At 41.1% G+C, this 128,367-nt stretch overlaps 1 protein-coding gene across 1 annotated transcript; it reads left to right on the top strand.

Moving 5' to 3' along the window:
* The first annotated feature begins 27,821 nt into the window (after positions 1-27,821).
* Positions 27,822-85,467, top strand: SH3BGRL2 (SH3 domain binding glutamate rich protein like 2). Its single transcript, XM_059701125.1, has 4 exons — positions 27,822-28,052; positions 67,670-67,855; positions 78,638-78,718; positions 82,438-85,467. The coding sequence occupies exons 1-4, from the start codon at positions 28,008-28,010 to the stop codon at positions 82,447-82,449; spliced, it is 324 nt and encodes a 107-aa protein (XP_059557108.1). The 5' UTR covers positions 27,822-28,007; the 3' UTR covers positions 82,450-85,467.
* Positions 85,468-128,367: the final 42,900 nt, after the last annotated feature.

The following is a 128,367-nucleotide window of genomic DNA, read 5'->3' as shown; positions in this document are numbered from 1 at the left end:
CCAGGTACATGCCCTTGACCGGAATCGAACCTGGGACCTTTCAGTCCGCAGGCCGACGCTCTATCCACTGAGCCAAACCGGTTTCGGCCTCTCTTTTTTTATTATTGAATTTACTGGGGTGGCACTGGTATAATAACTTACGTTAATTCAACACCTTTTCATTATAATGTTGATGAGATACTATGGGAACTTAACTCTTGTTTATATCAATGAGCCTATGGTAACAATTGGTTTTGCTACAGATCCCTTCGCTTACTGTCACAGAGCCTATCAACCACATTAAGGACTTACTGTACCTTCAGGTTCTTTTTCTAATTTTCCATGATAGCAGAATTTTCTACTGCCTGCCTTAAAGTTGCATGAGGAATTACTTAGATGAATATAGGGTGTCCCTAAAAAGTGTATACACAGTTTGAATAATTATTAATTTCAATGTTTCTTTTCAGATTTATCCCGGTATTAAGACCAGAACTTTCTTCACAGAGTATTTCTCTAAACCACATTGAATCAGCAATGGTGGGATAAAGCTGTAACATTCACAGTAAATTTTAAAACATGGAGAATTATTTTAATCAACACTCAATCAAAAGTTAAGTGCCAATTCGGGCAGTCAAGCAGCTGAACAGCATTGGTATCATTCACTGATTTCGGTGCACTACTCAACACGTGAGAGTCGGAATGCCAGCTCTGCAAAGAAAACTTTGGACATGTGTGGTTATTACAGTCAGTTTGAATAAACACATTTTACAGAGAAATTTTTTTCTGCTGAGCAGGTCAGGAAGGGAAACAAGTGTCTGAAAGCATTATGGCAGAGCTGGTCACTGGGAAGCACATTTCACCTGGAAATATCATCTTGGTGGCAAACTTTACTTGAGTTAGTTCTTCTTCTGGAAATAAGATTGCTGACTTCATCATATTAATCCCCACAAGAAAGAGTCCGGAAGCTTCTAATTTAAAATCAACAGTAACGTAATGAAACTTTACAGTCCTACGAGATCGGTCTTCAAAACCTGACTCTGCAAACTGGGAAACTGGTGATGCTGATCGGGTAGGAAGAAAGGGCCTTTCCCCAGGTGGGGGATGGTCGGGCAGAGCGGCTGGCTGAGGGGGCGCTCCCAGGGGTCCCGGCGGGACTGCACAGCATCCTTTGGGCTGACGTAAAGAACAAGTGTGCCCAGTTAGATCGCTGGGTGTGCCTGAAGGCTCAGGACAATCCTTAAACAAAGTCGGGGGGGGGGGGGGGCGGATATATTTTGTGTTTCCTAACTCTTCTTTGTCATATCCATCTATAGTTACCTTCTTTGTATTCTCAGGTCTCTGAAAACTGATTTCCTTCATGCTGGGCATTACACTCGCTTGCTGAAGAATCTGGACCTGGCTGCTGCCACAAGAATGGTTACACTGCATTTCCCCCACCCTGCCGAGCACTGGCAAACAGTGATAACTGGGACCCAGACGGGCACATCACGGAAAACAATCTGACCTTGGTGCCCGGCTGGCTGGCTGGCTGGTAGACCTTGAGCAGCCACTTGCTTTTAGGTTAAAATGCCACGGCTTACTGTGTCAAGAAAATTTGATCTTTGGCTTTTTAGAAATCAGAAACCCACATTCTCTTTCTTTTTACTAAATACCTTACTTTTTGTCCCTTAAGTTCAGGACAATTTCCTTTTACATTTGAGTTTATATAAAGTAACAACTTTTGTCATCTATTTACCCTCTAAAATCTGGATGGAAAGTTCTGCTAGTAACACACATTGTGTAAGTAACGCTGTTACCTCCTACGACTTTTTTTTTTTTTTAAAGAAAACTATTTCAGTTTTTAGACATTCATTATTTTCAGAACTAAACTTTGGGCTCCAGTTTTGAGATAGACATAAATATTTTTTTTTCTAGTTGTTTAAAAGGAAAACACACGTTGCTTCTCTGTGAGAATAGAGAGAAACAAACGCCCCTCTACAGTATGTTTTTAGAATTCTTCAGACCTTTAAAAAGGACGTCGCTGCTGACTTTACTCGCAGAACCCAGCCACCCTTCCCTCCAGCACTCGTTTAGGAGCAAGTGAGGAACCTTGTCTCGCAGCACACCCTTCTGTACACAGTCCTTGGTTCCTCCCAGACTCATTGCCATCTCAGTGGATAGGGTTTGGTTCAGTGGGTCTTAAAATTGTCTGCAGTGTGGAACTTTCTACCCGCAGCTGATTCCCTGTAGCTTCAAAACCACAGCAGTGAGCATTAGCCTTGCAATAGAGCATGCATAAATAAAAAAATAGCTTCTGATAGCTAGATCCAGGAAGGGAAAGCAAAGCACTGGAACATTAGGGTCAGAAAGCACAGCTGGGCAAACTTCACATGCTGAGCTCCCGATGTACCTGGCAAAAGGCCGTTCCCAGCTCTTCTCATTTGTTTTTCTTGCCTTCATTATCACCACCTCCCTCCCTCCTTTAAACCTACAGTCCTGTTCAGTCCTTACCTCACAAATCTAGGGCCCTACTGGCTATTCCAGCCTTCCTTCACTTCCTCCCTCAGAGACTGGGAGGTGCTTCCATGCTGCTCCATTCTAACCCTATGGGACAGCTGCGCCCAGGACTCACGCAGTGCACCCTTTGGTGTTTCCTCAATCCTGAGGAAGAGAAGCAGCAGGAGACTGAAAAGGAGCCCTCCCTGGCCTCCTAGGAGGACAGTTACCAACAGGGCCTGGACCAAGATGCGGCAGGATCATCCCTTCAGTATGTCTGGCTCCTTCGGGCTCTAGATTATCACGTGATTATTCATGTATGGGAGTCTTGTTTTCCGTTAGCTTCCTGTTGACAGGACACATGTTTAACCCACTGTGTTGCCCAAAGGGCCTGGCTCATGGTAGGTGTTCAAGAAGTTCTGATTTCATAGACTCCAGAGCTCCCTCCCCAAAGATCATCATTCAAACTAAGGGCAGTGACATTAGCAACATGGGCCATTATGACCATGACTTTATAAGGATTCCTGGGGTGTCTCAGCAGTTAGCATTCAGGGGGGACATTCTGTCTTATGATCTACAAAATCGTTCTCCCCCCTCCTTCCCCCCCAGAATTCAACCTAGGAATCAGACTTCTGATCCTGGTGGTAGGTTGAACTGAACCTCTGAGTGCTAGCTGGAACTATAGCTGACCTGTCCCCAACCTCAACCCCCTCACAACCAATTCTGATTCATTAGATATGGGATACAGTTTGAAAATATGCACTTATTTTAAGTTGCTTAGGTGACGGTCTCATGCCTGGCAAGGTTTGGGTACACTGCCCCCAGAGAATGCTGCCATGCAGAGAGGAAGTGGGGAGACTAACCTTCCACGTGCCGCCCCACAATTGCTGGCAGGACTGGGGGTGCAGTGTTTCATGGCCCTAACAATCTTCTCCCTATCAGGGCTGGAGCAGGTTGGGTGGAGATTCAAGTTGAGCACTTACACTAAACACACCTTGCCCATTGGTACTAGAGGCACCTCCTCACTGGTAAGCAACAGAATGTTCCCTTGTGGGATACGCTCCTTTTCCATTCATGACCTCGGACATTGGAGTATGTATTTGAGGTTGATGGGTGCTGAGTCAAAACAATTAGGGAGGATTGGCTGCCAAATGAAAGTTTTATGAGGGAAAATGTATATAAAGAGCAGGAAGCATGTACTATTTTAAAAGTCTGTGTTTGCCTACCACAGACTTTGCTTAGACACATCCAGACGAGTTTGACTGGAAGAGGAGGAATGGCCATACCTGATACTGGCTTTGACTCAAGAATGTGCCCTGCCTTTCCAGGCCCAGGGTCCTGACCCGCACTGCCCTGCCCTCTCCCCTGCTGACAGGCAGCTGACTCTCCCAATTAGAGGAGTCTCTTTCCTTCATTCCTCACGTTTCTTCCAGCCTCATTCACCCCAGTCCCACAGCACAGTTAAATCAACAGAGCCATCTGAGTTGTCACAATCCTTTTTCCTATAGCAATTATTAATAGTTCACTCATCCACTAGCCATACTGATCCAAGCAGGCACATAGCTATGTTTCCATTAGCTGTCAGGGTTCCAAAACACTGACTCAGTCATGTGTCAGCCTTGGTGCCTTTATGGTAAACATAGTCTTGTTTACCACTAATGCAGCAAATATGCTTGTGGGCACGGAATTAGAAGAGACTGGCTAGAATCTTCTCATCCATTTACCTAGGCAAAGAAGGCAGACCATTCAAGTCTCGTTTCTCACGTAGCCCAGCAAATGAATTATTATTGCATTTCTGCACATGGGAAGCATATTTCCAATGTCAAATTAGAGAGTTTCAGAAATGTCATTATTCATCCTGTTATAGTTTTAGAGATCTGCTCCTGAGATAATGCCTGCCTTTCCACACACTGACTTTACATTTGCTTCTTCAAAGATTGCAAGACATTTTGCTGACATTCTTACCCTGGAAACAAGGAAGGCACAATATTATTATCCTTTTTTATAGTGTGGAAAGATTCCAAAGAAGCAAATTGGGAGAATAAAATAAAAGTTGGATGGAGGCTTCAAGTCCAAGATTGCTGCTAATTAGTTATATATAACCTTGAATGGTCATTTAACTTGTTGAGCTCACTTTTTTCAGTAACATATTTTTTCATTTGACATACACTTCTTCAATAATGTGCAAATATTTTGAGCCAAAAGCATCTTATAAGTAAAGTGCTTTGGGAGTTCATGCTTTCGGCTTGGGGAGACAGAGGTCTCATGCCCTTGAAGCTATACCTTGTGCCTGTCTTATGCACAGTGGGAATGCTCTTATCTCCATCGATGCCCCTAGCAGTCCACAAGTCATGAACTTGATAAATACGGCCACTGTTATAGAAACAGATGCTTCTCATTATTCTTACTAACTGCATCAAAATAAATCATCCAACAAGGCTTGGACTTCATTTCCTGCAGGACAAGTCACTCCAAAAGTAAGTCAGAATGGTATTTTTGACATTCACATTTAGGATCAAGTTATATACCTCATACTCCAGTTTGACCTCTCCCCTCTGGCTTCAGGGGCAGGCGGAAAGACTTCCTCACTAATTGCGGTCAGTCCCATGACTTAGAGCTCATGTCCTGACCACACAGCCTTCTCACACAATGTCAGACGTGCCCTGCCTTCTACACAAGGTCTGACAGAGTTTAGAAGTTGGGTGAACATCTGCCATATTTCACAGTTCAAAAAGAGAATGGTGCCTAGCATACACGTAGGACCCCACTAGAGGTACAGTGTGTGAGTGGGAAGTGAATGAATGAATGAACACAATTCCCTCCGCAATCCTGCCATGACCTGTTTTCTTTCATCTTTAGGCTGCAGGGTTATCCCCTACAGAAGTAGGGGTGAACTTCATGGCCCTGGGCCTCACGACCTGTCTACTACACCAGATCTGACAGAAAAATGTCCTGAGTCTGGGAGATAGGAGGCCTGGCCATGTGGTGATGAATTGAATTGAGTCTGTATTCTAGCCTTGGATTTACAACTAACTAGATGATATGTGATTTTAGGGCAAGGTTCTAAACCCATTTTCCCACATGTAAAATAGATTAATTAAACTAGGTCATCTTGACTATCCTTTTCTGCTCTAAGATTCTATGATTTTTATATCCTACTTACCTACAGTTTGGATCCACACCCTAATCCTCGTATATGGGGCTGATGCCCTGAACGGCTCCACGAAAGAGTGCTAGGCAACCTCTCTTAAGTTTCATGTATAAAGGTGGACAACAATCCTAGGGCTGTTTTGTGGCTTACATGAAACAAGGGCCATGGGGTACCTTGAAACATTCCTGATACCTGGAAGGAGCCCAACAATTGAGAGCTGTTGCTGTTTGCATTATTAAATAGCAGCGCTTCCTCTACTCTGTTAACTAATGAGTTTTGCTAAGTCAGTTGGCCTTGAATTAACGCTGCAGTAACTCAATTCATTAGTTTGAAAATATTCAGTCAAGGACTCCAGTGTTGGGCAAATCTAGATTCTAATAATAGCTCAGCCACTTACTCGCTGAGTAAGTCATGTGTCACTGAATCAGTCATAGCTGTGTAACCTTGGACCGGTCACTAAACTACTCAGAACTGCAGTCTCCTCATGTGTCAAGCATAGCACATTATATTTCTTTTGCTGAATTAATTGCATGTAAAGGCTGTGGCACAGCAATAGTTCAAAAAATGCTAGCTAGATTCCCAAGTCCATGCTGTTAGGCAAAGCTAGGCTCTGTTTTGTGTGTTTTTGTTTGTTTGTTTTTTTAATAACGTCACCATCCACAGGAAAGAACAGGCATGTGTCGTCTATTAAATCCCATTCTCCCAAATGCAGCCTACAATGATTTCTGCCAGCATTCCCCATGAGAGTTTTATTCCCCTCACCCACTTTATCCAGGAACTTCCCCATTATTATCAAGGATCTGCTAAGTGGGTGAGAAAATTTAACCCAGTCCCATCCATAAAGATAGTTCTGCAACCTGCTCCTTGTTCCAGTGTTGCTAAAATACAAGCTTGGGACATCCAGGTAATCCAAAAACAGTGGGCAATTCAGAAATCATTTTGATTTGACTTTGAAATGAAGCTTAGGATGTTTCAACAACAAACTTCCTCTAAGGTCTGCTGTGGATACAATCAATTCCGATTTCCTGAGCTCACATCAGCTGAAAGCAGGAAGAGGCAGCTCCCATACCTACCCGCCTTCAGGGAAGCTCACCTTGCACAATGTTAAATATTTGCCACGGAAATCCTACTCTTCACACGGGAAATGTATGAATTCAGCAAGCGCTGGCCAGTCCCACTCACATGCATCTGTGCCCTTCCTGGCCATCCAGGGGTCCGGGTGCAGCTCTCAGGGACAGGACTGCTGACCCACTGTCTCCAGCTTTGCCGGGGACCTCAGACTCCCCTCCCCCACCCCAGGAAGGCAGATGTACTGCCTTCATTATCGGAGAAGTAGAGGCTGCAGCTTGGAGACACCTGCAGGACTGTTAACCCTAAGGCAAGCAGTACTCGGTTTAGACCCGCAGCTAACAAAAGATCGGCCATATGTTCTTTTCAGAGTCAGAAATCAAAAGAATCTGCAACTCAAAGGAGGACAGTTTTGAAGGGCATCTCACCTCATGCTCAGTCTGGCAACAAAACCCACATCAAAACCCAACTGTCGAGTGTCTGAAGTTGGCCTTTGTCCCTATTATGCCTGAAATAGGTGAGTCGTGACCCAGGGAAAGAAAGAGCTGCAGCCACTTAAGTGAGTGAAACAGGCTCATCTTTAAATATTATGTCTTAGTTCATAGTGTATTCTAATCCACTGGAGGCCCGGTGCATGAAATTTGTGCACGGGTAGGGTCCCTAGGCCTGGCTGGCCATCAGGGCCGATTGGGGCCTTCCTTCCCCTGGCTGCTGGCTGCTGGCCAGGGCCTTCCTTCCTTCTGTGCTGCCCCCTGGTGGTCCGCACACATCATAGTGAGTGGTTGAACTCCTGGTTGGTCGAACTCTCCAGGGGACAATTTGCATATAAAACTTTTATTATATAGAATAGAACTAGAGGCCCGGTGCACAAAAATTTGTGCACTGGGGGCGGGGGGTGTCCCTCAACCCGGCCTGTTCCCTCTCGCAGTCTGGGACACCTCGGGAGATAACGACCTGCTGGCTTAGGCCTGCTCCTGGGTGGCAGAGGGCAGGCCCAATCCCTAGGTGCAGCCCCTGGTCGGGCTCAGAGCAGGGCTGATTGGGGAGTTGGGACACCGCCCCCTGTCATGCACAGAGCAGGGCAGATTGGGAGGTTGCGATGACACCCTCAGTCACGCTCAGGGTAGGGCCGATTGGGGGGTTGGGGCACCGCCCCCTGTCACACTCAAGGCAGGGTCAATGGGGAGGTTGCGGCGCCACCCCCTGTCACACACAGAGCAGGGCCAATCAGGGGGTTGGGGCGCTGCCCTCTGACACTCACAGAGCAGGGCCCATCAGGGGGTTGGGGAACTCCCCCCTGTCACGCACAGATCAGGGCCCATCAGGGGGTTGAGGAGCTCCCCCCGTCACTCACAGAAAAGGGCCGATAGGGCAGTTGGGGCACTGCCCCCTGTCACACACAGAGCAGGGCGGATCAGGGGGTTGGGGTGCCGCACCCTGTCACACTCAGGGCAGGGCCGATGGGGAGGTTATGGCTCTACACCATCACACACAGAGCAGGGCCCGTGGGGGGCGGTTGGGGCGTCACCCTCTATCACCCACAGAGCAGGGCCGATCAGGGGGTTGGGGTGCCGCCACTGTCACACTCAGGGCAGAGCCGATGGGAAGGTTATGGCTCTACCCCGTCACACACAGAGCAGGGCCCATGGGGGGGGGGGAGTTGGGGCGCCGCACCCTGTCACACACAGAGCAGGGGCCGATCAGGGGGTTGGGGCACCGCAGCCTGTCACACACAGAGCTGCAGGGCGATCAGGGGGTTGGGGAGCTCCCCCCTATCAGGCACAGAGCAGGGCTGATCAGGGGGTTGGAGTGCCTTCCCCTGTCACGAACAGAGCAGGGCGGATAGGGAGGTTGTGGCCCCGCCCCCTGTCACACACAGAGCCACAGGGCGATCAGAGGGTTTGGGTTCTGCCCCCTGTCACGCTGATCCCGGTGCCGGGAGGCCTCTCAGCTCTGCTGATCCCAGTGCTGGGAGGCATATTACCCTTTTACTACATAGGATAGAGGCCTGGTGCATGGGTGGGGGCCGGCTGGTTTGCCCTGAAGGGAGTACTGGGTCAGGGTGGGGGTCCCCACTGGGGTGCCTGGCCAGCCTGGATGAGGGGATGATGGCTGTTTGCAGCTGGTCACGCACCCTTCAGGGTGGGGGTCCCCACTGGGGTGCCTGGCCAGTCTGGGTGAGGGGCTGAGGGCTGTTTTCAGGCTGGTGGGTGACTAAAGCTCCCAACTGCTCCTTTTTTTCTTTTCTTTTTTTTATTCTGGGCCAGCTTTAGCTATGAGGCTTGGCTCCAGCTCTTAGGCCTCCAATGCTGAAAGCAGGTATCTGGTTTGTTTGGGTTCTATAATCGAAACACTGTTTCAACTCCAGCTCTGAGATCCTGGCTGACTGAAAGCAGGTTTCTGGGGTTTTGTTTAGCTTCTATATTTGTAACAATATTTCAAACTGCAAGCTCAGAGGCCGGCAGCGGCAGGCGGGGAACGTTGGAGTCCTCCATCAATGAAGCAAGCAAGCCTCATGTTCACTTCAAGCTGCCTGGCTGCTGGCCGCCATCTTGGCTGGCAGTTAATTTGCATATCGCCCTGATTAGCCAATGGGAAGTGTAGCAGACGTACGGCTAATTACCATGTTTTTCTTTTATTAGATAGGATAATTTCTGAGGATTTTTTTTTTTTGCGGGGCAGGGGGGAGGGGGGGGAGGTGGTGGTGAATGATACAGAGAAGGAGTTATAGTCCCTCCCAGCAGCTGACAGGATTTGTACTGTAGAGATAAGCTCTGTGCAAACTTTAGAAATAAGGTTTTTGTTTGCATGAACTTTGGAACCAAAGCTTGTCAGAAAATTCTACTTCAGTTATTCCTGAAAAGCAAATCATTGTGACTGATCCTTTTAGTGACATTGTTGTGCAGTCCCTGAAGGAAGGTGAGTGTGGGCATTAGGTCACATGAAACAGGCAGCTGTGACCAGAGCCCGGCCAGCGGGCAGTGAGAGGGAGAAGCCACACTTGCGGCCCTGAGCACTGAGAAGAGACTACGCATAATGCTGTGGCCGACTGATAGTAGGAACAGTTTTTTTCTGCATGAACATTTTCTGTCCTCTGCCCCCCCCCCCCCCCCCCGCCACTTCTCCCTTTTCCAGTTTCATTGCCTCAAAAAAGGCTCAGGGCAAGGGTCTGTAGGCCCTTCTGGGTTTTGTTTTCCAAAATTCAAACGCATGGAAGAGGAGAGGGTTTGAGGGAGAAGCAGAGAGAGGCCTGGAGACATCGGAGGGAGAGCAGGCCTGGGCCTAGATTAGAAAGGGGATTTTCCCAGGCCTTTGCCCAGGGAAAGAAAGAGCACTGTGGGCCCTGCTGGGAGAAGCAAGAATGGGGGGCTCTGTTCTGAAGAGGGCACAGGGCTTCAGGTGGACAGCATGTGTGCCCGACACGTGGCAGAAGCACAATCACACGACTCTGGGCCTGGGGCCACTTGGTGCTGGGACTGAGTTATGGGCTGAATATGGGTGTCCTGCCAATATTCGTGCACTGAAATCCTAACCCCACTGTGACGGTATGAGGAGGTGGGGCCTTCAGGAGGTAATTAGGTTTGGGTTATGCCATGATGGGATTAGTGCCCCACAAAAAGAGGAAAAGACTTCAGGGTGCTCTCCCAGCATGCACTGAGGAGAGGCTGTGAGCACCGCACGCAGGTGGCCTTCCGGAGCTAGAGGAGAGCACTCATCAGGAAGTGAATCGCCGGCACCTTGATCTCGAACTTCCCAACCCCCAGCACTGTGAGGACTAAACGTCTGTTGTGTAAGCCACCCAGTCCCTGGTATTTTTTATAGCAGTCTGAGCTAACTAGGGCACACAGACACTACATCGAAGACCATTATTTGGAGAACTTTTCATCATTTTTAGCTCTCTGTGAGCCTCCCTCCCAGATTCTGATGCAAGCCTGGAAGGGGGAGGAAAGGCCCCCAAACTGACTAAATGGAAGTGCAGGTCTATTCACGTAGAAGCTTGAAGTAAAGATTAAGTTGATAATTAGATAACAGAAGAAACAATATTTCTGGCATATGTACATTTGAACAGAGAGTCGTATCAGCAGGAATAGGTAGCTTTGGAAAGTTGGAAATATTCTACACATCTTGAATTTTAGAGCTGAAAGGGACTTAAAGACAAGCACTTTCAATCTTTTTGACTATGATCTACAGTAAGAATTACATTTACATATGACCCAGTGTAGACACACACACACACACACACACACACAATGTGCTACCTAATGTATATATTCTATTTCATATAACTGTTTATTTATTCTATTTCATATTTTAATGTTTGTTTTGACCTGTTAAATTGGTTTCTTGACTCATTAATGGGTCATGACTTGAAGTTTAAAAAATACTGCTATAGAGATAACAGAGCCCAGAATGATGAAGTGACTTGTCTAAAGTCAAACAGCAAATAGCTACAAAGAACAGCAAATTCCAAGGCAAGGAGGACAGAAACAGACGCAGTGGAGGTGGGTGGAGAAGAGGGAGTGAAAGGTAGGGAGGTCAGTGAGGCCCAAACATGAAGCTCTCTGTGCCCTAACACACACACGTGCTCACACACGCAAGCTCCACGAGCAATGGGAGACAGGGAAGGATTTCGAATAGGCAGCTAACTAACAAAGTTTATGTTTCCAGCTTTTGGTGGCCAGAGCACTGAAGATGCAGTGGGGGTGGAGAGCAGGGGAGAGGCGATCTCTCCTTTTCGCATACCTTCTGTCCTTCTTTGTAACAACACCTTCCAATCCTTGCACCTATTCTCCTCTGAAGCGAGGATCTCATCCCTGGATGCCCTGCCTTCCCAGGACATCCCTGGACTTCCCGACACCAACCTTGATCCCTTAAAAACCCACTTGGATGATCCCTCCAACGTGAGACTTCATAGGTCTACGCTTCCCGGCTCTGATGACCTCCATTCTACCTTTCCCACCTGAAACAAGGCCTTGCCTGAAACCCTCCTTGTGCTGAAATCTTATCCTGTGGAACTGTCCATTTTCATTTCACTTCTCCACCCACCTCCAATTCCAGCAAGCATTTACTAAGTGCTACTATGTGCTAGGTAATCTATGAGGAGTGGAAGTTACTACGTCGTATAATACACAGTCCTTGTGCTCAAGAAGATCCAGTCACAGATAGACAGACAAATAAAGAACTACAATCCATGAAGCTGCTGCTGGCGGGTGGCAGGGGGGTGGGGGGTGGGGGGTGGGGGGGGCACTAACATTAGTAATAGTAGCAATAATTAACGCCTGTTTGGTGCTTTCTGTGACTAGGCGCTATGCTAAGTGCCTGATGGGTAGAAACTCAGTCCTCTTAAGGAAAGTTAATTTAGCTGACAGGATTCACAGCCAGACAGACATTCTAGCTCCAGAAGCCATGCTAGTAACCCCCACCCCACACCATCAATGATGAAGAGAGACACGTGCTGCTGTGGGAGCCATCAGGGGACACTGAATGGAGGCCATCCTGGAGAAGAGGACCGCGGACGTGAGTTTTGGGAGGTAATTTAGATTTAACCAGTTGGAGGCTGTGGGTTGAAAGGAGGTGATCCAGGTAGAAAAAGCCAAGATTTAGAGGTGAGAGTGGTAGTGAACATGGTGGGTAAAGCAAATAAGTTAGCCTGGCTGGAATGTAGAATGCATATGTGGGAAGGGCAAGAGATAAGGTGGGCAAGATATAAACTTTATTTGTTTTTGTCCCCTGGCACATAATGTTTGGGGCTCAAAAAATGTTGTAAAATGCTACGTCTTTGAACTTTTTATTCCTAACAAACAGAGGCTTCCTTTCTCTCTTTCTTTCTTTTTCTCTGTCTCCCCCACTCTCTCTCTCTCTCTCTCACCCAAATAGCCTTTTTGTTTGGTGCTGTTCTCACAGTATTTGCATTGGGCCTCGCACTGTAATCACTTCCACCTGGGTCTGACTTTCTGCGGGGTTTTAAGCAGCACTCTGAACCTAGAGCAGAGCTTTTCACAGAGTAGACACTCATTTATTTACTGAACTAGTTCCCGGAAGGATTCAGGGGAGCTTATGAGTACGCATTTGGCACATTGTGTACAAAAGCCTCTGATTCAAACAGAGACAAACCCGGAATCAGGTCTGTGGACGGAAAGGAAGCATGCATTTCCTGGTCATGTGGAGGTCAGTGGCCACGGCCGAGGGAAAGGGTGGTTTTAGGAAGGACTGGGACTGCAACTAGGACAGACAGCAGCCAGGTACATGGAGGAGAGGAGGGCTAAAAGCCACTTTCTGACTTGGTGCGACTCTGGGAGCAGAAACAGAATCACAGTGGTGACTCAAGGCAGCCTGGGAGTTCCTTCCCGGGGAAGCAGTTCTGCTCCAAGTAAGCCACGTCTAGGTCCCCTCTCCGGGCTCGCCCAAGGGCTGCTGCACAAGGGACTGCTATGGACACGGCCAGTCCAGAGGACCCATCATTAGCACGGGCAGTGGCCAGTGGCCTCAGCACCGGCATGAAGACGCTCTTGGGTTGGTTGGCCGTGAGGCACCGAGGTTGCTTTAAGTTCAGAAACCCCATGGTGGGGATCCCAGCTCCCGGAGTGAGAAGACTGAGGGGCTCAAATGGAGCTGGGGTTTCAGCCAACCAGCCAGTAGGCTGGACGACTTCAAGAGTTTACACATTGACTGTGCTCCTTGGTGACCTGGTCAGAAGGACAGCTGCCACCGGTGACCTCTGTGAGGCCACTTCTGCGCAGGATAACTCCACAGCCTGCAGCACCGTATTGGTTAATGGAAGTGAGGGGCCCAGAGACAAATGTGCCTCTGCAGCTGACTACACAGATCGCCTGGCATGCTCCTCTGTGCAAGGGGAACAGCGGCTCCCTCAAAGAGTTGCTATGACGATGAGTATGGTCACACCTGTAAAGGGCCCCGGGCAGCAACCGACACATGCTAAATACTCCTATTTATTTTTCCTTCAAGTGCCCCAGGCTCCTCCTGCCTATTGCCCGTAGCCCACAATAAACCGTACCTGTTTATCGTCAAATGATTTCCACGCTTGTATTTTATTAATACCTTGTATTTCTTTTCTAAAAATGCGTTTTAAGCCACCCCTGATTTCTTCAGAGTTTTATTTTGTAAGAATGTGCCCCGAAGCCACCTTCTTTTGTTGTGCTCCTGAGGCATGAGGCCCTGAACAGCTGCTAATGTCTGTTCCTTAACACAATGGCACAGAACGGTTACCTTCAGATGTCAGGATGCAAGGTGTCAGGGCGCAGGGCAGCCAGGAGGAGCTCCCTGGTGCTCTGGTCCTGCACCTGGCCTTTCTCATGAAAGCCCAAGTGAGGTGGATCTGAAAAGATGGAGGAAGGAGCCAGATAGAGGGCAGTGAGGAGCTGGAGGCCAGAATAACAGGAACCGACATTCACTGGGATTCTTGGCTCTGCGGCAGCTCTGCTCTAGGCTCATTATACATGTTTTTCTCACTTGGTCCTTAAATTTTGACTCTGTGAGAGATGGCTAATCATCCTGTCAGGAAGATGTAGGGAGAAGACATGTCTCAGCAATGGTAAGTGACTTCCCTGAAATCACACAAGGGGCTTTGTATCCACGTCCTCCTGATGCCAGAGCTCCTCCTCTTACTGGGAAGAACGGAGCCTCAGGAGGCCGGTCCTGAATCTGCACCAACGACTGTGTTCAGGGACCAGACGTCACCTTCCTTGTGGTAACATTAAGGGGTTGGACTGATGACCTCCATGAGCCTGGCTTCTGGCTGACCACCAGGGGGCAGCTCCTGCATTGAGCATCTGCCCCCTGGTGGTCAGTGCCATCATTCCGCTGTTTGGTCGATTTGCATATTAGACTTTTATTATATAGGACTAGAGGCCCGGTGCACAAAAATTTGTGCACTCGGGTGAGTCCCTCAGCCCGGCCTGTGCCCTCTCGCAGTCTGGGGCCCCTCGGGGGCCCCTTGCCCTGGCTGCTGGCACCAGTTTTCCTCCGGTGCCCGGAGCCCAGGCCTTCGCTCTTTGCCGCGCACGGGCCCAGGGGGTGTGGCGGAGGCCCACGTGCAGGGCTTCCCTCTTTGCTCTTCGCTCGCCACGCCAGCCTTCGCTCGCTGTTCCTGCCCGGGGCCAGCCAGCTTCGCTCCGTTGCTTGGCGCCTACGTATGCAAATTAACCGCCATCTTAGTTGGTGGTTAACCGTCATCTTTCTTGGCAGTTAATTTGCATATCACCCTGATTAGCCAATGGGAAGTGTAGCAAAGGTATGGTCAATTACCCTTTTTGTCTTTTATTAGATAGGATATCCCTGAGAATCATAAAAGTAAGTATGTATCATTCTCATTCTTTTTTGTTACTTCATATTTTATTTAGCAGTGCTATATTGTTGTGATTTAGTTCAAAACAAGCAGTTTCCTTTGTAGGCTCTTACTGGTGGCCCTTTTTGCCTTTGTTTAAACCCTTCTGGTCCTCTCAGGCATTTGAGGTTTTGACCTCTGCTAAGGGCTGTCCCACAGGGTGGAGACAGGAATTCGAGGCACAGTTGATTTCCACAGGACTCATCACATCCACCCACTTGCCTGTGATGGAGATAAAGGTAAACAGGAACCAAACTGTTGCTATTTTCCCTCAGATCCAGCCCCAGGTACCCTGGGCTTCTTCCTGTTTAGATGGAGAGCTGGGAGTGATAGATGAGGGCAGGGTGTGGCTTTCACACGGTTTGGTTTCAACTTCTGCATCTACACCCTTTCCCTTGTCCAGTAGGCACAAATGGGAGTGATTTCCTTCTTGTGCTAATTTAAAGGCATTTTTTTAAAAAGGAACATGGGATTTTACTAACATTCAGAAGTCATTCCATTTTGTTGAAGAAAGATTTTATTGCATACTGAAGCTGAGCTCCATTCTCAAAAATAAGTGTTTCAGATTTCTCAGAACAGCTTTAAATTTAGTGCACATGAGTCCTCTTTATGCTGACCGCCCCCCACCCCCAGCTCATTTTCAAAGCTCATAACACACACATTGTCTGGTTTTCTTTTTCAGCTACATACCATTCATCAATTTCACATGAGCCAGGTGCTGTCTTTTATGAGATGATAAACAAATGGTCTTTCCTGCTGGTAATTCTTTAGCAAGACTTTGTTCAAAGTTCATTTCTTAAGTTATTTGTCCTATTGCTACCCTACTCTTTTTCAAAAAGGTGAATAAACCAATTTGGTTAAATTAAATTTTTGTTGCCTTTCCATTACATGATTTTCTTCTGACCTTTATGAGAGTGGTACGGCAAAAAAATAAACTAATGCAATGAGGTGTGCTTATCATCTAATCCACACATGCTAGGTGCGTGACTGTCAGCTGGCTTGTGAATTACGTATGCTTTAGCACATGCAGAATAAATTAAACCAGCTCTGAATATATCACCCATTAGTCCTTGGAGGATAACTGTCTCCAGGAATCTGGAGAGTCCTGTGTGAGGGTTTGCATCCTTGTTAGCCTTCAAGTCAGGAGCAGGGTGAGACAGTGAGAATTTCCTGGCCTGAAAGGAAGGGGAGGGGGTCACCAGACAGAAAGGAAACATGTATGGGAAAAGGAGATGGAAGAGAAAAAGTGGGGAGGAGGGAGAGAAGAGAATGAGAACAAGGGAGAGAAATGGGGGTGTTGCAGAGAAAGAATCAAAAGGGTCATCTAAAATGTGTCACAGACAGCCCAGCCAGCGTGGCTCAGTGGTTGAGCGTCGACCTATGAACCAGGAGGTCACAGTTCAGTTCTCAGTCATGGCACATGCCTGGGTTGTGGGCTCAATCCTTAGTGGGGGGCATGCAGGAGACAGCCAATCAATGATTTTCTCTCATTATTGATGTTTCTCTCTCTCCCTTTTCCTTCCTCTCTGAAATCAATAAAAATACACTTCAAAAATATACCTCACAGACATAAGTCTGGTATAAAGAACCCTTCTCTGAGGACTGGAAGCATGTTTTCCAGCTCTATAATTTCTGCACAGGGTGCTATTCAGGGAATCTGAGGAATCTGGCTGTAAATCATGCACTCTGGGAAACACAGTGCCTCTTTTTATTAGCAACTAATATTTATGAGTGCTTAACATGTACCACTAGTTTATTTAAGCATTTGGCATAATTACGTGATTTAATTCTCACCCAAGCCTAGGAATTAGGTTTCGTTATTATCTCCATTTTACTGATGTGGAAACTGAGGCACAGATGCTAAACAATTTACCCAAGGTCACACTAAGCAAACAACTAGCATCACTGTTGTCACTTACTGCCCCCACTGCCTTCCTTGCTAACAGAACCCCAGTAGTTTGAGTTGCCAATATGCCCACACTCCACTCTATTCCTGGGGGATGAATGATAACAGACCTAAACCCCTCTTGGCTCTCGCACTGTCCTTCCTAATATACATTTTCCAGCCTCCTTTGCTTGGCATGTGACCCAATTCTGAGCAATGAGGTTTAGGGAGACGTCTGCTAGGGGGCTTCTGGAAGAGGTTTTCTTCTACGATAATAGGAAAGCATATTTTCTGCTTGCCCTCCTCTTTATTCCTACTTGGATGGTAGTGTGAAGACGCCACCCTTGCGCTGCGGTGGCCGCCTTGCAACCACGAGACAAACGGCCCCTCACTCTAACAATGGCAAAATGGAAAGTGCCTGGGCTTTGAGGACTGCTATGCTTTCTGGATTCGCCTCCCTGCACTCTTCTTGTGAAATAATCCAATGTCACCATTACTGCTAGAAATGTGTCAGGTTTAGCCAAACTTGTAACTGCATTTATATCAACTGGTATGGGAGCAGGAGTGGATGTTGGACAGGCTGTCCTGGTTTTAAGCTGACAGGTTGCTATTCAGAGCTGCAGAACTGTCTCCTCCAGCACCTGCACCCTCAACCGTGACTCCGGTATATAGTTGTTCCTCTTAACTGAGGAACAAAGACAAGATGGAGCAAATTACAGGAAAACAGACACTGATGAGATGTTAACTACGTACAATATTCTACTTTATACCTAAAACAGAAAGTAGAATACATATTGATACATATTGCAAGTAAATCATACTTTACATCAGGGGTCCTCAAACTTTTTAAACAGGGGGCCAGTTCACTGTCCCTCAGACCGTTGGAGGGCAGGACTATAGTTTAAAAAAAAAACTGTGAACAAATTCCTATGCACACTACACATATCTTATTTTGAAGTAAAAAAACAAAACGGGAACAAATACAATATTTGTATTTGCATGTGGCCCGCGGGCCGTAGTTTGAGGACCCCTGCCTTAGATCATACTACAAAGACTCCTTTCAAGGGACCCACATGCCATGCCTCTGCATTGCTCTCACACAACCACTCACTCACGGAGCTTTGTACTTCCACCCAGGACTTTAGTTTGTGTCTGAAATAGTCTCGCCCCACCTCTACCACACACTCTCTGTTTAATTAATCTTCATATTCCCCACATCTAATAGAATGCCTACTGCCTCACACATTCGATAAATGCTTTTAGTAAGGAATTAAAATAGCATCAGACCCTCCTATTGAACAACTATCAAAGTCACAGGCTTCTTAGGAATTACAAGGACATTGTAATAATTTTCTGGTCTTGAGATATTATTTCTTAATCATTATTAACGTTTTAAATAAATGCAAATTGCTGAAGAGAGGAAGTTTGCTAAGTTACTGATAGAGAGCAGGTGTTCAACAAATAAAATGAACCAAATGGGTTGGGCTTTTATTTTATTTTAAATATATTTTTATTGATTTTTTACAGAGAGGAAGGGAGAGGTGTAGAGAGTTAGAAACATCAATCAGCTGCTTCCTGCACACCCCCCACTGGGGATGTGCCCGCAACCAAGGTACATGCCCTTGACCGGAATCAAACCTGGGACCCTTCAGTCCTCAGGCCGACACTCTATCCACTGAGCCAAACCAGTTAGAGCTAGATTGGGCTTTTAAAAACTACATGTGCTGGACAGATGCAAACTGTGCTTAAGGTAAAAATAAGGCATTTCACTACACTGTTCCTGGGGCAAGAAGAATTTAATGAATTTTTTAAATATGTCTGGTTTACAACCAGGGAGCAATTAATGCTGGATGGATTAGAATTCCACTATTAAGTGCTTTATTTGTCATAAACTTAGTGATATCTTGGCCAGTTCATGGCTTCTGAGTACAGTAAGTTGCATTTATAAAGAAGTCTTGCTCCCTGGCATCAGTGTTAAGTGGAATTTCACTTAGTGAAAAAAAGAAGAAGGGAATTTCTCTTCTCAAAAGATTCTGTTTAAACCCAAAGGCTCTCATTGCATAGCGTGATATCCGCAACTGAAGCTGCTCTGAATGAACTAGCAGAGAACTGAGAAAAGGACCAGGAATCTAATGTTAAAGTGCTTTATAGTTTTTCTCATCCTTTAATTTCACTTTTAGGAAAGATTTGAGGAATTTAAAGGTAAAAACCTTTACAAAATCGTTATTTTAAAAAATTTATGATTCAAGGTATTAAAAAGTACTTAAACACAAATGTTCATAATTTCCATTCAGTAGGCCCTTCAAAATTATAGGAAAAAAAATAATAGAATTAATTGCTACAACAATAACATTTTATGTTTGTTTAAACTGACTTCCATTTTCTCTAATTGTAGTTATATATAAACATTTTCTTATATTTCCTTTGTTGTAATTACTCTACATGGCCTTTATGCCTAGCATAATGAGAAATTATAATGAGAAGACTCTTTGCAATGTATTCATGAGAAATCAAAATGTTTCAGAATTCAACCATAACCTAATGTAAATGTTTGTTTATTATAATATGGTAATCATTTATAAAGTAGTGACCTAATAACCAAAATATTGTAGCATATTAGAAGTGCCTCTAACTTATGTTGCCTAGAGCTATTTAAGCAATATCAACTTGGAACCCTTATTTTGTTATGACGATGTCATCTCCTGACTTATGATGTAGTCTTGTTGGGGGGATATATATATATATATATATTTGATTAGGAAAGTCCTACAACATTAACAAAAAAGCAAAACAATAAAATCTAGACTTTTCCTTCAAGCACTTAGCATACGCTTGTTCAATTTTCATCTTCCCAATTAGCCATAATCTCCATGAGGGTAGGGACTGTGTTTGCTTTACTGCTGGATCCCCAGCATCTCGCATAGCATCTGGCACCAAGTGAATGAATATAACTGCAAGAAATGAACAGCACACAGGTTTTCAGTTCATCCTGTGGTTACCAGCAAATCTCAAAGCCTCCTTGTTACGAGTTCTAAGATGGTGGCTTGTGCCATTCTCTCGTCTCATACCTTTTATCTAGTGGGAATAAGGCATTGGGGAAATAAGAGTGTTTTCTCCTATCTGAGAGGATGGGCAACCCTACTGGCTGGGTTGAATGTGAACTGACTCAAGACTTAAGTCCTGAATGTTGGTTTCATGCCTAATTCCTTGCTTTACAATTTGCCTCCAGGTCTTTAACATGAATGTTGAAAGTTCCATCCAATGCAGGGATTACTCAGTATGGTTCCTGTTAATTAATAGTTTATTTGATTAAGAATAAACAGAAGGGGGCTGAAGCAGCAATATAAAAGCAGTGGATGAATTCTCTTAGGAAATTCAAGCTACATTATTTGACTTTATTGCTGCTTCATTTCACGACTGCTCCTTTTATCTTAAAAATGGCCTCTAAACTTCATAACATCAAAGAGTTTTTGTTAAGTACTTTAACTGCCCATGACACTGTACAAAGAGGCTTATATAACCAGATCCTTGTTATTTAGAACGTTAAAATCACAGACATGAAACAAATGTTTGTAGGATTTGTTTATGCAAATGAAGGCCACCCCTGTTTTACTTTGCATGATTAATAATAGTTCATGGCTACTGAGTCCTAACTATGTCCCAGGCACTGTGGGAGAAGGCATTTTATATGCATCTTCTCCATTAAGCCCCCCAACAATGAGGAAGGTGAATTATCGGCAAGCGAAGTAAACTGCCTAAGGAAGGTCATACAGCTGTGACATTAATCCAGGTCCAGCTAGGAATCCTCCTTCCTTAACGACCCTGACCTACCCCTGCCCTTTGGCTTATAACCTCCTCTCCCACAAATCTGTCACCCACGAACAGCCAAATGTGCCGAGTCAGCTTTTGAGGGAGCTACTGCCTGGAGCAAGGCGGGGATTGTGACAGGCATGGTGTGGTGGCTGAAGTTCCTTAAATCCTTGGGGAACCAGATAGTATTGGATTAAGTGCTGTTAAGAACAGGGCAGCTCTGACAGAACAGAATTACTAATCAGAGTCAATTCCATTCCATAAATAAAATCTGGACAGCTGATACTCCAGAGTGCTTAAAAGAGCTCTTTATTTAATCTGTAGCTAAACCTTAATGAACAATGTTCATGTGCTCTGATCCCCCTTCAAAATTCTGTCCTTGCTTGTCCCCTCACATTACCCCTCAACGTCTCATTAGAAAAGGCTCTATCATTGCATTTACAGACTCATTAGCTACTAGTCCTCCAGCCACTGCAATCTGGCTTCTGCCTCCACCCCTCTGCTGGGAGCGCTCTTGCAAAGGCCAGCAATGATAATAAGCAATCCTATATAATGAAAGGCTAATATGCAAATAGACCGAATGGCGGAACAACCGAACAACCGGTCGCTATGACGTGCGCTGACCACTAGGGGGCATGCGTGGAACATGGCGGGCGTCAGCTAAGGTGGGATGGTGAAGCAGGTGAGCGGGGGCTCCAGACCAAGGCTGGGCACCGGTTGCTGTCATTGGGGTGAGCCTCTGGTGGTTACTGAAAATTCTTTGCTCCTGCGTGCCACGGTTCGGCCCGGCGCTCACACTTGCTGCCAGTGCTGGTCCCGATCACCCCTGAGGGCTTCTCCACCTCACCCTGCTCCTGAGGGGTGATCAGGCAGCAGCCGCCACTCGCACCCATTCCTGGCGCTGGCCCCAATCACTGGCAGGGGACTGTGGCCCGTGGCGGGAGGGGCCGAGCAGGGGTATGGAGGATGGGCCGAGACCTGCCCCTGTGCCCACACAGCCTTGCAGTTCCTTTCAAGGTGCACAAATTCGTGCACTGGGCCCCTAGTCTATATAATAAAAGCCTAAGTAACCATTACGGTGGAACAACCACAATGACCGGTCGCTATGATACGCACTGACCACCATGGAGCAGGCACTCAACGCAGGAGCTGCCCCCTGGTGGTCAGTGCACTCCCACAGGGGGAGCGCCGTTCAGCCAGAAGCCAGGCTCACGGCTGATGAATGCAGTGGCAGTGGCGGGAGCCTCTCCTGCCTCTGTGGCAGTGCTAAGGAGCAGCGAGCAGGCAGGAGGTAAGGAGCGAGGGGTCCCAGACTGCAAGAAGGATGTCTACCTGCTGGCTTAGGCCCGATCCCAGGATCCCGCGGATGTCCCCCAAGGGGTCCCAGACTGCAAGCGGGCGCAGGCCGGGCTGAGTGACCACCCCCCCAGTGCAAGAATTTTGTGCACCGGGCCTCTAGTCATTATAATAACACCTAGTACTTCTTGTGGACTTACTGGGCACCAAACACTGGGCTCAGTACTTTGTTTACAGTAGAGAGAGAACCTGGGGAACCATAGGGCTGTCTAGGACTTGCAGAAGGTTTTGGCTTAATTGGCTGTTTTTAAAAAATTAAGTCTACATTGAAAAATAAAAATATTTCAGACAAATATCCAAATTTTTGTGATGTGCTGTCCCATTTGCTATCCCCACAGTTGAATATCTCACCTCTCTCATTCATGTCTCCTACCCGGCTGCTATAGAAATATGACTTACTACCCACGCTTTACATAGATATTCTGGTCAGGAGTGGATAGTGGCTGGGAAAAGTGACCTGCTTAAACTAGCTCAAGATTAAACACTGGGTTATTACACAGCAACCCAAGGACAGGAATTGTGGCAGGCCTGGATTCATGGAAACTGAGGTTGGAAATAAGACAGCCACCAGCCTCCTGGTTAGTGTCTCTGCTTTTCACTCCTAGTGGCTCCATTCTCCTCTTGTCACTGATCAATTTGCTCTTCTTATTCTTCATTTCAGTTCCCTCGTTGTCTCATACTTGCTCAATGCTTCTCATCCCCACCCATAGGCCCCTCACAATATCTCTCTTTATATTCCCATGGCAAAACTGCCTCCGTCTTTCAATTTTCCAACTGTAAATTCCTGAAAGGGTTAATATGTATTTTCAAGCTTGGTCATCTATGTCATAAACTACTTTGATGCTGTAATAGGTCACACTGGGGGACGTACACAGATGCATGCAAACATCTGCAACCAGGTGATCTGGGAGTCTTCTGCACAAGGGCTGTGGGTTGACAGATACTATAAGGCCTAACTTAGAGAATATCCTCAGCATACTTAATCCTCCTAACAATCTTGAGCGATAGTCATTATTTTTATTCATTTTATAGAATGAAAACTGAGGCTTAGATAGGTGACAAAATTTGCCCAAGGTATTAAGTGGAAAGGCGGGAATGTGAACTCAGGCTGCCCAAGTAACAAGCTCAAAGCCACCATTTTCATTATCATCTTTCTTAACTTCCAGGCTGAGTAACATTCTTACTATTCTCTACTTCCTGACGCTTGATTTTGTACTTTTCCGATTGTTCCCCAACTCTTTTAAATTCCTTGTTCTCCCAAGGGAATGCATAAATAACAGGAACAAATCTTCATGGATCCTTCTTGTCTCTTTCTGTACTTTCTTGTTAGGCAAAGTCATTGGCTGTTACAGGTTTGGATATAGTCAGACACCACCATGTCTTAACCTGGGGTTCTTTAACACACACAAAGTCCCCGTCCCACAAGGGACTTCTGGACAGAATTGAGGGAGTTCATGAACTTAATAAGACAAAAATAACATCTTTATATTTTCACTAAACTCTAACTGAAATTTACCAATCCTTCAATTATGAATGTAGGCAAAAAACCACTGTAATATCAGCAAATATCTGTGACTTGGTTACCAATAAAAATCACAGTATTTTAAGATTTTCATGGTGGTTATTTAATCCACTACTAAATCATAATACTTAATAAATAAATATGTATATTACCATATAAAAATTGTTTAATAGTTAGATAACTATTTTGCAATACAAGTGGTTTCCTTTGTAATCTTGTCTCTTTTATTTTCTGTATTTATTTTGATTGATTGGTTGATTTTTTTGGAGGGGGGGAGAGAAATATCGATGTGTTGTTCCACTTATTTATGCTTTCATTGGTTGCTTCTTGTATGTGCCCTGACCAGGGATGGAACCCACAACCTTGGCATATCCAGATGATGCTCTATCAAACTGAGTTACCCTGCCAGAGCTATTGTCCATATTTAGAAACTATTTTTTTTTTTTGAGAAAGCGACCACAGACTTCACCAGACTGCTAACGATTGAGAACCCCTGCTTTAAAACACTTTGCTCGTTAGCTAACCTTATTGTGGTGATTATCCTATATAATAAAAGGGTAATATGCAAATTGACCCTAACAGTGGAACAACTGGTCACTATGATGTGCACTGACCACCAGGGGGCAGACGCTCAATGCAGGAGCTGCCCCCTGGTGGTCAGTGCGCTTCCACAGGGGGAGTGCCACTCAGCCAGAAGCAAGCTCATGGCTGGCCAGTGCAGTGGCGGAGGCAGGAGCCTCTCCCACATCCACAGCAGTGCTAAGGATGTCTGAGCGGGCCTAAGCCATTAGTCAGAGATCCCCCAAGGGTTCTCGGGCTGCCAGAGGGCTGGATGACTGCCAGCTTAGGCCCGTTCTCCTGGGGAGTGGGCCTAATCGGCAGGTGGACATTCCCCGGCGGGTCCTAGACTGCGAGAGGGCACAGGCTGGGCTGAGGGGACCATATGTATGTATGTATATCACTATATATGTATATCAAATCATCATGCTGCACACCTCAAATTTATACAATGTTGTATATCCATTATATCTCAATAAAGCTAAGGGGAAAAGCCACTCTAGCTGGATGGTCTATCATGACTTATAAAGGAGATCAAGTCTTAGCCAATGCAAGAGCAACTTCCCTAACACCTAATGACCTACTCAATTTTCTGCATTCTGTCTTTAAGTTTCAGCTGCCTGCTTTATCTGCAGCCTTTACTTGTCAGATGGGCATCTAATCCTCTCTGTACTATGATACCCTGGTGTTAATCTTGGACCTCTAGCTTGTATCCCAGATTGCTTTCTACTCTTGGTCACTCTTCCACTTTACTAACTCTGAGTCTCAACTCCATACTGGCCTTTGAGGTTTCCTGGACTGCTAACACTCTGTCCTGCACACAAATTCTAGTCAACCCAGGGTAGAAAAAACATAGCTAATTATTACCAGAGCAATTCTAAAGGATAGCTCTGATCGTATTCTTCTCTTTGTCAGAATGCTTACAAATTAAGTACAGACTTCTCAGTTAGGGCAATTTTGGTTACAGAAACCAAAAGTTGAAGTGGCTTAAGTACCAGTAAGATGAGGAATTCATGATATAGATACAGGGATATTACACAGGACTCAATAGCAGGGATAAAGAAATAGGTTGAACGACAGACAGAGAGCGGCAAACTTTTTTGGTAAAGGGCTAGACAGTAAATGTTTTAGGCTTTTCAGGCCATATGGTTTCTATCATTCTGTGATAGACAATATGAAAAGGAATGTGTTCCAATAAAACTTTATTTACAAAACAGACAACCAGCTGGATCTGAAACACAGTTTTTAGGACCCCTGGACTAAAGCATTGTCAAGATACTCTGAAACTCATCTCTGCCATGCACCACATGTCTGCTTTGCTGCTCTCTTCCTACTGACTATCTTCTGTAGCTTTCCTGGTTCTAGGTTGGAACATGGCTTCTGAAAACTCTGATCTTCCATGCCACACATTCAAGTTCAAATTCTCTCTCTCTGTGTCTGTCTTAATTCCAAATCCTTAGGGTAGGAATGTTGCCTGGCCTTGCTTGGGTCAGGTGCTCACTCCTAGACCAATCTATTGTGGCTAAGGGTCTGGGTCTTGCTGTATGAACAGGGTTTTGGGGCACCATCATCATTATAACCTCTTGGATCAGAATGGAGAAACAGATTCCAGAAAAGGGCAAGGAACTAGGCAGACAACTCAGGAGAGTCCCCTGCTGTATTCATTCAAACCTTTTTTTTCATCCCTGTTCTCTCTAAGTCCCCTCACTTCCCTTTCTGAAGCAAAATTGACTCTTTGCAATTCTCACCCTGCATTCTCCCCTATCTGCCAGCAGAAATTCTACTCATCTTTAACCTATATATAAAATATGTAAAATATTTTCTATATATATATTACTGATTTCAGAGACGATGGAAGAGGGAGAAAGAGAAACATCAATGATGAGAGAATCATTGATTGGCTGCCTGCTGCATACTCCCCACTGGGGATGGAGCCCACAACTTGGGCATGTGCCCTGACCAGGAATCAAACCATGAACCTCCTGGTTCATAGGTTGATGCTCAACCACTGAGCCACACCAGCCGGACAATTCTACTCACCTTTAAAGTCTCATCTAAAGTTTCCCTCTCTTTCTTTTATATCCATACAACACTCCATTGGTATGGCATTTCTTGTTCTGTTGCTATTTCTGTACCTTTTTCTTTTGCAGACAATAGGTGCTCTGCTGACTGAGAAAATTACTTTTTCATCTTTTCATTCATTCTTGTACCTTTCAAAGAGACTCTGAGTTCCTATTGTTGAGTTTAACCATATCTTCAAAGCTATATAACTTCAAACTGAAGAAAATGCTGACTATTATAAAGTTGCATTTATACAGGAAATTAGTATCTACCTTTAAGATACATTCCCAATGTTGAATGTTTTAAATTTTTATAAACATTTATTTCCACATTCATGGTAGCCAAATTAAAGTATATTTGAACAGAGCTAGTAATTACAGCAAAACTTATATTTAAAATTGTTGAATACTAAGAAATAAAGTCCCATTAAGATCGTATCTTGTTATGATACTAAATTAAAAAGGAATCGTACAGAAATGATATAAGGTAAGTAATAGGAAAGGTTATAAACTTAAAATATTCAAAGTCGCTCTAAAAAAAAACAAATGGCCCAAACCGATTAGTATTTGTGTAAGAAATTTTCCAAGAGACCTCATTTTCTTTGTTTCTAGAATTATTAATTAAAATCGTTCCCAGAACTCTGCTAGGCTCCCCTGCTGAAAGGAAGAAAGTAAATACAGTACTGCAGGGAAAACTGGTCCATTTCCACTAAACTGAGAGAGGCTTGCGCTTTTGTTAACCAGAAGCACTTGCTAACGAACTACTATTCCTAAACTATTAGCAACTACATAAAGGCTTTTTATTTAAGGGCATCCTCCAGGGAGACTGCGCTGGAATTTGCAGGTCTGAAAAAGGCACAGATTTGGCTCAACTGTAAATATTAGGTGAACAGAGGCAAAGCCATTGTGTAGGGTAGGGGGTGGGGCGGGTGGGGCTCAGATTCCCAATGTTGATAGGATTCTAATTTCGCTTGGTATTTATTTTTTTCTACTACAATTACAGTTTTGCTAAGAAAAATAAAATATCGGTTGTGCTCTCATCTGGGTTTCTAATTTTCCGTGTCTGCATTAAAAGAAAACCTCCCATTGATCTAAAGGAATCATCTTACTGCAATCTCCAGAGTCACTGGGAAAACAGAGGCGCGCCCAGCCCCGCGCCCCTCTCACCGACCCCCCCTCACCCCCCCCACCCCCGCCACCGCCCTCCACCGCCGCTGTCTCCGGAGACCCGGATCCACCCGACCCCGACCGCCGTAGGTCCCTGGGGCTTGCCCCACGCAGATGAACCTGGGTGGGTTTGCTCCAAACCAGTAAACCACAACACAGAACCTAAGCGTGGACTTTGAACCAATCCCTTTTGCCTAGTGTTATTTTTCCTCGTCTCCCTGGCATCCTCGCCACCCCTTGTCAAAGTCTTTTCCCTGCCACGGGCTCTCTTCCAGCCAGCGGCATGCCTCAGGGATTGACGCGCAACAAGGAGGCAACCTGAAGGACCTCCGTCCACCAGTCACCCAGGGACAGACCGAAACTACAACTCCCATCATGCCCCCGCACAGGCCCCCCCTCCCCCCTCCTCCCCCTCCCCCCTCCTCCCCCTCCACTGCCAGGGCAGGAGGCGGAGAGGCGCGGAGCTTTTTATCTGCAGACCTGGAGGGAGGGATCTAGGTCCCTGCGATCTCACCCGAAGGGAGCGTTCTGGCCGGTGGCAGCCGCGGTTCTCCGCTGCAGAGTTTTGCGTCCGCGTCCGCACCAGCCCAGAGTCCGAGGGGGCAGACGGTGCGTCCCGGCGCGACGAGAGGATGGTCATCCGTGTATTCATCGCCTCCTCCTCCGGCTTCGTGGCGGTGAGCGCGGCGGGGACCCGTAGCGGAGCCGGGGTCCGGTTGGCCGGGGTCCGGTTGGCCGGGGTAGGGGCACCGGGTGCGCGTCCTGCGCGAGGAACGCGGCGCTGACCCTTGCGGGTCTCGGCGCGCAGCACGTCCGGCCGCGCAAGCCGGCCCCCGCCAGGTGATCCACTCGCACTTGGACAATGAAAAGGGCGGGAGCAGAGGTAGGGTGGGGGACCCCGGGGTCCTACTTCCTTTGGTGTTAATTGCTCCCGATTTTGCACTTTCAGCCTGGTTAAGTTTTGTACGGGAGCTTTCTCGGCTGTTTAGTTTGCTAGCCTAGCTCATGAATGAAACAAGTTTAAGAGGGAATAGCTCTCCACCCACCCTTCCCTACCAAGTCCATTTCTTTAGTTTTATACCTGCGCGAAGAGAATGGTAAACCAGGTTTTTTCCTGTTGTGTCAGGAATTTTTGTACTGTAAATATTTTTGCAGCTTTATGTAAATGTGTGTTTGGATTCTTCCCCCCGTAATGCTGTCGTCAGTTTCATCTGGAGGATATGTAAGTGGTGGTCTCTTTAGTTACCGTAAGCTATTTTGTTTGGTCGATATTCTTGAATATTTTAATGAAAAATTTTATTTTAGGAAGAGAAGTGAAATAGCCAGATGTCAGAATTTAAGGGAAATTCAGTAGTATACTTGATAGCCCCCTGAGTGAGACAGGTGGCGATATGTTTTACATGATTAAGACTTCGTTTTCTTAGCTAATATTCAACTACAGATTTAAGGGGCTTTTTGGTGAGATATATAATACATATATAAATACATGAAAAAATGTAGTATTGATTGCTTAAACTTTGATCTGGCCAGGTAACTTCCCAGCAACTCAACCCAAAATTTGTTTCTGAAGCAGGTGGGATGGAGGACGGAATAGAATATTGTTTGCAAATCCTTATAAGCAACTGAGGCATTTTATTAAGAGGAAATCAACACTGTAGTATAAAAAGAACTCCCTTTTGCTGTAGGAACAATAGATGGGAAATGCCAACTTATCTTTAAATGCAGGCATGCTCTGGTCCCCAGACTCCTGATAGTTTTGGGGTTTCTAATTATTTGTGGCTGCTTAGTCATACCTGCCTTTTATAGACTGAAACTACACTGCATCTGTTTGGAAACCCATACTGGTGTGTGGATACATTTTTTTTTTCAAATGCACTCCTTCGTAAGAATGCTACAAAGCCTTTGGTTTCGCCACTAACTTGCATAATTGTTCCAATAGTATTTTTTTTTTTTACTGCTTAAAGTATTACAAAGGGTATTACATATGTGTCCATTCCCCCCCCCCCCCCCCCCCCGCCCTAGACAGTCCCCTAGCCTCCCCTATCCCCCGGTGTCTTATGTCCATTGGTTATGCTTATATGCATGCATACAAGTCCTTTGGTTGATCTCTTACCCCCCTACCTCCTGCACCAGTATTTTTTTTTTTTATTGCACCAGGGATGCTTTAATAGTATTAAGAGGTCTAGGCTATATTGAACAAGTCAAAGGCAGGACTTGAGGCAATTACTTGGCTTATCCTGTTAGTAGATAGTTTGTCAAGATAGTTCTGGAACCCCGTATCAATTCCATTAACAAATATTTATTTCCTGCCTGCTATGTGCCTTTTTAATTTTAAAATTTAATGTTCTGTGCTTTGCTCATGAAGCTAGACTTGAGAGAACCATGTGTTTTGTCTTGTTTTTTTAATTCTCACTCGAAGACATGCTTATTGATTTTAGAGAGAGGGAGTGGGGCGGGGGGGGCGGGGAGGGGGAGAGAAACATGGATGGGTTGCCTCCCATACAATCACAACCTAGGTATGTGCTCTGATCAGTAATCGAACCTGCACCTTTTGGTGTACGGGATGATGCTCCAACCAACTCAGCTAACCTGGCCAGGGCAAGAGACCTAAGATTTAATGCAGTCTCTGACTAGTAGTATAAGCTTGGATAAGGTGTTCCATCTCTGCCTGAGTTAGCCTTCTATAGAATGAAGAATTGTGTGATGAATAGCTCAGAATTACACTCTAGCTTTATAATGCTTTGACTTCATCAGTTGGGTAAATGTGGATAAACCCTAGTAAGAGCTTCTTTTACTTTAGCAATATATATATTAGCCTCAAAGTGAATTTATTTTTTTCCTTTGGTGTTTTACTGTGATGTCTCAGGTCCTCTCACCACCCACCTGGTAGTATGTGTCTTGACACGCTTTGATTTGAGCTGGAAGACATGCTCTGTTATCACATGTGTACAGCCCATAAACATTAATTATCCACTTGATGGACCCCATCTTTTCAAGTCTCAGTTAATCCTCAGTCATCAAGTCCCTCCAACTCTAATATCTCCTATATCAATACACAGTTTTTCTGTAATTATATGATACTAGAGGCCTGGTGCATAACATTTGTGCACTGGAGGGGGGAGGGGCCCTCAGCCTGGCCTGCACCCTCTCACAGTCTGGGATCCCTCAGGGGATGTCCGCCTGCTGGCTTAGGCCCGATCCCCCCCCCCGGGGATCACGCCTAAGTCAGCAGTCAGATATCCCTCTCACAGTCCAGGATTCTTGCAGCCCAGGACCCCTCGCTCCTTACTGTCCACCTGCAGCGGAGGTGGGAGAGGTTGCTGCCACCACTGCTGCCTGGCTTCTGGCTGAGTGGCGCTCCCCGTATGGGAGCACACTGACCACCAGGGGGCAGCTCCTGCATTGAGCGTCTGCCCACTGGTGATCAGTGCATGTCATAGCTACTGGTCGTTCTGCCGTTCAGTTGATTTGCATATTAGGGTTTTATTATATAGGATTGATGGTTTTGGTAATGATAACTTTATGCTTATATACGAGAATGATGATTTCCAAGAGATAATGAAGTTGTTTAAGTTAACTTAAACAACTTTATGCAGAAAATATATTAATATGAATTTCTAATTTAAAAGCATTGAAATCAGTTATTTCGGTTGGGGAGGCGAATGGGGCTTACAGCATTGAGCTATGTTAAGCTTTGAAGGCATCGCTGTAATGTTTTCCCCCCAGGAGTGGTGTGTTGACCATTGGCGATGTTTTATTACCAACAGTGAGCAGCAAGTGCATGGAAGAACAGATAATTTGATTCCCAAGACAGTTTGATTTTAGCTGAAGTTTATTAAACCTCAAGGGAAGAATGTGACTAGAATTAGACTTAGCTAAGTAAGTCCCAGGAATTTCTAAAAAGATGCCCCGCCCCAATCAACAGTAGATTCAAACTTTCTATTTAGAGTAAATGCTCATCTTACGTATTCTGATTTCCCTGAACTCTCTGGCTTACAACACAGAACAGTGGTAGTTGGAATAATTAATGCAAAAGAGTGATAGCCCTTTTATCCTCCCCAGCTCCAGGTAAGATGTGCTTTTACTAGGAAATAAATATGATGACACAATATTATGGTATGGATACCTGAAAAACCAGATTTCTTGTGCAGCTGATAAGGTTGCTGTCATTCATATTGTAGTGAAGGACATTTTACTTCAGTCCTAGGAAAATACTATATGTTGTATACTTAAAAGGGGAGGTCTTAGTAACTTTATGCAGGAAATATATTAATATGAATTTCTAATTTAAAAGCATTGAAATCAGTTAATTATTTCATTCATTCATTTCATTCATTCAGTAAGTATTTTCTAAGTGTTGGCTGCTTGCATAGCTCAGTCTTTGGTCTTGTGGGGAACTAGAGGAGAATAGAGGGTGTGGTCCCTGTCCTCAAGGAATTCACGTGGGGACCAGGTGGGGAGATAAGATAGGAAAGGTAAAACCGTCCATAATAAAGTACAGCCCAAGGACACATGCCTCTTTCAGGAACATTCTTACCAGAGATAGAAATAATATAGGCAGCAGAGGGATGCATTGCAGGATGTCAGATAAGGAGGAAATGTGCCAGAAATCATGAAATATGCATGTGGGAGCCTTAGGCAGATGGCAGGGAGAGGGATTGAGTTAGATTTGGAGCCTGGGAGACAGCGCATAAGCCCACCTTGTTCAGACGGGAAAGGGAGGAGCTTTGGGTAAGCGACAGCAGTCAGCAGAGGCCCCCTTGGACCCCTTTTGAGGAGACAATAGACAATAGACTCTAAGTTCTTGAAAGAAGCCCATGATAACACACAAACTCCAAGATACTAACTCCAAAAACTCCATAGTACTATGTCGCAGAGATGTCTTCAGTATCTGCAGCTTGCATGCTCTCTGGAGCCTTTTGTCACCAGGGAATGAGGTACCCTGTGACAGGGAGGGACCCCTGGTATGTGATTTCAGAAAAACGCCCCTGCCCCCCTTGCGTTGACTAAAATTTCTCAAAAAAGAAATAAAGTCTTGTAATCCTCCGTAAAGTTCATGGGCTCACTGTGGTCAGTGTGGCTCAACTGAGTGAGCATGTCGTCCCCTGTACCAAAAGATTGTGGGTTTGATTCCCTATCATCAGAGTAATGGCATATGCCTGAGTTTCAGGTTCATTCCTGGTAGGGGCCATACAGAAGGCAGCCTCTTATTTTGGTGTTTCTCTTCCTCTCCCTCTCCCTTTCTTTCTAAGGAAAAAGGTTCATGGGCTCAGTTAGAGTTGGAAGAAAACATAAAGAGATTTTTAGTAAAGTCCACCCACGTAATTTCACAAAGATGGACATTTGGGCATAGAGATTTAGCGGCTTGCCCTGAGGTCATTTATGTCAGTTAAGGCAGAGCTAAATGGTAAACGGAAGCCAGGTCTCCTGACTCCTGAATATATTTATACGTATGTTCATTCAGCGATGCATCCATGCATGCATGGATTGAGTCTTGCATTCATCAATCACTGAAAACCTACTAAATACCAGGCTCTGTGTTAGGTGGTAGGTATGTATGTGAGGGTCAGGAGAACAGGTTTAAACTGTGCCTTTAGTGGCACAAATCAGTGCTGACTTGGGATGCAAACCATTTAATCAAGGAGAAAGAGGGATTCACCGCCTTGGGGGATGTTCCCATGGGCAGGGTGAAATGCGCTAGACTACAGTATGTCCGTGGATGTTGAAGAGGAACCTTTACTGAGAGCAAAAGTTACAGAGAAATTGAAAGCAATGTCAGAAAACATGGAGCTTTGCCCAGGGCTGCATCTATGTTTTCAAGGAGAGGCGAGAGTGGTGGGAGAACACATAGAAACTATACTCAGAGTTGTCTTGCTCTTTGCAACTGTGGAAGGCATACCCAACTGCCTTGCATGATTTGTAACTATTTTAAACATCAGTGATCAGTAAAGGCATCTCTACAGAATGTATTCAGTGAAGCTTCATTCTTGTGAGGAAGCCATTGAAAGTAGTTCCAAGGCAGTTAAAGTCAGAATGTGACTGTGTAGAACAATTGGGCATTAATTCCAAGGTGATTCTAAGGCTGGAAGGAGTTTGTAAGGGTAAGCCTGGGCTTATTAGCATCTTTAACTCATTGATCTTCAGAGTCATACGGCAAGGTAGTTATTTATTCCCATTATACAGTTGAAGAAACTGAAAATTAACTGACCTGATAAGATCATATACAGCAGAAGGTGGGACCCTGAGTCAAACTCTGGTGGACAGGTGACTGCAAAGCTTCTAGAGCAGAAGTTCTCTGTGTGGACACTGTGGTGCCCAGGGCGAATGAAAGTACTGGGGATACTCGATATCCTGCAGTATGATGGACAGTCCCCCATAAGATCTGCCCCAGACAAAATGTCAGTGGCACCCGAGGAGAAACAGTACTGAAGGGCATTGGCAGGGGAAGGTGTGAAGTCAAATTCAAGACTAGGTGGGCACAAACACGAAATGATCAGAAGCAGAAATACGTTGAGACTCAAGGAAAAGGATGGGATTGTAAGGTCAGGCTGGGAAAGCATGTGTATTAGTTTCTTAGGGCTACTTTAGTTTCCTTTGGTAAATTAACAAAATACCAAAAACTGGGGGGCTTAAACAATAGAAACTTGTCTCACAGTTCTGGAAGCTGGAAGTCAAGGGCACAGTGCTCACAGGGTTGCCTCTTCCTGAGAGCTGGAAGAGAGACTCTTGTTCCTACCTTTTGATGGTTTGCTGGCAATCTTTGGGTTTCCTCAGCATGTAGATATATCACCATGGTATCTGCTTTCATGTTCACATGGTGTACTTGTGTGCCTGCCTGTCTCTGTATCTAAATTTCCTCTTTTTATAAGGACACAGTCATATAATTAGAGCCTACTCTCTAATGACCTCATCTTAACTTGGTATCTGCAAAGACCCCATTTCCAATAAAGCCACATTCATCATGGCTTGGACCTCAACATCGTTTGGGGACACAATCAGACCCATAACAGCATGTCATATGAGGGTTGAAATAGAAAGACCAATTGGTGGAATTTCCCCCCTTTAATTGGAAAAATTTTTGAGCAGATTTCTTGAATCTTAAAGGCAGCTTTTGGATATATAATTATATGGAATTGTAGTCAATGTATAAGGTCTATTGCTGGGAAGGGAGATTTCTTAATATTCCAAGTGAACACCTCACCTCAGTCATTTTAGTTCATTTTAATATTCCCCCAATTTGATACTTTTCATTCTATAGTAAGATTTCAAACTTGTAAATATAAATATAATCAAGGTCATGGACTCCTTTATGAAATTAGGGGCTTTTTCCCCATTTGTTTTAGGATACTTGCAATAAACATTTCTATCTGAGAAAATGAAATTTTGGCAAATATTTATAATATGAAGTATAAGGTGGTTTCCACATTTCAGAAATGTGGAAAGATTACTTGAGTCTTTTTTTTCTGTTTTTCAAATTTTTTTTTAATCAAAAATAGAAAAGGAAAACAACTATAGTCAGTTAACTGCCACAATATTTTTAATTTAATTAAAAAAGGCCCGCCACTTGCATCTATAGATGCTTATGGCGTACAAATGGATAATGGGGGGAAAAACCTCAACAGTGCAGTAGAAAGCAGTGTAAGATACTAACTCCAAAAAATATTTCTTTAGATTTTTTAATGTTTAGTTTATAAAAAAGTTCAGAAATAAATTGTGTGGGTGTTTTGTTTTGTTTTTTCCCCAGCAAAGTTAGAATTGTGCAACGGGTTAGAAAAAGTCTAGTCTTAGTGAATATTTCCGTTTTAAAAATAAAAATTAGCATGACGTACTGTTCATTATATATAAAAGTTTAAAATACTTTATTTTGGAATGCAAATTTTAAAAATAGAATAAAAAGTTATTAGTTAAGCTGTTAAATGTCCATTTTTTCAAAGACCTTTTTAGATTTCAGCAATTTTTCATCAGGAATCGCTCTAATCTGTGTGATTGTAGATGTAGAGTTAATAGAAGTTCAGTTTTTCTGAATTAAATTGCATTCCTGTATTCATTATTTTTCTGATTAATTTTTGTTATACTACTTATCCATTATGCAAAAAAGGACCTTAGCTTCCCAAATTAGAAATTTAGTGAATATTTTTCTGTGAAATGGCAAATGCTTATTAATATTTGAGGGAAATTTTTCACTTCTGATTATGTACAATTATCTTTTGGGGTCCTCTTTATAGATGCAGCTTAGAAACATGTCCTTGAACCTTGCTGTTGAGTGGGTTTTTAGCCCAGTAGTGATAAGTATGTACTATTGCCTAGTTTTGGGGGGTGGTTGGGGTGGCGGGGAGAAGTGGGGCGGGGAAGAAGAGTGGGAGATTGGTACCCTGTACCAGCCGCATACAACTGGCCAGTCTAGTTTAAGGCAGTGCAATTTCCCTTCTGTCTTCTTCTTGGGCTTATCTGCATTTATCTGCTAATTACTGGCTAATTACTCCGGAACTGGACTGTGGTAATTTAAAGTTAGTGTTGTTATTTCTTTTATGTTTGATTGTTTCTTCCCTAAACTCTAGAAAAGAAATCAACCTAGGAAAAGCACTTAATTGGATGTTTCCCTTTTGGACTCATGACAGCTTTGCTGTAAGATCGAAAGCTGAACTAGATGCTGGCAGACTGACTCTACCTACAGACCCAGGTACTTTTAGGCTGGGGCAGCCCTTGGGAAACTCCAGAACAATATGGTTGGTCCCCTGGATCTGGTTCCCTCGGTTGCCATTGGCAGCTTATTTATTCCTGAGGGGACCTGAATCCTTCAGGCTGGCTCAGTGTCTGGCAGAACCCCAAAGAGGGTTTCCTGGAACTGACCCCAGCAAGTGGAAAAGCAGGGTGTTTGCACATCAGGGAGTGTCTGCCTTGCTGTGGGACCTCTGTGGGCTCTGCCAATATTGCTGCAGAGCTCCAGGAGCCGGAAATGGAACGCTGGCTGGGACTAAGGGCAGAGGGTTCTAAGTATTTCAGGATGCGTTTTCCATTTCATACTGGTCATGGCCCAGATCAGGAAATGGCTTTTTGACGTCTTCAATCTAGTGGCTTTGGGAGTGGAGGGTTGAGTGTTAAGAGAGACCCAATTAGGTGACTTGCTTGACAAGTCAGTTGAGATATTTCGTAAATGCAGATAGAATTAAAGTAAGCAGCTATTGATGTACACCAAACCACTATTATAATCAAAACAAAGCAAAGCAAAAACCCCAAAGTAACAACAAACACAGTAACTCAATTACTTTTGAGTAATTGGTTTTCCTTCTGTGGGTTGCATAAGGAGTGGGAGTGTAGTGTTCTTCATTCATGACATTCCCGTATGGATTGAAGTTGACTGGTTTTCTGCTTTGGTAATTATAGTCATTAGGACAGTTCCTTTGCATGGGAATTGGCCATTTCTCTAAGCCTGGATCCCCCATTGATAGGAGTTTTGGGTTGCACTGTCCTTTTATAATTTTTTTTTAATCCTCATCTGGGGATATTTTTTCCATTGCTTTTTAGAGAGAGTGGAAGAAAGGAAGAGAAAGGCAGGGAGAGAGAAACATCAATTGGTTGCCTCCTGCATGAGCCCTAACCAGGGTGGGAATCTAACCTGCAACCTAAGTACATGCCCTAGACCAGAACTGAACCTGTGACCCTTACTTGTATGGGCCGACATTCCAACTGCTAAGCCACCTTGGCCAGGGTTGCTCTGTCCTTTCATAATAAACTACTTCCTAGCCAAAGTAGGTGTTTGGATGAATATCTGCTGTTATTTTATCTGGAGTCAGTTTATATTCAACCCACGTGCCTACTTCTGCCCCATCTATGGACTTTTTATCGTTGGAGGGCAGGGTTCCCTCATGGGTAAGGCAGGGACTGAGCTCAAATCTTAGCTCTGCCATTGATGAGGGATATGGCATTAGGCAAGTAACCTCAATCCCCCTCATTTGTAAAACTGGAATAGGTGTGGTACCTTCTGTGTAGGATTGCCATGAGCTTTGAATGAATGAAGTATTCCACATAAGGTATTTAAGAGAGTGCTCAAGTACTTAGTGTATGTGATCTATTATTTCTATTATATCATCAGCAATAGTAGTAATAGCAGGAATAAAAATAAAAATTATAACCTTGGATCATGTAAGATCTTTAATTATCAAAATATTGTGTACAGTACATAGAACTTACTAAGCTGAGAGTGCATGCTGGTATAGTTTTTGGAGAGTTTTATAAATTTAAATATAAAAAGTTTTCAACTGAAATTTGAATAAATAAACATTACAATTTGAGGACATTCCCCACACAAACCACTTTATTAGACTTCTGTAATTTTTGAACATTTTATAGGTAAATAGCATGTTGTGCATGAGTCACTAAACCATATGTATTCACTGCCTACAAAGTACTCACTACTATGCAAATGGACGCCATTCTTTGCTGTACATAGGACATGATTTTAGACTTCTGGCTTGATTTAAAGCTTCCTAAACTTGGCAAGTCGATTTCAATTCAATGACAGCTCTGGCTGATGGATGGTGGCTGCCTGGAGAGCTGGGAGAGGGGTTTTGGAGCCTTGTCTGGGAAACAAGTGGTGTGATTGACTGTTGCTGTCTTCTCCGGCACCAGAGGAGTGAGGACCGGAGCTGTGCCAGCCCTGTCTTAGACTCTGTGTAGTTGAACTCTAGCTTTCAGATTTGTGTAACTGAATGTAGACTATGTGGAGTCTGAGAAAAATATGAGACACCAAATTGAATTGATGGGTAATATCCTCTCCAAACACCTCACCCCAAATTTTGGGGTAAGGATGGTGGAGAAGGGCCAGGATTTCTGTGTTTAATGAAGATGAGTGAAACTTCGCAGGAAGGACGTGATTATCTTGACTGTGAAACTGAACGCTGAATCTTGATGCTTGTGACATGTAAGTGGGGTGCTTTCAGAGCTGGCAGATGGGCAGGTGGATGGTGGTAAGAGGTAAAGGGGGCTTCGTGGGAAAAGGTGGTGGAGACAGGAAAGGGAGAAAGACACTGCAATAGGTGGACTCTAGAATGTGACTCTCTACCATGCAGAGCCTTGGGGCACCGAAAGGTGAGGTTCAGGTGAACAATGAGTGTTTACCTGTGCCCAGCAATGTGATTGGACTTTTCCTGCAGGTTACTTAAACTTATAATGACCCTATAAAGTGAAGTTTATTGTACCTGTTTTACAGATGAGAATATTGAGGTACAGAGTGATTAAGTAGCTAACAGGCCTAGGATCATTCAGCTCAGTGAATCCATATTTGAACGCCTGTCTTCTGATTTTGTGTTCAGTACTTTTTTCATTACCCCACATTGCCCACCAGAAGAGCCTACAATCAGAGACCTATGAGAACCTGGGTCGTGCTGACCCAGAAAGCTGGCTAGGATAACAGTGTGAGCTCAAGCTCAAGCTAAAGAAAGGGGAGGGACAGGACCCCTCTGGAAGAGTTCCAGGGGTTCCCACTCAGCTGTTGAGCAAGTTATTCTAGGCACACTGTCCCCAGGGCATGTGAAAGCAGTGGCTTTGCTCTGCAGAGACTGGTAATAGCTATATAGAATATGGGTTGAAATGGAAAGCAAATGTGTGATCATCATCATCATCATCATCATCATCATAACAACTACCATTCACAGCATGCACAGGAAGTACTCAGGGCTCTTTTGTTTGTTATTTTTATTTCTCAAAAGTAATTTGGCATGGTAGCCATTCATATTCATATCCTCCCTTTCCCTCTCTCTCTCTCTCTCTTCTCTCTCTCCCTCTCTCCCTCTCTCCCTCTCTCCCTCTCCCTCTCCCTCTCCCTCTCCCTCTCCCTCTCTCTCTCCTCTCTCATAGGGAACTGCTGAAGTTCAGAAACTTTAAATAACCTGCCTTGTTATAGGTTCCAGAAGATCCAGACACTCAGACCCATGCCATCCTGTTTCCAAATGGCTATGTTCCTGAGAAAGGAATCGGAGAAATTAGAATAAGCAGTGCTCTGAAGCGACTGTGGAATATTTTGTTGGGTGTCCTGATCCAGATTTGCTTCAAATATGATTCTCTTGTTTTGTGTGATAAAGTTGAGTAGAACCAACTTGATGTGTTGAACTGGAGGGAATAGAGGAAGGAATGGGAGTGTAATCGGGTGATATGGGAGAAGGAAAGGTTAGCCCTGTGGCTGGAACCCAGGGATGGGGTCAAAGGCAGAGATATGTAATCTCTTGGGACAAACCTTAGTGGTGGGAGTGTGTGCCCTCATTCTGTTCATCTTGGATCCTGTGCTCCTGGGTGACATGTTCTCCATGGGCTGATGAGTTCGTTTTCTACCCTGCAGATAAAGTTTATCAGTATATTGCAGCCTTCTGTGGGAGTTCAGTACAAGAACGAGTAGAAAGTGGGAGGCCAGAGTCAGGGCTATCCCTGGTTGAAGGGTAGGGAAGGAGGACCTGTGGGAGTGCAGGCAGCTGCTGTGTGTAAAAGGAATAATGTAATCAACACCCACAGGAAGGCAGGAGTGGGTATGCAAAGCCACTGTTCATACACATCACAAAGATCGGCTTCTTTACATGTAATTTACAGAGAGAGCCTCATAAACTTAGTAAATAGAAGAAATTTTTATGATACAAACAAGGTAATAAGTGGAAAGAATGTGGATTTTAGGAGCACAAAGACCTGGGTACAAATTGTAACTGGTACCCTACCCAGCAGGTAGCTTAGTAAGTCTTTTAATTTCTTTGGATCTCAGCATCCTCATTTGTAAAGTTGTTAGAGTTTAATAAAATGCCAGCCATTAATAATACCATGAGTTTCATTTAAATTTAAGCCAGCAGTAATTCTCTTGTCTTTTGTGAATTCTCAATTTTAAATGAGCTATTAAGATTTAATTAGCCCTGCTGGTGTGGCTCACTGGTTCAGTGTGGATTCATGCACCAAGAGGTTGCTGGTTTGATTCCTGGTCATGGCAAATGCCTGGGTTGTGGGCTTAATCCTTGGTGGGGAGTGTGCAGGAGGCAGCCAACTGAGGTTTCTATCTCTCCCTCTCCCTTTCTAAGAATCAAAAAAATAAAATAAAATAAATATTTAATTAAAGAGCCCTGGTCGGTGGTGCTTAGTGGTTAGAGCGTTGGCTCTCATAACAACTACCATTTACACCATGCACAGGAAGTACTCAGGGCTTTTTTGATTGTTATTTATTTATTTTTTTTATATATTTTATTGATTTTTTTACAGAGAGGAAGGGAGAGAGATAGAGAGTTAGAAACATCGATGAGAGAGAAACATCGATCAGCTGCCTCCTGCACATCTCCTACTGGGGATGTGCCCGCAACCCAGGTACATGCCCTTAATCGGAATCGAACCCGGGACCTTTCAGTCCACAGGCCGACGCTCTATCCACTGAGCCAAACCGGTTTCGGCTTTTGTTTGTTATTTTTATTTCTCAAAGTAATTTGGCCTGGTAGCCATTCATATTCAATATCCTCCCTTGCGCGCGCACACGCTTTCTCTCTCTCTCTCTCTCTCTCTCTCTCTCTCTCTCTCTCTCTCTCTCTCTCTGTCATAGGAAACTGCTGAAGTTCAGAAACTTTAAATACCCTGCCTTGTCATAGATTCCAGAAGGTCCGGACACTCAGACCCATGCCATCCTATTTCCGAATGGCCATGTCCCTGAAGGATTGCAGGTTCGATTCCCGGCCCTGGGGGCTTGCGGGAGGCAACCAATCCATGTGTCTCTCTCACATTGATGTTTTTCTCTCTCTCTCTCTTCCCCTTCCTCCCTCCCTTCCACTCTCTCAAAAAATCAATGGAAAAAATATCCACAAGTGATGATTAACCAAAAAAAAAAGAGAGAAAAGATTTAATTAAAGAAAAAAGTTTTTGTAATCAGACAGTGGGACCTGAGTTTTATTGAAATGCATTTAGAAGATATGAAACTGACATTGTTTATTAGGGTTAGTGAAGGTTCCTTGCTGGAACCCCTTTGTTTTTAACTTAGTACTGTGTTTTAATTTTTTTTTTTTAGCCACAATTTTTACTAGGAGATTCTCTCTCTCTCTCTCTCTCTCTCACACACACACACACACACACACACACACACACACACACACCACAATATTTCCTATTCTTTTTAATCATCCAAAGATCTCTTAACCCAGTGCCTCCTTCGATCAGGGAAGGGATCTGTTGGAGCTAATTAGTGGTGACCCTTTCATCCAAGCATGTACCCTTGGGGTATCCACAGTTCTCTGCCATTCCCACCATCTTCCCTATTTTGAGCCATTTGTTACAGGGCTTGTGAATTTTTTTCTTATAATAGAACGTATTTCTTGGTATTTATGTCTTATCAAAAGTGAGAAACCACAAGATTATATTGAGAAGGTTATGTATATTTCATGAAAAATGGGAGCCAGTGAAAGTTTTTTTTTTTTGTAAGGAAGGAAATAATAGTCCTAAATGATTATTAGGTGTTTGTTGGCTTCATTCCTTCAATGTTAACTGCCTGACTGCTTTGGGCATTTGAATATTCCACTCTCTGTGGAAGTTTATTATTATGGGGGGCACAAAGTGTCTCTATTTCCTATGTGTGCTTGGTGCTAGCCTCCCAGCCACTCTGTCACCTCAGAATTGCTGTTTGAGGTCATTATACTCTAGGGCAGAACTTCCTTGAAAAGCTTGGAGGGGAAGCTGATCACACCCTAAACCACAGTTTATCACCACGGTCACTATTGACAATTCTTTGTCGCAGAGGTTGTCCTGTGCGTTGTAGTCATAGAACAGCAGGCCGGTCTCTACCTGCTGGGTGCTAGTAGTAACCCTGCTCCCAAAACAACCCAAAACTCCAGATATTCTTAGATGTCCCCTGGGGAGCAAAATCACCCCTGGTTGAGAACCCCTGCTCTGATCTGTGGTAGCAGAGAGAAAGTACGCACAATATGATGAGACTCAGATGGCCTCAGAACTGGAGACTGAAGAGATAGATCATTTAATTCATCTTTCTCTTATGATGAGGTATGAGCCTTTAAATGACTAGTTCAAGTTGACACTGCTTGTCCTGATACCTCTAGAGCAGTTGTTCTCAACCTTCCTAATGCCACGACCCTTTAATACAGTTCCTCATGTTGTGCTGACCCCCAATTTCATTGTTACAAATTGAACATAATTAAAGCATAGTGATTAATCACAAAAACAATATGTAATTATATATGTGTTTTCTGATGGTCTTAGGCAACCCCTGTGAAAGGGTGGTTCGACCCCTAAAGGGGTCACGACCCACAGGTTGAGAACTGCTGTTCTAGAGCAGCTCACTGTGAGCCTAAAGTACTGCATTGGGAGTTGGAAGATTTGGCGTCTGGTTCTGGTGATGCCATTTAATTAGCTTTATGTCTTTGGACAAGAAACTTAGCTTCTCTGAGCTTCAGGGTTTTCTTCATGTTGTTTTTGTTGTCTGGTTGACATATGTCATTTACCATGAAATTCACCCTTTTCAATAGTGTATTTCAGTGGCTTTTAGATTCACTGTGTTGTGCATCCATCACCACACTCTAATTCCAGAATCTTTCATCACCCTGAAAAGAAACTCCAAGCCCAAGCCCATTAGCTGTCACTCTCCACTCCTTCCTGTCTCCAGCCCCTGGCAACTACTTTCTGTCTCTATAGATTTGCATATTCTGGACATTTCATTTAAATGGAATCATACAATATGTGCCCTTTGGGTCTGGCTTTTTTCACTTAGCATAATGTGTCTAAGTTCATGCATGTAGAATGTATCAGCACTTCATTTCCTTATATGACTGAATAGTATTCCGTTGTATGAATATACCATATTCATTCATAAGTCGATGGATATTTGGGTCGTTTCCACTTTTGGGCCATTATAAATAATGCTTCTGTGAATAGTTATGTACAAGTTTTTGTGTGACCATATGTTTTCATTTCGCTTGGGTATATACCAAGGAGTAGAATTGGTGGTTCATATGGTAACTCTATATTTAACTATGTGAGGAACTGCCAAATGGTTTTCCAAAGCAATTTTAATTTATATTTTCACTAGTAATTATGAAGGTTCCAGATTATCTACATCCTTACCAATACTTGTTATTGTCTGTCTTTTAGATTATAGCCATTTTAGTGGTTTAGTTTTTGTTGTTGTTTTTTAAGAGCTCTTCTAGCTCTGAGGTTTTTATTTCTTTTATTCCATACATAAACCAATATAAGTAACACAGAATCCAGTCTTTAAGGATATATATTTTGGAAATTAATTGAGTTAACAGTTCTCATATTTTTATGAGCCCCGTCTATTGCCCATTGTTTAGTCATGTTCAGGATGCAGAATGAGTAAATAGCTTTACTCTACCTCTGCCCCTCTCCCCCCAACTACCTCATAATTTGACTGTGGGGAGGGGGGGATGAACACAAACACAGAAAGCAGAGGACAACACAGAGCCAGGTGGAACAGAGTAGTCAGGTGGAATACCATAGCCAGGTGGAATACAGTAGTCAGGTGGAATACAGTAGCCAGGTGGAATACCGTAGCCAGGTGGAATACAGTAGTCAGGTGGAATACCGTAGTCAGGTGGAATACAGTAGCCAGGTGGAATACCGTAGTCAGGTGGAATACAGTAGTCAGGTGGAATACAGTAGTCAGGTGGAATACCATAGCCAGGTGGAATACCGTAGCCAGGTGGAATACAGTAGCCAGGTGGAATACAGTAGCCAGGTGGAATACCGTAGTCAGGTGGATTACCGTAGTCAGGTGGAATACAGTAGTCAGGTGGAATACAGTAGTCAGGTGGAATACAGTAGGCAGGTGGAATACCGTAGTCAGGTGGAATACAGTAGCCAGGTGGAATACAGTAGTCAGGTGGAATACAGTAGTCAGGTGGAATACCGTAGCCAGGTGGAATACCGTAGCCAGGTGGAATACAGTAGTCAGGTGGAATACAGTAGTCAGGTGGAATACAGTAGTCAGGTGGAATACTGTAGTCAGGTGGAATACAGTAGTCAGGTGGAATACAGTGCTAAAATTATCTCAAGGCCAGGTGTGTTTATTTGGATAAGGGCAAAGAAAGTCATATTCAGAGCTAGACAGGAAAAAGCATCTCTTGATTTGGGAAGGTGGCTGATTTTAAGATTTTGTGCCAAAATATTTTGTATTAGCTTGTGAACTGGAGCAGATGTCATTCTCCCCGTTCTTTTCCGGCAGACGTGAGTTTGATTTGCATGCCCATGCTGCCCTTTGTTTTAGAGGAGATGACTCCCTTTCCATGGCTGTTTCCTGTAGTGTGAGAGGAAGACAAATGGATGCTCTATAGTTCCTTCCACAGTGATATTCTAGTGAGCGCTGCTTGGGAGATACTTAACAGGAACAAGATGATTAGTAGTTCACCTTTTGAATTCCTTTTCCATTAAAGTGGGGAGGGAAGCCTTATCCTTTTAAAAGATTAAATTTGTGTGTTAGGTTCAGAAAGCTCAGAAAAACCTCCTTGGTCCCTGAGAGCTGATAGCTTCAAGGCCAAATATTTAGTCTAAAATTTGGGGCCCTCTGTGATCTGATTCTGACCTCCCTTTGCAGCATTTTCTCTCACTGTTCTTTGGACTGCTATGCAAATACACCAGGCTTTTTTCTCCCTGCCTTCCATGCCTTTTCTCATGTCATTTTCTTTGCCTTGACGTTGCTCACCCTCCAGTGGGACTAGTCAGAGTCCCCTCTTTTATTAGAAGCTGATGCCAATAACATTTCCCAGTGAAGCGCACCCACACCGCCCCCTTCCTCCCTCGCCCTCCAGTCTGGGGGGACCCTGCTTCCCGAGCCCTTCATGGCTCAGCCTGTGAACTTCTCTCTTGTGGCCTCAATACAGTCTGCCCTTGGTTATAAGTATTTTGTACTCAGATTGTTTGAACTGTAAGCTCTAAGTTCTATGAGGTCAGGGACTATTCCATCTTTTTATTCCTCCAAGTTTCCTATTAGAAAATGTGGCACATATAGTATTTATTGAACAAGTGAAAAAAAATATTATTTCTGTAGCTTCTACTATATCAAAAATATAAAGCTATATCAAGAATATAAAGCTATGTCTCCCTAACCGGTTTGGCTCAGTGGATAGAGTGTCAGCCTGCAGACTGAAGGGTCCCAGGTTCGATTCCAGTCAAGGGCGTGTACCTTGGCTGCGGGCACATCCCTGGTGGGGGGTGTGCAGGAGGCAGCTGATCGATGTTTCTCGCTCATCGATGTTTCTAACTCTCTGTCCCTCTCCCTTCCTCTCTGTAAAAAATCAATAAAATATATTTTAAAAAAAAAGAATATAAAGCTATGTCAAGAGTACATGACCACATCACAGTAGGGCTGGAGTAGGGCATGCAGATAGACATGTGCTTAGGCAAATGTAAAGGCTATGAGGGACACGATTCCTTTTACTGCTTTTTAAATAAGAGGCATGAAGAATCTGTGTTATCAGAGATCATTTTGTTTGAGTATTACTTCTCTTATCCAGATATCAGAATTCTAGAACCCCCGTGTGAAATGAGGCTGGAGACCTAGAAGGAAGCAGACAGGCCACTAAGAGGCGATGAGCTGTTCTCCATTCTGCAGGGTCAAGTGCTGCCCTTCACAGCCTCACCCAGAAAACTGTATATAAAAGAGGCCACAGTGGTCGTGGGCCCCACTGAGAGGAAGCTCAGACCCATGACAACTGCCTTCCGAAGGCAGGACTGGAGAATTCCAAAAGCACGGTTTGGTATAAAGTAACAGCAGGCTTTTACACAGAAGTGGACTCGGAGGATATCAGTGCACCACATCAAAGTACAAAAATGGATCATAATGGTGATTCTTCATCCAGAACAGATGAAATCAGGTTTGGCTTATTTTGGTTTGATGTACTCTGCTGAACAATGCAGGAACATGGGGTGCATTTTAGAAAGATTCCTAAAGTATAAATAGTTTAAAATAAAATAATAAGTTTCTGTCTAAAGGGGTGAGCTTCAATTATGCAGAAAACCTCAATCTCCACTTCCAGGAGAAAATAACATTACTTGCTCCTAATTGTCTCCATGTTCAACTCCTCTTTTGCCTGCCATTTTCCTTTCTCTCTACCTTCCCATATAGACTCTTTTTCCTCCTCACCATATGAGCTGTGTATTTATATTCCTTCTTTTTATATTTCTGATGCTGTGCTTTTGTTCTTTTTTTACACATTGCTGTAGCTTTGCAGCCCTCTCTGTGCACCTTCCCCACAGAGTGCCGCCTTTTGGCAGCCCGGGTCCATGTTACTGGTAGTTTCATATGGAAGTTACTTGTTGGCAAGCCCTGTCTCCACCTCTCCCCCGCCCACGCCCCCCCGCCACACACACACACACACACACACACACACACACATACACACACACACACCACACACATACACACCCCTCCATTACATTATGCATTGCATCAATGTAAAGGCCTTTTTTTGTCACCTGTGTTACCCTAGTTCTTAGGGCAATGTCTAGCACATGGAAAGGTCCCCACAAGGTCTTGTAAGAACCTGTTGAGTGAACAAAGGCTCCTTGACCTTTAAGAGTCTGATTTTTATTTATTTATTTTTAATTCTCTGGAGGATATTTTTCCATTGATTTTTAGAGAGAGTGGAAGAGAGAGGGAAAGACAGAGAGAAATATTGATGTAAGAGAAACACATCGATTGGTTGCCTCCTGCACACACCCCAACCAGGGCCTGGGCTGGGGAGGAGCCTGCAACCAAGGTATGTGCCCTTGACCAGAATCGAACCTGGGTCCCTTTGGTCTGCCGGCTGATGCTCTATCCACTGAGCCAAACCGGCTAGGGCTGATTTTTCTTTGTGTTGACCCTCTGTGTGTGTTCTCTCTCTCTCTCTCTCTCTCTCTCTCTCTCTCTCTCTCTCTCTCTCTCTCTCTCTCTTTCATTCTCCTTTCTTAATTTCTCTGCTTACTCTTTGGAGCCAATATGGAATGCAGACTCATATGACTGAAGATATAAAGAAATTTGAGATGCAGGCACCAGAATTTGGAGGCACTCTTCAACACACTTTATCTTATTAGGAATTAGGCTCATCTGTGGGAAGAGTGAGTTCCTATGGAGATTTGAGGAAGCTATAAAAGCTCCTAGTGGTGTTTGTGCAGGGTTGAAACAGAATTGTGTCCAGCTGAAGTTGGATGGTTGAATTTCAGCAGACAAGGCCTACTATTTAGGCCAAGGAGGGCAGAGAAAGCTGATGATATGGCCAACCCAAGAGGGAGCGGGTCCATAGAATGCAGGCAAGAGCATCCAGACTTTCTCTTAGGGGTATCATTTGTGCCTACTATGGAAATATGAACTAATTATACGATCCCCTGTAAAATGTAATTGTGAAAATAACCTGTCGTCACCCCAATTATTTTTCAAATGTAAATAAAGTAGTTTCTAGATCATCTTATAAGATCATTTTCACACATTTGAGGATGGACTGATGTAGAAACGGGAATAACATATTCCAGAACCCGCTGTGTTACAGAGCAGCATCTCTGGCTGTGGAGGAAGGCACAGCTTTTGGCTGAAGTCCTGCATGCTTGCCTGTGGAAAATACTGTGCCCATCAGGATGTCCTCTTTACTGTAGAGGATTTGACTATTACAGCAAGTTTTGCCAGAGCAGCTTTTCTGCGAAGTACCCTCTAATTAACAGGAAGCATGTGTATGAACGGTCGTATATAATTTTTATGGTGGCATTCTAAACATATTTTGCACTTGGCTGACTTTTTTCGTTAAGGAAGTAAACATGTAGTCTTGACAGGGAATGTAAAAACTATAAAATCAAACCACCCACATCTTGCTAATGTTTTATTACGGCTTCACATTGCTAAGTAATACAAGTTTGTGTGTGTGTGTGTGTGTGTGTGTGTGTGTGTGTGTAATGGTGACCAAGAGTAGTTTCATACATGTGTTAATAGAGAAATTAGTTCTAGGCATTTGTATTCCACCAAGCATGTGGGAAAGGAGATAGATCAGCCGGCAGGTATGTATGTGATGAGCAGCTCCTCTGAAGCTATCCTACTGGCCCCCTGTGGGATGCAGGTGTGATGCACTCTTGGTCTTCATCCTCAGGAGGAATTTACAGTTAAGTTGGGGAAAGAGGCACAGATGAGTTTGGTGAAGGAGATGATCTGGGAGGGAAGTGGTTGGTGTAAGTTGGGGTTTTCCCACATTGCCACTCTTAACTTTTGGGGCTAGGTAATTCTTTTTTGTGGGTCATTTTCCTGAATATCATGGGATAGTTAGCAGCATCCTTGGCCCCTGCCTACTAGATGCTAGTAGTATCCCCTAGCTGTGACAGCCAGAGATGTCTCCAGACATTGATGAATGTCCCCTGGTTGTGGAAGTGATGGGACAAAATCACTCCCAATTGAGAACCACTGTATAGACATAATTGAGCACAGTGTGGGCTTGGGTCTGAGCTGTGAAGAATAAATAGAACTTATATAGGAAGTGTGAGCAATATTGGGGTGGTTTAGTGGAAATAAACCCTTCTGTAAAGACCCAGTCAGTTTCTACATCAGTCAGTCCTGGAGCAGAGCTATTCAAAGTGTGATCCGTGCACCAAACTTTGTTACTGATATAAGTGCTGTAATTGAGGCTAAACATTTTTTTAATTATTTATTGTTTAAAGTATTACATATGTCTCTTATAAACACATTGATTGGTTGCCTCCTGCACGAGCCCCGACCAGGGCCTGGGCCAGGGAGGAGCCTGCCCTTGACTAGAATTGAACCCAGGACCCTTTCATCCACAGATTGAACCTCTATCCACTAAGCCAAACCGGCTAGGGCCATATCTGGGTGTGGCTTTATTTTCCACCCTTGTGTTTTTAGAGCTCCTGGTCATAATGCATTATGTGTTTCCTGAAACGTTTAATTTTTGAACCTTAACTGCTTCCTTGCTAATACCTTGAAACAAGTTGCCTGAAATAATATATGGAGCAGAAGGCATTGCCTTTTTCATTTGGAATGATATTATGGCACAAGAGTGCCTCATCTCCTAAACGTAAAGTGTGTGGCTGTTGGGCTGCTTGACAGGAGATGTGACTTCTGTTCCCAACTCCTGCTACTTACGTAGTGAGTAATTGGGGTAAGTTACTTAACTAACTAACGTCCATACCTCAGTTTTATCATTTTGTCAAACAAATATGTTGACTCATCTACGACAGGAGAGCACACCAAACCGCAGAAAGGACACACCTGGAGTACCTGGCTCAGGTGACCAGGAAGCCTGCACTACTGGGTCCCACAGGACACCTACTACATAAAGGCGCTCTACCAAGACTGGGAGACATAGAAACTACTCAATGCAAAGAAACAAACATAGGGAGGCAGTCAACACAAGGAGACAAATAAGTCCCAAAAATGAAAGAAAAGAAAACAAAGATTCCATTTAAATAAAATGGAGACAAGCAGTCTACCAGATAGAGTTCAAAACACTGGTTTTAAGGATGCTTAATAAGAACTTCAACAAAGAGATAGGAAACATAAAAAAGAACCAGTTAGAAATGAAAAATACAGTAACTGAAAAGAAGACTACATTAGTGGGAATCAGCAGTAGATTAGATGAAGTAGAGGATTGAATCAGTGATTTGGAAGATAAGATAGTAGAAAACACCTATTCAGAACAGCAAAAACAAAAAAGAATCTCAAAAAATGAGGATAGTTTATGGGCTTCTGGAACAATATCAGATATACCAATGTGTATATCATAGAAGTACCAGAAGGAGAAGAGAGAGAGCAAGGAATTGAAAACCCATTAGAACAGTGGTTCTCAACCTGTGGGTCGTGACCCCTTTGGGGGTCGAACGGCCCTTTCACAGGGGTCGCCTAAGACCATCGGAAAACACATATATAATTACATATTGTTTTTGTGATTCATCACTATGCTTTAATTATGTTCAATTTGTAACAATGAAAATATATCCTGCATATCAGATATTTACATTACGATATATAACAGTAGCAAAATTGCAGTTATGAAGTAGCAATGAAAATGATTTTATGGTTGGGGGTCACCACAACAGGAGGAACTGTATTAAAGGGTCGTGGCATTAGGAAGGTTGAGAACCACTGCATTAGAAGAATATCAGAAAGCTTCTCTAACTTGGTAAAGAAAACAGACATACAAGTCCAGGAAACACAGAATTCCAAACAAGATAAGCCCAAAAAGTCCTACAATAAGACTCATCATAATTAAAATGCCAAAAGTTAAGACAAAAAGAAAATCTTAAAAGCAACAAGAGAAAAGCAGTTAGTGGCCTACAAGGGAACCTCCATAAGACTGTCAGCTGACACCATACAGAGTTATTATATTATTGACTACTAGAGGCCTGGTGTACGAAATTCTTGCACTGGGGGAGCTGGGGGATCCTTTAGCCCTGTCTGTGCCCTCTCACAGTCTGGGACCCCTTGGGGGGTGTCCCCCTGCCGGTTTTCTTCTGACTACTTTTAAGATGTTCTCTGCCTTTTTATTTTTATTTATTTTTTTTGTAGTTTCCTCTAATGCACCCAGGTATTAACTTTCTTTCTCCTCGCAGTCCGGGACCCCTCAGGGGATGTAACAGTGTGCCAAGCAGCTGGTGGCCAGGAAGGAGCCCAAACCGGGGCTGGGCACCACGCTGCTCATGGTCATCCTGGCTTGTTGTGCCTGCTGCCGCTGCTCGGTAGTGCTATTGCCGAGTCAGAAGAGGCTCCCACCACCGCAGCTATGCTCGCCAGCCGTGAACTCGGCTTCTGGCTGAGCAGCACTCCCCCTATGGGAACGCACTGACCACCAGGGGGCAGCTCCTGCTTTCAGCGTCTGCCCCCTGGTCGTCAGTGTGCATCATAGGGACCGCTCGTTCTGGTTGTTCCGCCATAATGGTTGCTTAGGCTTTTATATATAGAGAGAGATTCCCTATTCTATACTGTACATCCCCATGACTTGTAACTACCAATTTGTACTTCTAAAATCCTTCCTTTTTCACCCATCCCCCCACCCCCCTCCATCAAAATGTTCTCTGTATATATGTTTGCTTCTGATTTGTTTGTTCACTTATTTTGTTTTTCAGAATCTACATGTAAGTGGAATCATATGATATTTGACTTTCTCTGTATGATTTATTTCACTTAGCATAATACCCTCTAGGTTAATTCATATTGTTGCACATGGCAAGATTTTATTTTTTTATGGCTGAGTAATATTCCATTGTGTATATGTACCACTTGTTCTTTATCTAATCATCTATTGAAGGACACTTAGGTTGCATCCTTATCTTGGCTACTGTAGGTAATGCTGCAATGAACATAGGGATGCATATGCCTTTTTCAAATTCGTGTTTTGGGTTTCTTTGGATAAATTCCCAGAAGTGGAAAATGCTGGGTCCTTCTTTGTTTCTTGTTACAGCCTTCATTTTAAAGTCTATTTTGTCTGATATAAGTATTGCTACCCCGTTTTTTTGTTTGTTTTCATTTTCATGAAATATATTTTTCCAACCTTTTACTTTCAGTCTGTGTCTTTCGATTTGAAGTAAGTCTCTTGTAGGCCACATATGTAAGGGTTTTTTTCTTATCCAGTCAGCCATCTAATGTCTTTTGATTGGAGCATTTAATTCATTTATATTTAAAGTAATTATTGATAAAGATGTAGTTACTGCTATTTTATTATTCATATTTTTTATCTTTTTTTCCTTCTACTTCTTAAGGAAGCCCCTATAACATTTCTTATAATGGTTTGGTGGTGATGCACTCCTTTAGTTTTTTTTTTTTTCTTGGTCTGAAAACCTCTTTATCTGTCCTTCAATTCTAAATGATTGCTTTGCTGGGTAGAATAATCTTCACTGTAGGTCCTTCCTTGCTTTTCATCACTTTGAATATTTTGTGCCAATCCCTTCTGGCCTGACAACTGTGTGCACTTACCCAGAAGTTCTCCAAATCCTTATGATTTTCTTAATATTATTTTATTTTCTCTAGCTCACTTTATTGTAAGAATACAGTATATAATACATATAACAGAAAACATGTTAATTGACTTTCTGTTATTTGTAAAGCTTCCAATCAACAATAAGTTATTAGTAGTTAAGTTTTGGGGGAGTCAAAACTAGAAGTGGATTTATTTTACTTAGTGGGGGTTGGCATTGTTCAAGGATCAACTGTATAAGGACTTAAACATTTAAGTGTAGCTTTGAAAAATAATATTAAATTTGAGGTAGCAGATTTTACAAACTTCTTTATCTTTTTTGACTCAGTTCTAATATTGTCTTACTTAGCTATCTATTAACATTCTATCATGAATTATAAGTAGATATTGTTTCAGTAACCTGTGATCTGTAATGTGAAGGGAGTAGCCTAAACTATTCTGAAAGTATTGGTTCCCAATCAGAAAATACATACAGGTAACATTTTCATTGGTGGTGGGCTAGATTAGAGTTCATGGCAAGGGTCCTTCTGCCAATGGCAGGGCAGTAGTAAGCTCTCTTTGATCTGCTCTGAAATATTTTTTGAACTCAAGAACAGTAGACCATAAACTCTGAAACTGCCCCAGTTTCAGTTTGGAAACTAAGTGAAGTGATTGGTTTTAATTACATGTTAACTTCTTGATCTTAATCTATAATTCTAAAAGCGAGACAAGTGAGTATCCTCAAAATAAGCAGATATTAAATTGATGTTGTGTATCAGTTTAAAGATACACCAGGACGGACTCTTAAGTCCTTGGTTATTGCCATGGGGAAATTGTTAATTACTCTTTATGTGGCTGAAATTTCTGGTTCTCCTTGTTCCGCTTTCTGGTTTTATCTTTAGCATTCCTTCCTAGCCCTGTATGCAGCAGAGCTGGGAAAGTCAAAAGGTTACTCTTGTGCACACTCAACAGTAAACAGTGCCTGTTTGTTCCTGGGTTTGGCTAGTCTACATGGAGCAGTTGGACTTCATTCTCCTGATGACAAGACTGCAGGGTGTGTGTACGGAGACCCTTTTCTTTCCTCCTCACTCTTAGTCTGCTTTAGTCTGGCTGGGATGGGGGTATGGCTGGGTCAGCAGGAGCCTGGGTGGGAAATAAATCCTTACAGAACATGTTCTGCTGGTGTGACAGCATTATGCTCATATCTGTAGGGAAACTCATTCTTACCGAAGGATATGTTCCCAGAGAGTGAATTATCTCTCTGTTTAAGTTAAGTTTTTTACTTTGGGCACTGTCAGCACTTTAACTATTGATACCTGTAATTCACAGCTTTCTTGGGGGTGAGCTGAAGTAAGGCAGAGGCAGGTGTGTACCCCCTATGCCTAGCACAGAGCCTGGTATTTACTAGATCAGTGATGGCGAACCTTTTGAGCTCGGCATGTCAGCATTTTGAAAAATCCTAACTTAACTCTGATGCCGTGTCACATATAGAAATTTTTTTATATTTGCAACCATAGTAAAACAAAGACTTATATTTTTGATATTTATTTTATATATTTAAATGCCATTTAACAAAAATCAACCAAAAAAATGAGTTCATGTGTCACCTCTGACACGCGTGTCATAGCTTCTCCATCACTGTGCTAGATCCTCAAAGTGTGCTTGTGGAATGAATAAGAGTGAACCAGTGAAGGAATGGGGAAAGAGACGCCAAATTCCTGTGGAGTAAGTGGGACCAGGTCTCCGAGTGACGAGCAGGATGTCTGCTAAAGAACAATAGCCAACGAGGTTTATGGCCTTAGAATAAAAGTTACTATAGTAATAATCGTAACTTGTGTGTGTGGAGCTCTTTCTGTGTGCCAGGCACTCAGCTCTGTATTACATCATTTCGTTTTCATCACCACACTCTGAGCTGAATTATGATGTGCATTTCACCGATGAGGAAATTGAAACTTTGATAGGATAAGTAACTTGCACTAGATAATCCCTTTCTGGCTGTCCAGGACTAGAACATAAATCAAAACTAAGTGGCCCAGATGAGGCTCAGTCCACTGCCCGTGGCATCATCACCAACATGCTAACCAATCATGAACTAGTTGCAGAGATCAGGCCCCTCACAGACCTGTGTCAAGCTTGCAAAGCTTGCTGTGGCCAGGCATGCCTCCTCACCTACTTTCACGTCATCCCTGTGTTAGTACTACCAAACCAAGTACAATACCGTGATTGTGTGCATTGTGTGTGTACATGTATGTGCGTGTGTGCACACTTCTGTGCGTGGTGGGGGAAGGTTTGCATTTAGGTAGCTTATTTTTGTAACAATTAAGTTTTGGATTTATAGGCAGTTCTGTTGTCAAGCTGAGTCACCAACAAAGTGGTGTATTGTTAATAGAAGCATGAAAGTTAGGAGAAGGAGGTGAATTGTGAATTGATGGATTGACCTTTTGAAAACAAGGTTTTTGTTATTTCTGTTGTTTTGTTTTACCAATCAAGTTAGAGGTGATGGCGACACATTTAAGCATAAATTTTTAGAAAGGCTTTGGAACTATGGGATTGGCTCTTGTGAAAGAGGTCAATTTTCAAATGCAAATTTGGGTTCTATTTTATAAAGGTTAATAGTTGAAGTTCGGGAAGCATATGATATCTTCTAGGGCAAAAGTATTAATATGAAGAAAAAACAGATTAGAAAGTATATTGCAAGATGTTATGATGTCTTCAGTTTGCCTGATTCAAGCACAACATTAGTATGTGCTAATATTCCTATCTTTTCTGCCTCTAGATTTATTACCCTGTCTCATTTATGTTAATGAATAGAAAATAGAAAATATATTAGCTGTATAGTATACTTCTATATTTACAGCGAAACCCAGGTTAGTTTTCTAGGATTTCTTTATGAGCCAAGTAATTTTCCCAGTCATAGGTATGCTAGAATGCTTTCAGGTAAAGAATATCAAAATATCAGCCATACAGAGCCAAAGCCTAACATTGTTACAAAAACCACTACTACACATATTTAAAAAAATATGGTGGGGTTTACTTTTTGCCCTTATTTTTGCAAAGTAAGAATTTATAAATTGACTTTTAAAACTGAATTAAAAAAAACAACACTGAAAAATGAAAATAATAGACTTCAAGATTTCTCAGATGTTTGGAACAGAGATTTGCCTTCTGGCTTGAAGTTATTTAGACAAACATTATAAAGGAAAAATATATATAATCTTGTGTGTTTGCGCACCCCCATTTCTCCTGGCTCCTACACTTCTCTCATGCAATGGTCTGCAATGTTTTTTGATCACATACCCCAATAATAAAAAAATTATTTGTGAATATATTTCCAATATCTGTATATTGTAAATAAATTATCTAATATAATAAAAGCGAAACATGCAAATTGACCGTACCTCTGCTACACCCACAAGCCACACCCGCAAGACAATCAGGAGCGAATATGCAAACTAACCCAACTAAAATGGTGGCGGCCATGGAGCTGGAGCAAGCAGGAGGCTTGGGTTGCCCCCGGCAATGGAGGAAGCCAAGCTTCCCGCCTGCCCTGCCAGCCCTGAGCTCCACTCAAGGCTACAAAGTTTCAATTATAGAAGATAAATAAATCCCAGATACCTGCTTCCAGCCCATGGCCGTGGCCAGCCTGAAAAAAGCCCTCAGCCCCTCACCCAGGCTGACCACACCCCCATGGGGTGAGGGTCCCCACTGGGGGCTTGACCAGCCTGCAAACAGCCATCAGCCCCTCACCCAGGCTGGCCAGGCACCCCAGTGGGGACCCCCACCCTAAAGGGGGTGTGGCCAGCCTGAAAACGGCCGTCAACCCCTCACCCAGGCTGGCCAGGCACCCTAGCGGACCCCCACCCTGATCCAGGACACCCTTCAGGGTAAACCAGCCAGCCCCCACCCATGCACCAGGCCTCTATGCTATATAATAAAAGGGTAATATGCAAACTGACCCTAACAGCAGAAAGACTGGGAATGACTGGTCACTATGACACACACTGACCACCAGGGGGCAGAGGCTCAATGCAGGAGCTGCCCCGTGGTGGTCAGTGCGCTCCCACAGGGGGAATTATGCTCAGCCACAAGCCAGGCTGACAGCTGCCGGTACAGCAGTGGTGAGGGGAGCCTTTCCCGCCTCCTCAGCAGCACTAAGGATGTCCGACTGCAGCTTAGGCCTGCTCCCCACTGGCAAGTGGACATCCCCCAAGGACTGCTGGGCTGACAGAGGGATGTCTGACTGCCAGTTTGGGCCCGATCCCCGAGGGAGCGGGCCTAAGCTGGCAGGTGGACATTCCCGGAGGGGTCCCAGACTGCGAGAGGGCACAGGCTGGGCTGAGGAACCCCTCTGAGTTCACAAATTTTTGTGCGCCGGACCTCTAATATAAATATATTATTGTACTAATAAAATATGTGCATAATAAAGTGTCCACAAAATAGCAATTAAAATGATGGGATACTGTTGAAACAATATTCTTAATTTTGTTTTTTAATGATTAAAATTCTTTTTTCTGCCTTCCAAAAATTTCTTTAGTGAGAACAATGTAAGCTAATGATCAAAACTACAGTTTGAAAGTCTGCTTTTAACAGTTTTTAAATTGTTGAAAATGTACCTTTCTAAAATACATAGATGCATATGGAGAATGAGCATCATTATAGTTGAAGAATAGTGGTACTCATTTTCCAATCCCATTTATCAGTCATGTAACAGTGGTAAACATTTTCATAGTTAAAAATCATACTGTCTTCCCTGATGTCAATTAGTTGTTCCTGATAACCAATTGAAAGATGTTATATTTTTACATTTAAAAATCTCACTAATGAAGGCCTAGGGAAGGGGACGGAGCAGGAGGGGGGTGGTTATGACAGGCGGGGGAGAGTGGCGAGGTAGAAGGGGTCAATGGGGGAGAAAGGAGGACATATGTAATACTTTCAACAATGAAGCTTTAAAAGTTTTAAAAATAACTCACTAAAGATTTTTATGTGAAAGACTTTTAGGAAATTAGAAAATTATCTTACTAGGTTTTCACAGTGACAGTTTTTATAGACAAGTATTGTTTTCATTAACAAAATAATAATACCAAACATTCCCTAAAATTCATTTTGTAAAAGTTGAACAAGAAAGTTACTTGATTCTTATAATAAAAGAAAAAGAAGAAAGAAAGAAAGAAAGAATATTACTTGATAAAGTATCATCTTTACCTTGAAGGGACAAATCAAGAAGTAAGAAGGTGTGTGTATCTGTGTGAAAGTCTGTTTTAGTATCTGTTGGGAGGCATACTGATATCGTTTGTCATCATGAAAGCACACTCAGCAGTTATCCTTTTTATAAAAGAAAAAAGTGTAGAAGGCACTCAGATTTCCAATGGTAGGATAATGTTAGAATAAATACTCAATAGAATTGATGCATTCAATAAGATAACTCTGAAGATTATAAAATATCCTATCTAATAAAATAATATGCAAATTGACCATCACTCCAACTCAAAGATGGCTGCCCCCATGTGGACACAAGATGGCTGCCAAAGATGGCCAGCAGGGGAGGAGAAGTTGGGGGCGACTACGCCGGCAATGGAGGGCAGTTGGTGGAGACCAGGCCTGCAGGGGAGGGCAGTTGGGGGCAATTGAGCTGGCAGGGGAGCAGTTAGGTGTCAATCACGCTGGCAGGGGAGTGGTTAGGGGGTGATCAGGCTGGCAGGCAGAAGCGGTTAGGGGCAATCTGGCAGGCAGGCAGGTGAGCAGTTGGGAGCCAGCAGTCCCGGATTGTGAGATGGATGTCTGACTGCCCACTTAGGCCTGATTCCGGTGTGGGATAGGGCCTAAGCAGGCAGTTGGACATCCCTCGAGGGGTCCCAGATTGGAGAAGGTGCAGGCTGGGTTGAGGGACATACGGGCCTCTAGTTTATTATAAATACACCACAACATTCTACTCTACAACATGTATGTTTTATAGCAATTATATAAAGGTATGTTTCTAAACAATGAATTCTTGGAAGATAATATGAAAATTAATTACTTCAGCATGATGAGATTATGTGTTTTTAATAAAAATTTTAAATTAAAAAGATGACAACATTATAAACATGGAAAAAAGAAATCAGTATAAGTTGATTAAGAAAACAGGACCAAAAATGTTGCCTGGTTAAAATGAAAATATGTTTAAAATATTTATTAAAGCTCAATAATGTTTATTTAATAAAAACATAGAGTGTCTGATAAGTACCAAGGATAATCTTTTCCATAATTAAAACTGTAATGCTTATTGATTTTTTGATCATAGCCATTCTGACAGGTGTGAGGTGATATCTCATTGTGGTTTTAATTTGCATTTCTCTGATGATTAGTGACATTGAGCATTTTTTCATTTGACATTGTCCTCTTCGAACAAATGGCTATTCAGGTCTTCTGCCCATTGTTTAACAGGATTGTTTTTTCTTTTGTTGAGTTGTATGAGTACTTTATATATCTTGGATACATTTACTTATCAGATGTATCATTGGCAAATATGTTCTCCATACAGTGGGTTCCCTTTTCATTTTGATGGTGGTTTCTTTTGCTGTGCAGAAGCTTTTTATTTTGATGTAGTCCATTTTTTAGTTTCCTTTGCCCTAAGAGATGTATCTGTAAACATACTGCTACCTGAGATGTCTGATATTTTACTGCCTATGTTCTCCTCTAAGATTTTTATGGTTTCTGGAAAATATGTTAAGTAAAATAAGCCAGTCTGAGAAAGACAAATATAACATGATCTCACTTACTTGTGGGATCTAATGAATAGAATGAATTGACCATCAAAATAAGACCCAAAGCCTGGAGACATGGAACAGATTGGCATACCTCAATGTGGGGTTGGGGGAATGAGAAGAGATAAACCAAAGAACTTACATACTTATAGGCATAGCCCATGGACATGGGCAATAGGGTAGTGAAGACCTGGGGGGGGTGTGGGGGGCGGTAGGGCCTGGGAGTAGAGGGATAAGGGAGGGGAAATTGGGAGATATCTCTAATACTATCAACAATAAAAAGTATATTTTAAAAAACTGTATTGCTTAATTTAGAAAATATCATAATGGTTCTTTAAAAATTGCTCTGTATTTCATAATCCATCTTTCTGACATTCTGATTCCCTAAAACTCGTTTCAATCTCTTGCATGACAACATCTCTCGTCGTTATCTTTGGCTTGGTAACCTGGTATTTGCTTTCAGGTGAGATAAACTGAAATGGACACTAGATACACAGTACTTTATGTGTAATCTCATGTTTAGTTAAGCAGCATTAGAATGTTGACAGTTAGCAGATGGCTTGTTGGTTCTTATTCTACACTACTGCCTTACTCCCCAACAGTGAGCCACATCAGAAAGTGTTTTAGTTAAGTATATGTTCATTGGAAAGTAAGAGAGAACCTGACTGATATGTTTGGTCTCTCCTGGTAAGTCTGGAGGCCGATTTGTTCAGAGCTTATGTTTCTAGAATTCTCTTGGGTGGCCTTTTCCTGATGCTCATTGCCTTAAGATGGCTGCCTCTGCACCTTATACTTGGGTTTCTCTAGCAGGAAGGAGGGGGAAAGGCAGAGATAAGGGCTCTCCCATCTTAATCCATCTGCTGCATCAGGAGAGCTTGTCCAGAAGCTCTACCCAGCAGACTTGGGGTCACACCTCAAAGGCCAGATCTGGGTCACATGGCTGCCCTAGCTGCAAGGGTGGATGGGAAACCTGGGGCTTGAGTTTCCCAGCCTTCACAGGAGAGGCAGTAAATAGCCACAATACATTTTGCCATCTGCGTCTTCTTATTACAATAGAATGCCTAATGAGCCTGACAGTGAAGACTTGAAGAATTTGCCAGGAAATTATATATTTTTGAGGTACCCTACTCAATCGCTGGAAAGTTTCTGGGGTCTTTGACCAGGGAAAGATTATCAGTCCTTTCCTCTCTTTTTAGTTGAAAGAAGGAATTATTTTAGGGCCCTCTACCTCTCTTAGTCTGGTTCAACCCTTCTGTAAGTTTTGTCAAGTTATAAGAAAATCTTTTTTTTCCTCTTTCTTCTGCCTGTCTTTGACTTTCATGAAATACATGAAAGACCTTAGTCAGCCTTACCTCAAGTTAGAAAAAAGAAAACTGTATCTTTAAAGTGTGCAAGTAGGTGAAATAAAGAGCTGTCGCTTCGAATACCTAAAGCCTTTGAAAGTACCCAGAAGTCACTATATTTTTTTCAGGAGGCTACATCTAAGGCAAGAAAGTAAAGCTAATATGTTTGGATGAAACAATTGAGCAAGTGCCTCTTATTGCTTAGTTCTTTTCTTATTTAATCCTCCCAATGAACCAATGAAAAAAGATATTGGGTCCATTTAACAGATTTGGAAACTGAAAATGAGAGAGAAGCTAAGTAATTTCTCCAAAGCTACTCAAGCGACAAGGCCAGAATTAAAAGTAGGACACTCTATCTCTAAAATATGTTTTGTTATTAATTTTTCTCATTGCCCTCCATTTGTGCCTTGTTTTGCCTTTGAACTTGCTTTCCCACAATTGCTTATACATGAAATGTCAATTTTTAAAAATCTGTCTTAATTCAAATTGATTATGTCTCTTTATTTATTAGTGACTCCCGAGGTCCCAGGGTGCTGCAGCATCTGTGTGCACCCCAGAATTCAAACATGACTAGACATATTGGGAAGCCTATGGAAGGAATCTGTCAGGGGCTGCTTAATTAATGTTAACTGGCAGCCTTCTGGAAAGAACTAATCCTACAAGAAGAGAATGGAGGAGTGCAAATTGACTTAGAAGTCAGTGTCACAGAGTAGGGGTAAGTCTAAGTCAAGTGCTATGTAATTTATTTAGCCCGCCTGCTGATCTAATCCCCAGGGACTCGTGGAGCCAGGAGATTGCCAGATTCAAGTATCTTCACAGATTTCCATGGGTCATTGAGTGTTCCTGCCACATCAGCAGATTCTGCACCAGCAGCCCAGACAGCTCATCACCCAGGCGCCTGGGCGGGTGGGTCACCAGGGCTTGGTGCAGGCATTGGGGTCTTCAGCAGACATGGGTCTTGCAGAGGTCTAGAGTTGAAAGGGTGAAGATTTATTGTCTTGGTCCAGTCAGGCAGCTCTAACAAACTGGGTGGCTTATAAACAACAGAAATTCCCTTCTCACAGTTCTGGAGGCCGGGAGTCAAAATCATGGTACCAGTATGGATTCTGGCGAAGGCCCTCTTCCGGGTTGCAGACAGCTGACTTCTTGCTATGGTGGAAGGGGCAAGGGAGCTCTTGGGACTCTTTTATAGGAACACCAATCCCATTCATGATGGCTCCACCCTCATAACCAAATCCCTGCCTTTTCACCCCGCCTTCTAACACCATCACTTTGGGGATTAGGTTTCAACAAATGAATTTGGGGGAGATACATTCAGACCAGTAGCACTTAATTGATGCAGTGGCTAAGAAGGCAGCTTCAAAGCACATCAAAGATGCTTGCTTCAGAGCTCCCAGAGATAATTGGGGGAGGTAGTTAAGGGTGATAGAATTCTGTGGTAGCAATCGAAAGCAGAGTCATAGAAATAGTTGTTTAATTCCCAATGGCCATCAATGTGCAAATACACCAACAATTTAATAAAAATACATTTGGACAAAACAAAATACTATAGTATGCACTTGCAATTCTTAAAATTAACTTACAATCGCATTTTTATTTAAATATACAATCACATACAATCTTCTTCAATATCCGTGTCAATGTTAGAAGTAAAGTCTTTTTTTGCATTCAGGGCCTAGAGATTCTTCTGATTATTTAAGCTATTCCCAGTTAGATGTAACATGCTAGATACACTGATTTTAAACTCATATAGTTTTAGCATTAATTGAGAAATACTAGCATTTGATCTATATTTCTGTTTGACGAAACTTCAGTTACATTTATTCCTAACTCAAATTAGGAATGATGTTCAAGAGATCATCACCTGGAAATCTTCGATGTTCAGCACTGGAGTGCTAATTCTTTAATCATCCATTCAGTTAATATTTACTGAGGGCCTCCTTGTCAGTCCCTTGCTTACAGAACTGACATTGTGTGGAGAGAGAGATGATCATAAAAATGAGTAACCAATAAATAAAATTTTAATAAATTTAGACAAAACTTCAGCTAATGTGGCTAGAGAGGGCTCTCCAAGGAGGTGATAGTGAAGGTATCTCATTTAAAATCATAAGAAAGTCAGCACCGCTGTTACATTCATCCTTCTCCTTGTGAGAATCCTGTCTGTTCATTAACAAATGTTTATTGAGTGTCTGCTATGTGTCAGTCACCATTCTAGGCTCGGGATCCAGCAGTGAACAAACCAGCAGACAAAATCCCTAGCCCTTTGGAATTTATGCTCTATTAGGGGGAGGTGGACAAGCAAATACTGAACGTAAAACACACAATATGTCAGATGCTACGTGCTAAGGTGAAGAAGGAAGCATTGAAGACAAGTGGGAAGTTCTAGGGTGGCTGGTAAAAAATGCAAAATCAGGTGATTAGGGAAGTACTTACTCACTGAGAAAGTGAACTTTGAGCTGGAAATGAAGATCTGGGATCTAGCCCAAGGTTGGCAAACTTTTTCTGTAAAGGGCAGCTGGTAAATACTTTAGGCTTTGGAAATGATACTGTCCCTGTTGCAACTACTCAGCTCTGCCATTGTGCAGCAAAAGCAGCCTTAGACATTATGTAGGCCGGAGCTCCAGTGGCGCAATAGGTTAGCTCGCGGTACTTATAAGACATTATGTAAATGAATGGGTGTGGCTGTCTACCAATGCAACTTTATTTATGGACACTGAAATTTGTATTTCATATAATACATGAAATATTGTTTTGTCAAGAAATATTTGTTTTGATTTTTTTCAATAATTTAAAAAATATAAAGACTAGATTTGGCCTATGGCCATAGCTTGCCTCCCTGTGAACTAGCCTGAGGATGTAGCAGTGTCTGTTCCTTTAATAGCGTTGGATGATGTGTAAGGGCATATGTTTGAATGGTAAGATGGAATGCACCTTCCGTGCTTTTGTAGATATCTCCCTGTTGTAGGTTCAACAACTTTGTTGTTGTTTTTCGAAGAAAATGAAAATTCATCTGTTTATCCAGTGACAGGTATTCAGTTCACTTATGTTGAATTCATATTTTACAGCTTTTATTTCTAGGCTCTGCTGTGCAGTAAGAGCTTTTACTTTCAGTCCACAGACATTGTAAGTAGCAATTAAGAATTTAAATAGCATTGCATTTAGATTCAAACTACAGAAAACTTGATATGGAGTGGCTGAACTGATTAGGGGTTTGTCTGTCTAGTACACCAGGGTTTAGAGTAGGCTGCAGAAGACTGTGTGACACCTGCAAAATGTCGTCAAGGACCCAGGCTCCTGTCATTCTCTTTGACCATCGTTGGCATGTGATGTTTGTTTTCACATTTTCAAAATGGTTTCTATACCTCCCAGCACCATTTCTGCAAGGGAGACAGGAAAAGGATAAGGGCAGAATGGACTCTGTCTTTCCATTCATATGTGGAGCCATCCCAAGGAACATCTGCCTTACATCAGATTGGCCAGAACTGTGTCATGTGATCACCCCAGGCTGCAGAGGAGTGTGGGTAAACACATTTTGTAGCTGAGCACATTACTTTTGCAAACAAAACCAGACTTCTGTATGAAGACAGAAAGAGAGATGGCTACTGGGTAAATTACACTGTGTTCCATGGCTTCTAAGTGTGTTTAAAAGAAACAAACCAACCAGGAGTTACAAGTACCTTCCTTCTACTCATGGCTAAATTGACATGGGTGAAGGCAGTGACTATTGTCCAACAATTCTTCTCTTCCATTTGCTTCTCAAATTTATTTTGATACTGACTGTAAGGTACACTTAGCTTTAGAACAGTCACATATGAGGAGAAGAGAGCTCTTTGTGTTAAGGAAATGACTATAAAGTTGCTGCTATTAGAATTCTGGATTTGTGCCCAGCACATGAAGTGCCCTTGATGGCTTCCTGTTGCCACACGGGTAGCCTTTCCATTACCCAGAGCCTGGCCGTCTCCCAAGTGCCTGCCTCCTGAGGTGGGCGGTCCCCTGCCTCTCAAGCCTGGGCTCCCCCAGTTCCAGGCCACAGTCACCTTAAGGCAGATCTTAACAGTGCCTGGCGGCATGACTCATCTTCCTTCCTGATGTTAATGTCACAAACATCCACTTGAAAACCTTCTCTGGGTTGAATTTCTCCTTTTTGTTTACTTGAGTGATTTGCTGTAATATTAGTTAACTTTCTGGCCTTACCCCTTTTCTAAAATTTTATTTTAATCATCTGGCCTGTCTTTTAAGTGTAAAGAAACATGGAAGCCAATAAGTAACAAAATGCTCTGAGTCTGGCTTCATGCATGCCCTGGTGGGGACCCTGATTTATGTAAAACACTGCATCTCTCTGGCCTGCACCACAGCACACATGAAGTTCTCTGTCAAAATAGGTTTCTTCTATTTAATCTTCTGACCCTTGACACGTTCACACTGTTCAAAAGAGTTTAAAGTTTATGCAGGTAGAGAGTGAAAAGTCTTGGTCCCACTTTGTTCCCATTACCCTGACTCCCTAAGCAACCATTTTTGTTAATTTCTTTGATAACCTTCAAGAGTTTTTAAAAATGTAAACACAAGCAAATACAAATATGTTCCTATTTTTCTCCCTTTTTCTTTTCAGAAGAATGTGCTTAGTCTACTTACAATTCTGCTCTTTGTTGTTTTTTTCACTTACATATAATATATATCTTGGAAATCTTTTCATAACAGTGTTGATGGTAAAACAATTTCTCCTTTTTTTTAAGTTGCATCTCTTTGAAACACAAGTGATCTCTTTGAAACACAAGCATGGCCATGCCTCCCCTTGCTTCCCCCTTTAAAACTACATTTTACTCCTTACATGACTGTCAGTTATTATCATTGTCAGTGAGGAACTATCTTTTGCTTCTTGAGCATTGTCAGTGTCATGATGCATTTGAAATATTTTTAGAACAAAAACCATTTCTTTTTTCTTTAGTTTTATGGAGATACTAGAGGCACGATGCACGAAAATCGTGCAAGAGTAGGCCTTCCTTCCCCCGGCTGCCGGCACTGGCTTCCCTCTGGCACCCGGGACCCGGGCTTCCCTTGCAGCCCTGGCTTCATCCGGAAGGATGTTCGGTCTAATTAGCATATTACACTTTTATTACTATAGATAATCGACATAATGTTGTGCAAGTGTAAGGTGTACAATGTAATGATTTGATATATGTATATATTGTGATATGATGAGTATAATAAGTTAACATCCAGTTACTCACATTGTTTGAACTTTAATCTTCTTCAGTACAACTTTCAAATATTGCCTATAAGGAGAGAGAGGTGCTGAGACATGGATACTTTCAAATATTGCTAGTGGGAATATAAATAGAATGTGGCCTTGTATTTTTATTGAGGTATAATTGACATACAACATTGTATTAGTTTCAGATGTACAACATAATTATTCTATATATATGTATATTGCAAACTATTACCACAATGAGTCTAGTTAACATCCATCACTACCTCTGTTACAATTTCTTTTTCTTATGATGAAAACTTAAGACCTCTCTTAGCAAATTCCAACTATAATACAGTATTTTTAACTACAGTTACCATGCTGTTTATATCCCTGGTACTTATTTATTTTATAACTGGAAGGTTGTACTTTTTGACTGATGTAGCCTTATTGTAAAGCAATATACCCTGTCTCTGCCCTTTCATTCATAGGATTTTGTCCTAAAGTAAAGTGGTATTATGAGAAACAATAAGAGATTTGTAAATAAAGATGTTCACTATGATATTATTCCTAGTGGTGAAAATTACAAGTATGCTACATATCCAACAACAGATATGTACAGGAGATAACTGTACATCTACATGATGGAATTGCCAGGGAGACATTAAAATTCATATTCTTGAAAACTCTTTTTTAAAATTGATTTTAGAGAGGAAAGGAGAAGGAGGGATAGAAACATCAATGATGAGAGAGAATCATTGATTGGCCGCCTCCTGCATGCCCCACACTGGGGATTGAGCCTGCAACCCAGGCATGTGCCCTGATTGGGAATCAAACCGTGACCTCCTGGTTCATAGGTAGATGTTCAACCACTTAGCCATGCCGGCCAGGCCTTACTCTTGAAAACTTTTAATGATGGGACCGTATTCATGATACATTGTTGAGTTAAAGGAACAAGGTGCAGCTGTTTTTGTTTGTTTTTACTGATATCAGAGAAAGGAAGGGAGAGGGAGAGAAAGATAGAAACATCAGTGATGAGAGAGAATCATCAGTTGACTACCTCCTGCACACTCCCTACTGGGTATCGTGCCCAAAACCCAGGCATGTGCCCTGACTGGGAATCGAATCCTGACTTCCTGGTTTATGGGTCGATGCTCAACCACTGAGCCACATTGGCCAGGCAACACCCAGCTATTTTACCTAGTGCGACCCTGTGAAAGAAAAGACCAATTAAGCTGTAGATGATTATAATACAGCAATAAATGCTCTGTGTATGTGTGTGTGCGCGCTATCTATTAGTATATGTACAGGGCAGGGAGGTATGGATGGAAAGAAGCTGTATGAGTGTCTTTGATGTATCCTAGTATTGAGAATGTATGAGTGTTTAGGTGCTCACATATTAACCTAAAATAGTTAATATAGGTTCTTAAATTAAGAAATTGGTAACATTTCGAGGACTACAAATGTGTTTGCAGCTCTTCAAGAACACACCTGACCCCTAGTGACTGAGGACGGAAACATGAAAGATCAGAAGAATGAAAAGGGTTAAGAAATAGAGTTCGTAATAAAATGGTGCTTACTGTTTACTCTTACTTCAGAAGTGGAAAACACTTTTCTCTCGTGAACTGATGAAAGGATGCTTTCATGCCCATGACTGCAGCTGAGGAATATCTGAAGGAAGCTTCTGAGGGGAATGAAAATGTTGCTGCTCCCGGGAATCAATGAAGTGTCGACATTTCAGATGGGCTATATATGATTTTCAAATGGTTTTGAGCAGAGAGAGCGCTCATGACTATAAATGTCAACTCCTGTGGGTGGGAAGGAGAGTGGTGTTGGCCCGCTAAGAACTGTGTGAATCTCACCTCATACCTAGTCTTTTCCAGGCAATCTGAGTTGTGCCCCAGAGTTCTGGGGAGTCTAGGTGAAGAAATTGCTGTGTCAGGACTTGCTTAGACCTCTGCTGGTATCCACTGAGTGGACAGTACATGGCGCCTGTGTAAATCGCCGTTTTTTTTTTGTATCAATGGCCTCTGACAATGGGAAGTGAAATCTAGTTCAATTTGGAAATATATACATATTGTTTCAGATGAGCATTTCTCCTTATTTGTCTTTTCTTTTTAGATAAAGAAGAAGCAGCAAGATGTGGTTAGATTTCTGGAAGCCAACAAGATAGAGTTTGAGGAGGTGGACATCACCATGTCAGAAGAACAGAGGCAGTGGATGTACAAAAACGTGCCCCCAGAAAAGAAGCCCGCTCAGGGCAACCCTCTGCCGCCCCAGATATTTAATGGTGACCGATACTGTGGAGTAAGTAGCTAGATTGTTATTACTCTATTTCTTTGCAATACTCAGATCACAAAGTCACCTAGAGTACAGTGGGTTTTTTTCAGTTAGGACTGTAACCTCTTCATACGGTGCCTGTTCAGGTCCACTAGTCTAATGGAGGGTGAAGTTGAGGAGGGGCAATGAGTCCAAGATCACAGACAGTGTGTGTGAGTCTGAGTGCATGTGTGTCTGGGAATTTTCTTGTCTCTGTTTGCTTTAGAAAAGGGGATGGAAGGGAAGCTGTGTGCATGATTTCGTTGTGCACTAAATTTTAAAGCATATTTTTTATTAATACATTTTGGGGGGCAGACTAGGAGGAGTAATTATTCTTGAGTGTTTTTCCTTTTACAGTATAAAAAAAAAGCCAGATGGATCATTATGAACATGTAAAATACATTAGGTGCCTTCCTGCTATATGTAGCATATGAAGTCCCCTTTGTCTAATTATCTGTTTCCCTTCTTACTCTTAGGTTAAGAAAAACAATCAAGAAGTTTCTTTTTTTTAATTGATTTTAGAGAGAGAGGAAGAGAGAGGGAGAAGGAGATAGAAACATCAAACCCAGGCATGTGCCCTGACCAGGGAATCCAGCCATTGGTGCATGGGTTGATGCTCAACCACTGAGCCACACAGGCTGGGCTCAAGAAGTTTCTTTCTCATGAATAATTAGAATTTGCCTTTTGCCAGAGCTCTAAGTATATAAGTCAGTGTTTATTTGGAACCTATATTCCAGTGCTTTAGGATTGCCTGGAGAAGAGCAAGGGGCTAAGCTACAGTGCTCAGGTGCTTGAGGTGAAATGAATAGCTAGGTTGTCATTAGGGTGGAGAAAAAGGATAACAGAGTGTGTTTGATGGTTTGCAAGGAAACAGTTTCCTGTGTGCATGCGGAAGAATGAGATATGAAAACATTAAGCCATAAATATTGTGCACAGAGTTCTTACATACATGTTAAGAGGAGACTCCTGAACATAGCACTAGAGATAGATTTGAGTTCTACTACTACTTTATGTTGGCTGTGACACCTTTGGAGAGTCACTTACCTCTTTAAGCCTAAATTTCCTCATCTGTAAGCAAGGGATGATATTATATGCCTTCATAGGATATTTATGACTGTTTCTAAAATATTTAATAAGAATAAAGGTTATTGTTTTGTGGGATTTTTTAAAATATCATGATCTCATATTTTATTAGGGAAGAATGTGGTAACCAAGGGTACAGCCCATTCACAATTACTGAGTCTAGAAAATGTACTCTTATGCCTGCAGACCAAAATAAGGTAACAGTTGAAAATGTGTGGGAACTATTGTTTCAAAATAAAGTAAAGCTATTAGTCAAATAGTGCTAGAAGGCTTAAAACAAAGATCTAGTGATTTTCTGTTTCTCAGACTTTGAAGGTATGAAAATGCCATTATTTTGGGCTTGTAGTTGAGTGCTAGTTTGACTGGGTATAGATTTCTAGGTTGGGAAGAATTTTGATGGTTTTGCTTCAATATCATTGTTTCCGGTTCTGCAACTGAGCAGTCCAATGCCAGTTTCCTTGAACTATTGTATGTTTTTGTCAGTTTCTTCTATGCAAGTTTTTTAAGATCTCTTTCTTATATATATGAGATTCCTAAAATTTTTTGGTGAATTATTATACTAGAGGCCTGGTGCACGAAATTCGTGCACAGGTAGGATCCCTAGGCCTGGCTGGTGATCAGGGCCAATCGGGGCCTTCCTCCCCCTGGCTGCCAGCCGGGGCCTTCCTTCATTCCGTGCCACCCCCTGGTGGTCAGTGCACATCATAGTGAGCGGTCGAACTCCTGGTCGGTCAAACTCCCGAGGGGACAATTTGCATATTAGCTTTTTATTATATAGGATAAGCTAGCATTAATCACTGGGATAAGTGCTCAGTAGATTCTTATATCTAAGAGTTATATAATTGAGTCATTAAATATGTCATTGCTCTTTCTCTAATTAACTAGGACTCTGCTTATTACACCCCTCCCCATTCCAGCAAACCTGTGCCTCATTATTGCTATTACTAGAGGCCTGGTGCACAACATTTGTGCAATAGTGGGGGCTCTCAGCCCGGCCTGCACCCGCTCCAATCTGGGACCCTTCAGACATTCCTCTCACAATCTGGGACCACTGGCTCATAACCGCTAGCCTTCCTGCCTGCCTGATCACCCCCTAACCCCTCTGCCTGCCTGCCTGATTGCCCCTAACTGCCTCTGCCTGCTGGCCTGATTGCCCCTAACTTGCCCTCCTGCCGGCCTGATCGACCCTAACTTGCTCCCCTACTCGGCCCCTGGTCTAAGCCGCAGTCTGGCCTCCCTCTGCAGGAGGCAACCTGGTGGATCAGGGGAAGGCACTGCCCCCATTACCCTGGTGCTGCTGCCACTGCCAGGCTGAGCCTGGGCCCTTCACAGCCACTGCAGCTTTGTCCGGAAGTACGTCCAGAAGGTCGTCTGGAAGACATCTGCTCTAATTAGCATATTACCCCTTTATTAGTATAGATGACATTTATCTCATAGAATTTTTTTTCTTCACATCTTTGCCTTTAATTGAGTTCCTTGTGCTCACTCTCTGTAGGCTCCATGGCATGTTTATCTTAGTATCTGGTACCCATCAGAATGCTAGGAACATAGACTGCATTTAAAAAAAATTGGTTCTGTGAATGGGTGAATAGTTCCACTGATGTTTTCAGCTTAGCAGGGAACTACCCCATTCTGTTGGGTCTTACCTTGTCAAGGTTCTGAGCATTTGTATTCTCATTTTATTAATAAAAGTCAAAGCCAAATGTCTCAAAAACAAGCTTATTAAAACTTCTAAATTTTGCCATGACATCTATTTCAGAAATCTATTTCAGAGCTCTATTAGAAGCTCACATATCCCGCAGGTAGAATTTCCTTAGGAAACTTTTTATCGGAATTAGAAAATCTGTATTCCAAGGCCTCCCGTCTATAAAATCACTTATCAAGGAGAATCTTCTCCTTTAGATATTTTACTGTAAATAATTGTATCCGGCATCCTCCCAGCTACTAGGAAAGGAAAAGTTGGGTGTTGGGGAAGGGGTGATATAAAGTCTTCTTTATCACTGATTGCTGATCAGGTGTATGCCCCAAAGCATAACATTTTAGATAATTCTCTGCAGTTTTATCTCTTCTATATAACCCCAGTTTTTATTCTTCTGTCTATAAATGTTTAATCTCCCATTTTCATCTTACTGAGATGTTTGCTTCAATATTCTACAGTGATGAGTCAGTCCCTGGGACATATTTTTCATAAAAACGACTTCTGCTGTGAATATTGAAAACCTTCAACCAGACAGTTTCAGGACGCCCCAATTGCATGTTTAGCACTCTATTTTAACTACTATCCAAACTGCAGTTTCCTTCCTTCCTTCCTTCCTTCCTTCCTTCCTTCCTTCCTTCCTTCCTTCCTTCCTTCCTTCCTTCCTTCCTTCCTTCCTTCCTCTCTCTCTCTCTCTCTCTCTCTCTCTCTCTCTCTCTCTCTCTCTCTCTCTCTTTTATTGATTTCAGAGAGAGGAAGGGAGAGGGAGAGAGAGATAGAAGCATCATTGATCGGCTGCCTCCTGCATGTCCCCTAATGGGGATCAGGCCCCAAACCCCAGCCTGTGCCCTGACCAAGAATTGAACCGTGATCTCCTGGTTCATGGGTCGAAGCTCAACACTGACAACACTGGCCGGACAAACTGGCAGTTTTATTTTTGTTAAAATTTTTTTCTCTTTCTGAGCCTATGTAGATAAAATTAATGAAAAGAAAACAAAACCGTTAAGGCCATGTTAATATCAATGTTAAGACAATAAAGCCTGTTGACAGGAAGGGTCAAAGCAAGGAGTCAGTTTTCCTCTATCCTTTATATGTGCCCTCCCCCAGATTCCCTTTTACAAGGTTCTTAAGTTATTACCACTCTGCTTCATATACTAATGTATATATTCCTTGACTTTAACTGTAGACAATGTTTACTTTTTTTTTTTTGAAAGATGGAGATTTGCATTCTTATAACTTCTCTTATTTCTCCTCCTTTTTAATTTAAACACACACTTTAGCATTGCTAAAATTTATAACAGTCCAATTCTCTTCTGCAACTATAGTAACTATTATAATATGTAAACATAGATTATATTTATATTGTTTTAAACATAGAAATACTATTCTCTACAGAACTGTTTAGTTCTGTGAGCAGTCACAGAGGGCAGTATATAATCCTGTTTTACTAACCCCTGTGGTATAAAAGGGAGTGACAAAAATGTCAATATCCAAGAGAGTCTCTTAGCCTTTTCACTTACTCCGCGGGGGTAGTTATTAAAATTTTATTGCTGGTTCCTTTTCCTATGTTTAGCACAAAAATATTTTCCATCCAATTTCAATTGGTGCTTGGGTGCATGTTTTTGCTTGCCTTGCCATCTTGTACTAGTATGGTTGGAAACGTTTAACATGAATTAGGAATTTAAAATCCGCAGTTTGGGGCTTACTCATATTTTTAGTATTTGGCATAAAAATTGCTGAATGAAGCTGTTTTAGACAACTGCATCTTACATATCCATCCAGGATTGGAACTGCCAACTGTTTTTTTCCTTCTCTACCAAGATTTCATAAAATAGAATATAGTACTGTCTTCAACTACTAAGTCAAGAATTCTGCTCAGAGGATACCCTCAGGCTTAACTGAAAGGAGGCGGCGCTTGGCCCAATTTAAATAGCAGCAGTAACTCTTATCATCTTAAAATGAATATTTTAAAAAGATTTTCATCTTTTGGAGAAACTCAGTTTGCTTTGGCTCATTTAGAATTGATTGCTGCCACCATTTCCTTGTAGGCCACGTGTTGTTTTGTTCCCTGCAGCCTCCTGTTTGGATATGCCCTCGGCATGTGGAAATAATGTGGGTCTGTCCACTAATTGTCATTGACTGAGCGTGGGAAGCGGCACCACTTCTCAGAGTGGCTGTTTGGGTTCTCCCCACTGCTCTCTTAGGGAACGCCAAAAGGGCAAAGAACTTTAAGGTCTTTGTCTCAAATGCTTGTCTAGTCCACAATAGTCTAACCGAAGTGGCTTATGTCCTTAAGGAAGCTCGCAGGAAGAATGAGACCATTGTGAACTCTACCTGTTTAGATTTTATCATGCACTTATAAATGTCTCTAACATTGGTTTTCACTTGAGCACAAACAGAAGTATAGGTGATGGAAGTTATTTTTTTTTTCTTCTTAACAGCCATTTAGCTTGTTTTATTCTTAAAATTGCAGCATTCAGATAAATATTCCATTAATAATTGTACTCAGTTAGGCTGATATCTATATAGTCCAGAAATATTTCTTTTCATAAGCTGTCGACACTGCAGACAAAGGGAATTCTTCATCCTTTTTCTTTAATGTAATAAAAATGTACCAGCTTCTGAAACTAGGCAGTTTTATCCTGAATATGCTCTGTATGTTTGTACCCTTCTACAAAGGTTCTGTTAACTGATCATTAACAGAAGGTTGATTGTCCTAAAATGTGTCATTTGCGGACATTTATTTACAAACACTTTTGAGTGTCTGACTATAAGGGATTCAGCAAGCCTATTTAGCAACTTGAGAGTGAGTTTTTACAAATGGTGATTTTAACGTTTGCAGTATAAACCGTAATATATTTTTTAAAATATAAACCTGATAGGTGAAATGAATTTGATAATAAGCAGATCTTTCTCTTTTATTGGGGAATGCCTAAGGACATAATAACTTATACTAATAATCAGTAAGATGTGATTTTAAATTTTCTAATGCTATTTAACTCTGAAATTATTTCACATCATGCTGTTTATTATATCTGGAAGGAGGTATTAACTATTCAAAAATCCTAGATTTTAAATTATCAATCACATACTCTTTGCCTAAACATGACAAGGAAAGTAATTTAACTTTTTACACTTTGAGATTCATCAGACCACTCAAAAGCTTTTGAATGTCAGAAAGTAAATTGTGTACATAATTCTTTAAAACCTGTAATTAATAGAGTAGAAATAGTATTTATTCAAATTATGTTACTAGCATGAGATTATCTAAAACATGGCACATCAGCCATTAATTAGCAGATAGCTAATTCATCCACTTGACAAGTATTATTGGTAACCTAGTGTGTTAGGTACTTTTCTAACATTGACGTTTAAAAATTATTTCATTAAATTATTCTGCTTTTAAAGTTAATTACCAAATTTTACATTTGTCACTTAGAAGGAGTTAATTACCTTAAGTGACAATTTCTAAACTCTTGGGAGGATCCAATTCAGTATTCAGGTAAGAAGCCCGCCCCCTAGCTATAGATATGTAGTAGTGCGTTAAAAGTTCTTAAAATAAAAATAATGCTTATAATATTAATGACAGCGATACAGTTAAAGAGGATTATTTAAAAATCTAAATGAGAAATGTTGCCCTTCTGAGATTTCTAAACTGAAATTTCTAAATACTTTTTTTGGTAACTAAAATTTATAGTTTTGTAGAGAATAGTTTTTTTTAATATATTTTATTAATTTTTTACAGAGAGGAAGGGAGAGGGATAGAGAGTTAGAAACATCGATCGGCTGCCTCCTGCACACTCCCCACTGGGGATGTGCCCGCAACCAAGGTCCATGCCCTTGACTGGAATCGAGCCTGGGACCCTTGAGTCCACAGGCCGATGCTCTATCCACTGAGACAAACTGGCCAGGGCGAGAATAGTTTTGATTGAATGTTAAATGGATTCTTTATAAAGTTACATATTTTCTCTACATGTATAGATTTTACATGTCCTGTTTTATGTATGAAGAGTGTTTGTGAGAGTTGACCTTATTTCCAGTTTTATGATTTGAAGAACTGTAACTATTTTTAAATTAAGATTTTTAACATAAACAATGAAACCTGAATTATACACATTTTCATGGTAACTTGCCTTTTGATCTGTTGCACGCAAGATATTTTCATGTTAACATTTCAGTCTTTTAAAGTAAAATTCACACTACATTTATAGAGATTGAGTCAGGCATTGTTTCTCATTTTTTATTTCTTACATTATTCATCTTTTCGTTCCTGCATTTCACACTGACCATCAGAGATTATTAATCAAGTAGAAGGGTAAAAAGGCCTTTCAAAATTCAAAACAGGGATAGCATTTTGACGACTGAGTCACTAGTCCTAATGTTTTCTCTCCCACTATTGTCTCTTCCTTTTCCTGTTCAGTTAAATCAGAGAGAGGCAAAATTTCAAATAGGTATCTTTAGTAACCAGAATATTTGGGTGACTTTACCCCTAGACACAACTAACAGCCCATTTAAGAGCAACTCGGCTGAATGCTCCATCATTTCATAGAATCATGAGGCTTTAAGGGACTTTGCTAGTATCTGATGCAGAAAGGAGGTAATAGTGTGAGGAGGTTAAATGAGTTGATCAAGATCATATAACTCCGGAGACTGCAGGACACCACATATATAGTTCCCTGAGCATATATACCATACAGAATCTGTGAACTAGATTGTTGTTGGTACATGGAAATACAAGACCTCTCTTCTCCTCAGTCTTGACTAAGTCAGGGCCACATACTGCCTTTTAAGCCATGTTAAGAATTTTAATCTGTATTGTAAGGACAATGAGAAGCTTTGAGGGAAAGAATTTAAGAAGAGGGCAATATGATCATCATCTCATTTTTAAAAGAGCAGTCTATCTTCACCTGAGAATGATGGGGTAGAAATAGGTTATATTGGAGAAGGATTGATAAATTGAGGTGCTACTGCAGAAATCTAGCTTCAATTAGGGCGATGAAATGGATGTGGAAATGGAGAGGTTAAAGGAACGTGTAAGATAGTTGTTGGCTGAGGAAAGGGAGGAGTCCTGTGGTACCTTGATTTCTGATGTGGTAGAGCCCATTAGATGGCGGTGCCATTTTCTTAGAGGCCCATCTTGTGGTGTGGCAGGAAGATCATGAATTGTGATGTAAATCCCTTATGTTTAAGAGTCTGTGAAGAATTAGTTATTATATAGAACCAGAATTGAGAGGAGAAATCAGAGCTAAAGATGTGACTTTAATTAGGGCCATGGCTCTAAATGATATTCTCTAGGGAAAGAATTTAGACTGAATAGTGGCCGAATATGGTAGGGGGGGGGGGAACAAATACTAGTACACCAGTTTTTGTATGGTGGATATCTAAAAGGATGAGATAAATCTGGCTGTAGTTTAGCCGTCTCCCTCTTGTTCCCACATTAAATATGCAATAAATGATCAGCTAGAGAATATACAGGGTGTCCCCAAAACATGTATACACACTTTAACAACTGATAGCTCAATTGATGTTCTTTCTTTTCAGCCAGACTAGGCTTTGAACAAAGGAAATTCATCCTACTGGAAGTTTGAAAACACAGTTCAAATACAAACACTGCCTTTATAACTATTCAAAGGGTGTCTCCCCAAAAAAGTATGCTCACTTCAACAGCTGATAACTCACTTAATTTTCACTCCTTTTCAGGTTTATCTAATTTGAAATAATGGATGAAGCTAGGCTAAGCTTTGAACAAAGAAAATTTATTCACTAGACTTTTTTATGGGGATACATAATAAATAAAGCTTATGGTACAAAACCAGCAACAGTTGACAGATTGAGGGCACACAAATACTGAATGAAATGATTCTTGATGTTTGTGATTCCATTGCTTCGAATTATCAGCAGTGCCTGGACCAGAAGGTCATGAGTTTAAAAACAGGCGTTGACAAAAAAGTTATTAATTTCTGTAGAAGTGTGTATATATTTTTGGGGCACACCCTATATATATCGAACAGGATTATTTCCTGAACCCAGTGAAGTGTCACTCAACTGTTTGGAAATATCTTTGTTATAAAGAATATTTGTAACATTTTCAGTTAATGGTATGTTGCCTAAATTCCACATCAAATGTAGACTTGCATTATTTGTGACATAGTTTTCTTATAAAAATTGTAAAATTTTTCATAAAATTCTACAAAATCTGTAATTCTGTAGTCATTGCTCCGCTAATAATCTTCACTTGGGTATCTTGTATAATTTCTCAAACTTCACATTTTGAAACTCAACTCCAACCTCACCCTGCTGAAACATTTGTACAAGAGAGTCTCTACATGGAGTCAAATAATTCAGATTTTCCATCAACTGAGGCAGGCTTTGCAAGAAGCAGATCTCCACAAGTCAACTCTCATTTAGATTCCTAGATAGGTTTCAACAGTCTGTGATGCCACTTGTTCCGCATAGCAGTGGATCATTCATTAGCGTTCAGTGACTCATTTACAGAGTGCCCCACACTTGGTTCCCTCTTGGGTAAGAAGCTTCATAGAGTACAAAAAACATCAGTTACAACATCAGTGGAATTGGGCCCAAATCTCAGCTCATGTATTAGCTGTCAAACTTGGGCAACATTTTTTTTTTTCTTTCTCTGAGCCAGTCTCCAACCTGGTGGGCCGATGATGGATTGATCGTAAGGCGCCTCCCACAAAGGGAATGCCTAAAAATGATTCTGATCCTTGTCTGCTTACAGTATTTACTCTCAGGATAGCTATCAAAAGGGACTTCTACCAAATTTTAAAACTGCTTTATATCAACTTAGAAACTGTGTAGTATTACATATGCAAACTTTCGAAAAGAATCAATTGAAGAACTTATTGACCAGAATTCCTTAATGGTTTCTTTTGTGAAAGTAGGAAGAGAAAAATGATTCTGCTTCTGAGGCAAAGGTAAATGTCATAGAGAATATAGTTTTCTCTAGTTTTTATTTGATCTTTTTATTCTCTCTGAAGACACATTCTTTAAGAATGTGGACTTCAAAGGCAGAATAGAAGCACTCACATTGACACATGGAGACCTTTACTAGTACAGGTTTCTGTTCACCTGGTGATATATTTTTTAAAAGCCCTAGATAACAGCCTATCAAGAGTAGAATTGGGAGGCAGCCTTCCATATTGAGGTGCTAGAATAAAATCTGAGGTCACAATGGTTTCACACAAATAAATGTTACTTTGGCCCACAAAGGAAAGGGAGTGTGTTCCAATTTCATTTCTGTTGTCATTGTTTTATGTTTTAATCCTGTCACAGGCTTTGGATTAAAAACTTGTTACATTTATCATCATACTCAAAGAAATTTTTAGGCTTAAGCAGGACAAATTAGTAGATTTATATAGCTCTTCCCTGACCTGGATGGAGCAATGGGATATTTTTTATTTTCATGAAGAATTTGTGTGCCTGGCTGGGCTGGTGTGGCTCAACAGTTGAGCATCGATCCAGGAATCAAGAGGTCACTGGTTAGATTCCCAATTCCCAATTAGGGCACATGCCTGGGTTGTAGACTTGATCCCCAGCAGAGGGAGTGCAGGAGACAGCTGATCAATGATGTTTTTCTCTCATCTGTGTTTCTATCCCTCTATCCCTTTCCATTCCTCTTTCTCTAAAAATCAATAAAGGAAAAAAATTATTTTTAATTACAAAGAATTTGTCAAGCCCTGGCCAGTGTGGCTTAGTTGGTCAATTGAGCATTTTCCTGTGCACTGAAAGGTCACCAGTTCAATGCCAGTCAGGGCACATGTCCAGGTTGTGGGCTCAATCCCCAGTCAGCAGCTAATTGATGTTTTTCTATCTCTCCCTTCCTTTCTCTCTAAAATAAATAAAAACATTTTTTTTAAAAAAAAAAAGGAAGGAAAGCAGTCTCTCTAAAAAAAATTTGCCCGAAGCACCAAATACAAAGATAATTGTTTGCTTTTGTTTATTTTCTTCTCCCCCCCCCTTTTTTTTTCTAGGATTATGACAGTTTCTTTGAATCAAAGGAAAGCAACACAGTCTTTTCATTCTTAGGCCTGAAATCACGGTTGCCATCAAAGGTAGGTAAATCTTTGCATTTTAAAATTTGTTTTTCGCCGAGGCCGGTTTGGCTCAGTGGATAGAGCGTCGGCCTGCGGACTGAAAGGTTCCAGGTTCGATTCCGGTCAAGGGCATGTACCTGGGTTGCAGGCACATCCTCGGTGGGGGATGTGCAGGAGGCGGCTGATCGATGTTTCTCTCTCATCGATGTTTCTGACTCTCTATCTCTCTCCCTTCCTCTCTGTAAAAAATCAATAAAATATATTAAAAAAAATAAAATAAAATAAAATAAAATTTGTTTTTCTTCAGTTGTTCTTAATTGTTCTCAATTGAAGTTAAACGTTTTATAGGAATGCATATATACCCTAAATATGCATAATTAGAGACTGCCCAGTATAAAAACACAAAAAGAAGCCTAGTATTTTTTTTTCTTTTCAGTGTTCAATTGCTTCTGTATATTAGTTTGTTTTTTATTTATAACTTAATTTATTTATAATTTATTTCCCCTTCTTCCAAGAAGAATTTGATAGCAAAAAGTAGTAGGTACTTTCTATTTTAAAGTGCAAGCTTACAATACTTTGTTTTTTTAAATTGTAGCATCAAAGCCATATTTTTAAGGTCTTTTGCATGTTTAATTCATTTAATTTAAAAGAGAGATGGTCTGCATTAACAAGTAGTCAACCTTGAAAAAACCCTACAATTCTTAAACTAATCAAAATGTTTTCAAAGCTGCTTTATTGTGTCATAAGTCTTGTAGAGAACAAACAGCTCAAGGTTTTTAATATTTAGGTGTAGAAATGATGTATATTATCACAACTTTGTGAAGCACATGGGTTCACTTTCAAAATAAAAAATAGCATTTCCTCATTAAATAAGGTGATATTTTTATTATTTCCCCTTTTAAAGACAATGTTTTTAAATTTTATTTTATTGATATTTAGAGAGAGGGAGAGAGAGAAGAAAGGGAAACACTGACATCAGAGAGAAACATCAATCCGTTGCCTCCCATACAAGGCCTGACCAGGGATTGAACCTGCAACCTGGATATGTGCCCTGACAGAGAATTGAACCCACAGCCTTTTTGTATGGGATGATGTTCCAATGAACTGAGCCACACTAGCCAGGGTGACACTGGTTTTATTCTGATTATGAAAGTAGCTTAGGCTCGTTTAGAAAAATTGGGAACATACAAAAATGTGTTGGATAGAAAATAAAAATCAACTGTTAGCCCACCACCTAGAGATAACCACATTAACATTTTGGTGTATTTCCTTGAAATCTTTATATACCTAGCAATTGAAGTTTTTACTGTATTTCAATGAGACTGAGTTCTAAAGTGTCATTTTTAACACTGAATTGAAATAGAAGTGCATTATTGGCAACTTTGATGTCTGTAAGTAATAGGTCTTTTGAAGCTGCCTAGGATTGCACCATTTCTGGAACACCTGTGGGAGGAAGGCAGCGACTATCAATAATATAAATTATGCACCAGCACTTGTAGTTTATAGCTGATGGGAAATCTTCTTTTGTTTTTGCATCAGTAAGTCCACAGATGGTAGTGGGTGGTTTCCATGCGCATATTTTAAACAGGCAAACCCCACACGTATAATATTAAAAGTTTCTTAAGACTATTTTTATAAAGGTGGAACACTGGAATACTTGTTAGAAAAACTAGTATTTTATAACCTGTTTTATCCAAAGGTTATTAAACAATCCAGATGTATCTTCAAAGAACTGGAAAAAACTAGGGTGGGAGTGATCTAATGGATGCATAAATCCAATGGACATCACTGTCCATGCAAAAGCCTTTTTTAAAAAAATACTGTGTGCTTGCCTTCTTTGCTCTTATTTTCCCCGAAGATTTGGATTCCTTAGGCACTCTTTAGGCTGACTGTTCTACTCTTTAAAAATATTTATTCTCTCAGAAATTTCTCAAGAAACCTGTGATAAAAGAAGCATTCTCACTTGACTTGCGGTCATAGTAGTAAAGTTGGTCTCGAGGCCATTGACCTTTACTTGATTTCAGCAGACCATTCCAAAGGCAGCGAGGGCTCGGGGCATCCCCCCGCCATTCAGCCCACCATGTTCAGGTGCCTGAGCAGGAGCACATGGAACCAGAGTGGAAAACCCATGGTGCAGAGTTTGGTATTTAGAGAGAGGGAGAAAGAAAAGAGAGGAAAACACTGATATAAGAGAGAAACATCTATCTGTTGCCTCCCATACAAGCCCTGACCAGGCATTGAACCTGCAACCTGGATATGTGCCCTGACAGAGAATTGAACCCACAGCCTTTTTGTATGGGATGATGTTCCAATGAACTGAGCCACACTGGCCAGGGTGACATGAACCATTTGGGGCCAGAAGGGTTTAAATGATTCATACTCCATTCATCTTCATGGGAGAGAAATAGGAGTATCTTTAAGAGCAGTTCAGCATTTCCCTCCTTTCTAGTTACTATATTTTACCTTGGTGGTAATTCATTATACAGTCTATAAGGCCTGAGAGCATTCACAGGTGTCATGCAGTAAAAGATGGTAGCCCCCTTTTCTCATCTCCTTCCCTACCCTCTCTACAGTATATACACATAAAACACAGGCCTCGAAAGCCTGCCAGGGAATATGGAAAGGCACCATTAGCATCTGTAATTGCTCTTCCACAGTGAGGAGACAGAAGAGACATGTGGCAGGAAAAGAACATTGATGGCTCAACAGCCACAGGTGCAGCAGGCAGTTCTCAAAAGTAGCCGAGGTGGGAGGCAGAGGAAGGTGGAGGTCCCGCAGTGGTGGCCTTTAGGATGTGTTTGTCTGCATAAGACTTTTAAAAGAATTTAAATGAGTTGTTAATATTTAAAATAACAGATTCCCACTCTTCTGGAGAAGTTGAAAGGCATGGAAACCCTGGGGAAACCCACTTTCTTCTCTGACCAGCTGGAGCCAGCAGTGTTTGGCCCATCAAGTTTGTTATTTTAATAGACTCACAGCAGGGACTGAAGAAGTTTCTGGTTTCAGAGCTCGATGCCTTTCAGGGGGTGATAACAACTGGTAGACCCTGGGCACTGACCAACCAGAGCGGGAGCAGGGCGGAGGCCCTCCATGCCAGGTATCTGTTTGGTGGTTGAAGCACGGAGCCCTCCTGGGGATTGGGGCAACAAGAGGCATGGCCATACAGCACTGTTCTTCACCATGGGCCACTCTCCACAGGCCCCCGAGGCGGGGGGGGGGGGGGGGGGCGCACACACCCTGCTCACCCAGGTGTGAATGGAACCTCTGAGAGGGGTCTCTATAGTTGTTGAAACATGGCTTTCTCTTCACTTTTATATTTGGCAGGTCAGGTGTGTGAGACTTAAATCTGGCCTCTTATCCTAAACCAGTGGTTCTCAACCTTGGCTGCACATTAGAATCACCTGGGAATCTTTTTAAAATCCTGATTTCTGGGCCTCATCCTCCGGAAATTCTGTTTCTTTGTTACTAATGTTGTGGCCCCACCCCATAATAAAGAAACAGAATTTCCGGAGGATGAGGCCCAGAAATCAGGATTTTAAAAAGATTCCCAGGTGATTCTAATGTGCAGCCAAGGTTGAGAACCACTGTTCAGGATTTGTTCTTATCAGTCATGCAGGGGTGATTTATTGTGATTCCCAACTTCTTTGTTCCTGATATTTAAAATATTACTGTCAGGATGCATTTTGTTGTCAACACAGTGCAATGACTGACTGTTTTTAATTATTATTAATAAATAGGCAGAACCTTAGAGAAGACAAGTGGAAGATGATGGAGATGCATTTTGGAGCGCCCCCGGTACTCAGCGCACACCTGCTTACCTAATGCATCACTGTGACAAAAGCCACATGCATCATCAGTAACTTTGCTTGCATTTGGAAAAGGTGTTCTTGGAAGACATGGGTATAATGGGATTGCATGATCACTTTAAACCAAATCAGAACTGTGGTGGGTTTTTTCTTATTTTCAGAATTGCCTGCAGTTGCCTCACTCACCTGGAGGTACTATAACCTGTTACAGGTGTGCTTCCTTAATGACTGAAAGATAAGTGAGCGGCACCCTCAGAGAGAAAACGTTGGCTCTGTCCTAGGTTGTAGTTGAGGCCACTGTTGCTTTGACCTTCTTCTCTTTAAGCTGCCTGGGTTGAATCCTTAAATTAGTCTGCCAGGAAATAAGAGTCTTCTGATCAGAAAGAAAAAAAAGAAATGTTGGTTGATAAGGAATTAAGATTTTCGCTGCAAAATCACAAATGTCACTTTCAGTGCTTTGTAATGACACCTACAGAAAAAGTTGGATGTGCTAGGCTCCTTTTGGTAATGTAAACTCTTACCCCCATAAATCCTCTAAGCACCCACAGATGTTTCCAAAAATCACTGTTGCAACTATTGTGTGATCAGAATCAAATTACATGAATGAAAATAATCGCTATTTTGGAAAATAGATGCTTCTTTATCTCTTGCAAGAGGAAATTTTCACCTAAATGCACGAAACTGTTTAAAAGTATATTTTAAGAGGTGCACTGATTAGATAGTAAATTTATAGGAAAAGTACTTGGCTCATATCTGAAGGCATTTTCAGCTCTAGCAACTTATACATAAGTGCACATATATTTTTTAAATGGAGCTACCCTGACTAACAGCTGCTTATTCTATTTTGTGAAGGGATTATATTTTTTTGAGTAAGGAAGATCTTGGTTAGATATATTTTGTGAACCCTTGATAAGGCATATTAAAAGATGCTAATATTGCTGCACAATTCTTTTTTTTCTGCCTTACTTTCCCTTGGTTCTTTAACTTTACTAGTTCATATTTCTGGCCAATGCACAGTCTTGGATTTTTCAGAGTAATGTACATACATGTTCTTATTCCATATATGAGCTCAGTGAGTTTCCAGAGCAGCATATATGAGAAAGGGGCTGCTGGGGATAAATCTGAATTGTACTTGGCATGCAAAATCTTTACTCCCTTGGAGTGCATGCTGATAAACACTAAACATGTCTATTTTATTAGGGCAGAGGCTACTTTTTTACATCCTTGTTCCTGCTTACATTTTTTAGAGTTTTTAGTTGCCAACCATGAGAAGAGTTTTGAGTAGGACATTATTACCAGCAGGCTACCTAAAATATTCCGCTATTCTCAGCACCCTGATGCTGGACCTTCCGTTTAGATTCTGAGCAGGGCATTGATAAGAAATTGAAAGAACAGAAGAATTAAAGCCCTATCACATGTGTTCTCTCACCCTCCGACTTGCTAAATGTGGACTTGTTGAATGCAAAAGCTAAAATCCTAGACAGATTTGTAGCCCAGCACTGCAATCAGGAGAAAAGCATGCCACAGATTTCTGCTAGACTGGGACACATACACGACCCACAGTTTTCTCTCCAAGGAAAGCTGTTGTGAAATCATGGGTATTACTGCTTAGTTGGCATTAAAGAAGATCTAGGTCAAATCCATTTGATAAATCCCAGGGACTATCCAGGATTTTTTTTTTAACTGGATATTGTGTTTGAGTATGTGAGTCTTCTGATAAGACTTAGAATTTCTTTTTAAGCTACAGCAATTAAAAAAATTTTAATGTTGCAATGATCTAATTTATATTGTCTGCTCTTGCCAGTGCGCACCAAAAACCAACTTGTTAAGATTGAGACTTTGTAAGTTAAATTCTGGGGTTATAGGTTCAATACAATCATTGCTAGACAGGGAAAGCCACTTAGATTTGTCTTAAAATTTTTGAATTATTACGGCTATTGTAGGCCCAGTGCAGTTCTTCTAAACAGATGAATAGTAGTGCTAAATTACTGTCACAGTTACACATCATCTACTCCTCACCCTACCTTATTTTTTTCTTTTTTGGTCAGTGCAAAGAAATAAGAGAGACCAGCCTCGGCTGTACTTGTTTTGTGTGAGCTAGAAGCACATTGTGTGGCGTTAACGCAGCACCACAGCACCCAGGCTCTGCAGAGTACTGAGGGATTGCCCTGTGGAACCACACTGTCTTCAGAGAATATTGGGTCCTTACTTGTACTATTTTACCAGCTGAATTTCAAACATGTAATGGTTTACATGTTCCCTTCTTGAACTAGCTGCCTTTAGATTTAGATAATCACAGTCTTAAAAGCCTAGGAAAGAAATGGGTGGGGATTGCAGGCTTAGCGGTAATGTCAAGGGCATTTCAAGACAGGATTTTTATATCCTGTAGTAGGCTTGTTGGGACAAAGGAAATATGCTGCCAGAAATCCAAGTATGCCATTTTAAAATTAGATAAAATACACAGTGCCATCCTGCTAGGTATATGCGGTATATGCAGACCAGAAGGAAATTTTGTTGGGGAAAAATTTGTGTGTTGTTGGTGTTCTGGTGTTCTCTTAAAAATCAAATAGAAAAGGAAGATTTTTTTCTCAGACTTTAATATATTTTAGATTTGTTTCTGTTTTATAGATTTATTCAACATTCCCACATAGATGTTTTTGTATTACATGGATTTATATGAACTAAACCTATTTTTTCCTGTTATTGAAAGGTACCAAAGTCTCTTTTTTGTTTGTTTGTTTTGGTTTTTTAAAATTTGATTTTGCTACAGAGGGTTTTGCTTTTCCTAGAAATGCTTTTCATTATCAGCTTTTCCTAAGTGTCAGGGCCACTTTGATCTGCATAATTGTTATTTTTAGATTTCAATTTGTATGCATTTGTCCCTAAAGGCATTGGTGAAATCTCAGATTTTATATTCAACATTAAAAAGGAATAAATTCCAGAAAACACATATTCTGAAAATTGAGTGTTTGTCCCCTTTCTTACACCTTTTCTAATGTTAGTTTCGTGTTTGGTTGAAACCTTCCTGTTTATTTAGGATGCTGGGTTTCCACTCTCATCCATGAGCCCCATATATGCAGATTAGTTATAAAAATGTAGACATATCGTTTGACCATTTGAGGAGATGCACATGCTGGTGTGTGTGTGTGTGTGTGTGTGTGTGTGTGTGTGTGTGTGTGTGTGAGAGAGAGAGAGAGAGAGAGAGAGAGAGAGAGAGAGATGGGAGGTGACCATCTAAGTCATCAGAATCATCTCAGACAGCAGCTGGGACCAAGGATGGCGTTAAGTCACTTGGCCCCTTGGTTGGCTTCATAGAGGATTGGTTTCCTGAGGACACTGAAGCCCTGGCTGGTGGATTTGTTCCTCTAATTGGAGGTAGAAAACAAGTACAGGGTAGCTGCCACCTTTCGTAGAGGGGCCCCCTTTGAAGCAGCCACCTCTGAAAGCAGAAGAAAGCATTTCTGAAGGCAGTGTCTGAAGCTGATCTCATCACCAAACTATTTCAAACCTTAAACACCGAGACAGAGGGATGGGGAAGGAGCAGATAATAGAGAACAGGCTGTAAGTTTGCAGAATGTGCTAAATCATGAAGCCAAATAAGCCACCCTCTTTGTAACCCTGACTTTCAAAGTTTTCCTAGTTCTTCTAGAAATGCAGGTCAGGTTAGTTTAGTCATCCTCTCGATCAGCAGGCGTGGAGGCCTCAGAGTGTTACCGGTACTGCCTAAGCAGGGCAAGTCTCCACCCCAAGGATGAGAGAAACAGGAACAAAAGCTGCAGCGACAGCCCAGTGGTGAATGACAGAGTTGAGCTGAGGGAGTTGCACTCCAGGCAATGGGCATCGTCTGAAACATGACGTATGACCCTTGCCTATGTTTGTTACGGCCACTCCAATGTAAAATTATTTCATACATGCAGTGGAACATATATGCCTCCACACACATAGGAAATACACATGTACTCACTAAAATGTAAAGTGTAACAAAGAAACCCTTATATGCCTGTGACCAGCTATTGCCTTTCCTTTCAAGCACCGTGACTCTTCTCTGACCTATCCTGTCCCAGTTTGATGGCGGAGCCCTTCTCCTGAACTCTGTGTTATCATAGTCTTTCTGTCCTTTATCATTTTACCCCCATGTATGTATCCTTAAGTAATAAATGAGATGAAATCCTTCTTGTCTCACTTCTTTTTTGATCATTGCAATTGAGCATTATCATTTTGAAACAAGTACCCTAGTTTGCTTCTTTCACTGTTACGTTTCATTTCATTGTACGATTGTATCACAGTTTTTCTCTTCTGTTACTGGATTTGAACTTTTAATCAGAAAAAGGAAATGTTGTTATGAACATTTTTATGTGATTTCTGGTACACATATATAAGAGTAGATGTATACCTTGAATAGGATTGCTTTGTCATATAATACAGCACATCATCAACTTTAATAGATAAGGCCAAATTGTTTTTCAAAGCAATGGTATGAACTGGTATACTAGAATTTCCAGTTATCTAGATCCTCACCAACTTTTGGGATCATCAAACTCAAATTTTTGCCAAGTTGAGTGCAAAATGGTATCTCATTGTGATTTTATTTTGCATATATTTGATTACTAGTAAGTTGAACATTTTTATTATGGGAATTCTTATTTCATCTTGGAAATCCCTCTTCCAAGTATTTCACCTTTTTCCTATTGTCTTACGTTGTTAAGTATTAATTTTTAAAGCTCTTTACACTTAAATCTCTTATCAGTTATACTTACTTAACTGTTAAAGAGAACCTATATTCAGAGTAGAAAAATTTATGAAGCCATTTCCAGAAGTATGAAAAGCATATGAAACTTTATTCTATTTGGAGAAAATAAAGTTAAATGCATATATTGTGTGTTTAATTGTTTGCTAATTTTCAGCTTGTCAGCATTATCAGCCAGGAGATGTACTTTGGAAACCTCTCTACACTCCAGAAGTTTTTCTTCTTTGAAGCTATTTTAAGGCTCATCAATTCCAGTTATTCAGAAGGAAATGAATGTCATGATTTGGTTTTCTGCTCCAGAATTTCACCAGAAGAAAATCTTTATATAGACTGCCTGTTTACATACGCACATTTTTTTAGTATTTCAACACATAATAGGCTTACATCAGTAGGCCAAAATGATATTATAGGTAAAAGAACATTTTAAAAACCACTTGTTTAAGTCATAGGAAGTTGTACTGGACCTAGATTCATCATTAAATAATCGTTAAGCAGAATAAGAAAGACCCTCATCATGTGAATATAAGCCAGTGAGTTGTGGCAGTAGGTTTTCAGATTGGTAAACAGATTGGTTAGTATAAGAACAAGAAAATACAATGCAGTCTTATCTTCTGAGACTCCTGCTAAACAGAGGACAGCATTTTTAATAGACCAAAGACCCTGGCATTTGAAAGTATATCAACTAAAAATCTGGCACTGCTTATAATGAATTACACAAAGATGTAGACCTTTTTATATAAAACAGCACTCCACACTCAAAATATACATCATTTTTGGTTGTATAATAAGATTCACTATAACCAAACTTTGCACTGAAAAAAAACTCCAGTGCAAATATTTATGATTAATGTTATGAAAATGAAAGCTATAGTATAGCACAGTGCTACCCAGCATGGTCCCAATAAGCCACATAGAACTATTAAGCACTTGACATTACCTAGTTGAATTTGGGATGTGCTGTGAGTATAAAAATATACTCCAGATTTTGAAGCGTTAGTATGAAAAAAAAAGTGAAATAGCTCATTAATAATTTTTATATTGATTACATTTTTAATGATAGTTTTAGGGATATGTTGGGTTATGTTAAATACTAAACTTTGTGGCCACTAGAAAAATGTTTTAATTACATCTATGGCTTGCATTATAGTACTACTAGACAGTACTGGTCTGGACCAGCCTCATTACCTAAATTTACAACAGAAGAATTAATACCTTCAAAAGGTTTGTAGGGTTTGGCAAAATATCCTTCCTTCATTTGTAATTACCAACGGAAATGTGAACATCTTTCAGAATATAATTTTCTAGTACTGTTTGCCAGGGTAAGTGCTTTTCTCATTTTGCTTTTTCATCCCTCTAGATTGAAGCATTTTTATCGCCGGGGAGGGTTCTTTTTTCCCCTGGACTTAAGAGTAACGTTTGTGTATTGTATGTAATATGGGACATCTCTCTATGCGCCCAGCCTCATTCCTTTATTGTCTTATGAAGTTGATGTCCCCTATTGAATTGACCCACATCTGTGAACTAAGTCATGGTGGCATTTTTGTGTTTTTCCTTTCATTCAAGAGGAAATTTAATGAACCACACAGATACCATCTATTCTGCAGAACAGTGATGAATATTAATGGCATTTTGTCCTAGATTTCCTAAGATGCTAATTCTCGGTAAAACCCATTTGAGCTCATATGAATATATGGATAAACTGCTTTTTAAAAGTTTCTTTCTGATCTCACCGCCACAGATGGAAACAGAATGTGAGTATTAAGGAAAAATGCCTTCCTTTCCAAACTGCCAGGGTGTTTAGCCATTTTCTTTTTGCGACTCTTCTTAGCAAAACAGTTTTTGGGGAAAACCTGTGTTTGTCTTGTCATAAAATAATTGATGGTAGCTACTGGGTTAAGTGGAAGACTATTTGGGGGGACTGTTTTGTTCAAGACCCTTCCCTGAGATAAGAGACTGATTGTGCCTCAGCCTTGCAAGCCCAGGGAAGCCAGCCATCTGTTCCTGTAGCTACTTTGCATGTTGCTTTGGGGCTCATTATTTGTCATTCTAATGAGCTACCACACCTATGTAGGATTCTGCCTTTGGGGATGGGTGGAACTACTTGTCTGAGATAAATTATAGACAGACATTTCCCACATTAATTTGATTTCGTTTAGTGATGTTATTATCCCATCTGTTAAGTTCAGATAATATTTGTATCTTATTTTTCTCCCTGTCAATCCACTTCTTGTCATGTATTAATAACATCAGTAGGTTGAAATTCAGATTCTGGGTTCTCAGCCAGCCCATGGTTCTGCTCAAAGATGACTTTGAAATCGATAGCTGGGGCAAAAAAACCAGCAATTTGGCACTGATTGTGTTATCCTAGACCAGACTTAAGCCTTTTCTTTCTCTCTTCCTGACTTTAGTGGTAAACCACTCTTAAGTAATCGCTGCTAGCCACATCCTAACCAACTAGTACAGCGGATAGCAAAAGTGTTGACAATAGCGACATTTTCCCTCCCCAGATTGGCAACCAGAAGGAGTCGCTCTGACTGCAGCTCCCCTGCTGTACTGTTTTCCATGCCTAAAAGGTGCTTGTGATTATACTGTCCCTGTCATAGATGAGAAACGGGGTGCTGGCAGGTTTTCCGTCCTAGTCACGAGGTGACCGGGCAAGCAGACTTTTAGCAGTCACTTCTGCAGGTAAAATGACCACAGCATTCTGGGTTGTGGACAGTTTCTGAGCGACAGCAGGAAACCACTTCCTTGCCAGGGACCAGGGGGCCTCGAAGTGAGACCGGTCCGGGGTGACCCAGTTCTCTAGGGACAGCTTTACAGGAACCCCAAAACTAAACAGTTACATCCACAGTAAGGATGGGCAGAGGTACTACTGGAATCACACAGATGAGCAGGCAAAATGATAGGGGAATTGGGGAGGTGGTGGTTTCTACCAAAAGAGAGCATTTCCTGAAAATGGGCCATTTCAGTAGAGAATGGATTTGCAATGTTGGAGAAGATCTGTTTTCGCCAATGTTTTCATCATTACCGAAACTGTTTATTAGTCGTTCTTGTTGAAGATGGCCTTTTATTGGATAGTATTTTCAATATACATGTTGTGTTAATTTACATTCTGATTTTTTGCTGATCAGAACAGCATCCTTTCTTTGTGTGGCTTGTGGTAGACACAGAAGTCACCAGCTAAGCTGTCCAACCAAAGCCCAAGAATTCTGTGCTATTAAGTCATTTTTCGTGTACCCCGGCTTGTATCTTTTACCTGGTGAACAGTAAGCCCTTTCTTACTTGAGCTGGTATTAGGACAATTCTGTTTGTTGATACCAGGTGTTGATATTTACATTTGCATGATGTTGATGAAAGTAGTGCTCTTTGTGAACCTAAATGTTTACTATTCAGTATCTCAGAAGCTGCTTGTGTGTGTGTGTGTGTGTGTGTGTGTGTGTGTGTGTGTGTGTGTGTGTGTGTTTTATACTATTTGGTCTGGGTCAGCTTTGTATTAAGAAAGAGAAATTACTTATATGTTCTGTTTTCAACAACAGATTTGTTATATAAAAGCAGACCCTAACTAAGCTGGTGACGTGTCTTATCACCAATATAAATGTCACAGACAAATGATATACATGGTCTATTAGTATGTTCAATAGTCTGCTTGTTAATTAACTACATGGCCATGTACTGAAAAGTTTGTTTTTTTATTGTATCACTAGTAACTTGGAATCTTTATGTCTTTTCTGCTGGCAGTTACCAGTTGCTAAGTGTGAAATGTGTTGTATTAGTCTGTGACCAACTGGGAGAGGAACACACAAACAGGAAGTTAAATATAAAGACTCATTAAGCTCTGATAAGAGATGGTGAGATAGACGAAAACTGTATTTTACCCTGGAATGGAGGAAGAATTCCCAAGGAAGGGAGGCGAGGCTCCGTGGAGAAGTGGCAGTTGCAGTCCACTGTATGGCAGAGACATTCGCTGGCATCCTGGGTGGGGCTGGTTTAGTCACTGGTGACAGGAAGCAACCCTCTGGATGCCAGCAGTGGCAGGCCAGCGTGGGCTCAGGGTGTGTGCTTACGGGGGGAGTCGGGGTGCCAGTGCAGACAGGACAACTAGAACCAAGAGTCTATCCCCAGTGCAGCCACAGCTGCGGGAGCCCCGAGGAGCCACGTGTTCTGGGACCCTGCGTTGAGGCAGCACCATCAGACCCACCAGGAAGACCCACGGGGCAGCAGCCCCACAGCAGAGCCCCCTTCCTCCTACACTGTTCCTCCAGCGCCCTCTACTGTCAAGGAGAGATGCCTAAAGGAATTCTGCGCGTCATTACAGAACCCGTGTTAGAGGGTGAATTTGGAGCTACCACATGATGAATTGATAACTAGCACGGAGCATGTCTTAGTGACTTCTCTTCTGGAATTAGCCATGCTCATTAAGAGCAAAAGGATTATCAGTGTTTTGTGGAGTATAGGTAATTTAAATGAAAATTTGCTTTGCAAACAATGCTGATTGCCTTGCTTTCAAGTATTCAAAACTTCATTATGGGAGCTGGCAACTCAGTTGTTAACTAAGCTGATGAAGTGACTTATCACAAATGTAAACGTCACAGGAAGATGCAAAGCTCGTTCTAGTCATCTGTGTGGTTCTCAGTTTTATGAAGCTGTTGAAATGTTATTTAAAGGAAAAAGCATGATGTTAAAATACATATTTAAAGCTTCCAGAACTGACTCCATGTAATCAGTTATTCAGAGGCTATGCGCCAAACTATTTTTAGAGCATCGGTCTTATCTTACCAGTAGAATTTCTGTTTAATTCCAAAATAATAAATACCAAGAACCCAATACTTTTATAAAGGACTTAACTATTGGTTCTTTATCTTTTTTTTTTTTTTAACAAATAGAAACTTGAAAAACCAATCTCTGTAAAGTCTGATCTACTCACTCACCTTGAAAGATCTTACCTGTAATGGAAGACAAGGCAGATGGTGTTAGGAGATGGTAGGTGCCAGATCCAATTAGACCCAGTGATTCTCTGCCTCCCAGACTCTTGGTCCGTGGCGGTTAGTGATTAAGCGGCAGGTAGATGGAGAGGTAGATGGTCCTGCCGGATATCCTTCCTTTACTAACATTTTAGTGAGCCTGAAGTGAAAGAAAAATTAATTTTACTGAGAAAGTAATTAGCTTCGAAAGATGGCTAGTCCAGGACACTGCAGTGCCCTCTCGGCTTGTTGCTGCTGGGTTTGCCTGTTTTCTTTTTCCATGTTCTCACCAGTATTTGAGGGTTTTGTGTGCCATTAAGACATGTTTACAAAATCAAGAGTAACAAATGGAGACTCAGAGCACCCGCATCGTTCTGAACTTCCTTGGGAATATAAGAGGAACTTCCAGCGTGGCTCTGACATGGGAGTTTGCAGTGTTGGTGGCACCACAGCGACGTGCAGAAAAGATTTCTGTGGCGGTGAGGACCTAAGCTAGGCAGCCTCCGCACCCTTCTCACTCTTAGGTTCCGTGGTACGGTTTTCACAGGCATCTATAAATCAGTAGTGACATTGGTGTTAGTGCCTGGAATTAATTACCCTTACCCCACGAGCCCAGGCTTTTTCACCTGTGAGTAGGTATGCCAGGGAGGTTTGGGTCTATTTATTATTTTACAAAAGTATTAGTTCACTAAACATTCCAATTTCTTCAAGAGCCCAATGGAAGCATCACTGTTGGCTTATAATGAAAGCAGACCAAAATGTGATACTCACTTTTATTATGTAACCACTCACTTTTTCAATTTGATTCTTATTCTTTTATGTACATAATTTAAGAAACAAACAAAAAATGCCTTAACTAACACATCCAATTTAGTCCCTGATAATAACTGTGGGATTGCTTCTCTGTTCAAGAGAAAATCCTGGCCTTCCTGGTTCCCTAATTAATTTTAGCTCCAAAGTCAGAAATCAATACAAATTGCTTTTAGAAGCTTGACAGAATTCTGCCAGTTTAGCAGTAACTAGATAGAGCCTTTAATATGCACTAACTGCTGTTCAGTATTTTTCTTGGGTAGAGCAAGTGGGTGGGTATAAACACAGCATGTTCTCATGTCTCACAATAACCTTGATTGTAGTCGAAGTTCCTTGCCTAACAATAGCTTTGGTTCTATTCAGAGCTGTCAGAAAATTGCTGTACACATATTAAATGTAAGATTCAGAAAGCTTTCGTTTTTGCATGTGTGTGTACACACATATACATATATCTTAATGGAGACTTGCCTCAATTTTTAATTCTACTAAATCTTGGTTTTTTAAAAAAAGGCAAAGGGTGTCCTTAAAGAGAATGTTATTTCCAATTATGCCATTTAAGTTTTGCTCTAGCCTATGAAATGTGACCTAATGCAGCCATCAGAAGTAAAATGTAATCATTACAAAGTTGGCAACAAGAAGAATCTCAGGAAAGGGTGACACGTAGACCGCAGAAGTGGTTGCCACAGTATAAATAAGGACATGTGAAAAAGGAGGCGATTCTAGCATAAAGAAGAAGAAGAACTGAACTAGTGATTTTTTAAAAATATGTTTTTATTGATTTGAGAGAGGATGGGAGAGGGAAAGAAAGAGAGAAACATGGATTGGCTGCCTCCTGCACACCCCATAAGGGCTTCCCTGACTGGGAATCTAACCAACCACCTCTCAGTACATGGGGTGATGCCCAACCAACTGAGCCACACTGGCCAGGGATGAACTGATGATTTTTGTAAAAGTTTGTCATATTTTTTGAAATAAAGGCAACTTAACAGTATAGAGAACTTTATAGAATCAGAAAAGAGCAGTACTGGAGAGCAGAGTTTCAACCTTTCTGAACCCTTCTAAATATTCCCATTTGGCATTCTTATTTCAGAGTCAATATACCATATGTTTACATTTGTAAGTTGTCAAGTTTCCAAATGGGGAAGAATCTAATGTTATTGACTGGTAAACTTGAGAATGTTTCCAGAACTCTAAAGGCACCCTTCGATGTTTGCTGCCTTCCTCCTGCTTTGAAATCCAAATCAACTCACAGTAGCCTCCAAAAAATATACAAATCTAGAGGAAGGGAAAACACTGGAACAGTGTTGTACAAGGAAAATTATTTGCTTGTGTGTCAATGGAACTGGGTGCATCTTCATGAATATTTGATAGTCAAACAAAATCCAGGATGGTCCAGTGCTTTTATGAAAATGCAACAAAAATAAAATTTTAAAGTATTTAGGTACATCATTTAGTTTGAATTTTGCACAGAAAACGAGTTAGAGTGGAGCAAAGGAAAATGTCAATGTTCTGTGATTATTATACACACAAATGAATATATGTTGTATATATAACAAGTGAAAATATATATTATATATATATATATATATATATATATATATATATATATATATATATATATATAGAGAGAGAGAGAGAGAGAGAGAGAGAGAGAGAGAGAGAGAGAGATTTCCTAGATAATCTAAAAAAAAAAAAATACCAAACACTTAGCAGGTGTTTATAGAGCCAGGAACCCTTTGATATCAGGACTTGGGTGGTGGCGACACCTAGAGGCCTAACAGTTGAGTACCAATTACCTAGCGGATTTCGTGTTGCATTTTAACTGTAAAGCATCGCAGTTATAGCGACCTGTAAAATTATCTGTGTAAAGGAAATCTACCTCTTTAAAAAAGCCTTTTTCAGTATGTATTTACATAGGTTAAATTGGAAGTGAAGGCCTACGGGAGGGGAATCTTTGAAGCATTTTTTTGCAAGTTACCTAAGTGGGTCAGGAAACCTGGGTTCTCATTGGAGATAGGTGGTCCTGTCTTCTAGGGGGAGGCAGGAACAGTGGGGAGACGTGGAGAGCAGGAGATGATTGCAAGAGGTATTAGGTATTACCTTATTGTGGTACTCATTCTCAAGGAGTTCTGGAGAATTTATAGTAAACTATAGACCAAATAAAATTTCCCTCAGTATCAACCAATAGTTGACAGAAAATATTTAATTAAGCATGACTTTGCATTTTTCTGGAGTGATATAGTAGGTAGCCCTTCCCAGCCCTGACCCAGCTGGGCCAGCAGAACGCAGGGGGCAAAACACCTGTGGGTATAAAAGGTACCTCGACCAGGTTGCAGCTTCCCCTGCAGGTCAAGGAGAAAGAGGAGAATGAAAAAATACATGGACAGAGAAAATGATTCTGTAAAAGGACATTAATTGAGCGCTGTATCAGTTTCCTTTTGCTGCTGTAATGAATTATCTGAACTCAGTGGCTTAAAATAACATGAATATATCTTGGAATTCAGGAGGCCAGAAGTCCAAAATGGGGCCCTGGCTGGGTAGCTCAGCTGGTTAGAGCATCATCCTGATATGCCAAGGCTGCAAGTTCAATCTCCTGTCAGAGCACCTACCAGAATCAACCAACAAATGCATACATAAGCAGAACAGCAAATCAATGTTTTTCTCTCTCTCTAAAAAGAAGTCCAGAATGGTCTTAGGCTAAAATCAAGTTGTTGGCAGGGATACATTCCTTTCTGTTGGTTTTAGGAGAAAATCCATTTCCTTGCCTTTTCCATCTGAGGCTGCCTGCATGCCTTAGCTCAAGACTGCATCACTCAGCCTCTGGTTTCAACTCACATCTCCTCTGACTCTGACACCTCTACCTTCCTCTTAAAAGGATTCTTATGGTTACATTGGGCCCAGCCTGAGAATGATCTAGGACAGTGGTCGGCAAACTGCGACTCGCGAGCCACATGCAGCTCTTTGGCCCCTTGAGTGTGGCTCTTCCACAAAATACCGACTTCTGCCCATGGGCCACGAAGTTTCAATCACACTGTACGTGCGCGCCCACATGTGGTATTTTGTGGAAGAGCCACACTCAAGGGGCCAAAGAGCCTCATGTGGCTTGCGAGCCGCAGTTTGCCGACCACTGATCTAGGATAAACTCTCCATGTAAACATTAATTCTATCTGCAAAGTCCCTTTTACCAATGTAAAACTACACAGTCACAGGTTCAGGGGCTTAGGTCATGGTCATCTTTAGGAGGAGGAGGGCATTCTGCCTGCCAGAAGCACCTTATAAGTCAACTGTGTGTCAGCCAGGCACAGGAGGTATAAGGTTCCTGCCTCTGAGTGGGTGGGGGTGGGGTCATGCACACAAATAAGATTTTCAAGCAATACAGATGGTGGCAACTGCAGGGAACAGTAAGAAGCCAGCTCAGCTGAGGCAATCAATTTAGGCTTCCTCATTCAGGTAACATTTGACCTGAATCTGAACGACAAGGTGGAGTTAGCTACAGGAGTGAGAAAAGGAGTTTTAAGCAGAGCACATAGAATATGCAAAAGTAGAGAAATATGTAAAATAGCTCAGCAGTTTCCATGATTAATAAGATGTTGGATTGTCTTGCTGGAAGTGGTAGGAGATGAGCCTAAACCTAATGGCTCAACTACATTATGAGATTGTTCTTCCTATGATATCTATTCTGGGCTCTAAAAAAAAGAGGGGGGTTGATCTCTCACATAAACACTGCTTCCCAGTGGTGTAGGAAATTATGTTCAACCCTGGTCAAACAGCCAAATGCATTTTAATCTACCTCTTTATTAGTCACTCCTAATGATAAAAGAAAAACGAGCTATAAAGCTAGAATGAAGATATTAAAAGACAATATCTAGAGAAAGATACATATATTTTTCATAAGGCTCTTAATATAGTTCTGCTCTCTCACCACTGGCCTCATAAAAATTTTAGTGAGATTTTCATTAAGCAAAAAAGATTACCATGGTAAAGACTCAAAGGTGAATTGTTAAGAAATGTGAAACAAATGTGATATTATTGAACCATTTCACACAAAGAGCTTGTAACACATGTATTTCCCTGCTATTATGGAAATTTTATTTGATTTTTATCTTTTGAATATGGACTAATCCCCAGCTGGTGCTCATTTTACTGGCTGACAAAAGCTATGAGACATGTGGCTAGAAAACTGTGAGGGTCTCTAAATGAAGGTGAGTGAAGGTTTGGAGTGACAGGTATCACAGGAGTTCTTCGGGCAATGTCAGGAACGGAAGCTGTAATGTTAAGCAGGGAGCAGGCTGTAAGGGGGTCTCTGTTTAATATTTGGACATGAAATTGGAACTCCTGATACTCAGAGTGTGATGCAAGGAATAGCAGCAAAACCATGTTTAATAACCTCCCAGGTGACTCAGTGTCAGGTTGAGGTTTGAGAAGCACTGCTGTAGAAATTAGAAGGCATCAAAGGATTTAAAGCAAGAGTGTCAAAGAATAATATTTGCCTGTTTAGAAAATCACAGACTTGGCAGTGAGCGAAGATGGGGTGTAGGGAAGGATGATGTGGGGAAGAATTGAGGCTGAGAGACCAATTAGAAAGTTAATTCAGAGATGAGAGAACTTAAACTAGGGTCATGGCCATGGAGATGTCTTTTTAGCTGGTGGGGAAAGGGAAGAGTAAAGGGTGACACCCACATTTTCTGGCTTGATTGATGGATGTAGGTGACAAAAATGGGGGAGACAATGAGGCTGCCAGTGTACACTACAAGTTTGAGGTGCAGATGAAATACCCAGGTAGTTAAATTTACCACTGAGCAGCACAGTAGCTGTGATAAGATAGTTCAGGAAGTCCCAGAGAACAGAAAATGAAGGATTACCCTGAGAGGAGGGAAAGCATTGTATGGAAAGATGAGAGGGAGAAGCGTCTCAAAGAAAGGTCTGATCCAACAAACACTAGAATGCTTTCTTTAGACTTGACATCCTGGAGGTTTGGGGTGAGCTCCTTAATTATTTACTTGCCAAAAAAATATATGAGAAAGAATTGCTGAAATTGGGAGATCATGAATAGAAATGAAATAGGACCAGAAGATGCATATAGAAAGTTACTAAAGAAAAAAGGACTAAGTTGGGGCAAGTGGACTTGTAGTAGCAGGTGTGGTTTTAAGGACTCGCGTGGGAGCAGGCAAGCCACTTGAAAAGGAGAATGCTTGAGCAGAAATCTTATAACAGCCAACTGCAGTAAGGGGAGCTCAGAAATGAGAAGAAAAAATGAGAAATGGAGATTAGAGGTGTTAGAGGCTCTGTGAAGGTTTTTACAGCAGGAAAACAGAGAAGAAAGTTGGACATAAGTGGTGGAGACAAGACTGACTCAACTGTGGCCATTAAAAGAGCCTTCAAGTTTGTGCTATCTCATTAAGAGCAGGTCTATGGAGTTCATCCTGCCTATTGTCTTACATGACTAATCGTTTCTCAGTTGGCTGTTCATGCTGCACAATGGGTTGGAAGCTCTCCAAGCACTAGGCCTCCTGTCACCTCTCCACATTTCACTCCTAGGTACACTAGAAACTGGGTGGGTTTCATCAAGTTCTTGTACTTTCTTAATCCCTCACAGTCTGTGAGCTACAGAGAGATGTTTTATAGTGACTTCAAAAAAATGTATGCTTCCAGGGACCTGTTCTATTCAGGAAGCTAAGGCCACAGGAAGGCTTCGTGCAGGTGAATGGCAAAACCTCACAGATGCTTGGTGACTGGCTTTGTCTAATTTTGTCTCCTAATTATAAAATAACTCACTGGAACTTGATTTGAAGCTATCCTTTTGTTCCCATAATTTTGTGTCTTTTGTAAGAAGTAATTAAAACTAAAAATGTGAGACTACTGTATTTGTAGTAGTCTTATTCTTACTCAATCATTATATATAATAATTTACTCTTTAAACAAAACATCATAAACCTGAGAGATTTTTAAATTGCCTGCTAATTGGTTTAATTCAGTTGTTGGCCCTACAGGGAGACCTCCCATACATGGTTTTCCTTCATGTAACACTATTTGTTTACTGTCATTTTCCCCAGTTTATATGTCTTTTTTTCTGGTACTGAATCCAACTTCCATTGTCTTTTCTTAAACCTACCTCATTTACCTTATCAGTGCTCCTCACTGAGGAACCTAGTGTCCATTATCAGCTCACATAACCCGCACTTCTGGCCTACTATATAGCCCAAGGATAACTCTGGATGGAAGGCAAGTGGCACCAACCTGATTTGTTAAATTCAAGCAAAGATTACAGAATACTGATCTGAGAACTGAAGTTAACACCTTAGGTATGGCTGCATCTTAGGTCTCCAGCCACATTGCCAGGGGACTTTCTCTCCAACTTTCTGCTTGAGGCTAGTCTATTCCACACAGAGGGTCTTTCATGCTGAAGGAAAAACAGCCCCAGGTTCTCACGGACCCTGTGTCAGATACCAGGAAGACGTTGGCCAGTCTAGACCACATGCCCATCCTAAAATAAAGTCCACAAGAACCTCCTGGAGTAGGAAGAAGCAGTCTCCTCCCCAAAGTCAGGGGGCTATTGCCAAATGACAGGAGTGATAGCAAATGTCTACTACATCCCAAATAATGAGTGAAGTTATCCATCTGTAGATGTTCTGAAAATGATCAGAAGCCACACAAATCAAGAAGCAATAAGACTTTATGAAAAGCAGAAGTTGATTTAAGGCAGGGCCTGGGGCATGACAGTATAAAAGAAAATCATAGCCTAACTGATCACAATATGATATCTGAAATTATGTGAAAAGAAGTCCTCATAGAGCCCCGACAGATGATGCAAGTATCGCTTAGCAAACACATTGAGCACCTACTATGTTCTAAATCACTGGCTTTCCAACTTTTGGCATTGAGCCACATTGAGAAATACATTACATATCAAGAACCAATACACATATAAACACACATATGCATCATATAATAATAGAACTATATTATTTACTCTTTCAATGTACAGAGCTCCCTGACATTTTTAATTCAGTGTATTTCATTTCTAAAGTCCCCGTGTATTAGCTTGTCAGAGCTTTCATAACAAAATATCACAGATTACACGGCTAAAATAGCACAAATTTTCTCACAGGCTAAAACTCAATGATATTATTAGTAGATATTTGGGAACACTTTGTCTACCAACTCCTCTGTGAAGTATTGATCACCATCTTTTCTGTCTCCAGTAAATAGAATCAACTTCTTAATCATACTTATTTATCAGTAAGAATTATATTTTACACTTGTATGATGATTACATGTTACAAAGTACATATATATAGCATATATAGGTTTAAATATATAGCATTTAAACCTCAAAATAACCCTATTAGTTATAAAAAACAAGTGATGTTGAACTGATCTTCAGAAAGGTTAGATGATGTATTGCCTTGAGTCATACAGTTTTCAGTTTATCTGCCCAGTTTCCTGCCGTGATCATCAATAAAAAGTTTAGCAGTGTACATTTGATGTAGAGGGTTTTTTTCCTGTTAAGAAATTCTCTACTCCTCCCATCATCTCTAATCTTCTAAAACCTGTTTTGTTCTTGTTCCCCATGAAGCAGCTGTGCTTTAGTACAACCCATTCCTGGCCTCTGTTTTGTGATATCCGGTATGCAGACCCCTTTTCTCACTCTTGATGATATAGCACCGGGGTTGGCAAACTTTTCCTATCAAGGGCCAGACTGTAAATATTTAAAGCGTTGCAGGCCTGGTGGTTTCTGTCACAACCACTCAACTCTGCCACCGTAGCATGAAATCAGCAATAGACAATACGTAAACAAGTGAGGTGGCCATTCCACCAAGCTTCTTATGAACACTGAGATTAGAACAGCCTATTATTTTCATGTGTAATGAAATATTCTTTTGATTTCTTTTTAAAAGTCTTTTTTAAAAGTCTAAAACCCATTTTTAACATACAAACTGTATAAGTACAGGGGGTATGCCAGAAGTGGCCTGGAGACCCCTGATACAGGACAGTAAAGTGCAGCTTAGAGAACAGTCAAGGTACTTTAATTCGAGCTAAAACTGGCTTGAACCTGGTTCCCTAGCGTGTGGAATTTCAAAGCTGTCCCTAAGGTTCCTATTTGTTCTTGGTGGATATATGTTATCATGAGCTTCTCAGTTCTTGATCCCTCATTCCCTCTGTCTGGCCTCTCTTCTATGCCCTCCTATGAAATACAGTCATGCACTGCTTAATATGGGCATGGCTTCTGAGAAATGCATCATTAGGTGATTTTTTGTCATTGTGTGAACAAGGTTATGACATCACTAGGTGGTAGGAATTTTTCAGCTCCATTATAATCTTATGGGATCACTGTTGTATGTGGAGTTTGTCACTGACAGAAATGTTACATGGCACAACCATTTCACTGAGCTCCACTCACAAAAGTCCTTTTGAAGAAAATAGACTTTACTAAAGATTTCAGAGGAGGAGTTTGTCACAGAAATCTAAACCCTGCCCAATGGAATCATGACATTACACTTCCTTAAAGATCATTCTATTACATCACCACGGGGGGTGTTTTTTCCAAATATCGTCTTCTTTAAGAGGACTAGTTCAACTTTTTACAAAAGCAGTACATTGCCCCTCCCCCTTTAAATGTTGGACAGTTATGCATTCATTTAGCATCTGTTTAATGACTATCTAATACAGTATTGTTCAAAGAAGCTTTCTGAAATGATGCAATTATTCTATATCTGTGCTGTCCCAGACAGGGGCCACTAGCCATATGTGACTACTAAGCACTTAAAATGCGCCACGGAAACCAAGAAACTGAATTTCAAACCATTTAACTTAAATTTAAGCAGCCACAAATGGCTTGTGCTACCACCGTGGACAGCACAGATCTAATACTGGTATGTGCAGGCCACGTAGATATTCTAAATGGCTCTATTAATACTCAATTTCTAAAACTTGTACAAAGTTGGGACTGGGCCCCACTGCCAATGTGTAGGATTTAATTAAAACTCCATGGTTTATCATGGCTCCTTGTAATCACAATGTTCAAAACTTTCACTGTTCACTTCTCCCATGGAACTGAAGTGTTCCCTGACTTTCAAGGATCTCCCCTATTTTCCACTTCAGTGGTACACAAATGAGAAGGTTCTTTTTCTCCCACAGGCAAATTCCTCACAAAAAGCCCATCTTCAACCATGCTCCAAATAGTATATAGATTCCAGCTGTTTCTTTACCAAGTCTACGGACACCACAGCTGGTCTTTGTTTTTAACACCTCTTCACTTAGGCTAAGTATTTCGTCTTAAATACTGTTTTAATATGTTAATATGAGGATGGTCCATATGGAAACTATCCTGTAAAAATATTAATGATTTGTATACAAGGAGATTGATCTAGCTAGATTAGGAAGGTTTTAAAATAGTGCTAGGGCGTTTCTCAGAAATGTCTCTGGAAATGTCTGCAGATCAACATAGTCCCTTGGGCAATGAAGGCAAACTTTTGGCATTTTCAAAGAATATAATTAACCCGTGTATCAGTGTGTCATAGCAAAGCTGAAATCATGGCCACAGGCCACTTGAAACATTCTGCCAGGTAATGTAATATTCAAATACAAGTGGATCTTTGAAAGCTGGGATCTACAACCTCAGAGGCTAAATTAGTGTTGAAATTCACTCCAAAATTATGGTTTAAAACAAGTTGGTATCTAAAAGGGTCAGCATATTCAGGAGGCGAGTTGTCTCTAGCGTTTCCTAGTTGTTTGAGTCATTTACCAAATGGTGGGAGTGTAGGGTTCAAGATATGAGATCTTGATAGCTAGCTTGCAGATTAGAAGAGAGATCAGGTATAAAACACCCAGGTTGGACCTTGTCATATAATAATCACCTGACAAAAGTCAGTTCCCCGTTTTCCGACTTTGCTCCCTGGCCCTGGATTGCGGTCCCTAGGGAGGTGCCACATCTAAAGGAGCCCTCCTTCAGGGATGCTGCAACCAGATGATCTACCTCCATGGACAGTGCCTGGAGGGACTGTGAGACAGGACAGAGGTGGGGACAATTTCAGGCCAAGCTGCTCCAAACAAGGTCACAAGCAGTAGGAAATGGAATTCTTTGCTACTATTACACACACACACACACACACACACACACACACACACACACGCAAAAAAATGTTCCAGAGAATGCTTGAGGAAACATGTTCCAGGAAATGTTCCAGAAAACATGAACTCAGATTAAAAACCACTAAATGCAAGGGGAAGTAAACCACCATACTAGTAACTAAGAGTTAGCAAAAATGACAAACTGCAGAAGTAGAGGTTAGATAGTGGAAACATTTTATTTTATTAGTAGTACTGTTGTTAATCTCTTACTGTACCTAATTTATAAATTAAACTTTATCATAGGTATGTACGTACAGGAAAAAAATAGTTTAATAGGGGTTGGTACTACCCGCAGTTTCAGGAATTCACTGGAGGTCTTGGAAGGTATTCCCTGTGAACAGGGACTACTGCATTATAAACCTGGTGTCAGTTTACGATGGAAGATAGTTGCTGGTAATGCAGTGGTGAAGGGAGAGATTTCTAATCCCACCCCACAAGTAACAGCTCATGTCCAAGTCCCCAAGGGCCTGTAAGTAACTGAGGAAAAATAGGATAAGGCGTGCTGCTTTGCTGGGAAAATAAAAGAGATGATTTTTAACAAAATTTTGGCATGAGCTAAAATCAGGCTTGAAAGAATAATGGATAGAAAGGTGAAAAAAAATACAGCCTGGGAAATCAGGAGAACTGGCTTCTAGCTGCGGCTCTCTATGAATTCACTCGGGCACTGAGCACTTGGATACTGAGCCTTAATTTTTCACACATGAACCACGGGTCTTGAACTAGGTGGTCGCAAGGGGGGCTGACACCTTTGTCATCGTCCTATACTATATTACTTTAAGAATGACTTTGTAATAGCTTTATTGTTCCTGTTAACAAAACAGCTGTAGCAATATCTTTAGTTGTATTCTCAGAAAAGCTCTCACTGGAGTTCCTTGACTCTCACTGTGGCCTGAGTCTACTTTAGGGTTGACTTAGCCTTTATACACAGTAGGGTCCATGATACTTTTAGGAGGCCAGGAAAATGTTTTAATTTTAATTCCTTTCAAAATCAGAAGAAAAAATGAACACACTAGTGATGAAAATATAGCAAATGCAACCTTGACCACATTTGGCTTTTTTTCCAACTCATTCATAAATTACAATTTTAACATTATTTTCATGGAGGAAAGGACCCACAAGTCATAATGCGGCCCTATCCACTCTGCGGCCCTATCCACTCTGTCATGAGTTACAGGAATTTATAAAACTTCCAATCAGATGACACCTAAGAGAGACTCCGGGATCTCTGCATTCTAGGTCCAGTAGTTGGTACTTGGTGATGACACTTAAAAACTAAAGTTACATTTGAGTGTTAAACTCAACATAATAACTGAGACCAATAATTTACAAAAACTACTTAAAATGCAGGAAGAGCAAAGTTGGGAGACCTGTGATAGTGATTATAATCATCAAACATTTATGATGTACCAGATGCTGTGCTGAGTAATGTGCACTATCTCATTTATCTATATATTTAAAAGCCTAAGCGACCATTATGACAGAATGACCGGTCGCTATGATGAGCACTGACCACCAGGGGGGCGGACACTCAACACAGGAGCTGCCCCCAGCCCGCAAGCTCAATTGCTGATGGGACCTGCTGGCCTACCTCCTGGTCCGTCCCCCCGGCTGGCAGGCCCTGATCACCCAATCAGGGCTGGGCCCCTGGGCTGGGATGGGGAACCAGGGTGGGTGGCAGTGGACGTGGACAGCAAGGGAAGGAGGTGGGGAGGCAAGGAACCTGATTGGCCCTGATTGCCAGCCAGGTCTAGGGACCACACTCGTACATGAATTTCATGCAACGGGCCTCTAGTTCCTTATAACAACCTTATGTAGCGAGTATTTTTAAAAAAATACATGTTTTTATTTATTTTTAGAGAGATGGGAAAGGAGAGGAAGAAAGAGAGAAAAACACACACTGATGTGAAAAAGAAACATCAATCAGTTGCCTCTCACACCTGCCCTGACAGGGAATTGAATCTGTAACCTTTCAGTGCACAGGACAATGATCAACCAACTGAGTCACATTAACCAGGCTGTAGTGAGTATTATTATGAACCACATTTTGTAGAGGAAGAAAAGGAAATTTTTAGGTATTAGTAAGTTTAATATAAACATGTTTAAATTGATCTTTGTGCAAAATTTAGACTGCAGAAATTGCCCCCATACTTTAGCTAGTTAGACTTTCCAGCATACAGGCATTGGGATGCTTTTCAGTTGAAAAGAGTATAAGTAGAAGCTTTAAAATGTTTCTTGAACCCAGCTGGCATGGCTCAATGGATGAGCATCGACCTATGGACCAGGAGGTCATGGTTCGAATCCTAGTCAGGGCACATGCCAGGGCTGCAGGGTCCATCCCCAGCGTGGGACGTTCAGGAGGCAGCCAATCAATGATTCTCTCTCATCATTGATGTTTCTCTCTCTCTCTCTCTCTCTCTCTCTCTCCTTCTTCCTTTCTCTCTGAAATCAATAAAAAATATATTATAAAAAATGTTTGTTAAATAAAATTAAACAATTATAATATAATATTAAAGTGAAGTATAAATTGTAAGAAAATATAGTCAAGATAGATAAAGGCCACTTGTCATTAAGAAGCTAGAGAACATTTTAGACACTTATTTGAAATACCATTTAAGGCCTCCAAAATGCATTGTACTTATACTTTTAAAATTTAAGTATTGTTGGTATACAATATTATATTAGTTATACTAGTTTTAGGTGCACAATATAGTGATTCGACATTTTTATACCTTACAATGTGATCACCCTACTAATTATAGTAATCATCTGTCACCGAGCAAAATTATCACACTATTATTGACTATATCCCCCTTCACCTTTTTCACCCATCCCCTCACCCCCTCCATTCTGGTAACCATCCCTTTGATCTCTGTTTCTATTACTCTGTTTTTGTTTTATTTGTTCATTTATTTTAGATTTCATATGCTACATGGTATTTGTCTTTCTCTGACTTATTTAGTTGCTTCCATATATTGGCTATTATAAATAATGCTGCAGTGTACACAGGGGTGCATATATCTTTTCAAGTTAGTGTTTTCATTTTTTTTTTTTTTGGATAAATACCCAGAAGTGGAATTGCTGGATCATACAATAGGGTAAGAGACCCTTCTTTTTTACAGCTGCATAGTATTCCATTGTGTAAGTGTACCACAGTTTTTAAATCCATTCATCTACTGATGGGCACTTGGGTTGTTTCCAGATCTATTTGTGACTTTTTTATAACAGCCACTCTGACTGGTGTGAGGTGGTAAGTCACTGTGGTTTTGATTTACAATTCCCTGATGATTAGTGATGTTGAGTGTCTTTTCATATGTCTGTTGGCCATCTGTATGTCCTCTTTGCAGAAAAGTCTTTCAGGTTCTCTGCCCATTTTTTTTTAATTGGACCATTTATTTTTTTATTGGTGGGGGTTTTATGAATTCCTTATATATTTTGAATATCAACCCCTTATTTGTGAATATATTCTTCCATTTAGTGGGTTGTCTTTTTTGTTTCATTGATGGTTTCCTTCACTGTGCAGAAGCTTTTTAGTTTGATGAACTCCCATTTGTTTATTTTTGCTTTTGTTTCCCATACTACCCAAAGCAATCTACAGATTCAATGCAATCCCTATCAAAATACCAATGACATTCTTCTCAGAACTAGAACAAATAATCCTAAAATGTATATAGAACCACAAAAGACTCTAAATCCCCAAATAGTCAAAGCAATCTAGAGAAAGAAGAACAACGTTGGAGGTATCATGTTCCTTGATTTCAAACTATACTGCAAAACTTTCATTTTTAAAATATATGTTTTTATTGATTGCAGAGAGAGAGAAACATCAATGTGAAAGAGAAACATCAATCCATTGCCTCCCGTACACACCCCAACTGGGGATGGTACCCGCAACCTGGGTATGTGTCCTGGCCAGAAATCCAACCAGTGACCTTTCAGAGCTCAGACTGAGGCTCAACCAACTGAGCCACACTGGCCAGAGCTACACTGCAAAGCTTTAATAATCAGACACGATGGTACAGGCACAAAGACAGGCAAATAGATCAATGCGTCAGGAGAGAGAGCTGAGAAATATATTCAAATCTAAATGGTCAATTACCCTATTACAAAGGAGGCAAGAATAAACAATGGAATAATGACAGTCTTCTCAACAAGTGGTATTGGGGAAACTGGACAAATATCTGGAAAAAAAGAAAAGAAAAAAGAAAACAGACCATTCTTTTACACCATATACAAAAATAAACTCAAAATAGATTAAAGACCCAAATGTAAGACCTGAAACCATAAAACTCCTAGAGGAAAGCATAGGTAGCAAACTATTTGAGATCAGCCTGAATAATAACTTTTTAGATGTGTTTCCTCAAGCATTGTACTTATAGTTGCTAATGTTTCCTCCACCCTCTCTGGTTCTCACGTTTGACATGTAAAGTGACTATGTTAACCCATTTGCATGCAGTTGCTCTGAAAGCTCACAAATGCAGAATCCCACAAACAGTAAATTGCCTCCCTCCCCCATTTCCATTTAGCCTAGGAGCTTATGGATTCACGTCTATTTGCATGGTTATGTTAGAATAAAAGCTGAAAAGACTTTATAAGGAACTGATACCTAATGTTGATATCTTGTCTTCCTGATGATGAAGTAGAATTCAGTTTTTATTTATTTTATTTTATTTTTTAGAATTCAGTTTTAATGGACATGTCTCAAAGAGATTTCTAAAATGGCCTGGGAGAATACCAGGTTAATAAAAAGCCTTAGGAAATAAGTAAATAGCTGAATTTGAATATATAAATAAATAAAACACCCTAACTCTTACTCTCTACTGAAATAGAAACTAATGCTCAGCCACTTGAAGAAATCATTTCCTAAGCAACATTTCTATAGCCCAAAAGATGCTAAATGCCTCCCAAAGTAAACATCTCCATAATAGCATAGTAATAATGGAATCCAGTATAGAATTCAATATAGAATGGAATTCCAATAATAATGGAATTCAATATAGAATTCTCTGGATTCTGTGGGAAAATGTGTTCCTGCAAGAACCAGATGCTCTTCATTATAACCTACAACTACAATCAAATTGATAATGGCAAAGTGAAAAAAAAATTATCTTTATAGTTGAAAGTATTACAGATGTCCCCCCACCTCTTGACCCCCTCCACCCTGCTTCTGCCCCCTCCCCAGGCCTTCCCCACTATGGCAAAGTGAATTTTTAACCAAATGACACTGGAACTCAGGTGTGACCTGTTCCCTTTGTATTCTCTACATAGCTTAGCAAGGTCCTTATTAATATCTGTTGAATGGAGAAGGGAGGAAAACTACCACAAACAAGCACATGACTGAATTTTCTGTCTCTGTAATAGTGCCTTCCCCTGCAGTTCTTAAATTCCTCTTCTAATCTGGCATGGTGTACTTGAGCCAGATGTAAAAACAGTGCTCTTATGTTTTTCTCTCCTTGAATATTTGCTTGTATTTTTCCTTCCTTGCCTGCTTGGGAAGCCAGCGGAGACGTGATTTTCTCTAGTCTGGCTCTGACAACGTAATGGAATGCCCGGCTCCCATTGCTCCTTTCTTAAGGCTCAGCAAGCTGCCCTGTTCCTTGCTTCCCTCTGCAGCAGCCATCCTGTTATTTATGGTTTGGCTGTCTTTCGGTGCTGCCCTTATTTCGAGTATTTTCTCTTGCACTTGACTGAAATTGTATAGATGCAGGAAAATCGCTGAACTGGGGAAGATCTGCCTGCCTGCTGCTCCCGCAGGGCCAGTGGCATCCCGGGGAGCAGCTCGTCATGGACGCCGTGATATTCCAGTCACCCTGTGGCTGCGCGAGCGGCTTTCATCCACCTCGCCGCAGATGTGGTTCACGGTGGATCCCTTTTGTTTCACTTATCATCAGAATGAATGCACACAGGAAGCTTATTGAGCCCCACCATTTGTCATCACGGCCATATTAAACATTGATTTTATTTCCCCAGGTCAGAAATGATGAAATCAATATCTAACAGGGCAAGTTATATTTGCTCATACCTTTTCATTCAGATTCCCTGACACATTTTAAACGTTTCACATTGCATTTACTTTAAGGATTAAGTTTGTGAGCTTATAGATTTAAATGTCAGTGAAGGTTAAGAGTTAATTGCAACCTCACTGAATTTTAAAGTGAGAGTAGTTATTAAACACACATGGAAGTATTGCATATTTTTATTTTTATGATCCACTAACTCATTCATGAGTTAACTTGTTCATTATTTATTTGACATAAGTTAATGCAGCATTTAGTATTTTTGAGAGTTTGATCTTGACATATAAAAATGTTTTCAAACTGTAATACTTCATAAAAATGTTATTTCTAAAAATACTTTTTGTGTTTCAATTTATTCATTCATGACACTCATTGTGTATGGCCCATATCCCGTGCTAAGAACTGGGGATTCACACACAAGAAAGAACTACACCCAGTTTCTAGGCGCTACTAGTTTAGCAGGAAAGAAGCAGGCACAGAAAGGAAAGAATTGGTAAGGAAGTCATAGATGAGGTCATGTCACCTATAGTAACCTCCTAGGTTCCTGCTCCATGGGCTCCACAGAGGGGCAGAGGAGGTGAAGACCAGAGAGAGGAGAAATATCAGCTCTACAGTGGCTTGAGGGGTTTAAAAATGTTTAAAATGTTAGTGTCTGGAACAGGGATACTAAAGAAAGTAGCTAGAGATATGTAAAAAGAGCCAAGATGTGAAAGGTTATGGTACCTAGACTTTATCCTTCAGTCATGGGAAACTACCAGTTATATTTATGTTAAATAACTGCATGTCAAATCAAAACTTTTCACCCTGTACCAACGTTTATTGTGTTACTTAATGCAGCTTATTTAATGGTAAAGTTAATCATCGCAATGACAAATCAGAGGTGGTTTAACAGACCTTACTGATGCCCAAAGGTCTTCCTTTGGTTTTGCACCTTACTGTGCACATTACTAGTTCTTTGAGAGTGTCATGAGCACTTTTAGATTCAGAAGACATTGGTCCAATTGTCACGCAATCGCTTTGTAACCTTGAGTAAGCCACTGTTTTTTCTGAGATCTGGTCTGCTTATTTTAAAGTGGAGAGTAGCAATACCATCCTCCCAAACTGCCTCCAGGATTGTGGTGAGAATCGGTTAAATGATGTACATGAACCGTGTTTAACACAGTAGAGCACGACCCATGAGAAAGGGAATCATTATTTAGGAAGCTGAGATTAACCTGAATTACTTGGCAATTGGTCCGGAAACAGTCCTCTTTCCTGGAGCACCAGATATGGAATAGCTAATTTACAAATATATAGTAGAAATGTCTTTATTTAAACTTTAATTCTTTGATTGAGATTTGACCAAAAAATGTCTCTGGGTGAATTGGTTGGAAATAAGGGTGTGAATGGCCCCCTAGAGTTGTGAAGTGCATCACCTACACAACCACACACATACACTGCCTTTGCCAAAATAGGAGTTTGATGATGGGAAAGGAGGGAATAGAGGAAAACCAGTGTTTGAAGAATTTTGCAGAGTTGAAGGACATGATTTATGGACCCAAATGAACACAATAAAGGTAAATACAACTTCCAGCTCCACCACTAATTGCCTATGGATAAAGATGAAGATACTTCAACTCTAAGCTCTCTTTATCTATACCAAGAAATTGTGTAGCATAAGTGAGTTAATATTTGTGCTTAGCACATTGGTACAGAGCAGGCACTCAAAAAATGTTAGCTATTATTACAAAGAAATGAAAATTAAACCAACAGCATATTTGTCACTGGCAACAATAAATGACAGAGGACAATACACTAATAAAGGGACAATAACTATCAACATGGAATTATATTAAGCCTAGATAATACATTATTTAAGATTGAGATAAAAAAGATAATTTCAAACCAAACTAAGAAAGTATACAACTTTTAAACCCTCACTAAAGAATTATTAAAGCATGAACCATGCAGAAAGAAATGAATTCATAAAACCTGAATTACAAAAAACAAAATTTATCATAAAAGGGATTAAAATAAGTTTCAATTAACTATTGTATATGCTACTACTGTTTTTTATATTGAAAACAAAATCTAATTGGAATTAAGTAGGAAGGAGGTGTGCAACAAATAGCTAACATGTCAAGAACTGTGCCCTATACAGGAATAAGACTAAAATGCTGAAAAATTTTAAGTATTATTAGAAAATACATAAATATTTACTTTAAAAATAAAGGTAATTTGCCATGCATAAAATACAAAATATAGCTCAAATTGGCAGCGGGAAAATTAAAGAAAATAAAAATATGGGTAAACAAAAAAATGAAATAAGTGAGTAGGAACAAGACATCATTACTTGTAATAGCACAAGTCAGGAAAACAAGATTACCAAGAGAATGTGTAAATAAATGTTTTCATCATTGTTCAATGGTTGACAATAAAGTAGGTCATCATGAATGAACTGGAACTGCAGGTATCAACAAGCTAAACTGAAGAAAAAGGCGAGTTGCAAAGTCTATGCCAAGTATGATAACATTTATCTAAACTTCTAAGTATAAAAACATGGGCAGGAAAGGGGAGAGTAGGACTAAAATTCAACAAATTAATATGATGTTAATATTTTCGTGTATTAATAATTTTGTCACAATTTCTCAGTATTTTATGATTCTTTTAGGAAAGCTTAGATAGTGTAATAGCTCATGTGCCTATATGATATTCTTTTGTTTTTCATATATTTATTTATTTAATCTTTAGTGTTGAGACTATTACAGATGTCCCTTCTATATATATTTTTAAAATTTCAAATCCTTTTTAGCCAAATATGTCAGCTCCGCTTTGTACATTGAAAAGTTTTTAATTTCTCTTTTCCCGGAGCTCTTGAGCAAGAGAATTTGAGGGTGGGAATGGCTGCATTTAACATATGATGACTACCTCTGCTTTCCAAGGAATCCCGTCCCTATCCAATCTTCTGAAATCTGTCAATAACTTACAGCCTCACTACAAATCCAATACTGGTATGTCAATGCAATCAAAAACTCAGAATTATACTGGTTTTGCTCTTAACTGTAGATTGTGCATTTCTCAAATTATCATCTAATTTGAATGGTCACTAACTCTTAAAAAATATCGGATTAATTACTCAGTGATTGTTGCCTCTTTAAAAAATAGAACGGTACTGATTGTCTACCTTTTTAGTAGGTTCAATGTTATGACTGATAGAGATTCCCTGACTCCCTTTGGGTCTCACATTTGGCACAGTCCATTTTAAATATCTCTTATAAATTCATAGAATGTCAGACCTTGGAAAAGAAAGGTTTTAGAGACCTAATGTTCAATGAGCCCATTAAACAAATGAGGAAATTAAGTTCAAGAAGTTAAGTAAATTATCGAAGGTCATACAACCAGTCAATGGGAGCATTAGGACTAAAGTTCAGCTCTCTTGATTTACATATTGAAAATTTAGAGTATAATCCATGATGTAGTTTTAAGAGACTTCAGGAACATAGATGATGGTAAAGCAGGGTGTGCAAGCACAATTAGGTTCTCCTGATTTTTTTTTCTGGTGTGTTCTTTCTATCTTTCATATTCAGAAGAAAACTTACCCAGTTTGAAAAATCAGGTAAATACTGAATGGTTAGTAGTTTTAAATTATTTCCTGAAGTTATTAAAAATCCATATAGCACAACTGGCATTTTCTTCTGGAAACTTCTAACCATTTTCTAGCATCCAAAGCAAACATAAAAAGAAAATAAATATTTCTCAGGTTATATGTGCAATTACTAAGGGTCAGTATGAGACCCACATTTGAATAGAACATAGGAACAGACTTAATGGGATATCATATGCAAAAGAATTAGGGAAAGAAGACATAAAAATAAGAGTTTCTGAGTGAAAGGGGAAAAGATTACATAGCAATTTCTATAATAATTTAAGAGGTATGAGGACTAGCCTTAAAAATAAGCAATGTGAACTTCCAATGTTGCCAAAATTGTGTAAATTCACTACAGTCTGTCTCTCCCTGATTATAATTAAAACTCTGGACAGAATATAAAAGGTACCTGCTTGAGGACTTTGAAAGTACACATAACAGGCTGATTGGGGAAAGAAATCAAAACCTGCAGCACAGACCACCAGCCCGATGATGACTCTCCTGTATGTCCTTCCTTTTTTACCTGCCAGCTTTGACCTAATGATGAGCCACGCCTGAAAACTGTGCAGTGATGTGGACAGGGAAAACTCTCAGAGTAACCACCTTTGTCTAGCCAGAGGACTGGGGAAAGGATCCAGGTGGATAGGTTAGGGCAAGCATGTCAAACTCGCGGCCTGTGGGCCACATGCCTTGATTATTTGGCCCATGTTAGCTTTGAGTTTGACATGCTTGGGCTAGGGGCTCCTCCCCACCCCCGTTTTTTCCCTCTGTCTTGCACTAGCTCCCACTGTGAAGCTGCTTGCTATAGCACCTGTGGCAGGCATGACATAAGCATCAGCATGTCAAACTCGTGGCCAGCAGGCCACATAGGAGGCATGTAGCCCGCTGGCCGTGAGTTTGACATGCTTGAGGGGTCTCTCTCTCCCTCTCTCTCTTTTCTTAATTTTTTATTTATTGATTGGAGAGAGAGAGAGAGAGAGAGAGAGAGAGAGAGAGAGAGAGAGACATTGATTTGTTGTCCCACTTATTGATTGGTTGCTTCTTATATGTGCTTTGACAGAAGATAGAACCTGCAACCTTAGTATATTGGACAATGTTCTATTCAACTGAGCTACCGGGCCAGAATTCTCTTTCTCTCTCTTCCTCTCCCTCTCTCTATCACATTCTCCATCTCTCTCTCTTAGCAATTCACCCCAAGGGCAACCTCAGATGCACAGGATTTCCTGATAGTATCAGGAGTTACACCCTGAGAGAGGGGGTCCCTTAATTTTCTGTATGTACAAGACTCAGGCTGACTCCCAAGCTTTGTATGTGCAGAACAGACTTAAAGAAGCTTGGTAAAAGATTTTAGAATAAAACCATGATCTATCCTTACTGCCCAAGTCTCAGGCTGACCCCTCAGTTGTTCATGAACATAGACTTTGAAAACCTACAGTTGGAACTACTGCCCACAAATGATAAGACAGAATTTGCCATCTGATTCTCTCTTGGTTGTCTGTCTGCTAAAACAAACACGCAAATAAAATATCATATGGAGGATTTTTAACAGAACACAATATAGTATTTAAAATATTAAGAATACTATAGAAAATTACTCAACATATTAAAAGATAAGAAAACCTGAATAATCTCAAGGGAAATAATAATCAACAGACAGCAACTCCAATATGACACATATGCAGTAATTATCAGAGATAGAGTTAAAAGCAGCTGTTATAATCATTGTGTACTGTGAGGTAAAGATGAACATTTTTGAAATAAAAAAGTATAAATTATCAGCAGAGAACTAGAAACAATAAAAAGAGAAACAAATGGAAAAATTTTAGAACTGAAAACTACAATATCTGAAATTAAAAATGTACTAGATGGGCTCAGTAGCAGAATAATCAGAACTGAGAAAGAAAAAGATTTTAAAACAGACCCTCATGGATGTGTAGGATGACATCAATAGTCTAATTTTTGCCAATGGAGTACCTGAATGAGAGAAAAAACAAATGTGTGCAAAAAATATATTTGAAAAAATAATGACTGGAAATATTCCAAATTTGGATGAAAGACATAAATTTACAAATTCAAAAAGGTCAGTGAATTCCTAACCAAATAAACCCACAGAAAACCACACTCAAACATGTCATAATCAAACTACTGAAAACCCAAAGATAAAGAAAAAATTCTTGAAAGGAGCCAGAAAAAAATGACAGTGTTTTTATAGAAGAACTAGAGGCCCGGTGCACAAATTCATGCATGAGTGGGGTCCCTCTTGGTGGCCTGCTGGGATTGGGCTGAAACCTGCAGCCCAACACCGCCTGCAGCTCCTACCTGCCACTCCCGCTCATGCCAGCCACACTATGCCTGCAGTGGGCTCGCGCCCAATGAGTCCCGATCGGAAAGGCTTGTGCCACTGCAGCAGCACTCACCAGCTGTAAGCCCTGCTTCTGGCACCCTGCCGATGGGAGTGGCCTGTGGGACTGGGCCGAAATCGACTCTCCGACATCCCCCGTGGGGTCCCAGATTGCAAAAGGGCACAGGCCAGGCGAGGGACCCCACAGGTGCACAATCAGTGCAGGAGAGGGACTGCAGGAGGGCTCCAGGGCATGCCTGGCCCTGTCTCATCGAGTCCCTATTAGGGCCGATTGGGGCCAGCAGGCCTGGGAGAGATGCGGGAAGTTGGCCAGCCAGGGAGGGACTGTGGGAGGACTCCAGGGTGTGTCTGGCCCATCTCCCTCAATCCCGATTGGCCGGACCCCAGCAGCAAGCTAACCTACCAGTTGCAGCATCTGCCCCCTGGTGGTCAGTGCATATCATAGAGAGCAGTTGAGTGGCATTAGCATATCATTAGCATATTACGCTTTGATTGGTTGAACAGTTGACCCGTCACCGGACGACTGGACACTTAGCATATTAGGCTTTTATTACATAGGATAAGAATCCAAATAACTATCTCATAAAAAATGCCAAAAAATATAACTGTCAACCCATAATTCTATGTCCTATGAAATTTTTCTTAATTATTTAGAGAACACTCCAGTCAATAACAACAGAATACACCTTCTTCTTAAATGCATGTGAAACCTTCACCAAGATAGATCATGTCCTTGGCCAAAAAAAAAAAAAAAAATCAATCAATCAATAAAACAAATTGAAAAGAATTGAAATCATACAAAATATGTTCTCTGACAATAATGGAATCAATAAGGAGAAAATATCTGGATAATCCTCAAATATTTAGAAATTAAAAAAATACTTCTAAACAATACATGGGTCAAAGAAGAAGTTTGAAAGGAAGTTAGGTAATATTTTGAACTGAATGAAAATAAAAATACCACGTGTCAAATTTTTTTTACTGCAGCTAAAGCAATGCTATAAATAGTATTTATAGCATTAAATCTTATGTTAGAAAAGAAGTCTCAAGTCAATGCTCTATACTTCCTGTTGAAGAAACTAAACACACACACACACACACACACACACGTATCAAATTAAATGCAAAGCAAGAATAAGGACAGAAATATTAAAGGGTTGATATCAGTGACATTAGAAAGAAGAAAAAAAATGAGAAGACAGCAATGAAATGAAAAGCCAGAGTTTTGAAAAAAATGAATAAAATGGATAAACCTCTAGCCAGACTGGCCAAGAAAAAAAAGATTGCCAGTATAATGATGAAAAAGGTTTATTACTACAGACCGTAAGAGATATTAAAAAGATAACAATGGAATATGACAACTTTATTCCAATAAATTCTGTAACTTAGATGAAATGGACCAAATTGCTTGAAAGGTACAAGCTATAAAAACTCATTAAAAAATAGTAGCATATTTTTTAGAAGATGAATTTGTGTTGCATACTTTCCAACAAAAACAATTCCAGGCCCAAAAGGTTTCATTGGAGAAGTTTCATTAAAGAAGAAATTATACCCTTTCTATGAATTCTCTTTCAGAAAATAAAAAAGGCTGCAGTTCCCTACTCATTTTATGAGGCCAATATTATCCTAATGCCAAAACCAGACAAAGATAATACAAGCAAATAAAACTACAAAATTATTATGTTTCATGACCAATGATGCAAAAATCTTCAACAAATACTTAGCAAATAGGATCCAATAATATATATATAAAGGATAATGTACTATGACACAAAGTTGGTTCAACATCAGAAAATCAATCAATGTAATTAACTACATTAACAGATGATTCATAATAAAACTCCCATCAATAGAGGAAACTTCCTCAACCTGGTAAAGAGCATCTACAAAAAACCCTACAGCTAATGTTATGCTCAATGGTGAGAAACTGGACACTTTCTCCCAAATACTGAGAGCAATGCAAAGAGATTCCTTCTCACTACATTTAAACTATTCCAGGGGTGGGCAACCCCTGGCACGTGTGCCAAACATGGCACGCCAGTAACTTTTGCTGGCACACAAAACCCTCTCTTATAATCTTCCATTTACAATTTTTTTCTTAATATTGACTTATCTATTTTTCAGATAAATTCAGTGTGGGTGCATCCTAGATAAATAAATAATTTTACATAACAAGTTATCTTAAAGACCATAGACATGGATTGACGAGAGAGGGGAAGAGCAATTTCTATGCCTCTGCCTTAATTCTCCCTGCCTTCCTAGATCCGACCAGTGTTTTGGTTTCATCCACATATGCTTGTGAATCTTTGTTCTCAGTGATGAATTTTGTTAAGTTTCGTAATAGGAGTAGCCTGACGGATGAAAGTAGTAGCTCGTGCATATCTCTGAAGGTCACGAAATATAAACCTGATGTAAAATCTCTGTCATCAGTGATGCAGCAGCAAAAGTCCCACTGATAATATCAAATGGAGTCATAAAGTTTTCTGTCGGACTATCAGTGTACATGTATACATTAAAAAATAAATGTATTTTTCATCATCATATACTGTGTTTTTGTCGCTCGAATGAGTTTTATTATTCCTCAAGGTTCTTCACATACGTACACATGAAGAGATATCAAGTAGGCATAACATGTTCTCAAAAAATTAGGGTTGGCATGCAGAAGAATTTTGAGTCAGAGATTTTGCTGGTTTTGGCACGTACTCACAAAAAGGTTGCCCACCCCTGCCGTATTCAGTAATATTATAAGTTTTAAACAGTGCAAGAAAGCAAATAAATAAATAAATAAGAGGCATAAAGACTAGAAGTAATAAAACTGTCTTTATTCAGTGATAACATAATAGTTTTATGGAAGATTCCAGGAAAGCTACAAAGGAGCTCTTAGAAATAATAAGTGAGTGTACAATGTTACAGGATGCAAAGTTAATATGCAAAAAGTAATTGTATATCTATATACAAGTAATGAAAACTTAAAAATTAAAATTATCCTTTCCCCAAAAAACTAAACTTAAGTATAAATCTAACAAAATATATGCAGGTTCTCTATGCGGAAAACTATAAAACGCTGCTGAAAAAAATCAAAGCAGACCTAAATAGAGATGTGCCATGTTAATGGAAGACTCAATACTGTTAAGAAGTTCATTCTCCCCCAAATGATCTACAGGTTTAACAAAATCCTAAACAAAACTTTGAGAAGATTTCTTTTTAGGTAGCAAAACAATGATTCTAAAATTTATATAGAAAGGCAAAATGCCCAGACTAGCCAAAACAATTTTGTACAAAAAGTTGGGGGATTCATACAACCTGATTTCAAGATTTCCTCTTACACTACAGTAATCAAGATAGTGAGATATTAGCAAAGGATAGACATGTAGATCCAGGAAATAAAATAGAGAGCCCAAATGTAGACCCACTGAAATATAGTCAATTGAATTTTGGCAATGATGCAAAGGCAATTCAACAGAGAAAGAACAATCACATAGCAAATGCAAAGAAAAAACCTTGAAATGATACACTTCATACAAAGATTTACCCAAAATAGATTACAAATGTAAAATATGACACTATAATACTTTCAGAAGAAAACATAGGAGAAAATTTTTATGACCTTGAATGAGGTAAAGATGTCTTTGTTATGATTCTAAATGCATGCCTATAAAAGAAAAAAACGTTCAACCAGACTTCATAAAAATGTAAAGCTTTTGCTCTGCGAAAAACAATGTGAATAGACTGAAAAGACAAGCCACAGAGAAAATGTTTATAAATCACACATATGACAAACAACTTGCACCAAAATACATAAAGAATCTTAATACTTGGCAAAAAAGAAAGCAAATAACTTCCTGCAAAATAAGCAAAAGATTTGAAAAACACTTCACCAAAGAAGATAGATAGATAGATAGATAGATAGATAGATAGATAGATAGATAGATAGATAGACAGACAGATAGATAGATAGGCAGGCACCTGGGAAGATATTCAGCATCATTATTCATTAGCAAGGTACCATCACACTCCTATTGGAATGGCAATAAAAAACTAACACTATCAAGTTCTGGTAAAGGTGAGGCGAGTACAATAGTCATATATTGCTGGTGGGCATGCAAAAATGGTATGTCACTCTAGAAAGTAGTTGGGCAGGTTTTTTTTTATGAAACTACACATGCAACAGCCATTCAGCCCAGCAATTCCACTCCTTGATATTTTATCCAAAAGAATGAAATTTAAGTTCACACGAAAACCTGTACGCAAATGTTGGTAACAGTTTTATTTATAATTGCCAACAACCCGGCTGCTCTTCAACTGTTGAATGGACAAATACACTTTGGTACATCCCAACAATTTTGTCCAAACAATTTGTTTGGTAACACTCAGCAACCAAAGGAAACAAACTATTGTTAGTACAGGCAACAAGAAGGATGAGCCTCAAATGCACCACTCTATGTCAGGGGTCAGGAAACTGACCTGCAGGCCAAATCCTGCCACACCTATTCATTTCTGTATTGTCTGTGTCTGCGTTCACTCTACAATGGCAGAGTTGAATAGTTACAACAAAGACCATATGGCCCACAAAGCTAAAAAAATTTACTACTTGGGCCTTTACAGAAAATGTTTGTCAATCCCTGTGTGTTCTGATGAGCTGTTCTTTGATCTCAAATAAGTACTTATTGCCTCTCACTTTGAAAAACCTTTTCAATTTTAGGTTAACACGTGTGTTGAGTGAAGGAAGCTGACATAAAAGATTAAGTGTCATGTGGTTTCATTTATATAACATTCTGGAAAAGGCAGGACTATTGGAATGAAGAACAGATCACAGGTTCCTAGGGGCTGGGCTCAGGCACAGGGATTGACTAATAAAAGGTCAGCATTTGGAGGTGCGATGGAACTGTTCCGCATCTTGTTATGGTGATTGTACATGACTCTAGGCACTTGCTAAAGCTAACATAACTGATAAAACTGCTGATCCAAAAAAAATGTGAATCTTCCTGCATGTCAATTAAAACTAAATTTAAAAACAAGTCAAAAATAAGTGCTGTAAAATGGTGCATATAATTACTTGGACTTTTTGGTTGCAAGTTAAAGTCACTCAAATGATTATTAAACACAGAGAAAAAAAGAGATGATCATTGCTCAGCTAGCTGCAAGAACTAATTGGGTAGATGACAAACCTGAAGGCAGTGAGGGCTAAGAGGTGAGCCATAGAGATCACTGAGGCCAGGATTCTTTATCTGTTCCCCTACCCCCAATCCCTGCCCAGCGGCTCTCAAGTCTTATACTCATGGTCTCTCTCTTCTGGTGATCTTCTTGTATCAGGAAGCTTGTCCCCTTAACCCAGCTAAAAAGAGAGAACTCCCCCCAACCCCGCCCCCACTCTATTTATCAACTTCAGGGGAAGATGATGACCTGCATTGTTACAGGCTCACACCTTGATCAATCACTGTTGCCAAGAGGAAAAAGCAATAGGATTGGCTAATCCCAGCCCTGTGGCCAGAGGACTGGGGTCTGTTTTAGAAGAGTGAAATTGAAAAACTTTTGGGGCAGACAAAACCCAGTCACAGGCTCAGTTGACTCCATCAGCCATCCTATCTAATAAAAGAGAAAAATGGTAATTGGCGTACGACGATACCCTTTTCATTGGCTAATCAGGGCTATATGCAAATTAACTGCCAACTATGATTGGTAGTTAACTGCCAACAAGATGGCGGTTAATTTGCATATGTAGGCACAATGCAGGGAGGCGAAAGGGAAAGCAGGAAGAAGCCCTCTGCCACTGACAGTGATCAGAAACCCAGGGGGGAGCTAAGAGCTGGGGGGCAGGGCAAAGGCAACCCTGGGGCCGCCTTTGCCCTGCCCCCCAGCCATGATCGGAGAATCAGGCGCCTTTGCTGCCCTGGCCAGTCATAGCTGGAAGTAGGGGTGGAGCCAGCGATGGGAGCTGGGCATGGTCGAAGCTGGCAGTCCCGGGAGCTAGGGGTCCCTTGCCTGGGCCTAAAGCGGAGCCCACGATCGCGGGGCCACTGCAGCTGCGGGTCCCCGCTGCCCGGGCTGGACGCCTCAGCCAGAGGCCTCAGGCCTGGTCAAGGGGCCGATCGGTGATTGGTGATCGGAGGGTGATGAGGGTCAACTCCTCTGGCCGAGGCATCAGGCCTGGGTGGGGGGTGGAGCCGGGGATTGGGGGGATATGATGGTCCCCTTGCCCAGGCCTGAAGCCTGGGTCAGAGGCGTCAGGCTTGGGCGGGGGGTGGAGCAAGCGATCAGAGGGAGATGGGGGTCCCCTGCTCAGGCATGATTCCTGGGCCAGAGGCCTCAGGCCTGGGCGGGGGCCAGAGCCAGTGATCAGGGGGAGATGGGGGTCCCCTGTCCAAGCCTGACACCTCTGTCAGAGGCGTCAGGCCTGGGCAAGGGGCCGATCAGGCGATCGGAGGGTGATGGGGGTCTACGCCTCTGGCCGAGGCATCAGGCCTGGGCAAGGGGCCGATCCTGCGATTGGAGGGTGATGGGGGTCAACGCCTGAGGGCTCCCAGTATGTGAGAGGGGGCAGGCTGGGCTGAGGGACACTCCCCCCCACACACACCCAGTGCACGAATTTCGTGCACCAGGCCCCTAGTACATTAATAAAAGTAATACAACTTGTATTTTATTTCTACTCAACATCTATTTGTAGTTTCACAGTTTTGGAAAACACTGATTTGGAAGGCAGGCAGGTTAAAGGCATTTAAAAAAAAAACCAAACACAGTTTTGAGGCACTCAACCCAGAGGTTTGTGACTCGTATGACTGCGAACCAATCTTAAATAAGTATGAAAATATTTATTTCAGGTTCCAGTGTATTTCACTCAACCATTGATATTTCAAAAGGTGATAAAAAGAAAATGGCCCAATGCTGGTGGTGCAGCCCAAATTTAAAAATTTTATTTACACCTGTATTAAGATTGTACTGGCCCTGGCCGGTTTGGCTCAGTAGATAAAGCATCAACTTGTGGACTGAAGGGTCCTGGGTTCGGTTCCAGTCAAGGGCACATGCGTGGGTTGTGGGCTCGATCCCCAGTTTAGGGTATGCAGGAGGCAGCCAATCAATGTTTCTCTCTCTCTCTCCCTCTCCCTTCCTCTCTGAAATCAATAAAAATATGTAAAAAATTAAAAAAAACGTACTGGGTTTATCATCTTTATAATTAAGCTTTTTTCTTTCAAGAATCAGTCTTTAAACATTTTGGAATTCTTTTAAAAAATCAAATTTAGATAGTGTTTCTTATTATAAGATAAAAGATGCATAATTTTAAAGATTTTCTCAGGAAGCCATCGATCATAATTGAACTCAGCTTCCTCATTTTCCTGACTCTGTGTCAGTGAACTAAAACCAATATTCTCTTTAAATGGACAACAGACATACAAAGGCCCCAATTTTCTCTTCCCATGCAGTGTAAGTTATAAAGAAATCGTTAGACAACGTATAAAGCCTCTTCCGAAGCCAAAGACACATAAGCTTCATTATCTTGTTTTTCTCTTTCTCATTCTGCAATGCTATTTCCTGGACTCCACCTGGAGGGGTTAGCTTACACAGAGAAAATCAAATATACACTGATGTCAAGTGCATACATTACCAACCGGTAACAGGATAAAACGAAAAACAAAAGCTGCCTTTCACTTGCCCAGCCTTCTGGCTCATCGACCAAGAGACAGCCTCGGCTGCTCATTTGCAGTCCTGCATCGATGACTTGCTTCTTCCCAGGAGGGAACCACAAAGAGAATCATTCAACCTGGAACTCTCATACTCCTAGCCTGGGGGAGCACAGGCAGATGAAGAAGCTGGAATATGACTTGCCTGAGAGCAACGCTGAACGATTTCAGAGGGGATTTATGTCATGCAGTCTCAAGTTTTTAAACCTAATTTAATAAGTATAAATCTTTGCAAAACAACACTGTGCATATCAGACCAATTTTTATCTTTTTCAGCTGGAAATGGAAGCAAAGTTTCCCATTACTGGAATATCCTGTTGATCTTGCAGCAGCTGCAAAGAAGTTAATTCATCCTATTTTTTCTCTTGTGCATTAAAGTTACATTATGACTTATTTTAAATTTCTCTATGTTTCTACTTTAAAACTACATGTTTAAAAGATAGACAATAGTTAAGTTAAAGCTGAGAATTGTAAAAAAAATTTTGTTTTTAGGGAAAGTCTCAAAATTATCCCATTAACCTAAAATAATTTATATTCATATCAAACATCAAGTCCAACAGAAGTGATTCAAGAACTGATCTCTTACTTGTTCTAAAATGTGTGGAGGTGTGAGGGCCTGATCAAAATCTTTCTGGTTTTCCAGAACTGAAGACAAAGGCCAATTCTGAGAATAAATGGTACCAAGCGCTCCCATCCCCCTGATATTCTAGTTCAAATAATAATTAAAAGTGTGTCTAAGGGTCTGTAGATTGACATTATAGGTACGAAGCCTCCACTTCAACCTCAGCCTCCCTGATTGAAACGAGGTGGCCCAGAGGGAGGAGGGAGAAGCTGGGAGAGGATAGGTGGGGGGGTTGAAGCCCTGGTGAATTTAGAGGCTCACCTAAGGTATGTGACACCCAGAATAGTTTTCCTGTATACCCCTCCTCTCCATAACAAAATTATTGCAGTAATGATCACAAACTGAAACAATAATAATAAACAGAAAAGAAATGCAAACAGTAAAAAAGGCTTTATTTTTTGTATATATAATCAGGTCAGTAAAAAACAATAAAAAAATCAACAAAATACTGCAGAAAATAGAAAAAGTAATGGGTTAATATATTTTAATGAGGCTAATGCATTTTTTTGGGGGGGATATTTATTTTTTCATATTGGTCTGGCACAGTAGTGAATAACATTACATTCTGTTTTCAAACCTTAATGACAAAACAGATCTTCACATATTCATGTTTTGCTGAATTGGTCAATCTATCCTCCCTCATGGTTGGTTGAAAACTACTTTTTATTAATTTTAATTTCAAATGCTTTTATCACATGAAGCCATACCTATAGTAGTAAAAAGTCTTAGGTATAAGTTCAGCAGAGACGCGTAAAAATCCAATTTCACAATAAATTACAGAAATCGCAGTACTGAGCATGGTTTCTTTGGGATTTATTCTAGCAGCTTTCAAATGCCTCCAATCAGAAAAATTTTACTGAAATGTCTCTACTAGTAAATTCAACATAAATTTATATCATTTTCCGTAAAAATGTTCAAAGTTTTTCTTCTGCAAAAACCAGACATTATTTGACCCATTGCTTCAAACAAATGTCCAGTTCTTGGCAAGAACAGTGAGGGGTTCAGTCCTAGCTGCTTTTTTTTGTTTCTTTTTTAGTCCTCACTGTTTTTATATCTCCTGCCAGTGTGAGACCAGCATCTCTGGTTATTTCTCCTGTTATTCTTTAATATTTTATTATTTTCCCATTTAAATACTAATTTTCCTTTTAAAAATATATTTTTTATTGATTTCAGAGAGGAAGGGAGAGGGGGAGAGAGAATCATTGATTGGCTGCCTCCTGCATGGCCCCTACTGGGGATCGAGCCCACAACCCAGGCATGTGCCCCTACCAGGAATCGAACTGGGACCTCCTGATTCATAGGTCGATGCTCAACCCCTGAGCCACCGCAGCCTGGCAATACTAATTTTCTTTATGTTGTTGGAAGAGAAAAATTTTAATCTACCAACTTAAGTCCAAATGGTCAGAGACCTGTAAATTACTTGACAATAGACATACAGCAGGACAAGAATGGATTACGCATGTGAGAGTACTCTATAGAACCATACAGAAATAAAGGTTTATACACCAACTTAGTAAGGGAGAGGGCACTGAGCTAGAGCTTCAAAGGGTGGAAGGTTCTGATAAAACTGTGCCACAATTTTTTGGAATATCCCAGCGCCCAAGGACAGTTGCCTCAGTGACAGCTGATTCTCATAAGGCTCTGCGTTAGTCAGATAGGGAACTTCAGATAAGATTTCTTTCTGCATGTCCTGTAGCTCAGCTGTTTTCACATTAATACAGTTTTGGTCCTTTCATTGTTACACGGCATAATTACAATTACAGCCTTCTTCAGAATTTCTGTGTGATCTTTAAGCAACAATTTTAAAGCTTGCTGTTTCACTCTACATTGTTCAAGCCTGATTTTGGCTGCTTGCAATTATTTTGGAGTCTGATTAACCTCACCTAAAACTTCACATCAGAAGAAAACACAACTCAGAAAAGAAAAACTGCATGCAACAGGGAGAAATTTTAAGTTAATGCTCTGAGGCCCACATTTTCTTTTGGATTGCATAGCACTTTGAAGATTAAAATTAACCTTTCAAACTTGTTTTGACCATACAGTTCCATAATGAGCACACCACCAATCTTGGGAGGTCTTTTCACTGTTATACACACATTCTGCAATGCTTTCCATCAATGAGAAGAGAATTAAATGAATGAATAAATCTTTCCCAAAGTTCCTAGAGGGCCATGGGTAAAGCAACATTTCCAAAAAGAAGTGAACTCTGGGAAGGTTCAAAGTGTGCTTGTCACAGGACGTATATCAGGATTGGGAGTAATTTCTTTGACTTGTGCCTGACACCACTGTGAGTATCTGTCATCGTTTCGGCTTTGTCATATCACTGACCATGACAGATGGTTATGCCCATCCATCATCATTCAGTTGTTTCAACATCTCTTCTGTGGACTTAGCAACGTTTTTCCAGAAATATTGGAGCAGTTCAAGAATGACTCCTTCACTTCAATTTTCCCAGCTTCGATATAGATGTATCTGACCACCTTGCCTCTTTGGTCAGTATGTGAAACATCGGGGGTACCAGCAAAACTAATTCCTAAATATTATGTTTCTTAAATATCTGTTGCTACTGAGTGGTACCATTGATTTAATGTTTTATTTTCTTGATTCATTCTTTAGTTAGCAATTTTATAAGGAAGAATATATGTCAACTCCTTTACCATAGTATTCAAATTCAGTAAAATAGTGCCTGTTCAGACTGAAATTTGTACATATTGACCAGATAAAGTATAGCTGATGGTTTGCAGTTTCACTTTTTTACATTTTCAACACAAATAAAAACTCCAAGTGGCCACTTAGACTAACAGAATTGAAGTTCTCTAATTCTATTTCCTTTTCTTTATAATGGCTGTGCTATTGTTATTTAACTTTGAATCCCTGTTTAAGAATAGGACTTTTGCTCTGACTGGTTGGCTCAGTTGTTTGGAGAGTCCTCCCGTACACCAAAAGGTTTGGGGTTTAATTAACAGTTCAGATGTGTATAGGAGGCAACTGATCTATGTTTCTCTCTCTGTCTCTGTCTCTCTCTCTCCCTCTCTAAAATCAATAAAAACATATCATTGGGTAAGGAATTTTTAAAAAAAGGAATATGGAGCACCTTGGTGGTTGTGTCCAAATTGAACCTTTATGAGCTTACCTTTTTAAAAATATATTTTATTGATTTTTTTTACAGAGAGGAAGGGAGAGGGATAGAAAGTCAGAAACATCGATGAGAGAGAAACATCACTCAGTTGCCTCCTGCACACCCCCTACTGGGGATGTGCCCACAGCCAAGGTACATGCCCTTGACCAGAATCAAACCTGGGACCCTTCAGTCAGCAGGCCGATGCTCTATCCACTGAGCCAAACCGGTCAGGGCTATCTATGAGCTTACTTTTGAAAGAAATGAGGGCTACAGAATCCCTGTGTGTTGGGAACCAGCTGATTAATGAAGAGTTCTCCAAATTAACTTCCAAACAGAATAAATACTTATTAAAGGATAAGAAATAAAACTGTATTAATTTGAAGTTTTCTCTCCCACTCTCTTCCCTCTCTGACCAATAATTGTTTAGAACTTAGACCAACAAAAACCATTTACAGGGGGGAAGTATTTTATCTCTGATTTTTGCTTAAAATGGTCAGTATCTGATAATGATAAAAAGCATACTGACTTCGAGTGGATTTCATTATTGTATTTAAATTTTCTGCAGATAATGCACTGCCTCTACACTGGGGTAGACCCCTCCACCACCCCATCCTTGGTACAATACTGCTCTCTAATGATTCCCCAGCCAAGAGAGTATGTTTTAAGGCCTATGGTCTTGTTTGAAAAGGGAAAACTAGTTTCTTGTTTCCTGACTGTTTGCTTGGCCATCAGGCTGGATGGCATGCTTCGGTGTTTCCAAATGGAAGAAAGCTGACATAGTGGCATAATCTGGTGAAGAAGGACAAGACAGTCCCTAAAGGTCTACGTGTGTGCCTGTGACGAAGGTCCCAGTGTCGGGTTATGGTGCCTAGGGAAATTGCTTGGGATAAAGTCTAGATAATGAAGCTATATTGACAAAAGAATAGGAACAGCAATCTTATTACCATGGACAAAGGGCTGCCCCCTTGATAGCAAAAAAGAGGAAGAAAAAGAAACCAACTTACTTTGTGTAGCTTCATAAAGACACACTTTTTTCCATTTCCACCTGTCCTGCTCCCAAACCCCTCCCCTGCCCTCCTATCCAAGCCTCCTCTGCAAGCCTCTGGAGTCTATGTTAGGTAACGGGGGGGGGGGGGGAGGCCTTGAATGTAAGAGATAGAAAGTTTAAGTGGGAGGATTAACTTTTAACAACAACAAAATGACCCTGTCTTAATATCCAAGCATGTTTCACAAGTTAGGAATCAGTCTAGGATGTCTTTGAGGGAGTCTGCTAGCTACTGGGGGAAAATGCATTCAAGGGAGGTGTCAGTAGGGCTAAATTAATAGAACTCTTTGAGAAAAAATAGAAACTTTCATTTTTGTACTTGGGTAAGATTCCTCACTGGGCCATTTAATATCAGTTGTATTCCAGTTGGTACAAGACGGGTGATGCCCTGTTGTCCCTGTACTGCTGCTCAGTAGGAACCTAGAGACTGTTTTCCATCTGGTTCCTGTTCTCCTTGTCCTTTGTTTCCAGGACTTTCACTAGTCTGGCCATGCCTTTCTTTCAGAGATTTGCTCCCTTTGACATTAGCCTTTGGGCTTTGAGTTTATCCCCACATCAAGTAAGTTTTCAAGAATCACAAGGGAGAACTGTTTAGTTCCGGAGCCATTTCCAAAGATGTATGCACACGTCCAACATGCAGAAAATTCCCTCTCAAAAAGTAGTCAAAAGCTATTGCATGAATCATGGCAAGTCTGCTTCTTTATCTTTCCATTTGTTCTGTTCTGTATTTTCCAGAGGAGTGCCCTA

Source organism: Myotis daubentonii, chromosome 6 (genome assembly GCF_963259705.1).
Source record: "Myotis daubentonii chromosome 6, mMyoDau2.1, whole genome shotgun sequence".
Lineage (NCBI taxonomy): Eukaryota > Metazoa > Chordata > Mammalia > Chiroptera > Vespertilionidae > Myotis > Myotis daubentonii.
This window is presented reverse-complemented; position numbering and strand designations above follow the sequence as displayed.

What these genes read in the sequence shown, in the direction of transcription:
- SH3BGRL2 (XM_059701125.1), top strand. Translation starts at nt 28,008, where the DNA reads ATGGTCATCCGTGTATTCATCGCCTCCTCCTCCGGCTTCGTGGCG. An exon ending in CCTCCTCCGGCTTCGTGGCG is followed by an intron (nt 28,053 to 67,669) that starts GTGAGCGCGGCG and finishes TTTTCTTTTTAG; the next exon opens with ATAAAGAAGAAGCAGCAAGA. An exon ending in ATGGTGACCGATACTGTGGA is followed by an intron (nt 67,856 to 78,637) that starts GTAAGTAGCTAG and finishes TTTTTTTTCTAG; the next exon opens with GATTATGACAGTTTCTTTGA.